Below are 120,488 nucleotides of genomic sequence, written 5' to 3' on the forward strand. Positions count from 1 at the left end.
TTGAGTGCACTTGTCTCAAAGCAAGCGCTGGGCCTTAGCCTGTGGACGCAGGGTGAGCAAGCCAAGGGGCTGAGCACCCTTCACACATTTTGTTTACATTTTGCAGACATGGAGCCAATACCAGGCGGAATTTGTGACATTTCCAAGGACACTGCAAAACGGGACAAGAAGTGATCCAGGAGCAGAAACGTACCATCCACTAGTTAATTTCTGAGCTCACTAAAACAGCAGCTAAAAACAGTAAGTATTTTACAGGGAAACAAGTGTCTACATTTCCCCGGTTGCTCTCAGCTGCTCCCATCTGCCAGCTTTGCCATTCTGAGAGTACCTCCCCCTCTCTTGACCCAGGAGATATTACGGGGGCTCCCTCCTTTCCCAAGTTTCTGCCAGTGCCTGCTCCTTGGTGCTCTCAGGGGATGTAAGAGCAGCTTAGTACTGTGGAGGGGAAAGGCCTGTTCATGCAGGCACAAGCAGCAGATCCCTTGGTAATGGCACTGTGTTACATCTCTGATGCAGTTTAAAATCCTAGGTCAATATTCCTCTGCTGTGTGATGTTCTTCCCCCGTGCCCACTCACCCAGCTAAGGGTGCCTCCCCATCCAGGCACTCCCTACACAGCTGGGCACATAATCTCTTAACAAAAGGGTGTCAGGCCCCAGTGACATTGCCATTGGGGTGTTACACACAGGGTGGCCATCACAGGGAACTGAAAAAGGAGGCCAAGTCCTTCTTACTGCAGCTAAAAATGAGGACAAACCCTCAATTAAAAAATATTTCATAGAAAGTATTGCATGAACCTTAAATTGTCTACTACTTGTATTTTTTTCCCCTGCATGGTGGACTCTAATAGCATCTTATTGTTGAGGAATACTGGAAACTTGTTTTTGAACTCAGCATTTTCAAAACTGCAGTAACTCTGTCGTTTGGTTTTCACTGTGTCCACGTCCAGTCAATTACTCTCATCTTGTCAGATGGAATTCATTAACAAAACTACCCTTTCAGTGTATGCATTGCTACATGAAATGGAAAGTATGTAAGAACCAATTTTATTCAAATTCTTTAAGTTTCCACATCTATTTGGCTTCGTCATTTTGAAAATCTTGAGGTTTTTCTCATCAGCACTTGTACAGTCTTGAAATTTAGGAGATGACATGACTTCTTTGATTGTACACAATTTTTCATATAACTCATCCATGTCAATAACTATCAGTTTTGCAGACTTCAACAGCTTCTGTAAATTCTTCAAAAGAAAACTTTTGCCAATGATAAGACAGACAGTTTCTTGTGCACATTATTTTCAATGAGGTCATAACTGTTTCGTAAATGCTTTTGAGCTCAGTGATTAAAAAAGCAGAAAATCTGTTTCACACAATTCCTTCATTAACTTTCATTGAGATTCTTCCGTTTGGAGTTCAGAAAGTAACCAGACCATTTGTCATTTATACTGCATTCTCGTTTCTTGCGGACATCAGTTCAAACAATGAAGTTAGTGTGAATGAGTTTGACTCCAGAGCTTCACTACTGTCCGAATTATTTTAGAGCCTGACTCAAGAAGAAACAGTACAATTCAGCAATTTCATTCTTGCCTCCTTCGTCTTCAAAACTATCCCAGATTACTTTAGGGGTTTCATCTTCCCCCAAAGATAGAAAGTAACTTGCAAGCCCAGTCTAACACACCGCCAGTCAGTCAGTAGCAGGTACAAGGACAGCCAAGGTGTGACTACATAACATAACATAGACTTTTACTGGGTTCTATCCCAGCAAATTCGCAAAACTCTGCCAGTTATTGAACTCTCCATGAGCAAATGCTAAAATGGCTGTAAACGTTTAAACTAGGTTTTCTACAGCAATGTTTCATTTGGTCATTGCAAATCTTGTGTTGACATAAACTAAACACATGGCAGCAAGAAGGTCACTGTTGCTCTCTTTCAGTTTTGGAAAACACATTTAGAATATTTAACACATTGTCTCCCTGTGTGCTGACTTGTTCGATCATTTTAGTTCGAAGTCGTCAATCCTATTGCCTGTATTAGTAGTGAATGCTTAGGACGTTCCATGACAGTCTTTGTTAAAAATCTAAGAAACAATATTTAATACCAGTAATACAATGGAAATACCTTAAAACAAGCAGGGAGCATTTCATGGAACCTTTGCTGGAGGCATCAGTGGCCATCAGATAACAAATGTAGTTCTTTTAGCAATTTTTAACTCACTGAAAATAGTTCTATTCACTTCTGCTGTGCAATCCACACTTAAATAAAAGCGGTGGTGCTTGACCACATGAAATGTTTAGTGAGTTCTGCTGCAGTAACTCTCTCAAGGGTGGGCCATAAACTTTTGAAAAAACTTGAAAAGTTTAGACTTTTCGTAACAGCTTTTGTGTTTTGATTTCTGTTTGGCAGTTTAACATTTTGTATTACAGGACCTTTTCCACAAACTGAAACATCAGTGTCACACTTCCAATAGCTGCAAGATGCAGAGTTCTCTCCTTTCCTATTTCTTTCAATTAATTTAAATTATTTTTCTCAGGCGGCTGAGAAACTACTTTTTCTTTTCAACATGGTGATTCCCATGATAATCTGAAATTTTACATTCAGCAATCCTTCCTGTTACTTGCAAGAGCAAGATTCATGGAGTGATGGGATCAGAAGAAACTCTGTCAGATGGGTGGGGATTGCGAGCAGTAGGACCCCCTCCCGACGTATGAAGTATAGTGCACCAATGCAGTGTAAAATGAGTGTTATCAGAGGCATTGGTTGAAGTATTGTAAATCCACGGGAGCACTATTCTGTTTCACGTGCAAACTCTTTTAATCATCCGACGACCTCAGGCATTTCCAAATGGAAAGAAGCAAGAGGAGAGGTTTTGTTCTCAAGAAAACAGTGTGGAACATCACAATGGCTAGTATGTTCACAAAGCAAGCATCAGATTGACAGGGAGATGGTACAGTTGCTTCTAGCACAAACTGCTTACTGGGAAGAAGTTTTAAGGTGTATTGTGATAGTTAAGCTTCTCGCTGAACATGATTCGTATTTAGAGAAAGGGAGGAAGTTACCAACTCTCCTCAGAACAGAAATGATCTAGGTATTCTTGAAACATCGCCAAAATTGACCCATTTCTAAGTGAGCACATGAAACACTATGGAAACAAAGGGAAAGTTCACCCATCCTAGCTGTCAAAACCAATCTGCGATGAGTTCATTGAGCTAATAAAACATAAGGTTTTAGAATTGGTTGTCAGTGAAGTCAAACAGGTGAAACACTTCTCTTTGGCAATACATTGAAGTCTGGACATCACTCATGTTAATCAGTTATCTGTCATTTTACAATACTGCTCACGTGGTGCTGCGTATGAGCATTTCATTGGGTTTCTACCAATTGAAAGCCACACCGTCAAGTCGCTCCTCCAGACAGTGATGTTTTTATTGGACATAAACAATATTGCTATTGAAAACTGCAGAGGTCAGTCATCCAATAACAGAAGTAACATCTGGCATTGGCTGCTGTCGGAAGACAGGAGGATACTGGGCTAGATGGACCCTTGGTCTGACCCAGTATGGCCATTCTTATGTTCTTACCGTGTCTGGAACGTATGATAGTCTTCAAAATGAAAAGATCAGATCAAAAACTAAGCCCACTAGCTGTGTATGTGCCATGCACAGCTCATTTTGTGAACTTAGTTGGAACTTGCAGCATTGATTCTTGCATGAAAGCCATAAACTTTTTCAGTTTTGTTCAGAAACTATTTTTTTTAATGCAGCATCACCCAGGAAATGGAAGCTTCTGTGCAACAATGCTATCAAGTGTGAGCAAAGAACTCTTTTTGCCCTAAAAACCATTTTGAAGTCAAGATGGTCCTGTCATGCTGAATCTTGTAAAACAATTGTAGTAGATTATGAAGGCATTCAACATTGTTTGAAAGAAACAATAGACAATGCCAAGGAAAACAGTAAAACTGGAAGAGAGGCACAATAGTTGTACAAGGAAATGAGCTGAGTGCAGTTATGAATATCTTATAGACTGTGATACTAGCAAGCTTTGACAAAACTAGGGTAAAGCTTCAAAAGCCAGGTCTGGATCTTGTTGTTGCTGTTCATTTGCTGAGTTCCTTGCAAGAGTTTGTCACAAGGTTACAGTCTCAGTTTTGACCGTTTTTGAAACACAAGCAAAAAATTGGGACATAAGTCTTATGGAATGTACTGTAAAACAAAAATTTCCGGATGGTGAAAGTGACACTACAAGATCGAAGGAAATATGAGGTTGAATGTTTTTATGTTATCCTCAATAAAGTAATTTGGAAACTAAAAAGGAGCGAATGTTATGCTGAACTATCTGCAAAATTTGGCTTCCTTATTTTTCTTGAACAAGTACGAAGTGAAGAAGAGATGCAAACATGCACTCAGGCATTGCTCAACGCTTACCCAAATGATCTGGAGCCTGGTCCTTTCGCTGAAATGTTTTATTTTTCAGCATTTATAAGATATTGTGACATGCAGGATAAGAGTGCTACTGGAATCATCACATTTTTGCATGCTGAATATCTTCATTGTGTTGAGACTGTATTTGATTGCAGCCATTGCCAACTGAAGCAGAGCAATTGTTCTCTAAGCTTGCCTTAATAAAAAAAAAAATCAAATCTTTGGTCAACTACAGTAGAAGTGAAGCTTAATGCTCTTTCTATCATGTCAATTGAATGGGATTTACTGGGCACAGTGTCATCTGAGGATACAATAACTGAATGTGCAGCTCGTAAAGCTCACAAGATGTCAGTTTGAACAAGCAACATTTTCATTTGACTCAATGTTTTATGTTTTTATGTTTATCCAGGAAATATATAACCTGTTCATTGTCTTTGATTATCTTTTCATGTTTATTCAGTATCATACGTGACTTGTTGATTGTCATAAGCTGGTACTTTTTTCTCTCATTAATACTGGGAGGCCTCCAAAAAACATTAGCTCCTGCCCTCCAATCTCATTAATCCGGCCCTGTGTTCCAAAGGGCTCTGTCCTTGGCCTCCTTCTCTTCTCCCTCTCCAGCTTTTGCTGGATAATGCCATCCAAACACACAACCAACTATCATCTCTATGCCAATGACTCTCAGATCTACCTCTCTCCTTTATCAGAGGGGTAGCCGTGTTAGTCTGGTTCTGTAGAAGCAGCAAAGAATCCTGTGGCACCTTATAGACTAACAGACGTTTTGCAGCATGAGCTTTCGTGGGTGAATACCCACTTCTTCGGATGCACTTCTTGCATCCGAAGAAGTGGGTATTCACCCACGAAAGCTCATGCTGCAAAACGTCTGTTAGTCTATAAGGTGCCACAGGATTCTTTGCTGCCTCTCTCCTTTAGACTGCCTCCTTCTGTCCAAACTAAGATCTGGTCCAGTCTCTCTGATGACATCTCACAGATGTGTAGCCACCAGCTCAAGCTAAACTTGGCTAAAACAGAACTCCTAATTTCCCCCCGAAAACCCTCTTTCCTACTTCCTTTCTCAATCACTGTGGACAACACCACCATCTTGCCTGATATTCAGGCCTGCAATAGGGTGTCATCTTGAACTCAGAGCTCTCTCTAAATCCTCACATCCAGGCTATGTCTAAATCTTGCAGATTCCTGCTGCACATCATCTCTTAAGATACGGCCTTTCCTGTCCATCCACACAGCTAGAACTCATCCAAGTTCTCATCTCACATCTTCATTAATGGAACATCCTTCCCTCCATCCTTGACTAATGTCATCTTGTCCCGTTCATATCCACCCTGAATGTTGCTGCGAAGATCAGTGTCCTAGCCCGTCACTTTGACCCCACCCCCCTCTCTTTGCATCCCTTCATTGGCTCCTCCTTCTCTCGTGCATCACACACAAGCTACTTATCTTCACTTTCAAAGCTTATCCCCACCTACCTCTTATCTCCCATTTGCTGTTGAAACGTCGACTCCCGCCTGCGATCGGCCCATGACGCTGGCCTCCATTGCCCACTTGCTGCATTTTCAAACAAGCCCCTCAGTGCTTTCTGCCATGCTGCCCCTCGCCCTGGGGAGGAGCTCCCCATAGACAGCCACAAAGCGACCTCATTGTCCTCCTCAATGTCTACAAACAACTTGATTCCATTAGGCAGCAGGTGTGCAGACAGCCCTGCTGATCATGCTGACCAGGACTGTTGCACTGTTCGTGTTCTCCTCTGTCTGTATCTGTCTATTGATTCTTCTCTCATACTTAGATTGTAACCTGTGGGGGGACACGCCGTGTCTGTGTTCTGTGTTTGTACAGCCCCAAGCACAGTGGGGGCCTGGTCCTTGACGAGGGTTCCTATGTGCTATGGCACTACAAATAAATAAAAACTGTGATTCTACTAACAGCGGGAAAGCTGAGAAGAACTCCGCAGGTTTGTCTCTCGGAGGGGCCATTCTTTCTTTTTCTGGAGCCAGATTTCAACCTGGTCACAATTCAGACGCACCAGCCGTACAGTGGGGCCCAGTCCCAAGGGGGCAGTGGAACGGGCCTGGGCCCCATTTATAATTTTGATAGGAGGGTTCCGATATACTAGTCAGTCTCCTCGCCAGTGTAAGTACCCAGGGAAACGGCAAGAGATCCAGGCAGCCTTATGGCTCTGGGGGTTGGGGGCTTTACTCATATGTTCTCTACCTCTCCTTTACCGTGTGTGGCTCCTGTCTGTTTAGTTTGTAAGCTTGTCGGGGCAGGGGCTGTCTCTGACTCGGTACAGGGCTGAGCACAACGAGGTCCAATCCCAGGTGGCATTCGAGGTGCTAGAGTGTAACAAATCCATAAACAAGCTGCCTCCAGAGTTCCAGCCCTACATAAACAACTGCTCTTGCTGCCAGAGCTTAGTACATAGAGCACGCAGGAAAGGCACGGATTTCCTTCTGTTCCTTTTTTTCATTTTAACTAAAGGATATAAGGTAACTTTCTGTGTCGCTATCATTTTTGAGGCTAAGGGTTTGCCATGGCGTGAGCAGGGGGGAAATCATGGCTTTGTTATGAAAGAAAAAGAAAAAAAAACTGTCCTTACACCTCAGGAAACACTTGTAACTGGTGATCCATGGAACTAACTGATTCCAGGTTAATTCACAAGATACTGCACAGTCCAGGGACAGTACAGAGCTTTCATACAGTCATGATTATTCACCATAGCAGCATTGGAAGCCTCAGCCAAGATCACGGCCCCATTGTGCCAGGTGCTGTACAGACACACACTGAGTCGCAGGCCCCAGGCTGAGTTTTCTATAGCTAAAAAATAAAAGGGGACCTGTAAACCGCATATGAGACCAAGCGCCTCACATAATGGGGCCATGATCACTAAGGGCTGCCAAAATACAAATAATGTATCATACGAACATGGCAGCAAGAGCAACTGTTCCTACAGCGTTGAAACGATCAGAGGGAATCATGCAAAATGAAAGTTACAGCAGAGCTGCCAGGGACGGTGAAGTTCAGAAAGCCAGGGTCCCTCCGAAGCTCGTCGCTGATCAGGACCTCTCAGCCCTGCAATATCAAGCTGGGAATCCTCTTCAGCCAAGTTCTTCCCGCTTCCAGTCAGGCTGAAAACCTACAAGTGCGGCCTCTCCCACGTGCACTTCCACTTTGGGGCCTCACAGGAATGTGGCAGGGCAAAGAAAAATGACTTGAGGGTGAGATTTGATGGAAAGCTGAGTTTAGGTTTTGGATGAAGGCTCAGTGGGTTCCTATTGTCACCAAATCAATTTGCCCCACCCCTAACAATCTCCGTTTCGATCTACCGTGCACCCTTCCGCTGTTTTAGGGAGAGCAAGATGCTGTTGTGAGTCAGCAATTGGAAACCTCCCCCCTCTTTTCTACTGTGTTGGCCATGGACCTGGAAGTTGCAGCCCTGGATTGTTTTCTGTCTGCAATCTCAGGGCTCAGGGGAAGAGCTGTAGCAGTTAGATCACTGCCCACCTCCTGCTGGACAGCTCATTTCTTTTTGAAGAGCTTGCGGAAGGAGCTCCGGAAGCCCCCTTTGGGTTCCTGCCGCGGGTTGTGCTCGCTGAAGGATGTTTGTTCGTTGTCATCCTTCTGGCAGAACCTGGTGTTGTCTTCTGCATGTAGCTCCTAAAATGGAAAAGATGGTTTAACCAGAATTTACAACCTCACCCTTCTCTCCGCAGTGGAGGAAACGGAGGAACCTGACAGCCAGGTCATGTTGAGGAGTCTGGTTTCATAGATTCCAAGGCCAGAAAGGACTATTGTGCTCATCTAGTTTTAACTCCTGTAAAATACAGGCCATAGAACTTCCCTACATTAATTCCTGTTTGAACTACAGCATATCTATTAGCAAAAGCATCCAATCTGATTTTAAAATGGCCAGTGAGGGAGACTCTACCACAGCCCTTGGTAAGTTGTTCCAGTAGTTAATTACCCTCATGGTTAAAAATTTGCATCTTATTCCACTCTGCATTTGTCTGTGTGGGTTAGACTGCTCCATCGCTCAGACTTCTGCAGTAGTGACGCCTCTGCACAGCAGTTAATGTGGGGTCTGTAAAGCCAGGGAAACCGAGGAAGAATAATTGAGGGGGTAAAAATAACCCTTATACAGAGTGACTGTTTTAAGCCACGTCAGAGCTGAACAACGTCCCTGTTACCAACGCTCCAGCTTTTCATCTGCAAGGATTCAGAATCCCTTCACCAACCATGGGGCAAAGCGGTGCAGGGTGGTGGCACCCTCCACCAGTGGATCCTGCATCGGGCATGCTCACCGTGTTGGATGGAGGGCGCCTCTGGGGGAGGGCGGATGGTGCCGCTGGCTTTGTCACTCGCTGTATGCGCAGCCGCAGGACACAGCATGAGGTCACCTGTCACTGACACACGGACTGTAACGTAAGTGTGTCAGTGAGGGACTCCTCTTACCGGTGCTGAGGCAATGATGCTGTAGGGCCCTTCCTCTAACGGGTGGGCTGCACGGGGAAGTGATTCTGGAAGGGTGCGAGTTTAAAGCTCAACCCCCACCCCCATTGCCAGGCAGGCAGTGTCCCCAGAGACCTCCACTGCTTAACTAAGCAGTGTGGTCTAGTGGATGAAGCACTGAACTGGCCACCTGGGGTCTATTCCCAGCTCTGCCACTGGCCTGTTGAGTGACCTTGGGCAAGTCCCGTCACCTCCCCGTGCCTCGGTTTCCCCATCTGTAAAATGGGACAAAGATCCCAGCCTCCTTGGGTGAAGCACTTTTAGATCTACTGATGAAAAGTGCTAGATAAGAGCTAGGGGTAATTATTAACAACTCTGTGCAGGCTGTTCCCCAGGCATTTGGCCCTGCCTCAGTCACTTCTCCGTCGTCCTCACCATTTTCTAATCTTCATTGTCTGTGCTCCTGCGCTATCTCTTTAGTGTTTCTGGGGCTCTCCTCGTTCCTTCCTCCCCATCCTCTGCCGGGCATTCCCCAGCTCTGCACACAGGCCAACAGTGCCCATCCCTGGAGGATCCCCTCAGGGGACCAAATATGTCCCGTCCCCCCCCAGGTCTGAATTTACCTCGCCCCATGTTCGGGTTAGTGCTGTGTCCCGTTCTAAGCCATCACCTTTGTATAAGCTTGCACAGAGCTGGGGTTACCACAGCGAGGCCCTGTCCGTATTCAGACACAGTCGCACTGCGTCACGAGACCTAGATCAGGTGTCAGTCGGGCGAGAGCTTGTGGGCCAGATCCTCAGCTGCTGCAACGGGGCTGACTTCAGTGGTGCTGAAATGGTTTACACCTGCTGGGGATCTGGGCCCACTGGCTTCGGTGGAGCCACATTGATTTATAGCAGCTACGGATCTGGCCCTAACTGCATTTGTCTTAATTTAATGCAGGAGCTCTTGGCCCTGCCTCTTTTGCCCACCACAAGCAGGTCCGAGCCCTCATTTCAAAGGGTTGTGCTCCATTGTTAACCTGTTTCCTCCATCGAGGGGCTTGCTGCAGGGGGCTGCCCAGCACTGAGAAAAGCATGGATCGCAGGGGCTCAGTGACAGTGGGAGAAAAAAGTCAGACACACAAGAAGGGCCAAATTTTCAGAAGTGGTCTCTGAACCTGCACCCACAAAATTGCATTCACCAAACCTGCATTTGCCCCCTTGCAGCCTGGTATTTGGGCGCAAATTGTGCCCTTCTGCTCCTCACTACCTGACGTATCTGTGCAGGGGAAGGCTTTGCATGTGCAAATTTGGAAGCTATTTTGGAAAACTCTCCCTTAAAAGTTTCTCTGACCCTGCTGCAAAATTTTGCTTTTTTATTTTCGCCTCCTTACTTCCAAAAAGCTCTGTTTCTCCCCCAGCCCTCTTGGTGGGGGGAAGTAGCTCCTTTGGGAGCTTCTAGATGATGCAGAGATCAGGTGAGGCTGCATGCTTCTCTCCTGCTTGTGCTGCAGCTGGCTACTGCTGCTGCTCCGGGTGCTGTAGAGTCTCGTGCTCATGACCTCAGTGCTCCTGGGGAACTCCTTCAGGGACCTGCTCAGCTGCTTGCCTTTGCTGTGAAACGCCTCCTGTTTGTAAGCACTGCTGCTTTTGGGCAGCGGCTGCGACGAGTGATCTGTCCTGTCTGGTTCCACTGTAAAGCTAACAGGCCTTAAAAAGCAAATATCTAGGCTGGATTCAGAGGAGGCCGGGGAGCAGTTCTCAAAAAGAGCCAGATTTTGAAAGGTCTCGTCCTCGTAGGGACCTGGCAGGGTGAAAACTTCCCTCCCATAGTCCAGCTCTTCATAGTTTGGAGCAAAGCTTCTAGCATCCTGGAGCAGCTCCATTGAGGTCCTGACAGATCTCTCAGCATTTCCCATTGGATCGGCTGGGGGAGTTTCATATTCCATCTCCGGGATCGCTTGCAAAGGGATGGACATGGCCTTTAGCTCCTGCTCGGGGAACTGAGACGAAGCAAGGATATTTTCTGGCCTTTCGTGTTTTCTAGCCTCCGTTTCCCAGTCTGATGGCTTCCCAGCCTGGATGTTCTCCATCATTGCAGGCTGGTTCTTCTTCATCTGTGACACCAAATGCCTTAAAAAGGAAGGAAGCGGGGGGAGGAAATACAGAAAGAACCGTGATGTACATGCATTTCGTCAGCCTGGCTCAGCCACTACCTTAGTCACTCAAGTGCCATTTAATAAGGGTGTCACAAGCATTCTGTATGGTGCAAGAAATGCCAGAAAGCAGCAGGTCTGGACTGGCAGGAGGGAGGAACCCTCTGGTTACTGCACATGCGTGTCCCGGTGCAACTAGAATCCAGAGTCCTGTAAACCCTGCCATGCCTGCTGAGCGCTGTGGCCATTCCAGTACCTGTGCAGTAACTGGGCACGCGGGCAGCTCATCCACTCACGCTCAGAGCTAAAGAAAGGCGGAGCGGGGCTGGGGGGGGGGGGATAGCCCCTGTCCCCTCTCCCCTCTCTTGAGAGCAGAGGGGAAGCTCCTACTCTTCAATCTGTTGTCACTCTCCCCTAGCTCAGGGGCCATGCCTCACGCTGCCTCTCTTTCCCTTCAAGAGGTCTGGGAAGACCCTGCCCCTGGTGTCCCCTAGTGTGCTGGAGGGCTGGGCAGAGGCCCCCATGGGGAATTCCAGCTGAGGAAGTTGGGATTTCCCCTGTGGGTTTGAGGTGCGCTTCTCTTGGAGAAAGCACCTCACAGTCGCATCTGGTCAGCATCTCCTGCCAGTATGGAGGCAAGGATGGGGAAAAGGCCCCAGCCCTCCCTGTAGCTAGAACCTTGGAGACACTGTGTTCACTAGAGGTCCATCTAACCTGCAGCTGGGAAGTGTGATTCCCCGCTCGGATCGATGTACATGCGCTAAGCTGCTGGAGACAGCACCAAAAATAGCAGTGCAGCCGCGGCGACACAGGCAGTGGCTCAGGCGAGTCACCCGACTACGTACAGCTTTGCCCATCCTGAGAAAAACTGAGATTTAAAAAAAAATTTCCCAGCCCAAAACTGGGACAAAATTTTTTGCAAACAGAAAATCTCAATAAATAAATACATACGTACATACATAAAAGGGGGGTTGTGTCAATGAAAATATTTGGTTTAAATAATTTCTAAATGTTTTGTTCCAGTTTTAACTATTAAAAATGTATTGGCATTGTTTTGAACTGGAAAGCCGGGATTTCGCATTGAGAAGATGTTGAAATGATACATTCGGACAATTTCAAAAAACGTGTTGAGTCAAAAAAAAGTGAAACCCAACAAATCATCATTTTCCAATGGGAAAAAAAAGTTAGTCAAAAAGGGCTGAAAGCTCAAAAAGGAGTTAGGCTCTTAACTTAGGTTTTAGCTCATAAAATGAAAATCAGTGGAAGTTAGGAGCCTAACTCCTTGTGAACAGTCAGCCCCAAATTCCCAACCAGCTGAACTGCAAAGCAGGTGAAAGTGTTCCTGTGCAGACAAACTGTGTTGTCACTGCAGTGCACTGGATCATAGCAATCACTTGCTTTTAAACAACACCATAAGCACACAATGGTGGATTACTGGAATTCCACAAAACACTCTCATGCAATTTTTGGCTTTGCAACAATGAAAAATGCATTATTGTGCTCCGGGGAAATCTATCAGAATGAATCCCTAGCGGATCTGGACTGCACAGATTAGCACGGCAGCCCTGCTCACCCTCTTGGGTCTGAGTGAATCTCTGGCCTTGGAAACGCAGACCAGCTTTCCGGAAAACTGCATTAAAACGAGAGGTGGTGGACATTTTTCATTCGAACACTGAAAATGTTATATAAAAGTCTGGAAAAAAAAAAACTTCAAATAAATAAATAAAAATGGGTCCTTGTCCACAACCTGCAGGATGAAAACTATTTCAGTGTTTTTTACACCAAATATTTAATAGATTTTTAAGGCCAAGACAGGACCATTGTGATCATCCAGTCTGACCTCCTGCAGAGAACAAGCCAGAGGCCCCTCAGCCAGTAAACTCTTCCTCATGCCCTTCCTGCTTTTGGAGCTACAGCAGAGCTTGTAGAAAGACCTTACTATTTCTCAACCAGCACTGATTAGTACAGTGGGCTTCCCCACTGCTTTGCGTGCACCTCCTATAACCACTGCTCCCTAACTAGCCTGCTCTCTCAGCTGTCCCATATTTTAATCCTTTTTGACAGCCTGGCAGCCATTACCCAACCAGAGTGCAGGAATTTGCATCATCACCAAGTTGTTTTGCGATAACTACACTGGGATAATGCAAATCTCTCTACTCTGATTGGCTACTACGATCCCTCTGCTCCCGCACCAAGAATTTCCAAGCTGTTTGCCAGGAGACCTCTTCCCCAGGCATTCCCCACCACTCAAACCTGCTCCCAGAATGTACTTCCTCCTGAGAATGCATAGAGAGGTTTATTACCCTGCACAGGGGAGCCAACCCACTGCAGCCCCACCCCAGAATGGCCATGCTGCAGCAACATGCTTGGCTATTTCTCGTGGCACATTGGTGCTGCTGAACCTTGTTGGGGCTGTGTGGGGAGGGAAGCGATACCGGCCTGACAATAGGCTTACGTGGCTGTTGTGCTGGAAGAGGGGGCTGCTGGGAACGGCTGCATCACCTCTTCGGAGTGGATCCCGCTGTCTCGGACGGCTGTTGTGCTGGGTGTTTGAGAAACCTCCTGGCTGGCACTGGCACACTGAGAAGCCAGACCTTTGTATAACTTAACCAGGGACGACCTAGGGGAATTGAAATTAATCACCAATAAACAGAACCACGCATCGTTTCAGTAACAGCCTCATTTGTGAGAAAGGGTGATGTCTTTGTGGTTACGGCCCTTATGTAGGACTTGGGAGATCTAGGGTTGATTCCCAGCTCAGCCTCAGACTTCCTGTAGGACAATCAAGCACCTTACTTAACCCACTGTGCTTCAGTTCCCCTTCTGCTGGGACAATAATTCTGCCTTGTCTATTTAGGCTGTAAGGTCTTCAGGGCCTATTCAAAGCTATTTCAGCAAGCGGTGGCTAAAATCTGCTCAAAGCACGTCTTAACCTTGATTTGCTGGACGCTTGCAACTGAACCCATGTCTATCACCTGCTGTCAGCAACAGGGAATTTTTCTAGGGTGGACCAGGCCTATGAAACCAAGGAGTCATTTGTTTAAATTAATGGCTGGTACGTTTAGAACAAATAAAAGGAACTTCTTTTCTTTCTCTGAACCATCAGGAAGTGGCTGCTCCAAATCTGATCCAAAAAACTTGACAACAAATGTTCTGATCTAACAGGAGCCAGACATTCAGCTGGTGGAAATCTGACAATTTGACCGCCCTGGAGCAGTGGGCCCATGGACACCAACTGAGAAGCTGGCCCTTTGTTTCCAGCTACTCCATCATTTCTCCCTGAGAGTACAGAGCCATATCTTGTGGCAGACTTACTTCTTCAGCTTTTTCCGTTTCTGTATGAGCAGGTCTTCATTGCACTGTAATAGCAGGCTGTAGTGCGAGATAAAAATGCGGAAGCGCTGCACACATACCAGGAGCAGGTAGTAATCGGGGTGCTCTTGCTCGGTGTACTTCAGGATGTTCTGGGGCGCAAAGGGAAGCAGACTGTTTGGACGATGTCCTCGCTCTTTTCATGCAAAGACGCTAACGTGACTTTGGGTTAGTACTAAGGGCAGGTCTACACTACGGGATTAAGTCGACCTAAGTTACACAACTCCAGCTATGTGAATAATGTAGTAGGAGTTGACGTACCTTAGGTCGACTTACTGTGGCGTCTACATCACGCTGGGTCGACAGGAGAAACTCTCCCGTCGACTTACCTTACACTTCTCGTTCCGGTGGAGTACCGGAGTCGACGGGAGAGGGATCTGTGGTCGATTTAATGGGTCTTCACTAGATTCCCAGTGGATTCATCACCACAGCAGACCGTTTGGACTATGTCCTCGCTCTTTTCATGCAAAGGAGCTGTTACTTTGGGTTAGTACTAAGAATCAACCAACCGCATGAGGCTCTGAAAATGCATTGTGTGAACTCTTTGAGAGGTGGGTTGTAGGCATTTGGACAGTGCCTAGGACAATGGGGTGACCATCATACAAATACACCAGGCTCCCTGGGCCTTTATAGCACTGCTGCTGCCTTTCTCCCTTGGGGCCTGAACTGTTTCAGTGAAACCAGAGCCAGCCTTTCCTTTTGGGACAGGCCCAAGACCCAGTTCTCACACCACCGTGGCTGTGATTGCCCCAGTCTGCACAGTGCTAGCCTGAGGATTTAGAGGAGTGTCAGCAAGAAGATGCTTTTCATCCCCAACAAACCAATTTCCTGGCTGCAGGAGCCAGCTGTTTGTGCTGCACTTGTCTGGGGGTCATTCTCGTTTGGGCGCTGCTAGCCCTGCCCCCCTAGGATTTTGTATGTCCCCTGTTACAGAGAAACGGGATGTCAGCAAGGAAAGGGTTACCCATACCCTCAATAGCAGTCACCAAACTTAACAATGTGTGCGTGTCTTCCTCGGGTAGCCTCTTGTGCGTTCCTTTACCCCCTGCCTGTCTCCTCCCACGACTAGCCCTCTGCAGGCTGCTCCCTTCCTGTTTGCATTCTCTCTCTGCGCCTTCCGTCATGGCTCTGCTTCCCTCGCATTGACTCTCTCACAGCCACACCCCAGGTTACATTCTCCCCCCCACCACCTTCACAGTCTCTCCATGTCCTCCCCATCTCTTGAACACCCCTGCAAAAGCACTGAGTCACAGCCAGAGCATCACCACTCCACAGGGATGGATTAGCGCTGTTTGCAAATTGGGAAACTCAGCTAGAGGGATCAAGCCGTGACCCAGCCATGGGCAAGGTGTGGGCCAATGTCGGAGCCGGACCTGGTCAACAGGAGCCCTTCACTTCCATGCCAGTCCCACTAAGCCATCTCACACTAGTAAGCCACCACCTTTGTGGCTAGAGACCATGCTGGCTACTCAGCAAAGGAGCGGACTCAGCTGTACATGGTTGGCTACTAGTTCCTGGCAGCCCTAGCCCAGTCACTGGAAGCCCACACATCCCCCACAGCTGTGTGAGGGTCTGGGGTTTCTCAGAATAGAGGGCATTCCTGGGGGGCGAAGGCTGTCCTGGCCCTGAGGAAACTGCCAATCATGAGAGAGTCTCCTAGAGACCAGTCTCCACTGGCTTCCACTTTCAAGGGCCCAGAGATTTCGCCGGGAGGCCAGCTCTGAGAGAAGTGACATGCAGTGTAAACGCCAATACCAAAAGTATCATTACAGGGCAATAGGGTGACCCAGGCAGTTTTCATGCATTAGTCCTACCTGTAAGTGAATAAGGTATTCGGGGATACGCTGGACTATGTGAAAGAACAGCATGTAGAGGTCAGACTTAATTTCTTCTTCCACCTGAATTGGAGAAAGTAGATTTAGCATCACCATGGCATGTAAGTTCCCGGTGCAGTTTGTATTCATGTGATGCTGTACAGAACACACAGCAACTCACAGGGAGTGACAGATGAATGACAATGGGATGAGATGACAACAGTCCCAATCATGTTATGCTAAGGGCTGGACTGGCACTAGGCACTCCTGGGACTAGTCCCACTGATTTCTATGGCACTGCTCCAGGTGCAGGGCACTGCTCTCTGTGAATAAGGATATCGACATCTGGCCTTTAGAGACCACCTCTCTCCCCTGGGTGATACCACAGGACTTGCATCCAACTGAGCGACGTGAGCCATTAGACCCCTGGCATGAATGCAAAGAGGCTGGCAGCAAGCAGGTCTCAGGAAAGGGTCTTTCTCCAGGGCAGGTGGAAAGGTTTATCCATTGTCCTACATCCCCTCCCAGGCAGTGGTCTGGATGGGGTGCAAGGGAGGATTTCCTAGCAGGGGGAGGTTTTTTACAGATATTGATTCAATTGAACTTCTGGTCGTAACTGCATTCAGTTACATGGTGACATTAGAATTAGACAGCTGCCTTTGGTAACACAGAACAACCAATTCATCAACAGGCCCATCGTTCAAGAAACCAGTGTTTGGTAATGAAATAATTTGGTTAGCGGGATGGAAAAAAATGGCAGGAAGAAACTCTGGAACAGCTTCCAACAGCTGTGGGAAGTGGGGCAAGGATGGCGGGAGGGTCAGTTTGCAAACAGAGAGTGGGTGGTTTGGACCACAGCCTGGGGTAATCCAGGGACAAGCTCAGATATTTCACAGAAAATCCAGAATCTGCCGGCATTCTCAGGCTGCCAGTGTATAATTAGCAATGGCATGGTTATGCCGAAAGGTGTCAACAGCTGCCATCAGTAGTATCTTGGGGCTAAAGACAATCCCAGACCTGGATTTGATGATTTCAGAAGTGTGTTTTGTGGTTCTCTGTGCTATGTTTCATGTGCTCAGGATGAACTGATATCTCTGTACTATTTCAACTGCCTGATTCCTTAGAGAAATTCCAGGAATACATTAATATTTGATTTGTCAAACTGCTATTTTCCACTGTGGAGGGAGGGTACTGATTGTGTCTTCACTATTGCCAGTAATGACTGTGTGTCATGGTGGATGAGTCCCTGAAATAACAGGTTAGAAATGTACCTCCTTCAGAATCACCACGTGGATCAGTGAGATGCATTCCGGCAGGTCCCTCAAGTAAGCAATGTAGTAGTCCAGAAAATTGTTCTGAGGAACAAACCCAGAAATGCTCAGTAAGGAATGTTAGTGGTTTGAAATTCTGCAGGGTTAGCCCCAGGTTCACTGTTGGCTCCGAGCTGTGCAGAAGGGGCAGGGGAATGGGGAGGGATAGCACACAGCTTGGGTAAGTTAGGCCATTATCCGTACATGTACCTGTAACCCAGTCGGAAACAGTCACGACCAAACAATTGTAACATGGTGCCTGTCAAGCTGCAACCGTCAAACCATGCTACAACAGTGGACATGTGCAGGGCCTTCACCCAGTCCAGGCAGAGTCTTTACCTAGTTGTCCTGTGTTGTGATATGGTCAGGATCTGAGCGAAGTCTTGGTGGCAGTGTAGATAAGACCTAGGGGCCGGCTGACGCTACAACTGGAGCCACAACGCTTTGGCACCATCTGACCCAGTTACCATGGGGCACCATGTTCACATTGTGGATTTTTATTTATTTATTTTTGCATGACGTTGCTCTGTTGGCCCATCCCGACAAACCATGCTGCAATGCCACAGATTTACCAGTGCAGAGGCCCATGAGGTTTTGGTCACAGTCACACAGCAAGTGAGTCCCAGTCCTGTGCCCCTGCACCCAAACTCCATCCCAGAGCCTGCACCCCCGCTCACACCCCTTTCCGTGCCCAAACTCCCTCCCAGAGCCTGCACCCCCGCTCACACCCCTTTCCGTGCCCAAACTCCCTCCCAGAGCCTGCACCCCCGCTCACACCCCTTTCCGCGCCCAAACTCCCTCCCAGAGCCTGCACCCCCGCTCACACCCCTTTCCGTACCCAAACTCCCTCCCAGAGCCTGCACCCCCGCTCACACCCCTTTCCGTACCCAAACTCCCTCCCAGAGCCTGCACCCCCGCTCACACCCCTTTCCGTACCCAAACTCCCTCCCAGAGCCTGCACCCCCGCTCACACCCCTTTCCGTACCCAAACTCCCTCCCAGAGCCTGCACCCTGCACCACCTCCTGTACCCCAACCCCCTGCTCCAACCTGTTGAAAGTGAGTGAGGGATGGAGTGAGCGGGGGCAGTGCCTTGGAGAAGCAGGCAGGGCAAGGGCTGAGACAGGTGGCTTGGGGGTCTCTGAAAATTTTTAAATTGGGGGTCCTCTGGTTGCAAAAGTTTGAGAACCACTGGACTAGATGACCTCTTGAGGTCCCTTCCAGTTCTGCATTTCTATGATTCTATAATGGATGTACCATTTTTTACTTGAACTGGTATGTAGTACGTGGTATGGTATGTAGAATTGTTATCCCTAGAGTTCTTTTAAACTTGTTATACAGCCAGACACGTAATTGTGTGTGTGTGTGTGGGAGGGAAATCTGCAGTTCTGTTTGATCCGAACACACCATTATACGTTGTTAAACTAAAGCAATCCTAATGCCTTTGTTGGGTGTTTTCTGTCATGAGCACCAACATACCTCATCATTTGTTAACTTCAGGAATATGTCTCCCAGGATTCCTGGACGTGGCCAACTCAGCACCCTCTCTTGCAGTGTGTGAAGTAAGTCTACATGCTGCTGGACCAGGTATCGTAAAGAACCGGGGAAGAAACTAAAGAGGGAAGATAACAGATAAGATTGCACAAAGAATATAGAAATTCATCTAGAAAAAGAGTCAGATTCCTAGGCTTTGGGAACCCACAGATTCTGCTCACATTCATGGGCCAGCATTTTTAAAATTTCTGGGTTTGCTTTACAAGGTATTATTAATCATTGTTATTATGGCAGAGCCTACAGACCAATGATGAATGATGCCCCATTGTGTGAGGCGCTGTACAAATACAGAGTTGTAGGCAGTCCCTGCACCAAAGAGCTTGGAATCTAGTGTTTTATGGTTCCAGTTCACATGGTTTTGCACTCATTGGGCCTAATGCTCCATTGCCTTGTGCAACCGACTCTGCCCAACAGGGCATGAACCTATACAGCTAAAAGTATGAGCCATTATCAGTTGAGTTAGAGGACTTGGGCCCCGCTCCTGCAACCACATATGGAAGTAGGATGGGACTCATAAACCTTGCCTCATTCACTGTGCACTGTTACTGTCTTGTAATGAGAGCTGGTGAAAACTTCCATCCTGTGAGAAATTCCAATATATTTACAACTGTTTTCATCCCAAATCAGGATGAAAATGCAAAATATTTAAATATTTTGCTGAATGGAAACATCAAAAACCTTTCAGTTTAGAAATATCAAAATGTTTTGGTTTGTTAAACCAAACTGAATCTGTGTGATGGGAGTTGTAGTTTGGATGCCTCATACCTCTGATCTCTTCTATGGACTGGGCTGCCTCATAGAATCATAGAATCTCAGGGTTGGAAGGGACCTCTGGAGGTCATCTAGTCCAACCCCCTGCTCAAAGCAGGACCAAACCCAACTAAATCATCCCAGCCAGGGCTTTGTCAAGCCTGACCTTAAAAACCTCTAAGGAAGGAGATTCCAGCACCTCCCTAGGTAACCCATTCCAGTTCTTAACCACCCTACTAGTGAAAAAGTTTTTCCTAATGTCCAACCTAAACCTCCCCCTCTGCAACTTGAGACCATTACTCCTTGTTCTGTCGTCTTCTACCACTGAGAACAGTCTAGATCCATCCTCTTTGGAACCCCCTTTCAGGTAGTTGAAAGCAGCTATCAAACCCCCCCTCATTCTTCTCTTCTGCAGACTAAACAATCCCAGTTCCCTCAGCCTCTCCTCATAAGTCATGTGCTCCAGCCCCCTAATCATTTTTGTTGCCCTCCGCTGGACTCTCTCCAATTTATCCACATCTTTCTTGTAGTGTGGGGCCCAAAACTGGACACAGTACTCCAAATGAGGCCTCACCAGTGCTGAATAGAGGGGAATGATCACATCCCTCGATCTGCTGGAAATGCCCCTACTTATACAACCCAAAATGCCATTAGCCTTCTTGGCAACAAGGGCACACTGTTGACTCATATTCAGCTTTTCGTCCACCGTAACCCCTAAGTCCTTTTCTGCAGAACTGCTGCCCAGCCATTCGGTCCCTAGTCTGTAGCAGTGCATGGGATTCTTCCGTCCTAAGTGCAGGACTCTGCACTTGTCCTTGTTGAACCTCCTCATATTTCTTTTGGCCCAATCCTCTAATTTGTCTAGGTCCCTCTGTATCCTATCCCTACCCTCCAGCATATCAACCACTACTCCCAGTTTAGTGTCATCTGCAAACTTGCTAAGGGTGCAGTCCACACCATCCTCCAGATCGTTAATGAAGATATTGAACAAAACCGGCCCCAGCACCGACCCTTGGGGCACTCCACTTGATACCGGCTGCCAACTAGACATGGAACCATTGATCACTACCCGTTGCCCCGACCATCTAGCCAGTTTTCTATCCACCTTACCATCCATTCATCCAGCCCATACTTCTTTAACTTGCTGGCAAGAATACTGTGGGAGACTGTATCAAAAGCTTTGCTAAAGTCCAGAAATAGCACATCCACAGCTTTCCCCTCCTCCTCAGACTGTCTCCCAGAATGCACCTATGTCAAGGGACTCCCACAATGCATCACAGCAATTTAACCAGAGAAGAGACCATGGTGTATTGTGGGAGATGTAGTCTGGTCAGGGAGCCCATAGAGGAGAACGAGGTCATAAGGTACCTGAACTACAATTCCTATGAGTCACTGTGGCAGCTCAGGTGGACACAGATTAGGTTCAAAATGACCTGAAACAAAACATTTCCATTTAATTCAACAAACTGAAATGTTTGGATTCAGGACAATCTGACCCAAAACAAAATAGACAGTTTGATTTACCTGACAGAACATTGAAAAATTTCAGCAAAATCTAAATTTTCCCATAGAAGATTTCAACTGTACAGAAACAGTATTTTCCATCAAAAATTGTTTTGATGGAAAATTACCAACTAGCTCCAAAGGCTGAGTGGGGGGAGAGAAGGTATGATATTGTATTGTATGTTATGATAAAAAAGCATGTAATCATGTCATTAAAGTCTGTAATGCAGTATGTACATGGAAAACATGCCAAGCTTATCAGTATATTATTAATATACAGTGAGGACATGGGCAGAGAGAGTTTTGAAGCATGTGGCCATGAGGAATATGCAGAGATCCTGAAAAAAGGAAAAGGTAAAAGAAGAACCAGAAAAATGGGGAGGAAACAGATATGAGACACAGGAGGTGGAAAGAAGACTGACAAGAGACGGACAGGGGAAATGCCTTTGAGCCATGTAGGATACTGAATAATATATTTTATATTCAATTATAATGGGACAGCAGTAACCGGTCCATAGTTAATGTTAAAACCAGCAACTTCCAGTGGTGGAGGGAGAGGTATAGACCAGGGGTAGGCAACCTATGGCACGCGTGCCGAAGGCGGCACGCGAGCTGATTTTCAGTGGCACTCACACTGCCTGGGTCCTGGCCACCGGTCCAGGGGGCTCTGCATTTTAATTTAATTTTAAATGAAGCTTCTGAAACATTTTGAAACCTTATTTACTTTACATACAACAATTGTTTAGTTATATATTATTGACTTATAAAAAGAGACCTTCTAAAAAGATTAAAATGCATTACTGGCACGCAAAACCATAAATGAGAGTGAATAAGTGAAGACTCGGCACAGCACTGCTGAAAGGTTGCCGACCCCTGGTCTAGATGGTGAGTCGAGATTGGGGGGCTTTGTTCTCGGGTCTCAAACAGTGGGTGCTCGGGGAGACAGGAGGGAGGAGAGCAGGATGGGTGGAGAGGGGGGATTAAATGAGGTGAGTCAGAGGGCACGCAGAGGGGACTAGAGGAGGCAAGGAATGTTTGGAAATAAGGCACAACATTTTAACAGGGACAATTTACCAACAGTCATGGTGGATTCTCTATCACTGACCATTTTAATATCAAGATTGGATGTTTTTTTAAAGGATCTGCTCTATGGATTATTTTGGGGAAGTTCTCTGGCCTGTGTTATACAGGAGGTCAGACTAAATGATCACAGTGGTCCCTTCTAGCCTTGGAGTCTATGAATTGATGAAAGTAGAAAGGCAGGAAAAGGCAGAATCTTTTACCCATGTTAAAAATTTTAAACACCTAAAGCTTTCTGGCTATAAAAAACATTAGGCACTTAAAGGTTTCAAAGTGGCTAAGAGAAAGTTCCCAAAAAATTTTTGGGGGGAAAAAGAACTCTGAATGTTGAAAAGGCCCTCTTATAAAAGCCAGTGTGGCAGTTACGATACCTTCTCTCCTTGGTGTTCCTCTTCATGTCTGAGCCTTGCAATGTGGCTTTGATCTTCAGGATCAGGGACAGGTTGATGACATATTTCCTCTCGGACTCGAGCAGCTCCAAAGCAATGCTCTGTCTTTTGGCTTCAACAAAAAGTTTGATTTAAAAGAACATGTTAAAAGCTGCACGCTTGTGTTTGACTGGCGAGTTGGAAGGGAAAGGCTGAGGAAGACTGAAGGAGCTTCCTCTTTTCATGTAATTTTCCTCACAAATATCAAGTGCTAGCCCTGATCCTGCAAAGTGCTCCACACAGGATCAGGGCCACAGTCTATTTACAAAGGAAGACTGAAAACAAGCATGTGTCTCCCCCTCAAACTCCAGTGTTTCTGAAAGATCAGGTTTTTTAGAAATCATAAACAGAAAATTCACATCAAATTTGCTACTAAATTGCTGCATCTCTAGTAATTATACTACCCTTTAAATCAAATTCACTGTTCCAGTGAGAGCAGTCAGGGCCAGATCCTTAGCCTGTTTGCACCACTTAGAGCTGCCCTAGCAGAGAAGTTGGGATTTCCTTTGGCGTGGAAGAACCCACAGTTGACACCAGAACTGTCTACGCCACCTCTAGCTCTAAGAGGCTATTACCAGCCAACATCATAAGCTAGAGCAGCCCCGAGGCAGCTCTAACGTATGACAGGGGCTGAATTAGCCCCTGGCTGCCCCAAGGACTGCAGTTGTTCCCTGGACTTGCCTTGTGACTGCCACTCAAAACAATTCACCAATGAAGAGAGTCCAGCCCAAAAGTGAGTATAATGGGGGTACTGGCTCTTTAAGATTAATGTGGCGAGTCTCTAGCATATTCACTGGATTTAGGGGTGTGGCAAGAAAAAACAGCCACTGAGAAAGCAGACGTGATTTCAGGGAGGAAGCAGAACCAGACATCTGCTGCTGTTCAGGGCCTGCGACTGAAGCCTATTCTTGCAGCCCAGAGGGACTGTTGGGATTAGTACTCCTGGGCCTGCTAAGAACTGTAGGGCTCTGAAGCAAAGCATGCTGGGAAGGATATACAGCATATATAATCAGCTTCCTCCCACAGAAGAGGCATAGACTTTGAGGGAATGGGATTAGGAAGAATAGTCTCTCCTAGCAGAGATGGAGAAGCAAAACTATTTGCTTCTTTGTACTTTGCCATAGATGCTCTGTGACCTCGGAGCAAGATCAGGCAGAAGGAACAATCCCAGGGACAGAAAGTTTCTGTCCTTTGCCAAAGATATTAAGGACTGAGGAGCCATGCTACAAGGAGAGTAAGGTTTTTTGTTCTTTTTAAAGGACTCCACAGGTGTAGCCTGCTGCGAACTATAGGCTGTCCCAGGGAAAATTATGTGCAATTGTAAAAGGACCTTTTAAGATGGAAATGGTCAGGCAACCTTCTCTATAAAGGGCACGATAAATACACTGTCTGTAATTTAACCAACACAGAACTGCATTCTCAAGACGCAGTGGTGTTGCCACATCTGCATTTTTTTGCCAAAAAAAGTTTCGGCTGAAAATTTCACCCACCTTATCATCATGATGGCAAATCCAAATTAGCAGCATAAAAGGGACAAGAATGTCAGTGAGACAAGGTGGGTGAGGTAATGTCTTTTATTGAACCAATTTAATGTCAGTGTCACTCAGCAGCTGTCAGAATCCTGGTGAGCAGATTTTATGTCTGAAAACACCCTTTGCTGGTGGTTCTGAAAAGAAATTTTGGGGGGGTTTCTGGTTCATGGGAAAATTAGAAGAAAATTGGTTTTGTTCCCCTAACTCGGATTTTGGAATGCCAACATTTCTTGCAAATGGGAAATCCAGCATTTCAGCTAGCTCTCCTCTGAAACCTACAACAAATTTACAACTTCAACTACTCGTGGGTCCCGTTGCTAACTTATTTGCTTCCAGACTAGAGCTGATGGCCTCTAGAATCCCAAAGCCTCCATGCTTTTTAGCCACAGATGCTTCTTTATTCTTACCAGCGAAAGAAGTTTCACATAAGACATTGTCCACTGAGGTGTATCTGCTTTGGCCTGTTTCCTTCACTCTGTCTGGGTGCTCCTTAGAAATATATTCATCACCCCACTCTTTACTGTCCTTGGGCTGCTTCCACACAGTCGATGTGGGGTGACCCTTTGGCTGAATGTCAGCTGGCAAGGAAGGCTTGAGGCTTTCTTCTGTCTCTGGATTTGCACTGCTCCCGCCTAGAAACCACAAGCTGCTGTCAGGACTTTGCAATCTTTGTAAAAAGTCTGCATGAAAAACTGCTATGTAGTAATAATTACAAAGCATGTCCCCTCCAAAGTGATAGGGATGCTGTTCAGCACCCCTAATAGTCAGTTTACGATGGATTTACTTTTCCATAAGGATGAAGCCCAAGTTCCCCTGCCTGTAGGGGCAATTTGAACCTGCAAAAATGACACCTGACTTCTTGTTGCCTGAAGAATGCTTTGCAGTTGCAAGTTAGAGCACTGGTTTGCACCAGCAATCATGTACCGGTTCAAATATTCAGATTTGCACCACCAATTCAAATGCAACTGCAAAAATGCAACTGCAAATTCCACTCACCAGATGAATGCCACTCTTCTGAAAATCTCTTCCTAAAAGCATCCAATACAGTAAAGACAGCACTGTGAAGAAATCACTGTTGTAACAGTGCAAACGAGGAGAACAGATAGGAGGGGTGGAAAACAGGGGGGAAAAGTCCCTAAATATAGGGGGTCACTAGTGGATTCTCCACAATGTGCCTGACTTGTCTTGCTGGGTCCTTGTCACCCTTATCTATCCCTTTAATTGGTGTAAACGAAAGGATCCACAGAAAAGCTTCTGATGGCAGGGGTGACAGTAAGGCGGTACGGGCCAGTAAAAACGGCATACCAGTAAAAAGTGGCCACCTGTACCAGCCCATACCGCTGACTTTAAAGCCCCTTTTCCCCCTCCGGCCGCCTTTCGGGGGGCAGCGGCCGTAGCTCTGGGCCTTTTAAATCACCGCTGGCGGCGTAGGCGGGCTGGCTGGGGGACCCTGAGCCCCCCAGCGTCGCCCCTTCTGCCTGAGGCCCTGCCCCTTCTGGGGGGCAAAGCTGCCCCTTCCCCGTGCTGGTAAAAGAGAAATTTTACTTTCACCCCTGTCTGATGGTCGGAATGGTGGCGGGGGTGGGGACTGGAAATCAGGACTCCCAGTTTCCCATTGGGCTAGGTGCTTAGGACTGCACATTCAAAACTGGCTTCTCGTTTGAGTTGCCTCAATTTTGGAGTCCCCAGGTTGAGAAACCTACGACTTGATTTTTCCAAGGGTGCTGCACATCCAGAGCTCCTGCTCACTCCCATAGGAACTGCCAATCCTCAGCACTTATAAAAATCAGGCCCCTCCCAAATTTTCAAACTTGGGTACTTAAAATTAGGCACCAAATAAGCAGTCAAAATGAGAAGCCAGCTTTTGAAAATGTAGGCCTCTGTATCCCTTAGGCCTGGTCTACACTAAGGGGGGGGGTCGAACTAAGGTACGCAAGTTCAGCTACACAAATAGCGTAGCTGAACTCGAACTACCTTAGTTCGAAGTACTCACCCGTCGAGACGCCGCGGGATCAAAGTCCGCAGCTCCCCCGTCGACTCCGCCACCGCCGTTCGCGGTGGTGGAGTTCCGGAGTCGACGGGAGCGCGTTCGGAGTTCGATATATCGCGTCTAGATATCGAACTCCAAGAAGTCGAACGCCAGCCGCCGACCCGGACGGTAAGTATAGACGTACCCTTAGTTCAGGGGTGGCCAGCCTGGGGCTCCGGAGCCACATGCGGCTCTCCAGAGGTTAATATGTGGCTCCTTGTACAGGCACCGACTCCAGGGCTGGAGCTACAGGCGCCAACTTTCCAATGTGCCGGGGGGTGCTCACTGCTCAACCCCTGGCTATGCCACAGGTCCTGCCCCCACTCCACCCCTTCCCACCTCCTCCCCTGAGCCTGTCATGCCCTCGCTCCTCCTCCCCCTCCCCAGAGCCTCCTGCACGCCATGAAACAGCTGATCAGGAGGTGCGGGGAGGGAGGGGGAGACGCTGATCGGTGGGGCTGCCAGTGAGTGGGAGTAACTGGGAGCGGGGGGGCGGGGAGCTAATGGGGGTGGCTGCTGACGTATTACTGTGGCTCTTTGGTAAATTCTGGCTCCGGCTCAGGTTGGCCACCCCTGCCTTAGTTAATCTGTGAAATGGGTATAATGATGCCTACCCACTCACAGGGATTTGAGGACATTTCATTAATGTGGGAGAAGTACTCTGAGATCCTTGATGAACGGTGTAATGTAAATGGAGAGAATTGTTATAATTAGAGCATCAGTACCAGATCTTGAGCTGGTATCAATTGATGCAGCTATGTTGACTTTCATGGAGCTATGCCATTTTGCACCATCTGACGACCTGGCCCTCCAAGTTTAATAAATCATGAAGAAGAGATGGGGGAAGGGGAATTATGCTCACTGCACTGCAAGGGCATTAATGAAAACCCTTTGCTCTTGGGTTCTAATAGAAAATGTGGCTAATTTCCATAATTTTTTTTTTTAAGAGGACCAAAATGAAAGAAATGCTGTTGTAAAATGCTTCTGGTGACTAATGTAAATTTGCACTGGAAATTTTGGTCTGTTCTAGCAAAAAACAGAGAGAGAAAGAAAACCACATTATTCTTGCAGAGATTCTTTTATCACACATCAAAATCTACCAGGAGTTCAGCTAGACTGCTATGCTAATTGACTTTGAGGTGTTCATTTTTCCAGAGCAAAACTCAGCATTAGCTGGAAAGAATTCTATAAATTTACCATTCCATTTTGTCAGGATTCCTCTAAAGAAGCTGGTTGGTGAACCCTGGAGGAAGTTTTAAAAGGTCAGTATTCACCTACCAGTGCCTGACACTATTTTCACATTTCCTTCTCCAGCTGCCATGGATCGGGTATCAGAGACTGGAAGAATGAAGGAAAGCTACGTAAGATGTTAATATCACTAGACATGAGCAGGTGTTTGTGTAGCAGGTTTCTTCTTGAAAGGTGTAGTCAAACCATACAAAAGGAAAGTTTAAATTTTTAATTCTTTAATATTAGCCTGTGGAATGCCTCTTTTAGGTCTTCTACTGAGAGAGTGCCATTTAAACTCTTGATTTCATTACCAGCTGGGTCATAAGAACATAAGAGAAGAACGGCCATACTGGGTCAGACCAATGGTCCATCTAGCCCGATATCCTGTCTTCTGACAGTGGCCATTGCCAGGTGCTTCAGAGGGAATGAACAGAACAGGACAATTTATTGGGAATAGAAAGGAATGGAAAACACAGCAACTCTTTGACATTTTAATTTTGAAGTTTTCTGAGCACGTTAGTTTGGGGATTTTTGACATTTTAATTTTAATTTTGAAGTTTTCTGAGCAGTTTGACATTTTAATTTTAAATTTGACATTTTAATTTTAATTTTGAAGTTTTCTGAGCAGGTCAGTTTGGGGATTTTTTTTATCCCTAACTACCAGTTTTAGTAAGGAGAATATAACCCAGAAGTTTTGGTCTGCAGAAGGTGACCATGGAAGCAATGAGTTCTCATAGCAAAACAGAACTGTTTAACATTTCTTTGGTACTTGTCTTCAAAGTTAAGCATGTGCTTACATGCTTTTCTGAATCGGGGCCTAAATGAAACCCAGGTCTAATCCAGTCCAAGAACTCTCAACAGCTATCAAAGAATTCATGGCATTCCTAGCACCCAGGCCTACCAATGCAAACTAGCTTCTCCCCATGGCCAATCCAAACACTAGCAGTGCCCTTCACCCCAAATACATCCAAACTTCATACATCAAACTCTCTCAGACCAGTGCCTGGATATCCTGCCTTAATCCAGCCAAGTTAGTGTGTGTACACAAAGATGTTGACAAATACTGGTATCTGCAATGCACATCTCATCTTATCCCTTGAAAGCTTACTGTGAGGAGTATTTTTCAGAGGAAAGGAAAGGAACCCTTGCTTCATTCTCCCTCACTCATACCTCTCTCATAGGTTGCATGGTGCAAAAGACTTGTAAAATCTTCATTAATCAGTACAGGTTCCGGGAGATTTATCGATCGGAACGGACTGCCTTGTAGAGGAGTAGGCACCGTTTGTGACCCGTGTTCATCCTTTTGTGTTCTTCTGTGAAAATAAAGAGGCAACTGGAAAGCACAATACCACAGAGCAAACTTTCAGCTTAAACTGTCATCATGGCAAACTTCAATACAAATACTAGTGCTCATACAAACCCAGGACAACTAAGGAGGCACTCCGAGCCCAGCACCTGGGCTTGCCTGAGGAAGTTGCATTGGATACAGTTCACTAACATGACTCTGGGAGCACCTTCTCCTGGCTGCAGGACAGTGTTATGCCAGATACGTTCTTATATATTTAGCCAAGTAACTAAGAGCTGGGTGCACAAAAGGAGTTAGGTGTTGGGATGTGTCCACCAGCTAGAAAATCACTGAAGAGTCACAAAGGGGATGTTATTAGTGTGGCCTGGAAAATGAGCCCCCCCAGGTGTCCCACATAGTGCAGCTAGGCACAAGTGGGCTTTGGGGTGCACACAATTCACATCAGAAATTGCAGCTGTAACTGCATGAGCCAGGGGAGTAGCTAACACCAGCTGCTTTGTGTTGCCTTATCAGAGCAGCTGTTTCACAAAGCGGCAGGCAATCACGTGGCAACATTCTGGGGCTTTTGGCATTGCACCAGCAACGTGCACCCAGCATTCTGGCCGTCTGGCAGCTCAGCCAAGAGGGGAAAGGGAAGAGGAAGCGGATGGTGAATGCAGAGACACTCCCCCACAACAGGATGCACGTGCCATGGGCTCACTTTGCTGTGGAACAAGTGCAAGGTGTGCAATGGTCCACGCAAGAGAGACAAGCTATTCAGAACCCTTGCAAGGAGTTGCAATGGATAAGGAGAATTTCACACAGGAAACGCAGTGTACCTACCTGGCAGGCTACAATCTCCGCTGACTTTAAGAGTTCAACAGACTTTTCCTAGTCTCTCCTACAGAGGTTCTTATACCATGCTCACCACTATAGTATCCGAGCGCCTTCAAGTTGTGCATTCAGTGATGTGGCTAACATCCGTTAGGAGTCTCATCCCTGGATGGGCCTCAGGCTGCTGTTACTATCACACCCAGCAGCTTCCGAATGCTGTCAGCAGGAGGGCTAGTAACTATCACAACAACATGCCCCCAGCAGCCAGCACCAGCAGCAAGTTGTCCCAGGTGCTACAGACTCCCCATGGGTTACCCCCATGGCAGCCAGCTTAGGGAGTGAGGGGACCAGCAAGCATCCCATTCGGTCAGTGTACAGGTCAGCTGTCACCTCAGAGATGCTGGCACAGTACCCACACGCACTGCATGAGTCATATGTACTTGGATTGCCTTGCCTGGCAGAGGAAGCTGCCTGGTGGCAGGAGACCAGGTATGTAGCAGTTACACACACTACTATTGTCTGCAATACTCCTAAGGGTCCGTCTTTTGTAATAATGTCCGTGGGATTTTCAAAAGAGGCTAAGTGACTTAGGAGCATAGTTGCCATTGACTATAGAGGGATTGTATAATACTGTATGCCAGTGACTTCCAATGGAACTGCATAATATGGTACCCCATTGACTTCCAATGGAACCTGTGCTCCTGAAGCACTTTTGAAAAGTTTACCCTACATTTTTAAACACTTTTACATTTTTCAGTAAAAACCTTAGTTGAGGTTTACCTTGAAGTTACTCAAGTCACTTTTCACTAACACTGTTGGATCAACAATGAGGACGTTAAAGCTGTTAATCATTTCTCTGGATACGTAGAACATTTCATCTGAAATGCCTGATGTGCTGCTAGAGGCCAGCATCTTTTCTACTCTATAGGGAATACAGATGTCTCCAGACATGAAGATATGAAGCTAGTCTTCACTAATGGAGGCTGCTGCTAATTAACAATGAGCACTTCAGGACACTCTAGATTTAGTTCCTTACTTAGTTTTCACTTTCCGGGATTCCCTACGTTTCTCTTGTTGCAGCTGTTCAATTTTCTGTTGCATTTCCTCTTGCTTGGCACTGATCACTTCAATCTTCGACTTGGCATCACTGAGCTCCTCCTAAAACCCAGAATAAATTCAAACATCACTTAGAAAATTTAGATACTAATGCTCCCTGGTCATGATGGAATGCATGCCTGGAATGACACTATGCTCATGATTAGAAATTACTGGAATAAAACTATTGGTCAGATGATTATTCTCTTGCAGTTACAGCGTGTATCATGTACATGCTGTGGTTTTGGACATGTATACATGTATTATCCAGCATGTACTGGAAATCTCTGCCACAGCCTCCATTACTGGAGTATGTTTGGGCACCTTAACCAGCATGAGAAAGGAAGCTCTTGTAAGGCAGAGAGAGACAGAGTCAAAGGACCTCATTCAAAGCCTATTAAAGTCAATGGAATGACTCCCAATGACGCAGAGAACAGCTGGTATTGTCCTCATGCAGTTCTCATCCCACAATGGGGTCACTCACATGTAAGTGTATGCAGGATCGGGACCTTAGTTTGCTTTTTTTATTTTTAAATTATCTGTTTAACCTTTTTCCCATATAACTTCACATGGGTGGGTGGGGTGGGAGGAGGTAGAGGTGGTGCCCAGAGCTGGGAGAAATCCATCACCAGAAGATTAAGCCATCTCTCCCCCTGCTGTGCACTGCCAGAGAGGTGCAAAGCCTCTAGAATGGGGGCCAGGATCTGCCCCAAGGCTGGAGTTTCAGTGTTGCTCAGGTGTTTCTCTCCCACTGAAATCAATGAGCCCAACTTTCTGAATGACTTTAGCCCACCCTTAGAGGGTTTTATCTGAGTTCATTTATCTACATGTTCTGTTTCTCTCTCATGAAAGCAGACACGCTTTGTTCAAGCTTCAATATGACTCTATAGCAGTGGTTCTCAAACTTTTGTACTGGTGACCCCTTTCACATAGCAAGCCTCTGGGTGACACCCACCCACACTTATAAATTAAAAACATTTGTTTAAATATTTGACATGGTTATAAATGCTGGAGGCAAAGCAGGGGTTGGGGTAGAAGCTGACAGCTCATGACCCCCCTGTAATAAACTCGTGACACCCTGAGGGATACCGACCCCCAGTTTGAGAACCCCTGCTCTGTAGCAATGCCCTTCAGCGACGACCTACAAACCCCTGCTCTCAGGCACTGGCTGTGTAGCCGTTCTGTGATGAGGGACATGTGTATACACGTTATCAAGACTCATTTTCACTTGTGACTTATGATATGATGGGACTGGCTCTGGGTCTCTACAGTTGAGTCCAGCTAGTTCATTAATCCAATGTGATAGGTAGCCTCACCCAGAATATGGGTTCCAAATAGTTCATTTTCTCTGTTTGTTTTAGTTTAACTCATTTCTGGGCTTGGCCTGTAGCTGGATGCTCTTTTATGCTGTTCAGAACAGGAGAGGGTGTTGTGGCATATTTAAAAACTGGTTAAAATTGTAGGCTTGTATTATAAATGACAAGGGGTTTTCCTAGTCTTGCTTGCAGCCTAGGGGACTTTGTAGGGATGTGTGAAATCTGAGTCTAGCAACAATCAGTCTGTAGCCAGACAGCCAAAGTGGGTTGAGTTGTCCTCTCTGTGGTAGGGAGCAGCCTGCTTGGGTTCTTGTGTTTTGTTGTTCTCAATTCTAAGAAATAAAGTAATGTTACATTGCAATCTTCTAGCAAGGACACTTACATTTTTATCAAAGACCTCTGTGAGCATGCACTGAATGTAACGGGTCTGAGGAATGTAACAGGTGGGAATAGCTTCTACCTTGAAAGAGTTCAGCGAATTCTTCATTTCTGACACTTTCTCTTCCATTGTGCAGTGACAGCTCTTAACCTTCTCCTCCAGAGCATACTCTCCATGCTGAATTCTTGAAAGTTCCTGCATTGCTTCAGTGAAACCAGTTTTTAGTTCAGAGGCCAGTGCCTGCAACTAAAAGGAACCAGAAACAATGTGAATCCAAGCCCTCCGAACATGCTGTTAGTAGCAGTGTCCCTTAAGTTCATCAGATCATCAATTTGGCATGAGGACACAAGGGCTTATGTAACCAACTCATTGCGGTGCTCTGTCCTCATCTAAGGGTGCCCGGGCCACGGGGGTTGATGAGCCTGTTACTTGGCTTGGCTAATTGACCTAAATCGTTTTTAGCTCAGGCAGTAGCAGCTCATTCCTTTAGAGCCAGAAGTTCTCAGGTTCAATTCCTTCTCAAACTACAGTCTGTTCACCTCTGAAAGGAGGGAAAAGCTAGTCTAAGGGGGAAGGTGGCCTGGATATTAAGGACAGTAAATGGCACCTAACATATTTGCATAACAAAACAGTCAAAAGTTAGCAAGCAGTCAACAAATGAAACCATTCTTGAGCAAGACCCTCCTCAGATCGCAAGGCACCAACTCTCCTCAGGCAGGGAGGGAGAGCTCAGTGGTTTGAGCATTGGCCTGCTAAACCCAGGGTTGTGAGTTCAATCCTTGAGGGGGCCACCTAGGGATCTGGGGCAAAAATTGGTCCTGCTAGTGAAGGCCAGGGGGCTGGACTCGATGACCTTTCAAGGTCCCTTCCAGTTCTAGGAGATTGGTATATCTCCTATTATTATTATTTATTAGGCTTAATGCTGATTTCTAAAATGGAGAGTTTCCCTTACTCCTTGAGGGTCAGTCATGCCTTCTCCCGCTGTAGGAGAAGTGGGGAGCACCTGTCCTACCTCAGTGGGAGTTCCTGGCGCGCACACTGACTGTGGTTTGTATTGCAGTAGTACCTACAGCTCCTGGCTCCATTGGGAGAGTGTGACTGAAAGCACCCCTGAATTCACACCCTACACAGCATTGTAATAATCTTTGTACAAAATATGCCTTGTGAAGTACCATTTGAAAACTAATAACTCTCTGGTTAATAATATCTTGGTGAAATGTCTGTAGCAAGATTATATATAAAGTTATGAAATCCCCCTGTATGATGTTATTAACACATGTCCAAAACCACACAGCCCTGCCTAGGCAATGTCTGTTAAGTAGGCCTGTTATAAACAAAGGAATGTGTGTTTACTTTAGTTTCCATAAAAGTAGTAAATAGGGTCCTTGAGACAGCAGAGGGAGGAAATGGCAGGGGACAAAGCAAATTTGCATTTCAGCAAATCCAGGTGGGAAGAAAGAACATGGATTCTTTCTCATCACCAGACTCCTTGTCGCTTCCTTTACTGTTTGCATAAACTTTGCTTTGAAGGCTAATCTTCAGAAGAATCCATTTCAATGGTTCATTGGACTATAAGAGAGAAGGGCAGAGAACCCCAAGTTCTTTCACCTGAGAAGACATAAGCACCAGCACCTTTGGGCCTCTGGGAGAGATCCTGACCAAGGAGAGTCAGTCACCATCTTGCTGGAAGACTGTAGGTGAGAGAGGCCATCTTGAGCAAAAGCCTTGAACCAAAACTTGCTAGATTAAGTTTTAGACTTGTGTTTTAGCTTTTAGTTGCTGGTAACCACTTCTAACTTCATCTCTTATATTTGAATTCACTTAAAACTATCTTATTTTGTTAATAAACTTGTTTTATTTTTTTAATCTAAACCAATCCAGTGCTGTGTTTAAACTGAACTGTTTGGTAACTCCAGTTTAACTAGCAAACTGTTGCTTATTGTATAGGAGCAACTTAACTTTAATATCTGAACTGTCCAGGAGAGGGCTTGACAGTGCAGAACACACATTTTTGGGGTCACCCTCCAATAATAACCAAGGCTGGTGGAAGCCAGAGTCTGACTAGTGTGTTGCTGACAGGCTGCTGGACCAGGGCTACGGTCATACACTGACACTCAGGGTGTAACCTGCGTGGTGGCAGGCTGTTTGTGAGTGGCCCAGACTGGGAGCTACAATAGCAAAGCATTGTGAGGCACCCAGGGTTACAGGGCAGGTGGTGACACAAACCCTCACTGATCAGGATTGCACCCTAGAATGTGATAGTGATGTAGTCAAAGCAGGATTTGTACAAAGCTTGTTATTTTAACTGAGGTTTGTATTTCAGTCGCCGGCGTAACGCTTTTAAGTGATTCTCAAGTGTTGTGGGTGGGTGGGAACAGTCAAAAGAAAGGTTACAGCTTTATTGTTTTGTTTATTTCAGGAAAGGAAAATAGAACAAAAGTAAAGCATAAGCATGAGTGACAGCGAAACAACTACCAAGCGAGAGCTGGTCGGGCTGAGAATGAGCAGAAAGACAACGAATGTGGGCACCAAATATGAGCAGAAAATGGGAAGCAGAGATGAGAGCCAAGGAGAGGGGGGCAGAAAGGCAGCAGCACGAAGCAGCACATTGGCAGGCCATGGAAGCCCAAGAAAAGGAAAGACTGCCGGCCTGGAGCATAAGGGACAGGCGGGGCAGATTCCACCATCCCCAGCTATTCCCTCCATCCAAGGAACACCCAGCTGGGTAAGTCGTGCCCTGCATACAAGGAAACGGACTGTACTGAAGAACACCTCATCACTTCTGAAAGGCTAAGTGAACTACATACAGTTCCAGAGGACAGGCCAGTCCCCATACTGATTGCACAACTCCTGGGTAAAGCTTTACATGTATTTAATGAAATGCTGATTGGAGACGCTTTGATATATCCTGAATTTTAAAAAGCTGTCTTGCAAAGGTTTCAAATTACCCCTGAGGTGTACAGGTTGAAATTTAGAAATCTCAGTGCTGGAATGAGTCATAATGAGTGCCTATAAAATGTGTGACCTAATGAGAAATGCAATATGGGATACATCTTTAAATCCTCTACAGGAAGTTACCATCCTTTGATAAGAAACTTCTTATTCTTTTCTCTCTCAATAGATCTGAGTGCTGTGGTGCTAAGCAAAGTGCTTGTCCTGAGCTGAATCTTTCAAACTGGGAACAGGAGGCCTGGTAGTTCTGAGAGTGTCCAGGGGATAAGGGGCTGGATGCTGCAGGGCACACTCCGAGGACTCAGGGGTTGGTGTGTGCCTATTGCTACTGGTACACAGAGACCGAGAACTGAGGAGGCCTGGAGGGCAGTGCATGTGTTGCCAGAGATTGGTGGTTTCTGGGAGCTGTTTCACAGCAAGCACAGATAAGTCTTCCTTATGCTAAGGGCCAGTGAGGTGCATCACAACCCTAGGTACCCCCGGACAGCGTCTGTTCCAAATCTACCGTTAATTCCATCCATCATCTCTATTCAATCCCTGGACATGCACTTCCAGAGTTATTTGGGAAGGGGAAAAAAGCAGAATGAAATCAGAATTTCCACAGGATTAGTGGTGCCACCTTTGTCTGCCTCAATTGTGATGAATACATTAATGGGGGCCAACCGACAACTCTCCAACAGCACCTACTATAACAAACTCAAAGACAACCCCACACCACAGTTTACCCAATTTAAGGATATCATCAAATCCTTCCCCAGCTAAACAAGGGAACCCAGGCAGACCCATTATATCTGGCCACGGCACTCTTAGTGAAGCAAGATCGGGACTCATAGATGCTATCCTCAAACCACTCCTCACACAAAGGGCCAGCTTCCTCCAGGACACAACCTACTTTCTCAACAAACTCCGCAACATCAACGACCTCCCTCAGAACACCCTCCTTGTCCCCAGGGATGTCACCTTCCTATACATCAACATCCCTCACAAAGGCAGCATAGCTGCCTGCCTCAAATATTTACAAGATGGTGGACAACCCTCAGATCTCCACCCCAAACACATTGACACACTCATCCATTTCATCCTCACCCATAACAATTTTATATTCAACAACAAATGCTTTGTCCAAACCATGGAAACAGCCAAGGATACTATGATGGCTTCCCAATATCTCAACCTCTTCGAGGCACCTTGAAAAATTTCTGAACAAATGCACCATGAAATCAATGATATACCTGAGATACATTGATGATATTTTCATCATCTGGACAGATGACTTCAGCTCCCTCATGAATTTCCACCACAACTTCAACAATCACCATCCTTCTATTAAACTCTCTCTGGAAAACTCCCACACCAGCATCCACTTCTTGGACACCATGAAGAACTTCAACAATGGAACTCTACAGGCAACTGTATACAAGAAACCCACAGATCACCACACCTACTTCGTAGATCTAGTTACCACCTCAAACACACCAAGAAATCTGTTATCTACAGCCAGGCACTGAGATACTACAGAATATGCTCTGAGGAGAAAATCCAGGATACACATCTTAACACACTCAGAATTGCCTGCTCCAAACAAGGACACTCCACCAGAGAAGTAGATAACATTATGGAACAGGTCACCCAAATACCCCGAGAAAACCTGTTTCAATACAGAAATAAAACCCACTCTGTCTGCAAACCACTAGTTGTCACATACCACCCCATACTGCAACCCATATGGGATAGCATCAAACAGCTACAACCCATACTCGATGGGGACCCCATCCTGAAAAAAACTTTCCTGAACCCCCTCTTCTGGCCTTCAACCAACCCCCCAACTTCTCCAAGGTCGTCATCAGAAGCAGGCTCCCCACAGACCAGGACACACCAACTCAAAGCGGCACCAGACCATGCCAGAACAGCAGATGCAAAACCTGCAGACATATCTCCACTGCTGTGATGATCAACACCCCCCACAAGACACCTTTCAAGATCCATGGGTCCTACACATGCCTATCACTAAATGCCCCAATAGTAACTATGTGTGGGAAACCAGACCATCACTAGGCTCTCAAATGAACTCACAGGAAAATGATAAAAGACAAAAACACCATATCACCTGTGGGTAAACACTTTTCACAACGCCATCAATCTATATCTGATCTATCGTCCTCATCCTGAAAAGAAACCCACAGAACACTTTCAAAAGATGAGCCTGGGAGTTTAAATTCATAACTTTGCTAGACACTAAAAATCATGGACTGTTTTCCCCCTGCTTTCCTTTCCTCCCCCTGACTGGAGGGGTGTTAATGGGTCACATCACCTGGAATGGTCCCTTCAAATGTGTGTTGTTTACTTATGAAAAACAATCTGTTCAAATCTCGTATTTATCACTGACACCTTGAGTTAGTTTCCCAGACCTGAAGAAGAGCTTTGTTTCGTTCGAAAGCTTCTCTCTCTCACCGACAGAAGTTGGTCCAATAAAAGATATTATCTTGCCCACCTTGCCTCTCTAATATCCTGGGGCCAACATGGCTGCAACAGCACTGTGCACCACACAGGGTATTATTAACTACACTGTTTGGAAACAATTCATACAAGAAACTAGGCCTGAAAACTTCCCTCTCCCAACTACATTATTATTAATTATTACTATTATTTATTATTATTTTAGTTGCCTCACCAGGCCTCAACCAAGCATCATTGCATGTCCTACCCTCTTATGCTGTGGTTCTGAAGTTATAAATAAATGGTTCATTACTCAGCACATGGCTCTCATCTCTTGTTAATGAGCCTGTATGCAAATTGTAATTTCACAGAAATATTACTGCCAGGACTTTCCACAAACCCTAAGCACCTGGGCAATTTCAGTTAATTTTCCCACCTATCCCCAGTGGAACGGCCCGATGCCTTGTCCTATCATGGACTAGCTTACATTTATTGAGTCTTACATCTATTGATGACCGTGTCTCTAATGGCAGAGATTAGTACCCCTTCTGGTCCTAGAGTTATACACCAAATCATCAGCTGGTGTAAATCAGTGTAACTCTATTGACTTCCGGGACTTGAAATCAGTGGGGCTATGCTGCTTTCTGCAAGCTGAGGCTCTGGCCCTAGAACGGTTACTAGCAGCACAGGGAGGGAAGGATAGTAGTAGCAAAGGGGGAAAGTGGCAGGGGTAAGAGCAAGAGTGGGGGATGGAAGTGTTGAAACTATGCTACAAGCAAGTCTGCGTTTTAAAACGATTCCCCACAACTTTTACATATCTTTTTTTTTAAACTGCAGTTAAAATGGGGCCTCACTGCAATTTGAAGAAAGTTGCATCATAGAGCTGGGAACTTTATACTAAACGATTAACACGGACCCAGATCTTTGGCAATAGACAAGGAGCACAGAGTGCAGCTCAGGAAGGGAAGGAGCAACCCCCCTACTGCCTCCCGTTTTGCACTCACAAGTGCGTGTGCCCAAACGATGGGATGGTGACATCTAATTACTTGGCTGAGATCACAAACCAATCATCTAATTTGCACCTGGCTGTGAGCAAAGAGGTCAGATGAAAGCACCTTTCAGAAGGACGCCCAGTTCATAACATGTGTCCATGCAATGTGCACATCTGCCTTTATTTTTCCTTTGAATGAATTTTGGTTGTAAAGACTATTAATCTGTTCTTCATTCTTTAAACTTGGAATTATTCAGGGCATATTGCTTGTCTTTACCTGAGAAATCTGTGTTGCAGGGTTACTCACTGGCACATTTTCAGTTTCTCCTGTGGGAATAAAGAACTGCAGTCAATTAAAATGACTTATTATGATTGCTATAAATAACTGGAGCAGAGTGCTGTGCATCCTCTGCAGATGCAAATCTCTTTTCAGGACTTAGTCCTGTTCTGGGAGATGTGGAGACCACATAGTTTGCAAAATCAGCTGCAGTTATAACATGGGAATTGCCAGACTAGATCAGACCAGAGGTCCATTTAGTACAGTATCCAGTCTCTCACAATAGCCAGGTCTGGATACTTCATATGAAGCTGCAGGAAACCCCCTAATACACAATTATATCTTCTGCCCACTAAGAGATCCTTCCTAACCACCATCAGTTAGTAGTTGGTGTATGCCCTGAAGCATTATGGTTTAGATCCTTTCTAAAGTTTTTTTTTTTAAATCCTATCTGTGTTCCCATTATCCATATAAATTTTTCAATCCTTCTTTAGCATCCTTCCTAGCTCCTGGCCCTTGTTATGTTTTGTGGCAATTTGTTCCACAGATTAATTGTGTTGTGGGTTTTTTTAAAAAGTATTTCCTTTTATTAGCTTCAAATGTATTGGTTTCAGTTTAATTGAATTCCTCCTTGCACTTATGTGATTTAGAAGCATAAATCCCATTTTCAAACGTGACTTAGATGCTTAGGTGATTTACTCTAGGGCTGGCTGAAAATTTTTCATCAACACTATTCTTTGATGGAAAATTGGGTTTTGGTTTAAATGATTTTTTTTGCAAAAAGTCTCATTTCTGCAGAAAACTGATTTTTCCACTGGACACTTGAATGGTAAGAAGCAGGGATTACCGGCCCACATTAGCAAGGGATGGAGAGGAATATTATAAGAATCGTGCCAGATGTTTAACTCAGAAGACGACACCCAAACCATCGGCCCAGTTAGTTAACATCCATAGCAAGGGACCCATGAATCTTGTGTATATTGACTTTCTGTCCTTAGAATCTGAGAACAAAGGGAACACTAACATATTAGTGGTAATAGATCATTTCACTTGATATGCACAAGCGTTCCCCAATGTGCTACCCTCTGTAGCCAAGATATTATGGGACAAGTACTTTGGCCTGCCAGAATCCATTCTGATCAGGGGCGTGACTTTGAAAGTAGACTTATCAAAGAAATATTACAAATAATTTGGGATCAAACCTGGGACGTCTTGCTCTTAATGCATGAACCTCTACTACCTGAGCTAAAAGACACCTGTCAGCCAAGCCTGTAGCAGACTCATCAGTTTCCTGCTGGCCTAGCCACTCCTAGAGGGGGACAGAGTGCCACATTGAGTAGGCATAGCTTACTTGTTGTATCTGTTATACCTTGTAAAATTGCCAGTTATAGAGAATCCACCACAGTCCTTGGTAAGTTGTTCCAATGGTTAATTACCCTCACTGTTAAAAAATTATGCCATAGTTCCAGTCTGAATGTGTCTACTTTCAACTTCCAGACATTGGATCTTCTTATACCTTTGTCAGCTAGAGTGAAGAGCCCATTATTAAATATTTGTTCCCCATGTTGGGTCCCCTTTTAGTCTGTCGTCGAGTCACCCCTTAACTTTCTCTGTTAAGCTAAACAGATTGAGCTCTGTTGTGATAATTGGCCCTAGAAACTTACCCTAGTTGCATTCAACTGTAAAAAAAATGAGTGTAAGTGCACATAACACGTCACAATAACTTACAACAACAAATGTTGATAGGAAAATGTATGAAATGGACAAAAAGACTGAACTGGCAAACCAAAAGGCCTGCTGCTATAACTCAGGGACTGTGATCATGCCTGGTAAGCAAGAAAAGTGTGGAACCAGAAATCAGTTAACTAAAACTGGTGTGTTGGAAACTAGCCCTAATTGATGGACACAATAATGAAGGGACAGGCTATTGTGCCCACCATTTCCTTCGTGGGTCCTTAAAGAAAGAGACTTTGGGAGGAAAACTGACTACTAGATTGAACCTTATCATCATGGCTGCTACACCATGTCCTAGGACCCCCGTCCTGAGAGATAACCGGGCCAAAGAGAGGGATCCAGATCACACCAGCACCTCTTCTGGCTCTGGCTGAATCCTGAATACAACCTGGGATGTGAGACTTTGTCTCTCTCTCCCCCATGGGTATCCTTTTCCTTCTCCACTCTTTCTTCTCTTTCCCATCCCTCTCCTTTTTTCTTCTGTCTAACAAGACTCTGGCATAGCCAGCCAAGACTGTGTATTTTGCAACACAGTTGTAAGCCTGAGACCAAAAAAAGGCAGCTGAAAGCAATGCCTTAAACAGCCTGATGCTAGTATGAGTTTTGGCATGGCTAATCAGACCATGTGCTATGCTTGTGTTTATCCAGTAATGAGGTTGCAAGTAAGAGTCAACACCAGACACACAAGCTGCATTTCCTATCTTTGCTGCTGTTTTCTTTCCCCTTTTGGGGGTTTGTGTCTTGTTTTGTCTTCTACAAAACAGGATCAGACTTCAGCAGCAGCAGCAGCAATGACAGCTCCAACCCATCTCAACTAGCTGCTTCTCTTTTCCCCAAAAGGACAGTTATTACCATCTTTAATACCATCTTAAAGACTGTCAAATGGGTTTTTTCCTTCTAAAGCCTCTCTCTAGCCAAAGGGAAAGGGAACAAGGGACGTTGTTACAATGAAAGCCGTATTTAATAATTCACATTTCAAATGCTTTAATTGTATTTCTTTCTTTTCTGTATCTTTAATAAACTATTAAAAGGATGTTTGATGGTGTGTTTGCCATGGTACTAAGCAGGCTGAGGTCTCTATACCAAACCCTGTACCTTGTTTAACACTGTGTAATGTTGGATAGAGTGATTGGCTCATATTAACACCATTGGCCCATATTCCACCTAAGTGAATACAACAGCTCCTTGACTCTGTCACTGTAAGGCAAGTTTTCTAATCCTTCAATCACTCTCATTGTCAGAGCAGTGCTAATACCTGGAGAGCTCAGAGAACAAGTGAAAAGACCGGGGCATATGTTGGTACATGCCGATGCTTTTCCTTTGTTCTGTTACTATTGGTTTCTCTCATGCTGGCCTGTGACACTTAATTCATGCAGCATTTGCACTGAATGGCCACCCTGTATCCCATTCTGGGGTTTAAGTGAGCTCTGTTTATGGGATCAGTGAACAGGTATCCTACTCCCAAGGACCTTGTTGCAGCTGCCACATATATGAAGTAGGAAGCTTAAGACTGAGGGGTAGATTGTTCCTAGCCCTAATGCAACTGCACAAGGGAGGAGGAGTGGACATGTTAGAGCTTCCTGGATCGCAACTCCCAGCACTCAAAAAAGTACAGGGGCTGCACCTCAGAGCAAGTGGCTGCAAATTGTTCCCCTCAGTGCAATTGAGGAGCTTTCTGAGGCATAGTGCCTCCCAACATCCTCCTTGGGGTGCCTTGCTCAGCCCTCTGTGCCTTAAACAACATAATCGAGCCCTGATTAGTTTGCCCCTGAGGGGGAACTGGACAACTGCCAAGGAAAACAGGGCACCTGAGCATTGCCATATTATAGTCTGTGATGTCCTGATTCAGGAAAACGTGAGCTAATTCTCCATGGAATAATGAAAGTAAAAGACAGAAGAATTATTAGGTCTTCACGTTCATCTCTTTGTGAGTTCAATCCTTGAGGGGGCCATTTAAGGATCTGGGGCAAAAATCTGTCTGGGGATTGGTCCTGCTTTGAGCAGGGGGTTGGACTAGATGATCTCCTGAGGTCCCTTCCAACCCTGATATTCTATGATTCTATCTCTTCCCCCCACACACACATTTCGACATTGTCGGGAGTGTTGTCCAGACTAGTTTTAGTTGTGCCTCCAGCCCTAAAGGTCTGGTGGGTGTGTTGCCAAAGGGCTCTAACACTCTCAGGACTGGTCTGCATTGCTTGATGCAGAACCTCTCTGATGAAATAAGGGAAAGAGGCAGTATGCAAGGTACAGTGATGTGCGGTATTGCCAACCTCACTCAGCACCCTGAAATCATGAGATTGGCCTAAAAAATTATGATTTAAAAAAAAAAAAAACAGGGTTCTTTGCTTTGCTTTCTGGCTCTGGCCCTGCAGGGTGCACTCAGGTCACATTTTCAAGCTTTTCACCACAACCATGAGAACTAGAAACATACTTCTGTTTTAAAATGCAAGCTGAGTGTCTCACAAACTCACATGATCCAGGAACTAGGACTTTGAGGAAAAAAAATCCAATATGGTGAGACTAGCACTTAAATCCCCCACCTGAGGGGAGCGCGGGCGACCCCCTGACTGTCTCCCCCCGCCTGAGGGGAGCGCGGGCGACCCCCTGACTGTCTGTCCTGCCACCTGAGGGGAGCATGGGTGACCCCCCCCCCAGCTGTCTCCCGTTTCCTGTTTTATTATAATAGATTTATACTAGAGTATTTTGGCAGCCACATGAGGAACCTACAGGCCACATCCTGTATGATGAGCTAAAACAAGTTAATATACTTATGCTTTTTAACCTTTGGCATAGATAAGTGGCCAACCGATTGCCCTCTATAAACTTAACAGGTATACCACAAAAACAGGGCAACACCACCATGAAACCAGTTCAGGCCAGAAATAACAGATGTGCAGATGAACTAATTGTCATTAATACCTATGACTATGCCATGTTACATAGGGCAGAAAGGGTTACACAGCTAGCAGGCTAACTGACCCAGATTCAACCTTTAGAGACATATTAGTAGATAATTTTTGTGTTTACATATATATTCTGAGAAGCTAACAATGTAACCAAACAGTTCCTGTCTATCACTATATTCTGTTAATTCAGAGATCAAAAGATTTAAATGAACTGTAAATGTAGTGATATCACTGTCTTAACTTCTCTCTGAAGTTTGTGGTAAATCATCTGCAAATGGTGGGAAATAGGCAATTCCCTTATGTTAATCCATATAGCTAATTACCGATGATGCTTAGGAAATAGGAGGTGTGCTTCAAAGCTAGGATGATTGCCTGTTTTCACCCAAGGACTGCATGCTATCAAGCGGCTTCCCCGGGAACTGTATACAGTTCTCTTGGGACCTGATCCTTTCATCTCAAATCGCCTTATGCTTCATCAGGGGAAGCTTGAGTTCCATTCTGGAGCACCCTGATATTAAACACTGGACTGAACCCATGGACTCATTCTGAAAGAACTCTTTGCAACTCTAAAGCTCACCATCTCTACTATGAAAGTGACCTAAGAACTCTATTCATGTCTGTATGTATAATGATCTTTTATCCAGTACTTGCTCTCTCTTATTTTTTAATACATTTTAGTTTAGTTAATAAGAATTGGCTGTAAGCATATATTTGGGTAAGATCTGAAATATTAATTTACCTGGAGGATAATGTATCTGATCCTTTGGGATTGGTTAGAACTATTTTATACGGTGAACAAGATTTTCAGTAATCCTCATCATTTTTTACTTGGCTGTCTTGGTGGAAGCCCAAGGCTGGGTTGCTTTAAAGGAACTGTATTCTGGCTTGTGAGTAACCAGTAAGGTATTGTAAAAGCTGTTTTGTTGCTGGCTGGGTGAATCAAAGTATTGGAATAACCACCAGTTTTGGGGATTGTCTGCCCCATTCTTTGCAGTTTGAACAATCTCAGTGTGGCCCTCCCGGGACTCCGGTCACAGCCAATCTATAGAGTAAGCATAACCTAACATTGTGTGGATGAGGAAATTAAGTTTCGCTATGGAAGGTGAGCATAATGTTCTCAGGTTCTATAAGAGTGACAAATCATCATGTTTAGTTAGTTAATTTTAGTCAGGTTTTGAGTTAGCTTCTCTTGGGTCTTTCCGTAGCTTTCTAGTTCTCTAGCTTCTCTTAAGTTCTTCATCTTCCACTCAAGAATTGAGGAACCTGGAGCATCGGACTCTTTGACATGCCAGAGGAGAAGCTGATCCTTTGTCTCTTACACCAGGCTATGAAGGAACCATGTGAGTATATTAATCTAAGAAGCTTTATAGTAAATGATATCAAATGTACCTCTAGAACAGTATTAATATTATTTCTGTAATTCTGATTGATTACTTTTTCCCTTATGTCAATAAAAGTCTTTATGGCTGTATTTCTGTTCTCTATGTGAGTGTCTTTGTCATGCATCCCCAGGGTCCTTGCAAAACTCTGTGTAGCCTGATTCTGGGACAAGAACCGTATTATCTTCTGATCAGATTAATTGGCGAGCCTATAACCCATATTATATAAACAAGAATATTAAGCCCCTAAAATCAGGCCACAGTGCAGATTTATTTTAATGAATACATCTTAAAAAAGACAATGGGGAAATTAAGATGGGAGCTCAAAGGCAAATGCAATTGTTGTTAAGTAAGCTAGGCACTGATGGATCTAGCAGAGAGGAGCCGGGAGTGTGAATAAGAGGGCGAGGGCTCAGCTGCTATTGGAACTCCTCTGACGACATAATCCAGGAAGTGAACTCCTCTTTGAATCCAGTGGTTTTGTATTTAGGAATGCTGGATCCAGCAGTTGATGAGCTAATGGGGAAAGACTTGGTCACTTCTCTGACATCTTAATACGAAGGGCTCGAGGGTGACTCTGTGGCACTGTGCCCCAAGGAAAAGGTGATTCAGAGATGCACCCCCCTGGGAAGATCAGGGAGGCAGAATTATTTCCAGAGGGAGAGTGTTCAGGGGTGTGTGAAGGCAGCACTCTTTCTCCTGAGCTCCTACCCAATTCCTCAGGCCAGTGCAGACATGAGAGAGGAAGGGCCATGGCTCCCCTCCTCCTCAGCCTCCTTTGGAGTGTTTTCTCATGCTGGTTTGATACACATGGGACCCAATCCAAAGCCCACCAAAGTCAGTGGGGGTCTTTCCATTGGCTTCAGTGGGTGTAGATCCGGATCACTTCTATTAAGTGCTGACTCTACATCAGATTCTGTAGCCTGTTCCTGAGCAGGGGCAGATGGAGAAGGGCTCCGGACACCCTCCCCGCAACCATTGCATTGTTCAGAGCAGAGCTCCTCTTTACGGGTATCCAGCTGAAATCCCCACTCACCACTGGAAATTCACCGCACGCATCGGGTCCAGGGCATAGCACGCTAACACAGAGCTGGGGAAAGTTAGATTCTTGGGCCACCTTCTCATTTTCTGCTGTGACACCAAATGAATCTCAGCAGTCTGTGGGGGATATCAACGAATTGAAGGCATCCTGGAGTCAATTTCCATTTCAGCTGGGACTGAGTGCACAGGCCTAATTTAGTAAAACTAATTAAAAAAATTAACCCCATTGTTCCTATGCTTAATTTAATTTACCTGGGGGGATACAGCCCAGAATCTGGAGGAGAAAATACAAATGTACTCTGCTCTCATTTATGCCCTTCCTCTGAAATCCTTTTGCACCATCAGAATTTGACCCTTTCTGAGAAAGGTCAGAGACTGTAGGACCAAAGCCTGGCTCTTGTCCATTGCTCAAACTTACACACTGATACCACAGCTGAATCAATATATACTTAAATACTTTAGCTTTTCCTAATGCTTTTTCTACCTGTCACCCTAAAAGATCCGAAGCCTTTAGCTTCAGCAGTTACTTCACCAACACAGAAATGCAGCCACCTCTGAAGTGGCGAGTGGCAGCTCCTCCACAGCGCACAGCAACATCACACAACAGTTTAGGATGGAAAATGAAGAACGCTGTATCCAAACAAAGCTGCAAGAAGAATTCAAGCAAGCCAGTGAAAGCTGAAGTCCTGAACCTGCAACCACTTAAGCATGTGCTTACCTGTAGTACAAGAGAAGTCTTGTTGACTTCAAGAGACTACCCATATGCATAAGTATATACTGAAGTGATTGCAGGATTGGGGCATAAATTGGAATTTGGTCACAGAACATTGAGGTTAACATCAACCCTCTTGTGAAAAGACCTTATGTCTCTTGGGAAAGACGTCACCTCCAACAGCAGGGTGTCCCTGTACTCCATGATGCTATAGTCCTGCTTTGGCATTGGTTTTGACTCCAAATACGATGCATCTCAAATAAATAAACTAAAAACAAACAGTTTAAATGGGTTCTGTTCTAAATTCCAAAGTTATGGAGTAAGGACCTACCCTTGCTTGTATCTCTGCACAGAACTGAAATATACAGGAGTTTTGCAAGTGAAAGAACTGTATGATCTAATCCCAACTTTTCCAAAACACACTGTTGTTCGTTTCCATTCACCCCATCCCCACAGGGTTTTAACAGCATATTGGTAGGTATAAGTAATGAATGAATGAGGCCCCAATTCTGCAAGGACCTTAAGCACATGCTTTATTTTAAGCAGCCAGTGCTTAAAGTTAGGCATGTGCTTAACTATCCTGTAGAACTGGGGCCTAAGATCTATGTGATCTAAAATGCTTTAATTAATAAAATCAGCTTTTCATTGTCAGATTCTCAAACTGAAAATATCTGCAATACAAAGAATGTGACCGATGAGGTCTCCTTTGAACTCCTAATTTCTGTATGGAAATACTCTTTAAAATACGTTCTACATTGGTTATTAGCGTTTACTTTTTAATAATTTGGCAAGGTAATGGAATAGTTCTACCTCCTACCCTCCTCCTCCTTTCTTTCCCAGATTAGAGTAAAACATTTTTGGCTTCTAGAAGAAATTAGTGGGATTTTCCAAAGCACTCAAGCCCGAATCCTCAAAGGTATTTAGGTTCCTAACTCCTATTGAAATACATGGAAATTAGGTGGCTAAATACCTCTGAGGGATCTGGGCCTCAGCATTGGTCTGAAGTCAGCTGTAGATTTATCATTGACTACAGAAGGAGCAGTATCAGAGCAGTGCTGTGAGCTTTCCAAAGAAGTGATTTCTCTTGCTGGAGAGGGCTTTATTTTTTAGTTCACCTCTATCAAAGAGTGTACTTTACCTTCTTGTTTGTTTGAATCCATGGCTGTGCAATGCTGCTTGTCCTCCCTGGGGAGTTCTGGCTCTGGCCTCACTTCAGAGGGCTTTTACTGTGCACTGAAAACATCCCCTGCTTTGGAATAACTAGCATGTGAGCTCAATGAGGAGTCAGATGATCCAAGCCCTGTTTTCAGAAAAAGTATAAGGAGGTTATTGAGCTAGATCTTGAGGCAGACACTCAGAGCAAACACTAAAGGAGAGAGAACAAGTTGAACTCACATGTCCCAGGAGGGACTACAGGGATGTGGTGACAGCACCAAACCCCTCTTCCTTTAATCTTTCATAAACCCCATGTTCCCAGGACAAGGTGCTGGCAAAGAAGAGGTGGGTGGGTAGGTTTCCATCTGCTTTCCCCTTTAGACTCTTTCCAACCCAAGGAGAGAGGCCTCATGGCTTGTTAAACTCTGAGGCAAAACAACCTGGTTTTAAGCATTTGATGAGCACTTACGGAAATGCATTGATTAAAGCATATGCCCCTCTCCACATTCTACTGCCATTCATCTGCTGAACACTTCGTAAGCCTGTCTATGGGCCGAGTTATTCACTCAAGAGATGCTCACTGTGCAGGGTTTATGACTGGTCTCACCGCTGCTCAATGCTGTCCAGTCCCCCTGACTTTCAGAGGCGATGGGCACCTGGAGCTCTCCTTGAGGTTACTGGGTGCTGTTGGTATGCAGCACCCCTGAAAATCAGGCCCAAAGAGCATGACTACCTTTCCAGCTCACTCTCTCACACACACACACACAGCACAAGCAGCCCTCCCCAGCACAGGCACTTATCTCCACCTGTTTACAGTCTCCGCGGAGCATAATCTTCTCCTCGGTAAGGACCCCCCAGGTTTCACTGGAGGGATCCAGTCATTCCAAATCCCAGATGGCTACAAACTTGTGTGTGTTATAACTCCCACCAGAAATAATCTCCTACTCCTCATACACCTTAAACTCACCAAGGGCTAGATTATAACCCTCTTTGGTCCTAACCAACATAAAACACAGAGCAGAATCAGAGCAGCTAGGCTGTGAAATGCTCACACCAACCTTTGGGAAATGCTCAGTAACTACCAGTACTTAGGCCATGTCTACACTACCGCGGTAAGTTGACCTAAGTTACGCAATTCCAGCTATGTGAATAACGTAGCTGGAGTCGACGTACCTTAGGTCGAGTTACCGGGGAGTCTACACCGCGAGGGGTCAACGGGAGAAACTCTCCTTACTCTTCTTGTCAGGGATAAAGTACAGGGGTTGACTGGAGACTGATCTGCTGTCGATTTGGCAGGTCTTCACTAGACCCGCTAAATCTCAGTGCATTGATCCCGGCTGTAGTGTAGACCTGCCCTCAGGCCATGGCTACTCTACAAACTTTGATGTAAGCTAGTTACTTCGACATAAAGCCACTGCAAGTAGTATATTGCTTGTGCACATGCATACTTGTCGCCTTGCATCAGCGCTGCACGTGCTCACCAGGCGTGCTGGTGTTGAGGCACAGTGCAGTGCACCATGGGTAGGGATTCCAGTGTGCAACCTACCACCATTAGTCCACTTTTTGGCAATGCATGGAGGGGCAGAAACAAGTCACAGAGGGGTGACTGGGAGCAAGGGGTCAACTTTGCAGCATGCAACTGTCTCCATCCCACAATGTCACCTATATCCCGTACTTCTTGCGCCTTTTTAAAAAAACCCACGAAGACACATGGCCATCCTTGCTGCCCACCATCTCTGACAGATGCATGGAGCCTGCACACAGTGCTGCACTACTGTCATAAGCATTGCAAGCACAGGACACGTGATCCTTCCGTATTTGCAGAGCTGTAAGAAGCACCTAATCAGCGGGGAACATGAAGATTTCGTGGAGAACAGTTTGCTGTGGGACACAGCAAGAACCAGTTCAGAGTTGTTGGTGGTATTCATCACCAACAGCTGCAGATGATGGAGTGCCACTGCTTCACTTGAGAAATGAGCACCGGCTGGTGGGATTGCATTGTAAATGCCAGCTTGGGATGATGAGCAGTGGCTGCAGAACTTTCCAATGTGCAAGGCCACATTCCTGAATCTGTGCCTTGAACATGTCCAGCCCTCCAGCATAGGGACACCACAATGAGAGCTGCACTGACAGTGGAGAAGCAAGTAGGGGATCGCACGGTGGCAACTTGCAACGTGGGATTACTACCGCTCAGGGGAAATAATTTTGGTGTTGGACAATCCACTGTCATGTACATGTGCAGGGCAATTAATCATCTCCTGTTGGAGCAATAGACCTCACACACATCTCTATTTTGTCACCAGACCACCATGCCACAGGGTCCACCAATACAAAGAGCTACTCTTCTATGGTTATGCAAGTTTTGTTGGTGGATCATTGGGGATGCTTCACTGATGTCAAGCTGGACAAATCAGGAAAAGGCATTTAAAAAATGTGTGGTACTTAAAAGGGGAGGAGACTAGAGCCTTCCAGTCTCTGTGACCCCAGGGCAGTGGAGTTCACAACCGTGACCCAGAGCAGAGGGTGTCGGCAGGCATTGTGGAACGGCTGCTGGAAGACAGTTAAGGTCGACATCAGTAATGCAGTGTGTACGCTCACACTGCACCGACCTCAGAACATCAGCCATAGTTCAATGCTTTTTGGAAAGGTGGTATTAATATGTTCCTATAACAGGACACTTACATGGGTGGGAGACCAATTGGAGCATAGACACATGCACGGCTAGGGTGATGCAAGGCAGCTTATGTTGAGCTTACTTTGTAGTGTAGCCCAGGCCTTAGTGCTCTGAGAGACAGGCTTTTACTGAAGCACTGTAGAAATGCTCTGTCAGTGCATTGCTGAACATTGACTCCAACTGCTTAGATAAAAGGTTAGGAGTTTATATGACAGCTGCCATCTGGACTTGCACATTGTGGATGGAACTTGAGTATTTCCAGGGCTAAAAGCACGAGTCTCTACAACTTGAGCTAAAGAGCTGGGCTGTAACTTAACACCGTTTAGATTACCCCAGGGTGTACGACATGTGACCTATCCAAGGGGAGGTGTGTAAATACCTGGTGGGAAAGGGGAAAATACCCAGCACTTGATGCAATCTGGTGTTACGAGCCCCATGGAGGGTCATTCCTAATAAGGATGAGAAAGCAGCTTCCAAAGGAGGTGCGCGCCATAAAGAGAGTCATCAACCCAAATGGTCCTTCAGCAGGCATGGAACTTTAACGAGGTGCCCAAGAGATGCCCTCGCAGCACCTCACTGGACGTGTTCTGGGCTTTTTTAGGCTATCCTGCACTGTCGACGCAAGCAGAACAGTCATTGACCGATTTGACCACCAGTGTGAGTGGGGAGGGGTAAAGCTTTCACTGATGTCAGTGTGATTTTTGCGTGTAAAGATCAAGCCTTTGAAGTGGGTTCAGATTAGTGGGATAATTTAATGATTCATTAGATCTGATCTTTATCAGTTAATAGCTGCCTCTTTGTTCCAATGAATCTAGATAGAAGAATGTCAGACTTCTTTTACTGACTGACATGACCCCAATAAGTAACTAGAATTGTTTGCTTCTTGGAAATTATAGCTATAATGTTAGGGGGTTTATTTTATGTTTTAAAAATATAGTTAATGAAATAGTAGCACAGTTACAGATTTTAAAAGAACAGGTGATGTAATGTTCTTGTTTCTATGGTAAGGTGAACTCAGACACATTATACTTTAGCAGTCATTTCTATCCCTGCTTAATATGTTCCTATTTACTAGAGCTGGTCAAAATTTGAAAAAAAAAATTGTGGGTGTTTTTTCTTCTGCAGAATTTGAAAATGAACAAAAAAAATGGACTTGCTTTTCACGAGTGGAGAAGAAAGGAAAGAGAATAAAATGGAGGAGTAGAAAAGGAAAACCAAAACATGAAAAATGAAAAATTGTGATTGTTTTCAACAAAACATTTCAAAATCACAATTTTTTCACAAAAACATTCCATTAAAAACCGTTGATTTTTCAACAAAAAAAATTGTTAAAAAATTGGAGTCAACTCTGCCTTTATGTTGTCAATGTGGACCATTAATTATACAGGAGGTGCAGTATGACAATTAAAGTGGCTGTAGGAACCTTTGCATTTCTGTGAGTGTCTTACTGTGTTCAGCTCTAGCATTGCATTGCTGTAGTTTTTGTATTCAATGATCCGGTTTGTTTGCATGTAAGAAATATAAGACATTGTCCAGGCTTAATAATACTAGGTGTTCAGGCTTCTATCCTGCAAACACTTCTACCCACACATAACTACGCTCGTGAGTGGCCTCATTGACTTCAGTAGAACTAACTCGTGTTTCCAGGATCAGCCCTGACAACTCAAATTAGAATTTGAAACTCCCTCCTCTTTCAAGCAACTGTAGTGGTGCAACAGTGACTTTACGCTTTGTAATGCTGAGATTATTTGGCTGGAAACAGTTTTCTGCTAAACTGAGTTAAAATAATAGCCCATCTGTTTCCAGTATGATGGCCATATTTGAGCAACTCTGATAGACAAAAAGCTGCTATTTATTTTATTTATTTATTAATGGAAGCTTAGAATTTGCAGAATGAAGCAAAATCAGGGCGAGACCCTGCAAAAATCACAAGATGCACATAGTTTTCATGCCCAGGCTTTTCTGTTTTTGATTTTGAGTCATCAGGCTTCTCAGGAGTGTATTGCATGTGTTTCAGTGAGAACATTTCAGAGCCTTTTTGCTGCAAGCTGTCCCTGCAACAGACCCTTGTGCCTGTCAGGTTGGAGAGGAAGAATGTGCATTGGAATGGGACGTGGGGTGACGAGCCATTACACTGTGATAACTGTGGTGTATTGAAAATTGCGTTAAAATTATGTACTATCATTTTAAATTTCAGTGATTTCCCTGGTCCTGCTTGCAGGGTAGGGGGGTCTGTAGGGAAGTGTGTGATCTGTGCCTAGCAGCAGTCAGTCTGCACCAACAGCCTAGAGAAAGGTCGGGGTGAGTTGTGCTGCTCTGTGATAGGGAGCAGCCTGCTTTGTCTCTTTCTGGTTTGGGTTCTTGTATATTATCATTCTGGAATCTCAGAAATAAAGTCATATTACATTGCAACCTTCCAACAAGAGCACTTTGTTTGTATCTAATTTCTCTGTTTATATGTTGGGAGCATAACAATAGTAGGTCTTCCAACAGTCTCAAGTTGGGCCTCCAGAAAATGAAGAACACCCAATTAGTGGCCACTTATGCAAAGTGATTTTGTTGACACCACGTAGGAAGGATACACCCGGTGCCAGAGCAGGGATAGGACCTAGTTCTCCGACATCACCCTCAACTGTCTTAATCACAAGACCATCTTTTCTCTCAATGCAGCTTTGTGTCATGCACTACACAGCTCTGCTTTGTTCACCACCCAGCCTCTGCACGGAATGAGGGAGGGGTACAGTGGAAAAAAGAAAAGGTGATGGTGGAATTAAAATCATAATGTGTACACCCAAGGCCATCTAAGTTCTGGAATTTCCTAGTTTTTAAGTCCAAGACTTTCCAACCTTAATAATAATCTTCTAACTTATTTTTGTGTTTAAAACGGGGGAGGGGGACATAGAGCTCATTCACTCACTCATCTGGGGGCCTGTAATGGGATATCCACCCCACACAAGGCCTGAAGGGGTAAATTAGGCCAATTAACCTATAGGCCACACCTGGAGGAAAGCCAGGGCAAGCTAAGGAGGAGCTGGGCTGGGCAGGGAGCTGGCAACAGAAGAGAAGTAGGCTGCGGTCACTCCATGGGAGAACAGAGGTACGGTTGGAGCGTTACTCCCTCAGAGGTGGGAGTTGTAGGGCTGGCAAACCCAGAGAAGTGGGGAGAGCCAGAAGGTAAGGAAGGGCACAGGGAAAAGGCACCAGGGTTTAGGATGGTGCAGGCCTTGGCTGCTGACTAGAGGGGCCCTGAGCTGGAACCTGGAGTAGAGAGTGGGTCCTGGTTCCCCTACCTGCCACTAGGGAAGTGGCGCCGGTTGGACAGTGAATGGGAAGACTGCCTAAGCCTGTTCATTAGAAAAGACTTTGATTCCCTGGAAGGAGGAAACACACATAGTGACCTGGCCAGAGGACCAAGTCCTGAAGAAGGAGCACCTGGAGTTGCAGAGACTGAGAGACAGCGGCAGTAGGGTGTGCAGCGAGCAGCAGAAGTGGGCTCTGGATCTGGAAGGCCCTAATCCCAAGAGCAGTCAGGAGGACCTAGCGGTGAGTGCACCCCGTGACAGGTCCTCCAAGTATTTTATGAAGGTGAATATGCAGGAATAGTTCAACTTGCATATGCTTCCTGTCCATGTACATCATGAGCAGGACCTTCTAGATCAAAGCACGGATCTCTTCTACTCGTGCTGAAGGAGTGATTCCATTAACTGGTAGCAGTCGTAGGCTGTTATCACTAACACCCTGCCAGCATGTTACATAGCATGCATGTCTCTGTTCAGGCTCCCCTGTTGTACTTCTCCCATGCATGGCTCATCAGCAGGGGTTTAAACCTTTAGCATCACAGCTGAGATCTCTACCTCATGATCTAAAGGGGCAATCTGTTAGCTGGTAGCAAGATAAGCAACTCTCCTCAGCCAATGTGTTATACAGCCAAGCATACCAATTTGTAACCGTCATTTGGAGAAGAGATGCAGCCAAGTCAGAGAGATTTAGGTCTGCCACATGGGATAATTAGGATCTATCCCCAGGTCTGCCAGAAGCGACCTTATGCAGCCTCTCAGATCATTAACAACCCTATGTAAAATATTGAGACTAGTTGCCTGCCTTCTTGAGTTGAGCTAAGAAATATGAACTGTGCAGAATTATTAACATCAATCAATGGGACAGTTCATTATCATTTCTATTATGGTAGCACCCAGAGGTCCTGAGTAAGGATCAGGACCCCACTGCGGTAGGCACAGTCCATGCCTAATAATAATACATCTGTTAGTCTTTAAGGTGCCACAGGACTCTTTGTTGCAATAATAATAATGAGTCTCTGTTCAAAAGAGTTTTGAGTCTATACATATGATGAGACCACAACAGGTGGATAAAGTGTACAAATGGAAAGGGAAAAACTAGGGCCTGGTCTACACCTAAAACTTAGGTCACACCCCTGAGAGATGTAGTCAAACAGACTTAAGCCCTGGTATGGACACCACTAGGTCAATGGTAGAATTCTTCTGTTGACCTCGCTACTACCTCTTGAGGGGGTGGATTTACAACAGCAACGGAAAAAAATAACCCTCTCTGGAGCAAGTGTCTACAGTGCTACAGCTGTGTTGCGGTAGCGCTTGTTGTGTAGACATGCCTTGGCTTAACTGTAAAGTAAGACTGGGGAGGGGGAATGTAGTGCATTTGTTGTGTTACTGTGTATGTTGCAGGTGCTTGGGACTGATTGATAGAGGGGTGGAGTCTGTCAATAAGAGTGTGAATGTGATGCATAGGGCTGAGATATGTCATACCTCTGGACAGTTCCTTGCTTGTACTGCTTGGGTGCATGCATGTTGTCCGTAAGCAACTTTAACTTTATTTTAACAACAGTTTTTCTTTGTGGAGAAAATTCTGTCCAGCTCCTGGATGGCTGCACTGGGGTGGAGCATGGAGCAAGAAACTTAGTCATAGATCCCAAGGCCAGAAGGGACCATTGTGATCATCCAGTCTGGCCTCCTGTATAAGACAGGCCTTGCACAGCTGCAGAAGGGCCGCTGGCATTGGCCATAGCAGTTGCTGCGCTCTGTGGAGCAGAGGCAGGAGCGGGATTGCAGCAAGGAGTCAGAGAGAAGGCCCTGCCTGGAACCTAGCCAGCCTTCTGCACCACTCCACCTGCCTCCTTCAGGGCCCCTGCAAAATAGGTTAACAATGTCTAAGTAGGGCCGGAGAATCCTCCCCATCCTAGCAGTGCGGCGGGCTTTCATTTGACCCGTAACTGCAGTTTGTAATTTCCTGATGCGTCCCTAGGTTCTTCATGAAATAATTGCATTATGTTGGATGCTTTCCAGCCTTCAAGGATTACTTCTGGACTCGGTGAACACAGAATATTGTCTCTCTGGCCCTATTTCTCCTGAACTGTTGAATACACAGGGCAAAATCCATCAGTCCTTATTCAGTACTAATTCAGGCAAGACTCCCCTCTTCTCTGAATTAGGACTGACTCAGAACAGCAGGGTTTGACCCTCATCTTCTGGTTCTTGGTATTTTCTTAGTATTAGGAGCTCTTTTCCCTTTATAATTTCTGTTGCAGCAGTACATGTATATATTGCTTTTTCCAAGCCAATACATTTGATTTGGCTGAATATCTTCTACCTCCTTCCTACAGTATGGAAAAGGCTTTGAAAAAAAGGAACTGGGTGGCTCAGGGGAGCAGTAATAGGAAATGGGCTCCTCCGTGTGTAGGCTGCTGTTTCCCATTGGTAGTGCATGCATACGTCAAAGAAATGTAGGTGCAACTCTAGCATTCCATCCAGGAGGATGCTTTGCTGTATTGCTGGTAGGACTCGCCTCGGCAGTCACGATTTCACCTCATTTGCCAGCTCGCAGAGAAGGTGTTTTGTTTTGTTTTTGCACCTATTAATGCTAGAAACATTTTTTAAAAAATGAAGTTCACACTGTGCAATTTCAGCATGTCACCAGCGGTAGGCTCAGTCTGGCCAGCCGGCCAGGCATTCCATACCCTGCTCTTGGCGAACATACTAACTATACACATTTATTCAACTGTAGCCTGCTCATCACCCACCAAAGCTCAAACTCCTCTTTACCCTACCCCGCCCAATCTCCTCCTTCCACAGATGCCTGGGGGAACAGATAGACAGGCTTGGCATGTTCTGGCTCTGTTGGAGAGAATTCTCCAGGGACAATCCTCTGCTATGAGTGCTGCATCATTTTAAAAGTGAAGCTGTTACCTCCAAGGAGAGAGGTGGTCTTGAAGGCATGGTATCCAGAACCCAAACAGTTCATGCTTTTTTACATTACCAACAACACCCTGAATGACATCTGAGAACAAACTGAAGACCAGTGTCTGCTTTGGAGGACAGGTGGACTTAGCACCAGAAGCACTACGCGAAGACTCTGTTCTGCCCAGTTTGCCTTACAGTGAGTAGCTCTTACATGAGAATACCCACATCAGGGTGACTCACCAGGCATAAGGGTCGTAGGAGCAGACAATAGCTGGGTGGCCACATTTTACTTTTGCTAAAATTTCAGCAGGATCTTCAGGGATAGCCCCACAGAGCTGGGAATGCAGCTGTCCAGTCTGGAAGTGACCATCGCCAACCTCAAGCATTCAGAAATCATGAGATTGAAAACTATAAATGGGAGGTTCTTTCTCTTTGCATTCTGTGTTTTGAGCCTCCGGGGGGCTCTTGTGTTATGTTTTCAAGCTTTGTTTTGCAACCATGAGGCTAGCAGCAGCTGTTGTTTTTTTCAATGAAAGCTGAATTTCTCATGAAATCCTCAGACTAAAACACCAGAAAGCGCGTGGTAAAATTGCAAGAGTTGGCAACATTGCCTCACAAATGCTCTAGGGAGTTTTACGGAGACTGAATAATGCAGGTCACTTCTTCTGGAAGCTTGACATTGAGGGCTTGTCTACATGGGCACGTTTCTGCACAGTAAAGCACTTTTTGCACTCACACTGCAGACGTGTACACACTGCCAAGCCATCCTGTGTGCAGAAACTCCTCAGTGGCAGCGCTGCAAAAACCCCACCTCGATGAGAGTCGTAAGGCTATTTGCACAGCGGCTCCAGCGCTCTATGGCCAGTGTAGACACTTGATTGCTTTCTGTGCTGTAATTGGCCTCCGGGGCTGTCCCATAATGCCTCAAGTGACCGCTCTGCTCATTGTTTTGAACCCCTGCCCTGGAGACATGTGCCCCCCCACTTCAAAGCACCATTTCTGAGAGCCCTTGAGTGCTGTGCTGATCTGCTCGGGGACAAACAGCAAACCATTAACGTGGAATGCTTTGTGCTGTTGAACACACAGGTGTGTGTGTGTGTGTGTGTGTGTGTGAGAGAGAGAGAGAGACTGACTGACCAGGGAGGGAGGCGGGGGCTAATGTTGGGGTTTCACTCGCCTCAGGATTGGTTGCTTCCTGCCACTGTCTGAACTTACAAGACAGCATGCTAACATACGCTCTCCCCCACTACACCCACACACTCCCCTTCTCTCCCCCTCCCACCCCCGTTTCAGTTGAACAGCAGCTGGCAATGTAATAGGATGCCCATGGAACAATGGGATTGGGAAACTTGCATCAAGTGGTGCTGTGCCTGCCCCATGAAGCCCTGCAAACCCCTCCCAAAGCACCCTGGGGCCAGTTGCACAGTGGGATAGCTACCACAATGCACTGCTGTCTTTGTCTTGCAAGAGCTGCTAAGGGGGCTGCGTGCCAGCATCACAAGAAGCACAGTGCAGACATGCAGCGGAGGTTTAATTTCAGCATTTTAATAAACGTGGTATCACTTGTGGCACAGAAACTTGCCAGTGTAGACATGCCCTGAGATAGATCTTCGGGTGGCAATGGTACGGGGTACAAAACATTGCAGGGTTTTTATTCTGCTTTTTTAAGGAATGGAAAAAAATCCCTATTCTCTATTTTTATACACTCTTGTCGCTTCCTTTATCCAGCCAAGCGTTCAGCTGGCAGCAGGGCTGCAGAGCTCACCTTCACTTTTGGGGAAACGAGTTACACTCCCCATCCCCTCCTTCAGCCTTTCTTGGTCCTTGTCTATATGGGGAAATTGACTGGCAAAGCTACTCCAGTCTAATGATTCCATTATAGCTAGTCTGGTATAATTTACCTGTTCTGGAATAACTCCCCCACGGGGATGCTCTCGTCCAGACAGAGGGATTGTCTAGACATACAGCTCTGCAGCGTGTCTGGTGAAGACACTCTATGCCGACACGAGAGCATAATAAAACCACCTCCACGAGAGGCAGCAGCTGTGTCAGTGGGAGAAGCTCTCCTGCCAACATAGCACTGTCCACACTGGTGCTTATGTCGGTGTAACTTATGTCACTCGGGGAGTGGTTTATTCACACCCCTGAGCGACGTAAATTATGCCAATATAAACTGTAGTTTAGACATCGCCTAGTCTAGTAGCAAAGTCTAGTAGAATAGTTCTTCTGGAAAAGCTATGCTGGTCAATTTCCCTAGGCAGCAAAGACCCCAGAAAGGCTCCTTTCAGAGCTAGCGAGTATGAGTTTTCTCCCTGTGTGATGAGACAGAACTAGATTGGGTCTGACTACCTCATTGGCCCCTGCAGACTAGGAAGCTCAGGCTACTGAGGACTGCCCCCACAGTCTTTCTGACCCACCCACCCCCCAAAAAAGAGAGCTGGTCTGTGTCATGCCCTTTAGAGAAGAAAGGAGGACAGGTAGATATGGGTCACCCAGCATGTCTCTTCTTCCCGGCAGTCTGTAGGTGAGGAGATGGGAGTCCCTCCCAGCAGTCAGGAGGACAGAGTATGACACACTGACTGTGAATACTGCAGTGAGGGCCTGTGGACTTGGAGGGATGCTGCCCCTAATGAAGTTAAATATTAAAAGCACTGATCTATTGGATTCAGTTTAATACAGGCGAGTCTCATCTTACGTGGGGGTTCCATTCCGTGGTTAGCGCGTAAAGCGAAAACCGCGTATAGTCAAAATTACTTTGAGTTGAATGGCGGCCAAAATTGCCCGCACTACAGGTACAGTATTAAAATTGTTATTTTTCTCTTTTGGTTTTTTTTTGTTTGTTTTTGCCGACTGCGTAAAGCTGAAATCGCGCATGTTAAATGTGCGTAAGATGCGACAGACCTGTAATCTCATTTGGTGACTGTTCCCTGTGCCTCTTGTGCAGCCACAGACCGGATCCCCATCCAGCACTGGTGCAGAATTCAGAGCGCTGGGGATGGTTGGCACAAGATTTAGGTCATGTGCCATATGCCAGTGGTTCTCAACCAGGGGTACACATATTCCTGGGGGTATGCAGGGGTCTTCCAGGGGGTACATCAGCTCATCCAGATATTTGCCTAGTTTTAAAGCAGGCTACATAAAAAACACTAGGGAAGTCAGTACAAACTAAAATTTCATACAGCCAATGACTTGTTTACACTGCCCTATATACTATACTCTGGAATGTAAGGACAATCTTTATATTCCAGTTGATTTATTTTATGATTATATGGTAAAATGAGAAAATCAGCAATTTTTCAGTAATAGTGTGTTGTAACACTTGTATTTTTCCCTGATTTTGTAAGCAAGTAGTTTAAGTGAGGTCAGGGGTGACAGACTCTTCCTAAAAGTGTGTGGGAGAGGCACAGCCCCACCCCCCATTCTGGTGCCCCTGAGTGAGGTGGAGTTTGGGGATATGCAAGACAAACCAGACCTGAAAGGGGTACAGTAGTCTGGAAAGATTGAGAGCCACTGCCATATGCAATGGCAAACAGAGCATCGGGAAATATCCCTGGGAGAACTTGGGGTGACCACGCATAGGCCAAAAGATACTTTACAGAGGAGCAAAGGCACGTTGAGACCCGAGATCTCAGACCATGGGATATAAGCAAAGGGAAAGGTCAGTTGGGGATCTGGCTTCCCATGCACGCTCTGCAAGCAATAGGCCAGCTGTTTCTGGCAGCAGGACCACTGACTGAGGGAACAACTCCAGCCAGAGCCTCCTGACTGGGAGACTCCTCTGCCCTGGAGACACAAAACACCTGATTCCATCTCCAACCGGCCAGAAGACTGCACCTCATTCTACAAGATGCTGACCTGCAGACAGTGATTTGCAGAGTTCCAGCCTCCAGGTTAGATTATTGTAACACATCGATCAGAGCTAAGAAAAGCTCTAACTGGTGCAAAACACAGCAGCCCATCTGCCTAGCAACACAGGCCAGCAGGAACATCCCAGTGCAGTAATTCTGGGTCCCTGGTATATAGTGGTCACAGTGCAACTTCTCTGTCCATAACCAAAGCCCTTCATGGGATTGGCCCTTGGCCTCGACTGCCTGAGAGAACCTCTCCCGGCAAGACCATGGCCTCTCACCTCAGCAGCATTCTACTGGAACAATGCAACTCCCGGCCAATAGGAGGGGACAGCTGAACGTTCCCAGGAGCAGCAGCTGGACCATGGGACTTGCTACCAGAAGAGATGACAACGACCATGGAATGGGCCAGTTTCACAACAAAATGCAGAGCTCATCTTTGCAGCTTAGTTTCCCCCTTAGACACACTCGCGTTTTCTCTCGCTCACACAATCAGCTGATCAAGCTGCTTCTCCTACAAACTGACAAGGAAGGCAGAGACTTGGCTTGTTCCTGTTTTGCCACACTCGCCAGGTGCTGCTCAGATTGCCCAGTAATGGGGCCTGTCCAGAACATCCCAGCCCAGGGTAACGCAGGAACCAACCATGGCAAACCTGATGTAGCAAAGGGACAGTTTAGTGCGAGCAAGAAATTGGGCTGCAGACACCCACAGGAAGGCCCCAGAGAGGGAGCTAAAATCAGGTTCCTCTCACTGAGTTTTGCCACATCATTCCATGGGGGCAAGGAGTTGCATTTTCCCTCCTCCCCAGGGAAAGAACAGGGTTCTGCCCCTCAAATCAACACATCCCCCACATCGGCAGAGATCCCAGGAAGCAAAGCCATCCATAGCAGTGCCTGCCCTGCCCCAGCTCTGGCAGCCTTGGCCTCCCACCCCTTCTACTTCCAGTGGAGCTGCACTGCCCTGGCCTCCTCCACTAGAGACTGCCCCTGGAGCTTCCCCTTCTCCCCACAACAGAGAAGTCATAGTGCAAAAGTTAGTGCAGCAGGAGTCTGCAGCGACTTCCCAGCAGATCAAATGTGGGGCACTGAGACAGGACAATTTCCATCCTTCCCTTTATGATCCCAACTCACCCTATGCTCTTGTGGATCTCTGGACTGTCCATGGAGGGAGAAAGTGCTGCTGCAGAGACAACACTGAAAGCAGGAGATCTATGCATGAAATACTACCTCTTTGCATGGATCTGGAGCCGGGAAGAGGGTGCATAACCCCCTACTCCCTTTTATGAACTACAGCTTCTGCAGCAATGGTCTGCTTGCCTTTCTACCAATATGCAGCATGGGGCTCAGGATGGCACAGATTGATCAGTTATTTAAAAAAAAAAAAGACAACAAAGCATGAGCATCAATACGTTAGTGTTTCAACCCAAGCTAGACTTAATATGCTGACTGCATGGCTACTATTCGTTTGGCTTATAGTCACATTCAGGTTTTGAAATCACGAATTCCCTGTACTAAATAGAAAGGATTATCCATTTTTGTTGGTAATCATTTTCCCCCCTTTGCTCCCCAAGAGATCTTCAGTGTGTTGCCTCCTTTAACAAATCTAGTTCCCAAATATGTTGTGTCAGAATCTATCCGCAATCTTATTTGCATAGTTCCCATTTCACAACTGATTGTTCTATTAGTCATCCCATGTCCAAAAAGAGCATACATTTCCTCGGAGAGTAAAAATCAAATGATTTCCTGTTTCATATTACCCCTAGAGTCTGACTAATTCTAATGTTATCTATATACATATATTTCAAATGAGCATGCCTTCCAATTCAGATCTCGATTTCGCCGCTGAACGGTATGGGCTATTAGATCTCTACCCTTACTCTGATAGTTTAGATACAAATAGATCCTTAAAAGTGTGCTTGGCAATCTGGGAAACTGCACAGGCAAGAAAAGAAATTAGCCAGAAATAATTACAGTGCATCAAACAACTGACGAATGATTTTTGCTCTTAGAAAATATCTTAACTACCTGCTTATATGCTGCAAATCCGACACATGCCACTAGCTTTTCCCACTAGCATGAAAAATGCCATTATTAAAACCATTCTAGACCTGAAGCTCAGGACATTTTAAACTTACCCAAGGCTAGGTAACAGCTCCTTCCGTGGTGGTGCTTGTCTGAGTTGGGACTGTACAAAAAAGAGAGATGAACGCTATGATAGCCTGATGTTTCCCAGAATGGGACCATCACATGCTAATCACTCATTTTAAATGCAGGCATAACAAATGCCTTCTAATTATGTAAGCTCCAGGTCACATCCCCGGGGGTAACTCAGGACTGTGTGTTTGGCAGAAGACGATGCTGATTTTTTTTTTTAACATTAGAATTGTACGGTTTTGCAGAAGGACTCTTTGTAGCACTGGAAAGTGTGTTAACCCAGGGCCTGAAGCAACAGCCTTGTTTCTGTCTTGGGCTTCAAAACTCCACCAGGCTTAGAGGGTGCAGCATGCCCTCCGTTCCAGCATGGCTGGACATTGTGGGGTAGCCGCCTCTCTACCCCACAGTAGCACTGACTCTGTGCCACGCCTGAGCTCCTGTTGTTCCTGGGGGTGCAGAGGTCAGGAGAGGCTCCTTGCACCTTCTCTTCCCTTGTTCATGCATGGAAAGGCAGGTGTGGCCCTAGTGGGGTCCCAGAGCCCGAGCTCCAGCCTGACCCCAGCTATCTACACTGCCCCTTCACCTGAGCCTCATGAGCTGCAGTCAGCTGGCATGGGTCAGCTGTGGGTTTTTAATTGCAGTGTAGACATGAAGACAGAGGGCAGCATCAGCAGGGCGAGTGGCAGCACAGGGGAGCTGCAACTGTTTATTTTCTGTTTCTCCTTAGACGGTGATAAATTTCCAACAGAAAAAAGTGAAGGGGGATGGGATTAGCAGTGCTCCACCTCTGCCCCATTACGGCTCTGCGGCACTCACTCGAGAGACCCTATGGAAGTTCAGAACACTTGGAGGCAGGGGGGACAACTCATCTCAAACCTGAAGGGATCAGGAAAGGATTTCTGTTATTCCAGTGAGTCTCTCCATGGGAGCAGCCAGAGTAGAAGCAACAATGCCCAGGATAGGAGCGATGAACAATAACGAAAAGAAGAACTTGCTCTTGCAGCTACAGGACGAAGTCCGGTCCAGAGGCACCCTTCAGGCAGAGGTAACTGAAATTCAGAACTGTGCAGCCCACTTGGGTACAAACACCATGGAGCAAAGTAAGTGGCTTAGTGAAAAAGAGTCCCAGATAAACAGCCTCAAGGACAGGGAGAGGCTGACTCCTGAGTTATTAGCAGGCCTGCAAAAAGACAATGCCTTTCTCAAATCAAGAATTTAGGACACAGACTTGCTGCTGGTGGGCGCATGTGCAGCTGGTGCATAGCCCAGAAGGGGAAGAATGAATGCTTCCAGGAGTAGCCTGTAGCTCAAGCACTGCATGGACTTCCCAGGGGGAGCATCTTCCAGCTGGCAGGGACAGCAGAAGCCACTGCCAGCAGTACTGATGAGCAGCAGGTAGTTGAGCCCTCTTCTGCCCCAATCCCCACAAAGCTAGGACTTGGGGTCACTTGGCCCCAGAAATCCCCACACACACTTCCAGCAGCCTCAGGGAGCAGCACATGTCAGAGCTGTTACTGAAGTGTGGCCAGGATCATTATAGGATTGTACCGGGAGGACTAACTGAAATGCTACACTTGCATACGCTGGCACCGCGGTGGTGCACTAGTGGCACTTTGTGCAAGTGCAGTCATGCTGTGTTTGTGCATGGTTGTGAGTGCTGCTGTGTGTGGGAGTTGCTGATTTTCTCTGAAACTTGCACAAATTAAGCATAAAAGGGGCCTCTCTCATTGATGAATGGCATCTTCAGAGTCCTGTTTTCTTTTGAAACTCAACACTTGCTGAAATTCCTGATACAGTCTCCCTTAGATTTAATAACTAAATTATTTTAAAGACTAACTAGTCATTAACTGCTCTGGTTTTAAATTCACCCCATTGTTTCACATCATTTGTTAGACATCCTTAAAATGGAACTTCATAATGAAAAGAAAAACAATGGAATGTTTAGTTTGGTTAATTTTATTTACAGTATGTAGCCTGGGAAATTATTTCTAATAAATGTTAAGACATCAGTTGCTATTGTAAATCTTGCTTACAACTATTAAGTCAAAATGCAGCATAAGAACAGTATTTAATACATGTTACCTTTAGTGCAAAATAGCTACATTTCCAGCTTAAGCTTCAGTCCTGGTGCTGCTGTGTAATGAAATGTGCCACTCCATTCCAGGCCTTGTGTATCTATAAATTCTCCTTCACCTTCCAGCCTGTAACAGTATAAAACCAATCTGTTAATGGAGACTGCGATCAATGATGAGAGCTCTAGAAATACCTAGGTACAGCAACAGACCAGCAGGAGTTTGGGCACCAGAATCCAGTGCTCCCCCGGGCCCTGCCTTACAGAGCAAGCAGTTCCCCTTTTTCCCATGTGGTAATTATCTCCTCAATAGTCTCAGGAGCCCCTTCCAGTTTGTCTGATGTTCCTAAAACTCATGCTTCAGGAGCCAGGAAGGGATCTTTTCCTCCCGATATATTCTGGATTTTTTTTTTTTGGTCTCCTTCATCTGAAGCATGTGGGATGGCCAAAGCTGGAAATTGGACATTGGCTGGGGTGGGCCAGGGCACTGAGGTGGCACCAACAAGCATTCTCTCTCTCAGGTGCTGGGCTGGCTGGTTCTTGCTCACAGGCTCAGGGTCTGACTGATCACCATGAGGGGTGGGGAAGGAATTTTCCCGCAGGTCAGACTGATGGTGACCTTAGGGTGTTTTTCCCTTCAACAGCATGTTTGGGTCACTTGCTGGATTATCTGGATAGATCTCACTTAACTAACTCCCTGCCATTGCAAGGGCCCTGGGCATTGGGGCACCTGGGTCTCTCCTATTCTCTGCCTGTGGGCTGGAGTGCTTTGGTCTATTTCGTTTGTTGGGTTTAGTCTGTGGGCACAAGGTGGGTGTGGCCTGTGATATTAAGGAGGTCAGTCTAGATGATTGGATGGTCCCTTCTAGCCTTAAACTCCATGACTATAAGCTCTAAAAGCTCTGACCTAGGAGCCGCAAAGACTTCAACAGGGGCAATATATAGGGCAAAAGAAGTGGACCTGTCAGGCTACACCTCCCTTCCCAATAGCCTAGTGCAGGGGTGGGCAAACTACAGCCCATGGGACCATCCTGCCTGGCCCCTGAGCCCCTGGCCCCTCTCCTGCTGTCCTCGCTCCCCCGCAGCCTCAGCTCACCATGCTGGCGGTGTGGTTGGCTCCGACCCAGCGGCGCGGCTCAGGGGTAAACACAGGGTGCCCCCCACCCCACAACAGGGGTCCCCAGGGCCGGGCACTCGGGCAGCACAGCACCGGCGCACCCCCTGTGGGGGGAAGGGTCTGCACTGTGCGGCAGGGGAGGAGGTGGGCAGTGCGGGTGGTGGGAGCGTGGCCGGAGGACTCAGGAGGAGCACCGGGCGGCCGCACAGCCGGCCGGAGAGAAGCGGCACTTTGAAGGGGAAATTGACGCTTCTCTCCAGCTGCATGGCTGCCCCTGCTCCTCCTGAGTCCTCTGCCCGCATTCGCAGGGCCACATTCTGAAAGGGGTGTGGAGGGGGGGTTCTGGGGGCGGTTAGGGGACAGGGAGTAGGGGGGCTTGGATGGGTTGGGGGTTCTGAGGGGGGCAGTCAGTGGGAGGGGGCGGATGGGGGCGGGGCAGGCTGTTTGAGGAGGCACAGCCTTCCCTACCCGGCCGTCCATACCATTTCACAACCCTGATGTGGCCCTTGGGCAGTGAGCTGAAGTTAGCTGGACTAAGCTCCATGGAACTTACCCTGATTTTTATTAGTGGCACCCACAAGATTCACACGCACATAAAGCAAGTTACCGTGTGATCTTAATCCTGTAAATGTATCTTTCCTTAGCCTTTCCCCATCCCTACCAATTCTCATTGTTATGGTGCGCCAAGACGAAGTGCAGTGTTTTATAGACTCCTGGAACAGCCATTTTGGACTCACTCATCAAAAAAGCATGTCTCTGTGGATATTTTAAAGCGCTGTTCAAGGTCAAAATATCTGAATACTCCCTCAATGAAGCAAAGTCTATGCTCCAATATGCCTTGGCAATGGAAAATGAAATTTAAAAACAGTCCTGGGGGACCTGTTCCTCTTGAGAAGTGAATGAATAATAGTGGTATCTCAGTTTTCTCAAGGAATTCTGAGAGTCAGCAAGATAACCTAGAAAGGGTTGTCAGGAACCACAGTCTATTTAGAATTGCAAGCTAGCCTCAAACATTACAGAGAACTATAAAGACGGTGGCATGGAAAACAGATTATTTGAATGCCAGGAAGATTCATAATATGTTGGGTGAGACGATGGTGGGAGATAACCAGCTAACTTCTGTTGCGGAGTAGCCAACCATTGGTCAACTGATCATATTCCAGGAGCTTTGTTACCAGCTCCCCTTCACAAATTTTTTTGCTCACACAGTGATCCCTGATATGTCTGAACAAGTTCACTAGCAAGAAATATTGCTAATATAAATTTGTGAATTTCTACTCATCTAACGCTGACATGAGCAACACCACCCAGAGCAACACCACACAATCCTTCCTGCGGCTAAGAACATACTGGATTGACCACATATTCACAACTGGCGATATTCATCCCTGTGCAAAGGGCCAGCAGGAGACCTATGCACTACTTACATCTCACTTAAGTGGGATATAGGAGGTGCATAGGCATTGTGTTGGCCTAACACACACACAGGCTTTTGAGAGAAAACACACGGGAGTCACCATCTTGATGTATTTCCAAACGTCCTTGCCAAAATGGTAGGCACTCACTGTTTGTTTTCACAGAATGCTTACATCTTGTGTTTCATATCATAGTGCACACAGAATCCCTAAAATAGAGTTTAAAATTACAAATTCTGAAACAGCAAATACATATGCTGGGCAGTGTAATTTTAAATGGATTTTCCTTGTAAAGCGCTAAAATAAATATGATATTATTACTTTTCAAAAAGTACTGGTTTGGTTTTAGGATACAGATTTGTATTTGGTATCTGACTGGATTCTGACAGCAGGGACTGATGCCTTAAAAATATCATAATCACTGGTCACATTTCTAGCACTGGTGTATTCAGTTCTCTCCGTGCATCACCAGCAAAACTGTATTCTGATTCAAGATTCTTCATTGTTTATTAACATTATAGAAAAAATGCAGCTTGCTTTTCAGACGCTACCCTGAGGTGGTAGTTTAAAAAAAAAATCTTGTATTAACTTCAAACCTGAGCAAATTTGCCGAGACTCATTTAAGGAGAATAAATATGAACACGGTTGACATCAGTTTTAAAGTCAATTTTTTGATTAGATTCACTTATTATGAAATCAAAATCCACTTTCTGTTTCAGAGACATACAATCTTTTCCTCATACAAAACCCTCATTCACAACCCTGCATCAACAGACTCAGCTGATGTTTTATAAGGTCAGCACTACAGCTTTTCCATTAATCTGAATGATAACAAAAATAATACCTCCAGATGCAGCATTTCCTCATCACTTTGGAATCTAAACTTCTATCTTAAAACATCTAGAAATGAGGAATGCAGCCACAGGGCCGCCCGGGGGGGCAAGTGGGGCAATTTGCCCCGGGCCCCGCAGGGGGCCCCACAAGAATATAGTATTCTATAGTATTGCAACTTTTTTTTATGGAAGGGGCCCCCAAAATTGCTTTGCCCCAGGCCCCCTGAATCCCCTGGGCGGCCTGTGCAGCCATACCTACGGCCTGGGGCAGGGCTTAATTTGTTATGAAAGAGGGGCTGGGGCTCAAGCAATTTTTTTACATTCATAACTGATGCAGCAAGCCCAGCATTGCTGGGGCTCTGAACTGCCAAGCCTAGAGATTCTGGGGCTCTGAACTGCCAAGCCCAGCAATGCCGGAGCTCTGAATTGCCAAGCCTAGAGGTGCTGGCAAACCCTGGCACAAATTAAGCACTGGCTGGGGGAATGGACCCTGTAAAGCAGTGACTTTGAAAAGGATCATAGCAGAGAAGTAACTCAACACCAATTCCTAGTGTGATGCTCTGGCAAATGGCTAACACTAGCCTTGGCTGTGTAAACAAGGGAGTGGTGAGGACGAGGAGGACAGTAAGATGACGCTCTGTATACAGCATTGGTGAGACCGATACAGGAATACAGCATCCAGTTCTGCTGTCCGCATTTTAAAAAGAATGTTGAAAAATTGAAGAGGGTGCAGAAGAGAACCACAAAAATGATTTCTAAGCTGGGGAAAATGCCTTATGGTGAGACAATTAAAAAACTCAATCTGTTTAGTTTATTAAAAAGAAAACTGAGAGGTGACTTAATTACAGTGTGTATAAGTACCGTGACAGGGAAAAAATACTGGGTGCTAAAGGTCTTTTTAATCTAGCACATTAATCCCTTATGATCTTAAACACTACGAATCTATGGCCATGTCTGTATGAGTAGTTTGTCTAAATGAGCAGGACGTGTGCGGCAAGCTGGGGTGTCCATCTGCAATGCTTCAGTGGGCCCTGCATTAATGGTTCGTGTAGACCCTGCTCCTGCACGTTACAAGTTTCCTAATACCACAGCTTCAAACTGCTGCACATCAATGCACACTAAGGAACTTTTAGTGCACAGAAGCAGGGTCCGTATGGACAGTTAGTGTGCAGTGTGCTGCAGCGATGCAGATTTTACACCCCAACTTGCAAATGCTCATTAAGAGATGCCGTACGAAATGAAAAATTTCAAAATGGCCTCATCCTTCACTGGCAAGAGAAATCAACTCCCACATTTGGTCAACTTTGTGTGGAGATTTAGTATCTTGCAGTATTAAAACCCACATGCTTGGAAGGAGCAGCCTAAACTCTTGTGTCTTTGGCATTAAGCTTACTTGTTTTCATTGAAATTTCCAATGTACTTTGCTCCATTTGGAAATGAATAGGTTCCTAGTCCATGAAACATGTTGTCCTTGAACTCGCCTTCATAAACTGCCCCTGAAGGATGCTCAAGCCTTCCAAAGCCATTCATCTATGTTGAACAAGGAGTTGAGGAAGAGGGTTAATACTTATTCTTAAAATACTGATGTAGACCAGTGTCTTCAGATACTTTTCTTTGAATGGACTCCAGAGGTGAAAGTAAGCGGGTACGGGCCGGTAGGGAGGATCGGTAAGAAAAGGAGACTGGCTGAGGGAGGGAGAAGCCTGCCCCCTGCATAAGAATAGTTTAAACTCAGCTGTTCCCTGAGCAGTTCAGCCCTCGGGGTTAGGAGTGGATTCTGGCATCCTTGTTAATTTCACTCTCAGTAGCTGGGGGGAGTGGGGAGGGTGTGTTTGACCATGGCAGGGGCAGTCCTTGTCTGCCCCCGGGATGAGGGGATCTTGTCTCCAATACTAATATGCACAACAAATACAAGCATTTGGCTGCACAGCTTAAATCCAGAGCTAATAAAAGCAGGTGGAAGGGGAAAACTCACTGTCACATTGGTTTCTCGTCTCCTCCCTCCCCCTCCTCCAGAAGGCTGCAGACAAGGCTCTGCATTCCTCCCCCACTCCCCACCCAGCAGGGGTTCTCCTCTAGGTTCTAGCTTGCAGGGTTAGAAGCCCTTTCTGGCATCCTTGTTAATTTCACTCCCAGTTGTTGTTGTTGCGGGGTGTGGGGGAAGAGGCAGGGGCAGTTGCGGTGTGTGTGACCATGGCAGGGGCAGTTCTTTTCTGCCCCCGGGATGAGGGGATCTCCTATGCACAAAAAACACAATCAAAATCAGAAACCATTTCCAAGTTCAAATCTATCCCATTCCCTCCCCAGCAGAGGATCATGGTAGTGATGTCCAAACTGCTTGCAGATCCTCTTTGAAATTTTACTGAACCGTGCAGGGAACAGCTGAGTTTAAACTGTTCTTATGCAGGAGGCAGGCTTCTCCCTCCCTCCCTCCCTCAGCCAGTCTCCCTGCTCCCTGCTGCAAGCTAGACGGTAGCCCCTGCAGCTGCTGCTCAGTGCCAGGCAGGGAGAAAGCATGGAGCCTAGTGTCCGCAGCCTGGCTGGAGGAGGAGGGAAGACACGGAGAAAAATGTGACAGTGAGTTTTCACTTTTTCAGGCTTATTCCAATAGTAAAGTTTTATTACAGACAGTACTGGTAGTATTTTCTCTATCTATGTCATGCAGTGGAAGGGATCCATGAAGTACGTAGGAGAGGTGGGTTGCTTGCGATTGGACCAGATGGGTAAGAAATGTAAATTACTTTCACCCCTGCCCAAACCCCAGGGCTCCCAGCTGCCTCTGCAGCTGGTAGCTCCGGGGGTGATTTAAAGGGCCCAGCTCCTAGCTTCAGCTGAATCCCTTAGCCCTTTAAATCCTGATTTAAAAGCCCTGGGATTTAAAGGCCTCACCTCTTCTGATAGAGGCCATGCCTCTTCCGTTTGAGGCCCCTCCCCCTCTGCAGGACTCTGGAGTACCGGCAAGTCCTTTAAGTTACTTTCACCCCTGATATACTCCATTATTAAATAAAAACAGGTAGGGCACCTAATACTCTTCAGGGATTACCCAGGCTCTCAGCTGTGCAAGGGTTTCAGATGGGTCTCAGAAGTTTTTGGCCAAGGTAACTATACAGTAAACTATCAGAGGGGTAGCCGTGTTAGTCTGGTTCTGTGGAAGCAGCAAAGAATCCTGTGGCACCTTATAGACTAACAGACGTTTTGCAGCATGAGCTTTCGTGGGTGAATACCCACTTCTTCAGATGCAAGCTCATGCTGCAAAACGTCTGTTAGTCTATAAGGTGCCACAGGATTCTTTGCTGCTTATACAGTAAACCTTTCTCTTATGAAAAGTGTCATGGAATCTTTTGTGTCCATACAGCAGAGAGCCTCAGCTTTCAAACCTTAATAGAATGGAAATAAGAAGTTAAGGGAAAAGGCGTGTGCATTTCTTTCTAACTTCATAGTGCCTACAATGGTGTCAACAATGTACCCCACCAGTCCATACCCCAAAAGCAATACAATACACACCCCATAAGCCATACACACCGCAGCTTCATCAAACTTGCATCTACTACAAAACCTTAACACAGTGGTCCCCAACACGGTGCCCACGGGCGCCATGGTGCCTGCTGGGGCATTTATGTGCCCAGCGGGGAGAGAAGCCGCGGCCCCGTGCTTGCCAGGGACAGAGAACTTCGGGGCCTGCAGGCTGCGGGCACCAGTGTTCTCTGTCCCTGGCAGGCGCAGGGCTGCGGCTTCTCTCCGGTTTCTCCGGGGCTGCAGGCACCGGTGTTCTCTGTCCCCGGCAGGCGCGGGGCCCGCCTAGTGCCTAGCAGGGGAGAGAAGCCGGGGCCCCGCGCCTGCTGGGGACAGAGGACTCTGGGGCTCCAGGCGCCGGTGTTCTCTGTCCCTGGCAGGTGCAGGGCCCGCCTAGTGCCTAGCAGGGGAGAGAAGCCGGGGCCCCGCGCCTGCTGGGGACAGAGGACTCTGGGGCTGCAGGCTGCGGGCACCGGCATTCTGTCCCTGGCAGGTGTGGGAGTGTGGCTTCTCCGGGGCTGCAGGCGCCGGTGTTCTCGGTCCCCAGCAGGTGCGGGGCCACAGCTTAAGCTGGAGAGAAGCCGCGGCCTCGCGCCTGCCGGGGACAGAGAACTCTGGGGCTGCAGGCTTCAGTCTATGTTAAAGTAAGAACAATAAATATATTTGGACCAGCAGTTCAACAATGTTTTACTTTTTTAAAATACATAAGATGAAAACTGTTTATGATATTTATTTTGTAAAAATTCCTTAATTTTTCTTATCGGTAGATAAAAAAGAGCAAATTCACATGGTAATGTGAAAGAGTAATCGCCGAATAATTTAATTAATACCTTTTACATGTAAAATTATCCTTTTTATCTTATGGATTCATATATTATGTAATATTAAATATGATTTTCGTATTATTTAATGTACAAATACAAAATAAGCCTTGAAAAATTGTTGGCGCCCACCACACTCTTCTGAAAACATGAATGTGCTACTGGCCACAAAAAGGCTGGGGACCACTGCTGTAACAGTTTACTTGTTGCTGTTGATGCTCTGTTTACTCTTGCATTTCTCTTAGCTTGGACAATCAAAATCGATGTCAGTTTCCCTTTGTTTAAAATTCTTTTAAGGTAGCTTTTTTACTGAATTATCTTTAAAAAAACACCAACAGACTAAAAAGCATGACATGCCAAACCAAGTGTTGCCTGGAGAGGCTCCCTTCTAATTGCATTGTTATTTGTCTAGTTACAGGGGCTACACACTCAGTAGCACCAATTTTTTTCTCAACACCAAAAACCAACTTTTCCTATATTTACTCATTTTGTCTCAGTAATTCCAAAAGACAATCCAAGGTTTATTCTTTAAAACTAGATAACCAGTGGGAAACAATAGAATATTCATTAATGTTACCTGGAAGATCCGCAGACATTTTAAATAGAGAACTTTTAAATTACCTTATCATTCTTCCAGTTTCCTGTGTAAGTTATTCCATTAGGGGTAGTATGAACTCCATCTCCATGCCTCTCAAGAGCACCATCAGGTGTTCTTATACACTCACCATCTAAAACGAGTGAAGCAAAAGAGTAGTCGGAGAAACCCTGTTACTTTCAATATACTGAAATTCAAACAGTCATTTCCATTTGAATTAGGCAGTATTTAATCAAAAAAATTAAATCTTAGAATAAATCACTAGAAGTTAAAGATGCAAAAGACAGAGATGGCAATTATTATTATTATTATTTATTTATTTATTTAATCCATTTCACTCCCTGTGCAGGATTGTTTCCTACAGGATATGTGGGGGGTCATGCATGTCATGCAGAAGGTCAGCTCCAGCCAAGACGCTGGGTTGGGGGCTGCTCCACATGGGTGGGCCCTGCTCCGGCCAGGGGCTGCTCCATGTGGTGCACCAGCGCTCCGGCTGGGACACTGGGTCGGGGGCCGCACCATGCAGCTCGGCCCCGCTCCGGCTGGGGTGCAGGGTCGGGGGCCACTCCATGCAGCTCCTGGAAGCAGGGGCGGCTCTAGAAAGTAGGCTGCCCCAAGCAGCGCGGTGCGCTGCGCCGCCCTTCCCCGGTCCCGCGGCGGGTCCCCTCTTCCCGCGGCTCCGGTTGAGCTCCCGCCGGCATGCCTGCGGCAGGTCCACCGGAGCCGCGGGAAGAGGGGACCCGCCGCAGTCATGCCTGCGGCAGGTCCGCTCATCCCGGCGGGAGCTCAACCGGAGCCAAATGCCGCCCCCCGGGAAAGGGCCGCCCCACGCGCCTGCTTGGCGCGCTGGGGTCTAGAGCCGCCCCTGCCTGGAAGCCATGGCATGGCCCTGCTCCAGCTCCTAAGCACTCCAATGGGAGCTACAAGGTCAGTGCCTGCCGATGGGGCAGCGCGCAGAACGGCCTGGTCGTGCCTCTAGGTAGGAGCTGGAGAAGGGACATGTCACTGCTTCTGGAAGCCGCTTGAGGTAAGTGCCGCTTGGAGCCTGCACACCTGAGCCTCTCCCCATGCCCCAACCCTCTGCCCCAGCCCTGATCCCTCTTCCGCTCTCCAAACCCCTTGATCCCAGCCCGGAGCACCCTCCTGCACCCTAAACTCCTCACCCCTAGAGCCTGCACTCCCAGCCAGAGCCCTCATCCCCTCCCACACCCCAACCCCAATTTTGTGACCATTCATGGCCCACCAAACAATTTCTATTCCCCGATGTGGCCCGCAGGCCAAAAAGTTTGCCCACCCCTGGCCTAGATGATCAGAATGGTCCCTTTTGGCCTTAAATGTTATGAATAGGTGACAGGGTATGGATCACTATGATGATTACCTGTTCTGTTCATTCCCTCTGGGGCACCTGGCATTGGCCAGTGTCGGAAGACAGGATACTGAGCTAGATGGACCTTTGGTCTGACCCAGTATGGCTGCTCTTATGTCTCTATATTCTCAGTTATCAGTGCCACTCAAATGTAGGACAATCCAGTGGCCTACAATAATAAAGTTCTATGCTGCCATGCAGGAAAATCAGATTGAATTCTCAGATATGTTCTTCTACTCCCTGACCAGTATGGACTAACTAAGGAGTCAAACCTGAGTCTATGAGCCTAACCTTGCACCACTGAGGTCAATGGGATTTTCACTGCTGACTTCAATGGAAGCAGAATTAGGCCTTACCAGAGAATGTGGTTTGCATCATGCAGTATTGACTCCACTGGCTGATTGTGGTCCTGATCCTGGAATCAAATCAGTGTGAATGGACTGCCGCATTAGTGCAAACCCTAATGACTTCAACAGACCTTTGTGCAGGTGCAGGAGTCTCCCAGTGCAGAGCTGGTTGCAGGATTGGGGTTTTAGATGGTAAACTCTCAGAATCAAAACCTGGCCCCACTGAGATCAATTGGAGTTTTGCCATTGACTTCAATAGAGCTAGATTTTTGCCCTGAAAGTAGTTCCATCCAGTTTTCTCAACCTAAGCAATGGTGTTTTAGGTAAATAAGGTCTTAAGGTTTGGAATAACTGGAAGGAATGCTGAGAAAACAAATTAACTTATATTAGTTTCCACAGATCTTTAGGGATTTTAGTTTTAATAGTAAGCAAGATGTGTTGTTTAAACGTTTTCTCTTTTCCCTTTTAAAGAAAGCATTTTGGTTTCAAAATCTGACTCAGACACTGACCTCTGTCATGGCAATGAAGTTAGTATATAGCACATTTTTGATACCACAGACTCAGTTTTAATGAAGGTGACAAGTTGTCACGATATTAGAGGCTTTGTCTGATATAACCAACTATACCACCTCCCTTGCCAAAAAAAGTGTCCCGATTTTTCACACTATCCGGTCACCCTAATTCTGAGATATTTTATTAATTTTTTTAAATTGCAGTCAATAAGAATGAGTAAGCATTAACTCTCAAGAATTTCTTACCATATTTGTCATTATTTGGAAATACAAAAGATATTCTATAAACTTCAGGACCTGTTAAAAGAAAATGTGTGTAATTATTTTACTTTCATTTTGGAATCCAAGCCTTTAAACAAACTAGAATCAATCAATAATATAATTGTATTTATAAAATGTCCATATTCCTCCTCCAAGGCACACAGTGTACTGCATGATACAAATTAATGAGAACTAATTAAAATACAAGAAAAACATAAGGAAAAGAAACACTCAACATTCAGGACAGACACAAATGTTAGCATCCAGTACAAAAAGAAGGGAAAAAGCAGGTAGTTGGGGAAATGTAATAAACATAGGACCAATAGTAGTCACAATAAAAAAACCCTTTCAAATAAAAAAAGTTGAGGTTTTTTTTCTTTCCGAAAGGAGGGAAGAGATGAATAGAGACAGGTGTTTCAGGCAGTGAGTTCCACACTTTAGGACCTGGAAAGCCACAGCCTTATGCAGATATCAGATACAATTGTGGGATGGTTCCAAGGTGGGCTTTGTGTAGGGTTGCCAGCGCTCCAGGGTTGTCCTCAGGGTTCAGGAATTAAAGATTAATCTTTAATTAAACGTTATGTCATGTGAGGAAGCTTCCCACCAAAACTGGCAACCCTGGAATGGCCCAGAATGAGGTTCACACACAAGATAGTAAATACAGCCCTGGGGTAAGGCTTTATAAAGCCGGTAATAGTCACAGTGGAAGGGCAATGTACCACTTTTTATACACCCAGAGCAATATGGGGGGTTCTCTGCTCCAAACTGCCTCGGTCCCTGAGCAAACCTGATGCTCTCTGCTGAACAAGCTGCAGGGCGACGTCTGCTCTAAACCCTGTGCAGAGGGCACGAGCGGGGATCGGGTTCTGTGTGCATGAAGTCAGGCGTGGCTAGCGTCACCTGGCCCTGGGACTGGGGTTGCCAATTGTGGTTGGCGGGAATCCTGGAGGTTTCATCACATGACGTAATTTTAAATGGCAGCATAATCTGCCAGTCCTGGAGACTCCCGGGCAATCCTGGAGGGTTGGCAGCCCGGCCCGGGGTCCGGGCTCGCCCAGCCTGAATTGGGCTCGTTCGTCCCGCTCCGGGGCGCCGCGTTCCCAAAACGGCCTGGCGGGACCAGCCTCAACTTCTGTGACTGGCCAAGCGGCTCTGTGGGGCTAGTGGGCTGCGGCAGGGACTGGTGGGGAGAGGGGGCTGTGACGGGGGTGGGCAGAGGCTCTCACCGGCCATGCCTGGGACGCGGTGTCTGCGGTTGCTATGGAGACAGATTGACTCTTGCACCGGAAGTAGAAGGGATTTCACTTCCGGGTCGGGGGGTGCCTGCGCTTGGCTGGCTTCGGAGCCTGTTGTGACGGGTAGGGGGAAGGGGGGTAACCCCCACCGGGCGGCGTGTGTCCCGCGGGCGGGGGCTGACCCCGTGGGCGTGCTGTGGGGCGAGGGTTTGTCCCGCGGGGGGTGGGGTTGTGGTGGAGGGTGCGGGGCCTGCAGGGGGTGGGGGCGTTATGGGTGGGGTTGTGGTGGAGGGTGCGGGGCCCTGCAGGGGGTGGGGGGTGTAATGGGTGGGGTTGTGGTGGAGGGTGCGGGGCTCTACAGGGGGTGGGGGTGTAATGGGTGGGGTTGTGGTGGAGGGTGCGGGGCTCTACAGGGGGTGGGGGTGTAATGGGTGGGGTTGTGGTGGAGGGTGCAGGGCCCTGCAGGGGGTGGGGGCGTTATGGGTGGGGTTGTGGTGGAGGGTGCGGGGCCCTGCAGGGGGTGGGGGGCGCAATGGGTGGGGTTGTGGTGGAGGGTGCGGGGCCCTGCAGGGGGTGGGGGGCGTTATGGGTGGGGTTGTGGTGGAGGGTGCAGGGCCCTGCAGGGGGTGGGGGGTGTAATGGGTGGGGTTGTGGTGGAGGGTGCGGGGCCCTGCAGGGGGTGGGGGCGTTATGGGTGGGGTTGTGGTGGAGGGTGCGGGGCCCTGCAGGGGGTGGGGGGTGTAATGGGTGGGGTTGTGGTGGAGGGTGCGGAGCCCTGCAGGGAGTAGGGGGCGTAATGGGTGGGGTTGTGGTGGAGGGTGCGGGGCCCTGCAGGGGGTGGGGGGCGTAATGGGTGGGGTTGTGGTGGTGGGGGGGGGCCCTGCTGGGGGTGGGGGCGTTATGGGTGGGGTTGTGGTGGAGGGTGCGGGGCCCTGCAGGGGGTGGGGGGTGTAATGGGTGGGGTTGTGGTGGAGGGTGCAGGGCCCTGCAGGGGGTGGGGGGTGTAATGGGTGGGGTTGTAGTGGAGGGTGCGGAGCCCTGCAGGGGGTGGGGGGCGTTATGGGTGGGGTTGTGGTGGAGGGTGCGGGGCCCTGCAGGGAGTAGGGGGTGTAATGGGTGGGGTTGTGGTGGAGGGTGCGGGGCCCTGCAGGGGGTGGGGGCGTTATGGGTGGGGTTGTGGTAGAGGGTGCGGGGCCCTGCAGGGCGTAGGGGGTGTAATGGGTGGGGTTGTGGTGGAGGGTGCGGGGCCCTGCAGGGGGTGGGGGGCGGTAGGGGTGGGGTCGTGGTGGAGGGTGCGGGGCCCTGCAGGGGGTGGGGGGCGCTATGGGTGGGGTCGTGGTGGAGGGTGCGGGGCCCTGCAGGGGGTGGGGGGTGTAATGGGTGGGGTTGTGGTGGAGGGTGCGGGGCCCTGCAGGGGGTGGAGGGTGTAATGGGTGGGGTCGTGGTGGAGGGTGCGGGGCCCTGCAGGGGGTGGAGGGTGTAATGGGTGGGGTCGTGGTGGAGGGTGCAGGGCCCTGCAGGGGGTGGGGGGTGTAATGGGTGGGGTTGTGGTGGAGGGTGCGGGGCCCTGCCGGGGGGTGGGGGGGTTTTGGGTGGGGTGGTGGTGGAGGGTGCGGTGCCCTGCAGGGTGTAGGGGGTGTAATGGGTGGGGTCGTGGTGGAGGGTGCGGAGCCCTGCAGGGAGTAGGGGGTGTAATGGGTGGGGTGGTGGTGGAGGGTGCGGGGCCCTGCAGGGCGAAGGGGGTGTAATGGGTGGGGTCGTGGTGGAGGGTGCGGGGCCCTGCAGGGGGTGGGGGGTGTAATGGGTGGGGTTGTGGTGGAGGGTGCGGGGCCCTGCAGGGGGTGGGGGGTGTAATGGGTGGGGTTGTGGTGGAGGGTGCGGGGCCCTGCAGGGGGTGGGGGGCGTTATGGGTGGGGTCGTGGTGGAGGGTGCGGGGCCCTGCAGGGGGTGGGGGGCGCTATGGGTGGGGTCGTGGTGGAGGGTGCGGGGTCCTGCAGGGGGTGGGGGGCGTTATGGGTGGGGTCGTGGTGGAGGGTGCGGGGCTCCGCAGGGGGTGGGGGTGTAATGGGTGGGGTTGTAGTGGAGGGTGCGGGGCCCTGAAGGGGGTGGGGGGCGTTATGGGTGGGGTTGTGGTGGAGGGCTTTGGTCCCAAATGGGGCTGTGGTGTCTCTAGGGGATGATTAAGTTTGTTTTATGTCTTGTACTGGGTGTGAATTCTCCCCCCCCCTCCTCCCCCAACGTGTCTTAACCCACTGACATGTCAGCTCTAACAGTGACTGTGACCAGCATCAGGCACCTTTGCTTGTACCCAGAGCTCCTGCTGGGTGCACTGCTCACGCTTCTTACCTCTCCAGTGTGGCCTTGCAGCAATGCTACCTACATATCCACTCCCTCCTCCACTGTGCACGGGCAACAGCCTGTATTTAGCTGAGATGGTGACTCGTTTCATTATAAAACTCTGTTGTAGAGTAAGGCAGTGTCTACACTACGGTTTATGTCGGCAGAACTTACACCACTCAGGGTGTGAATAAACCACCCCTCTGAGCAACATAAGTTACGCGGACATAAGCGCTCTAGTGCGTAGTGCTGTGTCATTGGGAGAGCTTCTCTCACCGACATAGCTTCTGCTATTCACTGAGGTGGTTTATTATGCTGATGGGAGAGCTGTCTCGCATCGACATGGAGCGTCTTTACCAGATGTGCAGCATCGGTACAGTATAACATTGGTTTGGATAATTGCCAAGTAAAGGTTCTTTGCGATCCCATATCATGGCATTTGTTTTTGCTGTTTTCTTTTTAAAAATCTGGCTTATTGAATTCCACAATGAGAAAACATCCTGTAAAATCGGTCTTACAGTGAAAAGCTATTATAGGCTGTTAATTATGTTGTGATATGCAGCAAAATACAGCTGTTCCACATTTTGGTCTTCTGTCATAGGTTTTTAATGGCTTGTGTCATGTAATGGCAGGATTGAAGGTTGAGAGGTATAGTTAGGCTCATGTCTTCTCCACTAGACTACAGTGCCTCATGCAGATTACTTTTAAAGTGGTTCTTAACCTTTACCGCAGGCTGCACGCCTTTGGTTCTCAAAATATGTTCATGCACCCCTTATCAAAAATCAAAATATGTTCTCGCATCCCTTAAATCTAGATGTATTTTTTGTTTGTATATTACAATAATCGTTAAAAAATGCATAATGTTAATAAATACATAGGTTTGATGAAACAAAGTAGTTGTACTTACGTGCCTGTGCTTAATTTGTGTTTTTGATGATTTACCTTCTAAAAAAATCTGGCATGTCTCGCACCCCCAGAAAGGGCATCTTGCACTCCCTAGGGGTGTGAGCACCCCAGGTTAAGAACCACTGCTTTAGAACATGCATCCTTATCCTCCCCAGCCCTGCAAACTTTAGGGTGGAAAAGTAATAAAGACTGAACACCTCTCCACAGTGGAGATCCCCTTTAAAGGTTGTCCCTGGGTCATCTGTGCCCTAGAAAGTTCCGTCATTGTGTCCCCATTAGAATTGCAGTACGAAAGAGTGGGGCCAAAGCTGCTGAGGAGGCATGAGGCTCCTCACAGAAGGCTGTGGCCTCTCACTGATCCCCCTAAGATGAATGCAGATCCATCAGGTCTGTGTATTTCAAGCAGGGGTAATTCCTGATGAGCTCAGTTGGTGCAAACCCCAGTTCGAATGCTTAAGGATTGGCACCGATGGACTCTGGCTGAATGGCTGTGAATTCTAAGTCTCCATGAGGCCATAGCTGGGCCACCTGTGATACCAGGCTAATAATATTTACCCACCTTTTTAAAGTGCTCTAAGAGCTACTGATGAAAAGAGGTAATCACAAAGCATTGTTATTAAACTCATTTTTCAGCTGAAGAAACGGAAGCACCAACACTACACGTTAGCAAAAACCTGCTATCACAATGGACTAGAATAGCTTTTGTATTAAATGCTTTTGTATTTTACAACAACTGTTGTAGAAGAGTACACTTGCTTCTTGGACATATGAATTAGACAAGGCATATTTTCTAACAGACCATTTGTTAACAATACTCTTTATTGTACCATATAAATAAGAGTATGATGTGCACCAAGAAACATGGACTGTATTGCATAATTATAAGAATATTTGTTTAACCTTTTTTTCCCCCTTAGTAGGAGAAAATGAGTTCAGCAGGGAAGAGAAGAGGAAGGCCAAATAAAGGCGGAGGAAGAGGGAGAGGTAGAGGTGGAGGTGGAGGAGGCGGAAGAGGCAGAGGACAATGTAACAAATCTCATGCTGGTGGAAATAAGAAAGGGTCAAGCAAAATTTGGGATGATGGGGATGACTTTTTCTGCTTTGAGGAACCGCCAGTTGCATCCAGGTCATTATTATTCATTTTCTGCATGACTAAGATTTGTGGGACACTTCAAATCCCCTTTTTGAACACCTTTGAATGTTTGGAAATGTAAAGAGAATAGGCATTCTTATACTTGGGAAAGTTTCCAGATAACATATTTTATATAGTAAGAAACCTGGGTAAACAGCCTAGATTAAAGCACATACACATAGAATAACTTAAAAAGAAACACAGACGAATGCTCTTCAAATACTTTTTGTGTGTGTGTTTGTTCTCTTTCAAGTTAGCACCAATGTAAAAGCCTCCCTTAACCTGTAAATCAAGGCCTGGATTTCTTGTAATAGATTTTGCCATAGTTAGGCACGTTTGGATAGTTTTTGATGCATTTTTTTAGAGCATTGTTATCTGAGTAATTGTCGGTGTAGTTTTCATTGCAGTGAGCCACTGAAGATAATATTTCAGAAAAGAGTAAGATGGAAACCCCTGAGTAGTTGTTATGCACAGTGAAATTGTAGTGCCTAGATGGAGCTTTTAAGATGACCAGATTGGTGCTGAACTTTGCCTGTAATTGCTAGCTTTCAAGTCCCAGACACTGGTTCTAGTCTGATCTTCAGGTGAGGGAGGAGCAAGTTAGCCTGATTTCACACATGGGGGTAAGTGAGGTTTACAGAAATTAGTGACCCATCAAATAAATCACAGCATGGAGTAGCGGGATGTCTCAGCAAATGCTTGTGAATTTTTAAGTCTTAAGGCTAGTTGAGAGAGGAGTTGGAAAAGCACAATAGGATTCAGGATCTCTGGCTCCAAACCCTGTGCCCAGTTCCCTCGGATTTACACACACACACCTCCCACTCTTCCTGCTGCTTTTGGCAGTGGCTTAGTGGCACTCTTTCTCTCTGGTACAACTTACTTTCACCACAGCAACTATGTAACACTAAATTGTAGCAGTCTTTTTACTGGCAAATAACAAGAGATGGTGCAAATTCTAGAAAGAAGAGTGGACAGACCTTATAATCATCTTCCATTTAAAATGTAAATGTTGAAAGAGTGAATTTTCATGTTAAAATAAAAATCTATACTTGCAGGCAAGGAGTTCTGCTTTGCATATTGAATTATCAGTCCTTTAAAGCTAACTTCTCCTCCTCAAGTTTTACATTTCCAAGTTTAAAGCATGTTTTAATGCAAATGTATGATAGCTTTTGGCCTGCCAAAAAGTATTTTTATTGTATAATCTTAGTGTGCATGCGTTAGTGTCCATTTTTTTAATCCAAAATGTATTCTAGCCAATCTATACTTAAACATACATGGCTGTATTGTAACCACTGATGATTTTATATAGCCAAATAACTTGAAAACACTGAGGATCTGACAAAAGACCCAAAAAAGGGTATTTGTTGTTAAAGACCTTCCAACACACAAACACAATCAAGTGTCCCATTGTGCCTGTGTGTTGGAGAAGCCCTCACTTTAATTCTTCTGTTGGATTCTTGATGTTGGAATCTGATTAGTCTGTATAATTTCAGTTACATAAATAAACATGGAATTTGTGTGGGTGTTTTTAATTTTTAGATCAAGCTGCGTTATCAGAAGAGGAGGGCAAACCAAACAGCGACCTGAAACGAGGATGCCTCTGCAGACCATACATATGACATCTGAGAATCAGCAAAGGGTGAAAGAACTCCTCCGAGAACTCCAGGGACAAGAGCTGTCTGCTGGTTCAGAGTTAGTTTAAACAAACAAAACCATTCCTGGCTAGATCAATTTTTTTACATGTGTACCTTTGCTTGGAGGAGAAATATTTTGCACGTGAAAGCCTCTAACCTTTTCCATCATTCACTGGGCACTGTTGTAATATGTAATGATGTGCCTTAAAGCCGGGAGCCAAAAAAACCCACAACTCATCTGTACTATATATTTCCATAGTTACTATGTTGGAATAGGTTTCCTAAAAATTTTTTTTCCTTTCTTTTTGGCAAACTGGTGTGTAATATTACTGTTGCTATGAAATGACTGTGTTCCACACCAGAGATCATTACCTCACTGTGGTATTGTGTGGTGTCTAAAGTGCTTTGGATTTCTTTAGATGAAAGGAACTATCCAAATGTAAATTGTGAGAAAATGTGCACCATTCTAATGCTTTTAAGCTCTCTGATTTACCAGCACTTCCAAAAGTAATTGCTTGTTCCCTTATTTCTTTAAAGTTGACTTGGAGAGGAGAAAATGGCTTTGTTCCTTTTTCGTTGTTGTGCTTTATGAAGTATAAAGTCCTCCTTATTTTTATTAACTTTAGAATTATCAGGAATATCAAATTTGATCTTCCCTGTTTTGCTGATGGTCATTCTTGAAGATTTTTGGTTTCTTTGCACTCCTGTAGCAGATCCATAGAAAGACTTGACTTTTCTAGGAAATAAGTTGTGGACAAGAATTGTTTAAAAAAATAATCATTTCAAATGTGTGCTGCATGCAATATTTTTGCTCTTGAAATTGCATTCTGGCAATTAATGGTGGCCATACCTCAGTTATGTGTAATGTATAACATTTTAGCAGACAGGCTATTCTAAATAAAAGCAGCTTGTTCTTCAATTTTCCCTTTATTTGAAACACCATAATTTTGAATCACACAGACATACATCTAATTAAGATGTATAATGCTATTATTGATTTCATATCTTTTTATCAGAATGGCTGCATCAGGTGAAGATGACAATGATGAACCTGATTACTTTGATGACGTGCAGTGCTGGTCAGCAGACGATGAGATTTCTGAAGTAACTACAAGGGTGGTTTCTGAACCAGATGAACACAAAATGATGGAAAGTGAGGTGTCTTCATTTGCTGTGCATAAACTTTCCAGGTGATTCCCGTTCATATTAAATAATACGCTTGCACTCCTGGAAACGTTAAGCCCTCAGTGCTTGGTACTCTCGTTGACTTCGGTGGAAGTTCTGCATGTAGAGGACTAACAGAATCAGCCCTTTTGTGAATGCGCTTAAAATAACACTTAAATCATTCCAGTCTTGCAGCAGTAGCTCCATTTGGTGGTTTCAGTTGTCTCTCCAAGAAACAGAAATAGATACTGTAAAATCAAATATTCAGGATAGTTAATGGCAATGGAAAGTTTGCATTCAATTTTGGCAGTTCCAATGGGCAAATATCAAATATTTCTATACCATGTAGAATTCCTTTGTCATTATAGTTCACACATGGTACCTTGTAAGCAGTCATGAGCTTTTTTTTTTTTTCAATACGTGGAAGCTGTCTATCTCTAAGTAACTAAACTTTCTCTGAAGAGTTGACTTTGCACTGTATGGTTTAATAATCCTGTAGCTGTCGTGTGTTCCTTTCTGAAATGTGAAAGGTTCACTGAATGGGTTAATCCATCTTGGACTGGCTAAACAGTGGACTTCTGTTTCCATAGCTGCCAGTTTGGTACCTCCCATGAGCCCTAAAATTCTCTCAAAATATTTCAAACAAAAAAGTAATGATGTCTGATTCCATATAAGCTTATATTAAATTAGTTTAATTGAATAGATCTGCAGTTACTTCATATTTCATTGCTTTTTTTATCATTGCCTTTTACAATTTTTTTCTCCATTCTGCTGCAGGTATGGCTTTGATAATGAGCGCTGTCGGACAATACTAAGATCCTGCAATGGTAACATTGGGGCATCGTTGGAACACTTGCTCTTGCAGTGCTTTTCAGAAAAATACGGAGAGAGGATGCAAATCTCAGAAGCAGCTGTTCAGGCCAGTCTAGAAGAATGCTTGGAACAAAGGCAAGAAGAGGCTTTTGCTCTCCGTTCAATCTACGGAGAAAACTTTGTAGAAAGAATTAAAAACAGAGTTTGGACATTTGGATTGGAACTGGAACACCTAACAAATAAAGTCAGCAAATCCAAACAGAGGGATAGTGCTGCCAAAGATGTGGCAAAACAGGCTTTAAATAAAGTCTGTAAATTTTACCTTCAAGGAGGCTGCAAGTTTGGCACAAGATGCAAATTCCAACATGAGACTCCCCCAAAGCACCTGCCAAGAACGTTACAGAATTCTGTGGATGACGCTCATCTCAGATCTAATGATGATACCTCTCCTTTGTATGAACTTGAAATCAGATTTCCTGAGGATAACAAATACCCATGTCAGGCACCAGTTGTGGCATTTTATTCCACCAATGAGAATCTACCTCTGGCTTGTCGTTTACACATTGCTGAATTCCTCTATGGAAAGGCCTTGACGTCTGCAGAGGCTAATGAACCAGTTGTGTATTCTTTAATAACCTGTTTGGAGGATGAATCGGAGATAACCGAGTTACTTACTAATACTTCCCACAAATATAGCGTCCCTCCTGTGTCCCTGCCGGCCATGCCCTCAACAAGAACCCATACGGACGGTCATAAACAAGTGTTTCCAGATAGCTCACCTGTTTCAAATCGCGTGTCAGAAGGTAAGGACAGTGTCATAAAGGCTTTTCTTTTGATGGTGGGAGTACAGTCTAGAGGCTAAAGCAAAGGCTGGGAGTGAAGTTCAGGCTGCTTGTCCCGGTGCTTCTGTTACTGACCGATTCTGAAACATTTAAAAACTGAAAAAATTCCTAGGCAAAAAATAAAAAGACTTTGTAAAGCTGGAGTTGAGGCTGAGCGGGTGTTTCACCCAGTTTTATAACATTCCTAATGATGTCTCTCGTTTGTAATATTGCTTCATACTGCTGGATGCATTACACAGGCAGTAACTATAAACAGATTTCCGAGGAGAGAGTCGTCGGACCACATTATTTATCACAGGCATGGCAGCCGCCCTGTGGAAATCCTGGATATTCTTTTGAAGATTCACGGCAGTGTCATGGGAAAGTATCGATTTTTTTTTTTTTTCACAGAATACGCACGGCTGCTGAGTCCCTCTGAAACTGCTGTGACGTTTCCAACAGCGGAGCGGCAGAAGCACTGGTCTCATGCTCGCAGTGCCTGGCAGTGCCATGTCGGAGCAGCACTTTGGGGGCGAGCTGAGCAGCCTGTTTTCTGCTAGGCACTCTAGCCAGCAGTGCTGCTGCTTGGAATGTGTGCTACAAGCTGCACCGAGCACAAGGCTGGTAGGCAGGGATGGTCGCTTCTGCCTTCCCATGGCCTCCTCCCGAGGCCATGGCTATTCACATTCGAAGCAGCGGCAGTGCTGTCTGCTGTGCCTTGCATAAAACAGGCCACTGAATCTGTTCCTCTCTCCTCCCTCCCCCACCTCACTGCTTCAATTTTTTTCAGGCAGCAGAGAGGTGGAAATGGGCATCTGCATGCACTGGTCTTGTGCTCAGTACGGCTGTGTGTTCCAAGTGGCAGCAGCTCTGGCTACTGTGCCTTGCATAAAACCAGATGCCACGTCCCCATCCATCCTGCTTTCTTTCCTCCCCTCCCCGTCCCATTTCTGCTGCAAGCTGCATTGAGCACAAGACCAGCATGTGCGGATGCCCCTTCCTGCATCCCTGCTGTTGGAAAAATTGCAGTGTTGATTTCTGCCCAGTCTGTGAAATTGCAATCTGCACAGGGCCCTACCTATAAGTAAAGATTGTATTCCAGACCCCTGTCTTGAACTACTCAGAACTTTCCAAAACTTTCATTTGTTGAGATGGAACGTTCCAGAGTTGGTCTCTTCTCGAAGGTGAACTTTCTTGGGAAATTTGAGGAAAAACTACTACCCCATTTTTTGAGCGCATGGACAGTGGCAACGGAACCTTCTCATTACATTTTAAAAACAAGATTACTTTTTTAAACTGCTCAAATGTAGATGTGGCTGGGTTTAGGAAATTGAATCTTAATATGGATTTCAAATCCGCTTTTTTATGTTATAAAACATTTGCTTCTAGCTCTGGTAATGTTGGATCTTAGAACTTAGGGCCAACTGGTTACTTGGTGTAGTTCTGCTTTTTTGGACCGTGGTCCAGGATTCTCAGGAAGTCCCAGGCCTCAAACCAGTGTTCGTCTCAATCTCTGCAGAGTTGAATGTTAAGATGCTTTTTTCTTTCTCAAGTTACAAAAGAGTCTGAGCCTGAGAGTGATGAAGATGAGGAGGAAGAGGAGCCTGAAACAGTTGTTGTGGAGAATGAGAGTTATGTGAACCTCAAGAAGAAGCTTTCCAGAAAGTATGACATGCAGGCAAAGTCTGTGTATAATGAAAATGTCAAAATCTGCAAGCAATTCCGAATAAAGCAGGTACAGTGCAAAATAAATAAATAAATAAATAAAATCCATTTGTATTCTGACTTTGTGATATTTATTTTAAATGACAAACTGCTTCTTAAGCTATTCAGCTAAGTGTAAAATTAGTTGTTTTGCTAGGAGATAAGATAGGGTGACCAAATGTCCTGATTTTGGGGTCTTTTTAGAATCATAGAGTATCAGGGTTGGAAGGGACCTCAGGAGTTCATCTAGTCCAACTCCCTGCTCAAAGCAGGACCAATCCCCAGGCAGATTTTTTCCCCAGATCCCCAAATGGCCCCCTCAAGGATTGAACTCACAACCCTGGGTTTAGCAGGCCAATGCTCAAACCACTGAGCTAGCCCTCTTAGGCTCCTATTACCCGCCACCCTCTGTCCCGATTTTTTCACATTTGCTGTCTGGTTACCCGAAGTTAAGATAACGTATTTGAAAGTGTTCTAAACAATCAGACTAGATGATCATAATGGTCCCTTCTCATCTGAATCTGTGAATCTAGGGCAGGATTTGAGGCTCCTAACCAAAGAGATCAATTTCTCTTAATTATGTTTCAGTCTTCTAGGCACTTCCAGTCCATGTTGCAAGAAAGACAGAATCTCCCTGCGTGGGAAGAAAGAGAAACCATTCTTGATTTGCTGATTAAGCATCAGGTGCTTGTTGTGAGTGGCATGACTGGGTAAGTGGTTTACACATACACTTCTAGTATCAAACGATACCCGGGAAGGCATATTTAAAGTTTAATTATACAGCCTGTGTTCTGGAATGATCAGGTGCTCCAGTGCATAATTCATTGCTGTTAAATTACTGCAATCGTAGATTAATTTTGAATTCTTAAGGAATTTCACATGAAGTGTGACCCAAACTAATATAAGCAAGGAAATACAAATGGGAATCCAACCTCCTAACTCATCCTGACAAGACATTTTAAAAACATTTAATTAATTTTTTTGTCATGCAGATGTGGGAAAACCACTCAGATTCCTCAGTTTATTTTGGATGCTTCACTGAGGGGTCCTCCAAATAGGGTAGCCAATATCATATGCACTCAGCCTCGCAGGATCTCTGCCATTTCTGTAGCTGAACGCGTAGCCAAGGAAAGAACAGAAAGAGTTGGGATCACTGTGGGATACCAGATCCGCTTAGAAAGTGTAAAGGTTTGTATGCTTTGCCTGTCTTTTCATCTAGTTCTTTTAAAATGTGTGTATTAGCTGTAAAAGGTGTAGATTGACTCTCCTAGAGATGTAATCCTTTATCCACAGGATTCATACAGTATGACCAGAGCAGTGCGAGCTTCCCCATGCTACCCTGCCATTTTGCCTCAAGCCACATTGTCGGGCACACCTTCTAGGATGAGAAGGTAGTAGTAGTCTTAGCGTACGTTCATTGGGTAGCCTCTCTGCTGAGGTGGCCAACAAAGAAATCAGTCCTGATAGTGGGTTTTGTGATCTGAATACTTGTCCTCTGGAAACTGGAATGAAACCACTTTCATTAGCCACCAAGCAGGAATCAAAGCCTAGCACTTCAGTTCTTAGCGATGTGGGCTGAATTGAGCTAACTTCCTACTAGTGCTATTCTGTGGGCCACCCAGTCCCCCTTTTCTAACATTTTTCATGGATAAAGCAGGTTTAGTATTTTAAAGCTTTTTCTGTCATTTGATTTCTCCTGTCATCCACATTTGACAAATTTTGCATCAATACGATTTACAGAAGTGAAGTCAAATCTAAAATAAAGACTGTCAAAGATCTGAAGCTAAAAAGTTGATTGAACAAATTATAAAGTAAGTTTTGAGTGAAAAACAAAACAGATCAGTTTACAATGGCGACCAATTGGTTTGCAAAGGGTTTGATTTTTAGTTTATTGTTTTGTCCGTCCCTTCTTAACTTGAGCCTTGCGATTTGAGCCTTGCTCTTTTTTTCTGTCCCTGCTGTTGCCCACAATTGCAACACCTTTTCATTCTGTCCCATAGGGCAAAATATGCATCACGCATCAATGACGCTATATAAACCTTTATTAGTCAATCAAAGAGAGATCAGACACACAGACAGCCCTCTTCCTCCAGAGCCAGTCTCATTACCCTTTCAGTAGCTCTCACCTTCATTGATGGAGACAAATGGTCAAGTGTTTAACATGCAGCTACTGAAGCAGGAAAGAATTAGATGAGATAGTTTAGATATGTCATTGTCCTTTTGCAAAATGGCTCCCTGTTAAGAACCAGATAACTGCATTTAAGTTGAATTAAGGGTAAGGTGAGGAAAAATTGCTTGCTCCTGCTTGAAGCAAGGACTGTTCAGGTTGGACATGAGTGACATACGGCAATGTGCTCTCACTAGACTTTGTGTTAGCAAAGCTGTTAAACTTTTAAAATTCCACTGAATATTTTGTGTCCTTGCGTACTGTTCCAGTCACTAGCTACCAGGCTGCTGTACTGCACTACTGGAGTGCTGCTGAGAAGACTAGAAGGAGACATGACTTTACAGGGAATCACCCATGTTATTGTTGATGAAGTTCATGAAAGAACAGAAGAGAGGTAAATAGTTCCTTATTCCAGAACTGAAAAGCAAATACAAGATGTTGAGCACTGAGATGACCGAGTAACAAACTACTAAAATCAAACTGCTTCCAGCCAGTGTGATGGGCTACTGGCAGTACTCTGTATGCACGGCCATATGGGAGATTCTGGTTACTGCTCCTGGTCTCTTTCTCCCTGGGGACTAAGGGATTTGCTTGTGCTGTGGCAGCTCCTTGAGGAGAATGCACATCGGTCAACCCTCCCGCTTCCAGTCGCCCATCACAGTTGCAGTCACATTTTAAGGAAAGTTTTAGGATGGGACAGGAGGGACAACAGGGAGGTGGGTTCTTTAGGTCACTATCTCGTCCCTATTTCAGCTTGCTGTCCCCCAGCTGCTCTAATTCTCCACATGCTGCCTCTGGGAGCCCTAAAGTCCCCTCCCATCCCAAGTAGAACACCCCAAATGGGGATTTCCCAGTCCAGAATGTTCTAATTCTTCCCCCTCCCAACCCTGTTGTAATCCAACCTCTCCCAAACACACCCCTCTTACCAGCTGGTGCTCCGGAAGGGGCCAGGTCTGTTGGTGACTCTAAAAGCAGAGAAGAAGGGACCTGAAAGATGCTTTTAGTACTTGTTGACCAGCTGCAGCTATGTGGACGGTTTCTGGGTAAGCTTAAAAGCATTGGTTGTGCCCTGGAAAGCTCTGGATCCTGCCTGCCTGCGACCACCGCTCTCCCTACAACATACTGCCACTGCTGTAGTCACTGGAGATGCTTGAGCCTCTTCATTCTAAAAGAGAGGGGGCTGCTGGCAAGGGCGTTCCTGGTAGGGGAGCACAGGACTGGACACCCCTCCCTTCCACCCGGCTTTCCCCCAGTTCAAAAACCAGCTGCATTTGATGAACTTCTAGGCCTCCTGCAAAAGTCATGTACTTGAGATGTGTTTTGGTGAAGGTGGTGGGAATGCTCCCATGGGGAGAGGGGTGAAAAGGGGTTGTCTCTTGCTTTGATTTACTGTCTGGCTGAGTTAATTTATGTGTGTGCGGTTATTTAATACTGTTGGGTGGGGATTACTATGTTATCAGCTTAACTCACTGTTAGGGCACCCAAGAGCTTGTATTGTTTAAATCTAAGTAAATATACCACGGAATCCAGACACTCCGGAAAGGGACAGCCCACAAGTAGATGATTATAACCCATGGTCACTTATAGTAAATGACCAAATTCCTAGCTAAAGGCCATTGCCGGAGAGGCACTATTGTGAGTGCAGCTTGACATGGTGTTATTGCCACGCTGGTGGAGACACCAGGAAAGGGAGCAGATTAGAGAGAGAGGAGATTTGGAAATTAACACTGAAGAAATTCAGATGTCTTTTGCTTGTTTTCTTCAGTGACTTCTTGCTGCTGGTTTTGAAGGATATTATGTTTCAGAGGCCAGACCTGCGTATTATACTAATGAGTGCCACCTTGAATGCAGAGCTTTTCTCTCAGTACTTTAACTCCTGTCCAGTTATTAACATACCAGGTGAAGAACGGTTATTTTTTTATTATCCATTACAAGTTATTTTACAGGCTTGGTTTCAGCTTCGTTGAGAAATTTTACAATGGAGTGGGGAGTGTTTCTCTGTTAGTGTATTGTACAATGTTACCGATGAATAATAGCCCTGTTTAGCTTAGGGATAGAGGTTACAAAGAATGTCTGATTGGTTTAGGGGCAAGCGTGCCAGGCTGAGGATTTCCCAGCCCCTGGTGGTGATCGTACCACAGGCTATAAAGGGCAGCGTAGGCATGAACCTAAAGAATAAATGTACCATTTGTTTAGTTTTGCTTTATAAAACTTCAAGTCTGTTTGGCTACAGGAATCTGTCCATTACATATAGTTTGGCATAAGACCCACTTACACATATGTAACATCAATATATTTGATTACATTTGGGAAATATCATTGTCTTCCATTGACATGAGCTCAGTGCTATTTTCTGTTCATTTTCTATCTTTTAGCTATGTATCTCTAGCATGAGGCTTTCCCCACACCAGACAGTTTCCATTTGGCTCTCTTCCAGAAGCCACAGAAGAGTTCTTGCAGGCAAGAGGACTTCAGGACATATAACGCTGTCCTAGGCTGCTGTCGTACCTATGTGCATTCATGAAGCTTTATTTTGTTTCTAAAATTGTCCTTTCTTGGTTAGATCTCATTTCATCTACATTTTCCTCTGGCTGAAGGATTTCCTCCAAAGTCTTTTTAACACTGCTGCTTTATGGACAGCAGGGATTGCCGCTTACAGCAACATCAAGAATACCTTCCTTTCTTAGGAACGGTGCACTTTATCCACTCATGCCCTCAGCCACTGCCTTCTCAGGAGATCAGATATTAAGACGGGGATTTCGTTGCAGAGTTTGCTAAATTCATTTAAAATATAGAGAATCAGTAAATATTAAAATGCTTTGCAATTTTTTTTTTAAACCCTGAATTTGGGAAACAAGCAATTCATCTTTTTAGTTGGAGCCTTTTTTGGAGATTATTTGCTCCTTTATCGGATGATATTCCCCAGTACGCACGGTGTCTGGATGAAGAGCAGGTGTTTGCAGCTAAACCCAGATAAAGCAGAGGTGATAGTATTGGACATGTTTCGAAGAGTTACATTATTCCATATTGCCGCTCTCAGTAGTGGGTGTCTGCCCAAGTGTCCATGATTTACATCCTGTTGTCCTCTTGGGCTCCCCATTGAGACTGGATGTTCAATTAGCAATAGCAGCACAAAATGCCTTTTACCCCCTTTGGCTGGCCAGGAGAAATTGTCCCATTTTGCCAGATGTGACCTTCAGTATTGCAACATATTTATATATGAGAATGAAACCATAGCTACTAAAACTCCAGCTGGTGCAACCCACCTGCTGACTAACACTGGTCATTGGCTACCCATCAAATATCAGATCAAGTTTAAGGTGCTGGTCCTGAACCTCAAAACTCAGTGTGCTGCGCCTGAGTTATTTCAGAGACAGCCTGACCTTGCTGCAGTCCTCAGAATGATGGAATTTTCTATGACAAGGGGACCTGGAGACAGAGCCTTATTGGCGGTTGGCCTACTGCTCTGGAACTCACGCAAGAGCCAAGAATGGCAAGAAACTTTAGCTCCAAGACCCAGCTCTCTGACACAGCTTCCTAAAAAAAGGAAAAAACAATCCCTTCTGTTCTGGTAAACGGGGAGGAGCTTGAGTATCCAGGGGTACACGTAAGCCCCCATTTGGATGTATACACATTTATACAATGCTCAGATATCACACTGAGCATGATATAAATACCTAGCTAGATGGAAATACGTTGCTTCCTATCATTCTAATACTGCACCAAATTACCTTGCTACAGGAATCCTCCTTGTGTAAACTGAGTGAATGCCAGCAGTGTTCTTGAGAAACATCAGCCATTTGTTCTGGACTGAGTTGTGTTACCGATTGCAGTATAGTTCTAAAAGACCCCCCATAGCGCTGTTAAGTTAACGAAGGTGGGACAAGGGGTGAAGTGGTGAAACACCAGCATGAGAAATTGTTAACACTCTCCCTCCCCTGACCGCCACTCCTGAAATGGTAGCTCGCATTTTCCTTTAAGATTCAAATTTTTCTCTTTAGGTCGGACATTCCCTGTGGATCAGTTTTTTCTGGAAGATGTAATTGCAGTGACAAGGTATGAAATCATTGACAGCATTCTCACAAGTAACTGCCCTTTGGAATAGTTCCATTGTTGTATGCAACAGAGTTGTAGCTGTGTCGGTCCCAGGATATTAGAGAGACTAGGTGGGTGAGGCAGTATCTTTTATTGGGCCAACTTCTCTTGGTGCGAGCGTTTTTTGAGCCTTGCAGAGCTTTTCTTCAGGCCTGGGAAAGGGACTCCAAACATCACCGCTACAGGCAAGGTGGAACAGATTGTTTAGTATAAGTAGTTAGCACATATTCTAAAGGACCATTCAGACTTTACAATATGTGCTAACTCCTTATGCTAAGAGTGATGTAACATTCCCCGCACTCCTACCTGCTGCTAGAAAGAGTGACAGAAGAGAGAAGTCAGGGCTATGATTAGCCACTCATATTCTTTATATAAATTTGTAAGGCATGGAGGTACCATGGTGATGGGCATGGCATAATACCTTGAAAGCTTAATTTAAGGTGTAGACTGTACAAACTGCTTTCCCTATGACTGAATTCTCTCTGCTCATGTTCAGGTATGTCTTAGAGGATGGTAGTCCGTACATGAACAACACGAAACGAGGTCCAGAAGAGAAACTTAAAGCAAGGCGCAAGAGAACTGCGTTAGAAGAAGTAGAGGAAGATCTAAGATGTGCTCGCCTCCTAGAGGATGACACTACTGTGAAGGATTCAGTCCCAGACCAGCAATTAACTTTTAAACAACTCCTGATACGGTACAAAGGTAATCTCTCTCTCTCTCACACATATATCCCAAAAAGCATATTTACACTCCCAGCTGGTACTTTTGAATGTATTGTAAAGTATACTACACGTAGTTTCATAATTTGAGGCTTCATGGTGTAAAGTTCAATTTTCTGTGATGTATGAAGAGGAGTGTCATATGTAAGACATGGGAGATAATTGTCCCACTCCACTCGATACCGGTGAGGTCTCCGCTAGAGTACTGCATCCAGTTCTAGGCACCACATCGTAAGAAAGATGTGGACAAATTGGAGAGTCTAGAAGAGGACAACAAAAATGATGAGGTTTAGAAAACCTGGCCTATGAAGAAAGATTTAAAAAACAAACAAACTGGGCGTGTTTAGTCTTGAGAAAAGAAGGCTTGTGAGCGACTTGATAAAAATATTCACATATCGGAAGGGCTGTTATAAAGAGGACGGTGATCAGTTGTTCTCCATGTCCACTGAGGGCAGGACAAGAAGTAATTGCAGCAAGGGAGATTTAAGTTAGATAGATGGAACTGTAAGGGTAGTTAAGCACTTGAATAGGATACCAAGGGGGGTTGTGGAATCCCCATCATTGGAGGTTTTTAAGGACAGCTGTTAGGGATGGTCTCGATTTACTTGGTCCTATGTCAGCACAGCGGCTCAACTAGGCGGGAAGCTCCTGTTCCAGGGCTTCGCTGCTGAACTTCACTGGGGTGTATATTGACTTGCAAAATAGTGATCCGATAGCCACCCAGCCTTCTTTTCATTGTAATCCTTCATGTACAGCTCTGGGGTTGTATCTTCAAGGGTGGGGGGAAGACTGTAGTAGCCCAAAAGGGTAAAGGGCTTTTGGGGTCTGTTGTATTTAAGAAATGAAATACTGGGAGGAGGCAGAACAGAGTTTGTGTGCAGGGTCCTGGAGACCTCTGGTGTCAGTCCTTGGCTGCCCCCATGGCATTCCCAACTCCTGCCTGCTATCAGTGTGGGTGAGCTGTGCTGGGCTGGCACAGTGTGTTTGTTCATTGGATGTGGCACACAGGGAGTGTGGTGCGTTGGGAATATATGAGACCCAATAGGGTGTGAGTGAGAAGAGAGGAGAGTGGGAGGAGTGGTAGAGTTAATGAGGAGAAGTCAAGTGGGGAAGAATGAATGAAGGGGAGGGCAGGACAGACTGCGCTCAGAGGTATTACGCTTACTGTACCCTTCAGCCATATTTACGGGGATGCAGGATCCTGCTTGGTGAAAGGCTGCTGATCCTCTGTCTGGCCATTTTCTCAGTTAACTGTATAGTGTATGCTCTTTTATGAGACACCAACTCACCTATGTCCCTACCCTGATTTAATTTCTCTTTCAGGGGTTAGTAAATCAGTGTTAAAAACAATGGCTGCCATGGACTTAGACAAAGTTAATCTGGAATTAATAGAGTCCCTGTTGGAATGGATAGTCAGCGGCAAACACTCGTACCCATCAGGTAACCTGTCTGTCCATTGTGGGTTGTATAACAGGGAATACATGTAACAGTTATGTGCTTGTATAGGTTGTGCCAAGCTGGCGCTTTCATCCAAAACATAATTTCCATAACTTCCGAATTTATCTGAGGACGTTTGAGTCGATCGGAGTGGGGAGGCCCCTAATCTCTGTGGGGATGGGCAGATGGGTACACTGGGCCAGCACAAAAACTGTAGCAAAGAGATGTACCTTTGACAGTATGTTGACATCTTTATCTGGCTTGTCTGGTTAGATTGTAAATTCTTGGGGGCAGGGGTCATTGCTGCTGGTGAGTTTATATAGCGCGTAGCAAAATGGAGCTCCAGTTTTGGCTGGGGCCTGTGTGCACTGCGGTAAAATCAAAGTGTAATTGTGCATTTTAGCTGAACTCGTCTATTGACTCTTTTCTTCCCCCCATATGTACAGGTGCTGTACTGATATTTTTGCCTGGTCTAGCAGAAATTAAGATGCTTTATGAACAGCTACAATCTAATGCCCTTTTCAATAATAGACACAGTAAACGGTAAGTCAAGAGTGTCCCAAAACCAATAGTGTGTTGAAGTTAAATCAAGGGTAAAGAAACTGATTTAAAAAAAAAGTTACCTTCTACTCAAACTCTGGTATCTGTCTCCAGTTACAAGTGCAGACCACTTACTGTTTGAGACAGCTGGTGATGGAGACGGCTTAGACGCCATTCTCTCCATTTCTCTTCCATCTGGAACAGGTCCTTTATAAGTTAGCACCGTGGCTCAACCATCATGCACTTAGCACGTTTGCCATGTAAGTTCTAGTCACATTTCCTCAAACCGGGGAGGGGAAAGTTGCAGGTTTGGTGACCAAGATGAATGTAACTTGAGAATTTTGGGAGGCAGTCAGATACCACGGTAATGGGTGTTGTATAAGAACCTAGATAGTCTTTATGTGCTATCTGCAGTGGGTCTTCACGCACTAGCTACGGCGAGCCAATGGAAGGCTGAAAAACATAGAGTCTAACTCTATCTTTTACCCTGTTTTGTGCTTCAAAAACATCTGCATTTTTAGCGCTGTGAAGTATTGGGTATTTCTAAGGTAAAACATTCTACATTTTGTGGGAATGGGCAGGAAGAAAATCAAGAAAGGGAAAAATAAGCTTATACTTGTTGGGAAGCTCTCCCACACATATTTAGATCGCAGTCTGGACGTTGCATTTAAACAAGAAGGCATTCTCCTGGTTAGGTTGAGTGACCTTAGCCTGATGTGTTGTGGTGACCAAATTTCTCAGCAGAATAGAGTAACACCCGCAGAATGACTTGTGTAAATCTGGTGGCAGCCCTGGTTGTACATACTGTTTTAATTTCAATCTTTCAAAAAGCACCTAGCTAAGCCCTTGGCCAGTGATAGTGAATCATAGGACATGTCACCTTAGGCATGCAGATCCTATCACTACCAGGCTCCTTAAGCCTTCAGGTGAGTAAATAGGGGAGGAGCTTATGGGGATAGAAAGACAGCAGAACCCTGCAAGGCAGAAATCTTGGCAGAATCCCTGACCGGCTTTGGGGGAAGAAGGTGGGCTCCCACTTAGGTGCTCAGAAGAGCTCTGCTCTCAGGAACCCTTCAGCAGAGACTGCAACCCAGCTCTGAAACCCTGTCTCCCTCACCCCCCAAAGATATTTTAAAGGCCTGCTCCCTGTGGCCTGTGCAAGGTGGGGTACTCAACCCTATCACAGCGCTACTTACGGGACTGGATCTGTTCAGTCTAAGGGCTGATGGGCCTGTGGAGAGAATCAAGAAAACCAAGGTCGCTGTTAGACTCTTAAGGGGTGGGTCCCGTTTTCTTTGCTCCTTAGAGCTCCAGGCTCACTTCTCTGTCAGCAGCCAAATTCAGTTACTGGATATTTGCAAGTAAACTCTGTGGGCTGCATTCTGCCGGATGACTGTATCCACCAGAAGAGCTGATGGTGAGATGTAGCAAGGAACATGTCCATCCCATAATCCATGGCCCCTGGAGTTCCAATCTGAAGTTGTAGCTGGGCAGGGGACAGCGGGTATGGGCTGCATGTGGGCTCTGTTCTGAGAATGGGAATGTGCAACCTACAATACTCTGGGCTAAAGCTTGTGTGAATGGACGGATGTTGGGAGGAAGAAAGGTTGGCAAAGATGTGCTCGTCTTTCTCTTCTAGCTGTGTTGTTTATCCACTCCATTCCTCGCTGTCCAGTGAAGACCAGCAGTCTGTGTTCCTGAAGCCCCCTGTAGGAGTTACCAAGATCATCGTATCTACGAACATTGCAGAAACGTCCATCACCATTGACGATGTGGTCTTTGTGATTGATTCTGGGAAAATGAAAGAGAAAAGGTATTGAGATTATTCTGGCGGAACTGTGATCTCGGAGAATGATGTGTTCTGCATGGTATCTGTTTAAAAAAACTGTCTAACGCATCAGAGTGTGAATTCACATCTGTTAAAGAGCTGGAGAAAATCTGAAAGGGCCTCATTCTGCAGCTTACTGTGTGCACAAAGCTCCCATTGACTTCATGGGAGTTCCATGCATGGCCCTGTTACAGACGTATATCCATAGTGTTGGTAGTTATGGCCTTCCAAAAATTGGCAGTACCTCTCTGCTTGAGCTTCAGTGTCGGTGCTCTTCGCCTGCTTGAATTGAAACTCATCCATTTTGACTTGTTTCCTCTTGTAGATACGACCCCAGCAAAGGAATGGAAAGTCTGGAAGACACATTTGTGTCCAAAGCCAATGCATTGCAAAGGAAAGGGCGGGCAGGGCGCGTAGCCTCTGGAGTCTGCTTTCATCTTTTCAGTAGCCATCACTACAATCACCAGCTTATAAAGCAGCAGTTACCCGAAATCCAAAGAGTGCCTTTGGAACAGCTGTGTCTCAGGTAAACCATTATCAACGTAATCGGTCTTAAAGGGCCGGCCCTCAGGAGCTCCTCTCTCTCCAGCCGGAGCAGCAGAGTTGTCACACTCGTACCAAGCTCCTGACATCATGGGAGCCAGCAAGCCCCCCTCTCGTCACTTTTGTTTTGTTGACTGGCTGTTGATTGCTCTCGTCTCTCACTGACTGCCACTCTACCTCTGCTTCAGGACCTTGGTCTTCCCACCCACCATGTTACTGCATAGCCTCTCCCTCACACACACCCTCCACTCACTATTTCCTTGGCTGGTCCCACCCCTATAAACAAGGGCAGTGCTAAGAAGATATTCCTCTGAGCACTTTGCTGGTATATTGCATTCCTTTCCTGCAGCCCCATGTTTGTTGTCTTTTTAAATTACAAATTCTTTTGGAGGTAGAGGGACTACTGCGTCGTCTTACGTGTTTGCACGCAGCCTGGTTCAATTCCAATTAGGCACTGCTGCAATATAAATATTAAAGAGGGAGGCCTTTGACGTTCGGCCTCATTCCATACGTTCCTTTACAAATGGAGACTTCTAGCATTCAAAACAATGCCAGTAATTTAGGATTAGAAGGTACTTTTGCAAAGCCAAAGCCCAGTGATGTAAATGGGAGTCTTTGCATTGACTTGAATGGGCTCCGAATCAAGTCAGTGGGATCAAAACTCTTCCCTAATCGTTTTGGACCACTTCCCAAGTTGAGTTGTGCCTTATTGGCTCTTGACCAGGAGGAATGGCAGCTCGTTAGCTTTATGGTTCGAGGGGCCTGTACAAAGATGGATCTTGCACCATGTTGTGACGGTCACTGGATCTGAGCGTGTTCTGATCTGCAGTAGTAGCAGATTCCCTAGTCGTTAGTTAGCTCACGGCCCCTGCAGCTGCAGTGGCAAAGGGTGGGGAAGAGGCCATCTGAGGTAGTTTAGCCAGTGCCTGTTAAGGGCTTTAAAGATAAGGATCAGCATGTTGAAGTGGATCAGGAAGTCAGTAGGGAGCCAGTGTAGACCATGGAGGACTGGTTGGCTGTGCTCCCATTGGCATGACCTATCTAGAAAGCAGGCCGTGGGGAGGGCATTCTCAGTGATTTGGAAAAAGTTTGCGGCTTCGTCCTATGTCAGCAGACTGAGTTGTTGTCTTTTTCCTTAAGAATTAAGATTTTGGATATGTTTTCTGCGCATGGCCTTCAATCTGTCTTATCCCGCCTGATTGAGCCGCCAACAATTGAATCTCTGCGTGCATCGAAACTGCGGCTGCAGGACTTGGGCGCTTTAACTCCAGATGAAAAGCTCACCCCCTTGGGGTATCACTTGGCCTCCTTGCCTGTCGATGTGCGGATTGGGAAACTAATGTTGTTTGGCACCATTTTCCGTTGTCTGGATCCTGCACTAACTATAGCAGCAAGTCTGGCCTTTAAGTCCCCTTTTGTAAGTATGCCACTCTAATAAACGACAGCTGTGTGTCAAAATCTGAAAATAATGTGTTGTAGTCATAAGTGACTATTGCAGTATACTGCAACAAGAGTCATTTTACATTTCTTACCAGTTCCACTTACTGCACAGAGCATCTTTGTGTTAGTATAAAATGTTTTTGTGCCTGAACTGGAAATATTCATATCATAAGTACATGCAGAGACAGAATTATCAAGAACAGTTTGATCCCTAATAAAAATAACATAATATTTTACTGGAGGGTGGAATGCTTTTGAGCAGAATAACTAATTATTGTTTTCAAATAATGTAAGTAGAGGCCAAAATAACATCAAGAGAACAGCAGTCCTGTTTAAGAGTACGAAATGGATCAAAGATCAAAGTGATTATAAATATTAACTAGTACATAAAGCTTCAATTTTTAGTTCTTGTGAGTCCAGAAACACAATCTATAAATGTGTGTGCAAGGAATAATCCTTGTGAAATTATAGATGTATGCTTTACATCTCCTACGCCCACCTGTGTTTGGAAGCAGTGGTGTTAGTGTTCATGAAGGTTATGAAGCTGACAGTTCTGAGCTCTGAATATAATGTTGATTCCTGATCTCAGGCTGTGTGCGCACACGTTGGCTTAGCTTGTAAAATCAGCTGCTGTTCTGTACGTCCAGTGGCTGTAGTTTTTAGATATCTGTCTAAAGCAATATACAACCTCATATCAAAGATCAGGACTGAATCTTTGAGATTCCATCTCAGTATATGTTTTTGCCAGCTATAGTTAATGGTACAAACAGTCTCTATTGTGGACAATATGATCATGAAATTGCCTCTGCAAATCCCTCACGGTCGGAGTTGTGTAAGTCTGGAATGTATGAGAGTGATATAACTGTGTTTGGTGCCCATACGTCCACTGCAGATCTGTTTTGTTGAGTCATGGTTCTAAAATGCCCCATCCCATAGCCATTCTCTTTCCATAGAAGATAGGTGGCTTTCAGATTTTCTCTTCCCTCCTGTTTCCTTCTCCATTGCACATTTCTCCTTTTAGCTTTAACTGTATGAAATTGTTAGGGGTTGTAAAGCTATGGTTTTGATCGGTTTCAGCCTTGTGCAGGTCCAGAACAGGTTTTGGCCTTGTGCAGATCCAGAGCAGGACTCTGCTTTCAATTATTTCTTTCCTGGGCCACCAATTGACATATGGAGAGCCTGGTGCAGGGGCATTTCCCTCTCAAGTGTTACGGCTGTGAGACATTCATTCCCAGTCAGAAGTGGGGAGGTGGTAGGTTCAGGGTTTTCTCTAGTGTAGACAAGGCCTTTCTGATGCTTCCTAATCTCCTCCAGTGAGGTCTGCAGAGGCAGTTCTCTAAAAGAAGGAAGGTTGTTCCCCAGTATATTGCTTCTGCAGATGCAGCCTGATCCTCCCTCCTTCTGTTTCTTGACAGTTACATTATTGAGAGTAGGGGAAACAGAGTTGCTTAGGACTGTTCTGGAAGTGAAGCTTTTTATAATATCAAATCTGTGGTCAGTATGCATTCCTCCCCTAATGAATATATTGCTTTGGAACGGTCCTGGGACCAATGAATCACAGCATGCAACTCTGACAGCAGGAGTCTGCATAGGCAATATACCCAGAGAACTTCAGTTACTGCTTAGTAAACTTTTTTTGTCATGGATATGAGGACTGCAACGGATCAGTAGCTTACTGGTCATGTAAGAAAGACAACATGCATCACCGATGATAAAGCACCTGCTTTGAGCAACGACGGGAGAAGCAGAGATGAAATGTGTCAATCTATTTATTTAGGTGTCTCCATGGGATAAAAGGGAGGAGGCGAACAAAAAAAAGCTGGAATTTGCAGTAGGAAACAGTGATTACCTGGCTCTTCTCCAGGCTTATAAGGTGAGCTAAAAATCAGTGACCCAGATCAAAAGTGTGTACGTGTTCTGAAATCCAAGGCATCATTCATAAAGTTTGGTTTTTCCATTATTTAGGGATGGCGCTTGAGTACCAAAGAGAGTTCTCATGCAAGCTACAGCTATTGCAGGGAGAACTTCTTATCAGGAAGAGTTCTTCAAGTAAGTCAGTTTTGAGTCAGTATTTTTCAGGATTATTTTTAAAAAGACAGTAATCTCCATCATCTTGTCAGTCACATCCCTCTTTATTTCACCTCCTCTCCCTGCCCCATCCTTCAGATCTTCTTCCAAGTTTAGCTGAGAGCTGGGAAATATTACTGACTGTAACTTCAGCCAACTGTCTGAGCCTGTAATCCTAGTGTAACCAGATATGTTTAACTTCAAAATCAACCCGAGGCTCAGACCAATGTTGGAATATTTCAGCTCAGAAGGAAAGCTTGAGAAAGTTCTGAACAATGGCAAAAGCTGGGTTTGGGAACCTGTCAACCTTAACTGCAAGCTCCTCCTACTCTGTTTGATTGGATAACATCTTCAAATGGGTACCATTTCCTGGAGTTTTCACATATCCGCTGGTTGTCTTACTGCAAGCAACCAAAGTGATCATAGGTGATTGCGAGAGATGCCAAAGGATAATCCTTGCGATTGGTGTTTAAACTGGGGAATCTGGTGTGAATTAACCTCATGTGCATGTGGCACTTCTCAAGGCTTTCTGTTGACTTGTAGGAAATGGCGAGCCTAAAAAGGCAATTCACAGAACTGCTGTCGGATATTGGATTTGTGAAGGAGGGGTTAAGAGCCAGGGACATGGAGAAGAGGTGGTCTCGAGGAGATGGTGTTTTGGATGCTACAGGAGAAGAGGTAACTGGAGCGTTAGTGCTTTAAACTGCTGCTTTAATCTCTAATCGGCCTTTGTAGCAAACATTCGGTGTGGTGTGCTTGCTGGAGCAGGCTTGTCTCACTAGCCAATGTGATTAGTGATTGACAAAGAAGAAAATGGCAATCTACTCCCTTCTACTTTGGAGACTTGTATTATAACATAGGTCTGGGGTCAGAGACTGAGGGAGTTAGCCACTGGGGGCTTTTATACTCTTGGTTCTACAGCAACAAATCTGAGGTGCATGCACTCTGCCTAATGAATAACCACTCTGCAATGGCCCTGTGGCAGGACATGCAATTCCCACAGCGTGGATCTGCACAGGCAATGCGATTGGAGGTGAGTCGCTTTTCTGCACTCTCCTAGTGCAGCTTTCCAGTAGGTTTCCAGTATAGCCCTAATGAGAGCTGTAATCACACTGGGACAGAGGTGTAGATGACTGTTGTGAGGTCCATGCTGGAAAGGATGGCTGCGCTCTCCTGGCCAGCTCTGTAGGGTGGAAGGCGCTATGAATGAATCCAGGGAGAATAATAGATCCAAGGAAACCGAATGTCTGGTATGCACCATCTGATTTTTTTTAACCTCTAGTTAATTATCAATTGACATAATTAACACACTGGAGTAGTGAAGGCCTTGTCCACACTGTACAGTTCACTCGAGTGACTGGCACACGGGTGTGACCACTCAAACGGGCCTGGCCCGAGGGAGAGGTGAGAGCAATCACACTCGAGTGCTGGATCCACACTGGTGCTGCACTCAGTCAGGTGAGGTGCTAGGCCTTCTGGGGGCACTTCCCAGGGTTCTTAGCGGCTCATGGTTCATATCCATGCTCTGATCAAAGCTGACTTGTGAATTCTTTCACAGCGTATTGTGGGATAACTTGTCTGTTCTTTCTGGGCACATGTGCAGATGTGATCTTAGCCCTCCAAGTCAGTAAAGTGACCCGCTTCCAGGTTGGCGCACACTAGGTTGCTGTCTATGGCCTACATTCCAAACAGTGTGAAGGCATGGATCCAATCTGGAGCGATGACCTAGTCTAGATATGTTCATATACCTCACTCATGGCCATATTATCTGGGCACTGATACCAAAAGTTGCAATTAATGCAACTCTCATTTTGGAACAAGAGATAGATACTGGGTATTAGATGTGGTTGATGGAATTTCGCCCTATGAAAGCAGGAACGTGCTTTGCCAAGGAGATCACGCAGGCCGTATGGAGCAGTAGAGACAGCTGATGTAGGTTTTAATAGCTGTGGAATCTCCTTATGCCGACTGGCAGGTCTGGAGCCGGGACACCAAGCATAGAATGGTGAGACTACATCATCATGTAGACCTGGGATGGTTTGTGATTTACCCTAGGGATCAACTACTTAGTAGCATAAATGTTTGAGGAGTGTCCAGATTAGCTCTGACAAACATATTAACTATTGCAAATTAATTGGCGATTAGTTTAATTAAAGGTTAAAAAAAGTGTAGTTAAGACATAACCTGAGAGTGCAGAATCCATTAACTGCTCCTAATATGAAGTTACATAGTTGGCTCAAAAGGAGGATACCAACAATGTCAGTAATTTAGTTTTAATATGAAGTCATGTTCTATAGTGAATCAAGAAATCCCCGGTTTTCACTGAAGGGTCCCTGGTATAAGGCATGTAGGTAGTAACCTGGAATTGTAGTACTTATTGGATGTATTTATTTCACAGGCAAACTCTAATGCAGAGAACATCAAGTTGATATCAGCAATATTATGTGCTGCTCTGTATCCCAACGTTGTCCAGGTAAGAGGGTGCTTTTTTCCTTTTCCATCTTCATTTGCGTCCCGCTCCCTTTTGAGTGGCAGATCTGTACTGAATGCTTTGATTCTGCAAAAAGAACGAGGAGGACTTGTGGCACCGTAGAGACTAACAAACTTATCTGAGCATAAACTTTTGTGGGCTGAAACCCACTTCATCGGAATGGAAAATACCTGCAGTGGAAAATACAGTAGGAAGATATATATATATATACACACACACACACACACACACACACACACACAGAACATGAAAAAATGGGTGTTGCCATACCAACTGTAATGAGAGTGATCAATGAAGGTGGGCTAGTCTGAGCAGGAGACAGACTGCCTCCTGTTCAAGGGTACGATACCTCCACCGAGCATGCTGCCCCTACTGCTTTAGGCCTTGTAAACTGGAGTTCAGTTGCCAAACTCATGTAGCCGGCTATTGCTGTTATTCCAACAGACTTCTATTTTAGTGTGATCTTAAGATGCCAGGCACATGCAGCAGTAACCCCCATAGGCCACAGTCTGAACATGAGCAGAAGGAAGTGAATTCTGGGATGAAAGCTGGAACGTTATAAAACCGATCCCCAAACTGTATTGAGTAGTTTTGCAGAGTGCTGACAGTACTCTGGTAATGGGGTCTAGATACTTCCAAAGTCACCTCTGGGCTGAGACCAAGCAAAAACGTATCCTAAAAAGAATTTGTTTGAGAGTTATGAGCAACTGAAAATATTGGGTTAGATCAGGCACACCTACCAAAGGCTGCACGCGTGCCCATTTTTAATGGCATTCCGGCAGGCAGTAGCGTGCCATTAAAAATCCGGCCCGGCCCGGCCTGGCCTGCTTTTCTCCACCTTCTGCCAATCCCCTCCTGCAGGGGCAGGAGGCAGAAGCTTGGTCCTGCCGGCTCCCCTGTCTCTTCCCGCAGCGTGCTGGGTTCCTGCCCTTCCTCTGCCTCTCTGTCCCTCCCTCCCTGCTGGCCGATCAGCTGATGGCCCTTGCGAGGGAGGGGGTCAGGAAGGAGCAGAGTCAGCGTGCTCGCTGCTCCTGGCAGAGGCAGAGAAGATGCGGGACAGGGCCTTGAGGAAAGGGGGTGGTGGAATAGGGGCATATCCCCTCCAGCCCTCTGCCCTGACCCCCACTCGCACAGACCCAGCCCTCTGCCCTGAGCCCCACAGCCCTGTGCTCAGTGCACTCCCACCCTCAGCTCAGTGCAGAGAGAGGAAGAGAATGGGCCAGAACCAGGGAGAAGATATGTATGTATGTGGGCGGGGCAGGGCCAGGACCTGGGTCCAGCAGCCGGGATCCCGGCTGGCAGGAGCTGGTGGATGGAACCCTTGAGCGGCAGTGGGCTGAGCTGCTCAGGCCCGCTGCCGGTCTGGGGTTCTGGCTACTGGACCCCTGCCAGCCGGGGTCCCGGCCGCAGGCCCCGCTCAGCCCGCTGCCGGTCTGGGGTTCTGGCTGCTGGACTCTTGCCAGCCGGGGTTCCGGCCGCAGGCCCCGCTCAGCCCGCTGCCGGCCTAGGTGAACAGAACCCCAGACCAGCAGCGGGCTGAGCGGGCCGGCGGCGTAAGATCAACATTTTAATTTCATTTTAAATGAAGCTTCTTAAACATTTTGCAAACCTTGTTTATTTTACAATACAACACTAGTTAATTATATAATATGTAGACTTATAGAGAGAGACCTTCTAAAAAACATTAAAATGTATTATCGGCACGCAAAACCTTAAATTAGAGTGAATAAATGAAGACTCGGCACAGCACTTCTGAAAGGTTGCTGATCCCTGGGTTAGATGCAAGCTGGAATAACGTAATACTTCATGTTGGTGTTGCCATAGTAATAGACCTCGGGTAAGACTGTTTACTTGGGGCAGGAGGTGTGAGAGAGAGAGATTTGTTTTGTTACTATTTATTATCTTCACATTTAGGTGAAAACCCCTGAGGGGAAATACCAGTATACCAGTGCAGGAGCAGTTAAATTGCACCCAAAGGCAGAGGAGTTGAAGTTCATTACAAAAAATGACGGTTACGTTCACGTTCATCCTTCCTCGGTGAATTATCAAGTAAGGATTTTTTTCCAACTCAGTAAAATACATTGTCTACATTTTAAAAAAAGACATTACTTCAACTAAATGCTGCTTGGATTATGAACTAGAGCACTGACCAGTCTTAAAAATACAGCAACGGCGTGATTGAAATCCTCTCAGTGATGGGTTTTAAAGAATGGCACAGATCACAGGTAAGAACCTCTATTCCAGTAGACGACAGAAACTCAAACTATGAAGTTAAGTTTGCAGGGTCAAGAAACTTCATGGCCCAGATTTTCACAATTGCAAGAACACACGTTCATGCAGAGTTACCGCAGTTGCAGGGGATTGTGCCTGTAGGGACCACCACAATTGTCCATGCAATCTCAGGAACTGTGCATGAAATGGCAACTGTTTATGCATGTAGCATCTTTACACGGGCAAATTGACTGAACATGTGGGTGCATATTTCTACCACTGAAATACTTTATTTGTAAATAATTCACTGTTGAAATGCACAGAATCACTTCTTCATATGAAATCAAATGCAATCATTTTCTTTGAAGGTGATGATATCCCATTAATAAAGATCACATGAGGGAAACCTACCAGTGAACGGGTGCTCTTTTTATTAAAGTGGTACATGGTAACGCTGTTCTCCTTTTCGAGGATACAAATTAAAAACCCATATTACATTGTTAAATATAATAGCCTGTTGGAGTATTGTAAAACTTAAGTGTTTATAAATCTATCCTGGTGAATCAGTCTGAGTTTAAACTAACATAAGAATGAACTACTTACACCTCAAACACGCCTTGCTGTCCTACCTGGGTGTGGGAAACTCAAGGCACTGTCAGTAATTGGCTGATTTCCTATAGGCCTTGTGGCTGAGGTGGGTCCTGAGGAGAGATTGGAAAGACAAGAGGGTAGTGTCCTAGAGGATTAGTTCAGGGAGGCCAGACTGCGAGCAGGGGCAGTGTGGAAGAGGCGTAGACATTTGTGTGAGATTCTGATGAAGGGCAGAAGAGAGTGCGCACAGAAGACGAGGCAGAGGAGACAGGATTATGTTATACGTGACATTGTGAGCTCTGCAATGACACATTTTAGAAGTACAAACAAATCAATGCCATGTGGTCCCTGCGAGCAGCTGCAGCAAAACCCTTTTGCACTCGCGGGAAGGGCGGCTGTGCAGAGGAAGCGGGCACTGACTCCCAGGCAGATTCTGACGAGCAATCCCCCCGCCCCGGAGGAGAGCAGCTCCTCCCCATCCTTGCTGTCAGTGTGTGGTGCTCAGAAGGGACACAGGTATCACAGGGATGAATAGAGCCATCTGTCTCGGTAGAATGAGACATGGAGGGAGAACAAGCAGAGCCACTGGGCTTTCCCAACACCCAGGATGGATAAAAATCAATGATGGTTTTGAAAAAATAAATTCAGATTTTTTTAATTTAAATTGGATTTTTTGATCTTGTTGAAATTGTTTTTCTTTTTTAAATGCATCTATTTTAAAATGAAATCTGAATTTAAAACAAAATCTGTTAAAGCCTAAACTTATCCCTTAGAACATTGAAATAACAAAATACACCTCTACCCTGATATAACACGAATTTGGACATAACACAATAAAGCAGCGCTCCAGGGGGGTGGGGCTGCACGCTCCAGCGGATCAAAGCAAGTTTGATATAACGCAGTTTCACCTATAACGCGGTAAGAGTTTTTGGCTCCCGAGGGCAGCGTTATATCAGGGTAGAGGTGTATATATACCGACTCCATGAGCTTCTGTCACAAACACTGAGTTAGAGGCTGCTTTTCTCTATAAAGAAAGAATCAGGGAAAACATCTAACGTTTGAGGCCAAGCTTTATCAATATGGCACAATAGGTCAGCCCGAGTCACTTAAGAGACTGGATCTTTTTCAACAGACTTAAGTGAGTAAGAGCTGACGTGCTTTTTCTTAGGCATATTTGAAATAATCAGTTTAATTCAATAACTGCAGTTAATCCCTCGGTTTAATAAATCCTGTAGTTGTAAGTGGTTTTTATAATAAAAATAAATTGTATGTGCCATTTTATATGGACAGGGCAGCGAGCAAGCCTGTAATCTGCAAGGGAATGGGAATCGATTGATTCCTTAACTGACTGAAAATGTGCACTCAGTGACACTAACGTAGTCGCCATTCTTACTCTTAACTGACTGCAACCCTCTGGCGTTGAATGTTCCAGACCAGGCACTTTGACAGCCCCTACTTGGTGTACCACGAGAAGATCAAAACGAGCCGTGTGTTCATCCGGGACTGCAGCATGGTGTCGGTGTACCCGCTGGTCTTGTTTGGAGGAGGGCAGGTCCACGTGCAGCTGCAACGGGGGGAGTTTGTCATTTCGCTTGATGACGGATGGATTCGTTTCGCAGCAGCCTCCCACCAGGTAATGAAACCCACGAGCAAGATTGTGAGTGCTTCAAACCTTGCTCTGCTTCTGCAACACGCAGAACATGCAGATGTCGAGTACAGGGGAGAAGTTATTTCATGATATTTGGGGGGATGTTTCCCTGTTTGCTTCAGGTGGCAGAGCTGGTGAAAGAACTGCGCTGTGAACTAGACCAGTTACTCCAGGATAAGATCAAGAATCCCAGCATGGATTTATGCACGTGCCCGCGAGGTTCCCGTATCATTAGTATGATTGTAAAGCTTGTGACCACCCAGTAAGCTGAGAAGCACTTTTATAAAGACCCACTGCTAATTGCTGCTCGGAAATGGATTCTGGTACCGCAGTGTTTTTGTATTGTCAGTGTATGGCGCTGATCCTGGTAGAGCCAAATTGGTAAATGCCATTTTAGCTTTCGGAAAATAGTCAAAGAAATAAACCTAAGCACAATGGCTTCTGCCAAAAATGAAAGGGCTCACAGAGCAAACTAGGGAATGAGAAGCTGGCAATTCTCGTGAGAGTAATAGAAAACTCCAAATCAGAGAAGAAACGCATAGAATTTGTTTTTGTTTTTTTAAATGAATCCTGTTAAGTGCTGGGAGTGTGTTTTATGTAGGCTCATTTTTGTCAGTGTTGTATTTTTTCCAATATAGCACTTTCAACTGACTCTTGTTAGGAAGATCAAGGCATCACGTGCCATGCCGCTTGCCCTTGGAGCCACATCATTACCTGGGCGGGGAGAGAGAGAGAGCGCGCGTTACCTGGTCAGGCTGCCCAGAACTTTTCTAAATTCAGTATAAACCACTTGGCCAAGAATTGCACCTTCACCAGCTGTTTAGTCTGACATCTGCACTTATCAGTCAGTTTAGGATACAGCAGGTGTTAAATGAGCTCAGTTTGTCTATGAGTTGGTCATTAAACTAGTGGATCGTCTTTGAAACTAAGTGCATTGGTCCCTCATCAATGTGCAAAAGCTGGTCTGCCCCTAGTTCTTCATTGAGCTGAATGTTGGCGCTTGTTTGAGCCTGGCTCTGACCAGTCCCACTATGATTTCGTATCCTGCCCGGGAGTAGTGGGGTTGCACCACGACTCTTATAGGGCAGTGGGACCCCAACTTCTCCTGCCATGCCCCCACCCCCGATACCAGTAATGGAATCTGTCCGTGCCCTCTCGCCCATTACTGCACAGCCCGGGCTTCCTCAGCTGAGGATGGGGGACGAGCTGGGGCTAGAGGCAGAGCTGGCCTGGTGGCGAAGAGGGAATGAGGGTGGAGCCAGACTGGGGCTGGAACGGGGGCGAGGCTGCGGCTGGGGGCGGAGTGGGGCTGGGGGGGTGTTCCCTCCCCACCCCCCATGGGGGCTGGCCTGAGCCCTGCCGCGCACCCCCCTGAACGTTCCTCTGCACCCCAGTAGTGGGTTGTACCCCATAGTTTGGGGACCACTCTTCTAGGGTGCGTCTGCTCAGGGAGCTGGGACTTGCACACACACGGCTACGCCAAAGCCCACTGAAGTCAGAGGAGCTTCTCCATTCACTTCAGTGGGCTTTGGACCAAGCCACAGTTCCCCGTCCAGCCAGAAGAGAGATGGGACCTTTACATCTTAAACTGAGTTCAGTAAATGACGGTTGTGCTAGAGACTGTTTTCTGCTCTCGTCCCTGCTGGCTCTTCCTCCTGAATAGCTGCTTGGCAAAGGGCAAAGCTGCTCAAATACATTTACATCCTTCTCTTCCCAGAAGGGCTGGAGTATTTCCACCATGGTTTCACTGACATTGATCCACCTCTGGATGGTAATCAACGTGAATGTGAAACTCTGCTACTTAACAGGAAATCACCCTGCTCATGCGCACTGGAGCCAGCTGAAAAGAAGTCACATGCTTCAAAGTTGTAGAAGCTTTCTTGCCAAACCCTTGTGGGCAGGGGCAATCTGGAGCACTCAGGACTGATCATGAAATCTGGAGCCTTCCCCCCCTGCAGTGCTTACTTTCAGTCAAAGAAAGATGTTTCTAGCAATGGCCGTTCAGTGCCCCATGGGAAATACCTTCCTAGCGGTTGCCATCCGTTTCTTTGTCAGTAGGAAGCCATGTAACAAATCTCATTTGGCATCATCAATAGAGAGAACGAATCCCCCTTTCACGTCTGGAACTGGTCCTTTTGCAAGAGGGGTGAGGAAGATGGTTGAGCAGGATGGGGAGGTTGGCACTGCCACTTTGGTTCGTGTTCTGTGGTTAAACGGGACTTCGTGTGTCAGGCTGCTCTTCAGGCGCATTGAAAAGTCACAGAACATCCAATCAGGAGAGGAGACAGAGCTGCTGACCAGTGCCCTGATGGAGTTATTGCCCGGGGGTGGAAGATATGTGACTGCTCAAAGCTGCTCAGGGTGGCTTTAAGCAGAAGCTGAGATATGGTTTGACACAGTCCGATTTTACTCTTGTTATGGATTGGACTCGAAACAAGGACTTCGTTTTTACACATAGGTGTTGGGCGCTCAGCGTTCCTGTGACGTAGGTGACAGCTGGGAAGCGGAAGCCTCAGGGGCATTGTATGTTAAAGCATTTCCCTACCATGGGAGGATCCTTTGTGTGTGGCCTTTGCCTGCTGCTTGAGGAACGTTTGACTAGAAGCACCGTGACTGCAGTTTGGCACAGTGGCTCATTGCTTCCCGGGGGAGATGCCGGTCACAGCTGAGCTGCATCGACACAATTACCCGGGGAAGCCTGCGTGTTCCTGATGAGTGCTGGCTATTGCTAGCAGCCCTCCACATGTTAACTAAACTGGCCTGTTCCTCTACAAGGGAATTGTGCAAATTGCCTCTTGAAAGCAGTGAATCAGTCAGCCCTGGAGGCAGGAGGAGGACAGAAGCCTGCTTTGTAAAACACACACATTCCACTGCAAAGGGATCTGTCAGAATGGGCGGATAAACATGCTCCGCATCAGTCAGAGCAGTCACAGGAGAGGGTAGTGGGCTGGCCTCTCTCCTTTTGGTAGCATGGGTCAAGTTTCCTAAAGGCCACCATTGGGACTTGTTTCCTTGCAGCTCACAGCAAAGGAGGAACGCCCACCTTGCCCGGGGGCCTGATGCCAGCTCCCTCCTTTCCCCCACCGTCCCTTCAGTGCTGAGATTCTTCTTGGCGTGTAGTGGGTGAACCACCAGTTGGCAGCTGTGTCAAAGCAGCACTAAAGAGCATGAGAGACAGCAGGCAAATACCTCAAATCCCACCATACAGGAAGCATGGTCCCAGGTGTGAGGAATGAGTCAAACACCAGCAGAGAATGTTCCTTGCCCTCCAACTTACTAAATACTTTTAAAGGGACGCCTTTGCAATAAAATAGCAACCCGCAAACTCTGTTTGGGGGGTAAGTGAGGTCCCCGCTGTCTGACTTCCTGAAACCAGCCCCTACGGGAGCACTGCATTGCCTTTCCCTTTGGGACGTTCTTCGAGTCGCAGCTTAGAACAAGGTAAGTTCTGAGCATAGCCATTTGCTGAAGGAGAATATGGGAGGACAGCTACTAAGAGAGGGAAGCCTGAGTGATTGCAATGGGGAAGGATTTAGACTCTTTAAAAATTGGTTTTTGTTCACATCCATTTAACTCAACCCTGCCCAACAGCTGGGAGAACATAAGACTGGCCATACAGGGTCAGACCAATGGTCCATCTAGCGCAGTGTCCTGTCTTCCGACAGTGGCCAATGCCAGGGAATGAGCAGAACAGGTAATCACCAAGTGATCCATCACCTGTCACCCATTCTGACAAACAGAGGCTAGGGACACCATCCCTGCCCATCCTGGCTAATAGCCATTGATGGACCTGTCCTCCATGAACTTATCTAGTTCTTTTTTGAAACCTGTTATAGTCTTGGCCTTCACAACATCCTCTGGCAAAGAGTTCCACAGGTTGACACTGTGTTGTGTGAAGAAACATTTCCTTTTATTTGTTTTAAACCTGCTGCCTATTAATGTCATTTAGTGACCCCTAGTTCTTGTGTTATGAGAAGGGGTAAATAACACTTCCTCATTTACTTTCTTCACATGATTGATAGATTCAGGCCTCTGGCCCTTCTGTTAGTGGTTGAGAGCCTGGCCGCCCCAGCGCTGATCTTCGGCGGAGTCCCATGACAAAGGCAGTGAAGGTGCTTGCTATTTCTACAGTAAACAATCTTTTGGGGTTAGGGAGGAGAGAGGGTTTGGGCTTTTTTCTACGTTGGGGGAAAAGGCACCAACCATTTTATCTTCTTTGTGGGTCACCTTTCAGGAGGACTCGGTGCGAGCACTGTCACAGCTAAGCTGCAGTCATTACCCTTTGCTGCCATTTGACTAAGTCAGTTTCCTGGGAGATGTCCCACTAAAGAAGATGGTTGTTTCAGCCAGGCCCCATTAAGGGTACTGGGGCGGTTTACATTTCAATAGCCTCTTTACGGATCCTACAGATACAAGCCCGGAGGAGAGCAGTCACCCGCGGGCACAGGAAACACACAGCGCTGGTGAATGCCGGGCAGTGTTTGTCCATGCCCATGAAGCAGCAGCTCCTTGCCCTGCCAAACACGGTCTGGGCTCAGGGCTCACACAGAGTGGACAGTCCCCATCGTTCATTCTGGACTCAAAAAAATGGCAAAGTACAATATTTGGAACTCCATTTATCTGCATTGAGGAGCAAGGGCTCTGCCAGCCCTGCCCAGAGCTCAGCCTGCAGCACCAGGCCCGCTCGGTGTTTCAAACCCAGTGCTTAGAGCCCTAGGTTAAAGTGCTCTGGCAGAGCCTAGGAACTTTCTCTCTCTCCAGAAAATGCTTCTGCCAAACATCCCCCTTCCCTCTCTGCCCTGGCTCGGCATGAAGCAAAGCTAAGAATCAGGGTGAAATGATTGATCTCGTGTGCTATGCTGCTTGAAGAGGCGACGGTCCCAATCCCTGGAAGTGCTTTGTGTGTTTAGATGAACAGAACTCCATGTGGCAGCCTTACAAATCTCCACAACTGAAACATTTCTCAGGCAATGGGTGACCGGTAGGGTCAAGTGTTTACACTAAAAATACAACTGTTTTATAACTGGTATTTCCTCTCCAGAACGGTGTGTCAACTATGTTGTGTGTCCATACCTACCAATCTGCCTACATGTGGTTGTACCAGTGCATTCTGGGAAGATCTGGACTGCTGTCCCAATGCCTCAGCAAGGGATAGAGTGCTGAGAGGATACGCTGCCAGAAGGGGGTGGGGACATGCAGCTCATAGCGTGAGCTCTCGCTCACATTCTTGTTGCTGACTCAGGGATTATACGGTTATCACTGTCCTGGTCTTCAGCAGATTATTTCCCAGAAGTTGCTCAGGTGGTTTGCTTCGCTAGCATGTATAATAGTATCTGACCGAGCACTTCAAAACCACTGAGGTAAAGAAGTGATGCTGAGTTAATGACATAGGATCCTACACATTTCTTGGTTAGGTTTCTATAGGGGAGATCTCACACTCTTTGCGGCAAAGGCTCTGTCTTCCTATACATTTGTACAGCACCAAGCACACTGGAGCTCTAATTCTGACTGTTGCCTTCAGGCGCTAATGCCATGTACAATGAAGTCTGGCTCGTCAGTGCTGCTGGAAGTGTCCGCCTGTGTGGTGTTCAGGAACCCCCATACACTGTACTTGCCTTCTGAGGAGTCTTGGGGAGCCCAAAGCTGGACCCACACCAGGAGAACATCAGCACGGAGGTGAAGACCTAGTGAACCCGGATCCAGTCAGGTGCTGGGAGAAGATCACAAACTACAGAACCGTGTCACTTGTCTTGTCTTCATGAGCCACATTTCTGCGGGGTAAACCTGAAAGGAGCTGCACCAGATCCTGCTCTCGGTGATGTTGGTGGGTTTGCAGGAGTTTACCTGAGGGCAGAGTTTGGGCCATTATTTAAAAATCAAAGGCTCAGAGCTGGGCACAACCGTCACTGGAGCTGCGGCAAGAAAGCTGATGCCCCGTTTCACATTCAGTGGAAAGTGAGGGAGATGGTGCTGTCCTTCCGCACCCCCTCCTGTTTGTGTTCTTGCAGGGAAGGCTAAAAGACACCAGCTGTGACAGCAACATCTCCATCACTTTCAGCTGAATGTGAAACGGGGCGTCAGCTTTCCTGTCTCCGCTCCAGCTGCGGGACACTAGTGCTGGTACCAGGTAAGAGCTGCTTCTCATGAGCTAGTGGCTGGTAAATCTTGGAGAGGCATTTCCCACAGGCCTGTAATGGGGTTAGCACCAAGTTTTGCTTGGGTCATTCAAGGCCTACTGACTAGGGTGTGTCGGCAGCTGGTGCAGGGCTGTGATTCGCGGTGCAAGGAGACATACCCCTGGTAGCTCTGAGCGAGCGAACTCACTAAAAATAGAGGTGTTGCTGCAGGGGCTGGCTGCCAAGCCCGATCCCACCCGAGACCCGAGGTACTTCCAGTCCCTCCTGCGACATGCACTGCTGCAGCGCCACTGCTGTTCAGTGAGCTCCCTTGAGCAGAGCTAGTGAGGTGCTGTCCCCTCGAGCTGGAATTGGTACCTTGCGATTCCAAGCGGTGACATCCTGCACGCTTAGGGGTCCGGGAGGCCACTTGCAGCTGGATTCTTTTGGCGTCCACTTGTAGTTGTTGGAAGGAGAAACGTAACATAGTTCTGGCCGCAGACACTTCTCGCTTGCCAGAGCTTGTCCTCTCCAGCATGACTCGTGCTCATATGTGACTGCAGCCCGCCCCCCCCCCACCGCTGTGAAGAAGGGCCGGGCTAGCAGGAGAGGCTCTAATGGCTGGATGAACCCAATGCGCCTTGGCGAAGAGAGAGAGTCTGAACTTTTGTGCCGGCCTGTGGCTGAGCGCCGGGCGCTCACTTTGGATGGCAGCTACTAGAGCATGGCAGCAGTGCCTGGTTACCAAGAATTAACTGGAGAATTTTATTCCAGGCCTCAGTCCTGGTTTGAAATAAGGTCATAACATGAAGGGGATCCTCTGAACACAGAGCTTATGTGAGCAGGGTTGGCCTCTCCCAGCTCAGAAGAGCACGCTGAGAGCTTGACCGGTTGGTTCTCCTCTGTTCCGAGGCCTGTGGCGTTGAGGTTTCTCAGTTCAGAAGGCTCCATCCCTCAGGGGCAGAGGTTGGGCCATGAGCTGTGACGTAAAGTGGTGCTGCTGAGGTTTGTCTGACCGAGGCGTTTAATGCATATTTCTGTTCTGTATTAGGACAGAAGCAGGGTGAGGTTCTCGTGCAGGAGGCTGCTGCAACACTTTCTAGGCTGTTAGTAATCAAGGAGGCTGGTAAACACCCTGTAATAGGGAAAACTGCCACACCAGAAGGGCTGCGGGTCGGACTTTAGGGGCATCAGCAGAGTTGGGGTAGGGGGACGACTCCAGGGCCAGTGGGGCATCAAGTCAGGCCTGAGAGGCATTGGCAGAGCAGTGGGGAGGGAGTGGAGCCCAGGACGGGGCTAGCAGGGGCAGGTGTGAGGGGCACTGGCAGAGCTCTGTGTGGAAAGCTCATCCCAGGCTGGGCTGTGCTCTGGCAGCACCATTAATCGGGCGGGGTTTCGTAGCCTAAATTTCATGTCTGTTTCTTTTTATCAAGTTGCTCTTTTGCTGCCCAGAGCACCCCCATTAACCCTTCCTCGCCTGCGCCTTCGCTGCCAGGAAAGGCTCCCAGGGTCACGGCTCTGTCGGCTCCCTTTCATGGGGTGTGTCCGGCCTCCCTGCCCCCCAGGGCTTCACTCCCGCCCCAGCACCTTTGCAGGCTGATCTGCATGGGGCAGCCCCACTGGCTGCTGTGGTGGGTGTGGGCGCAGTGCCTGGCGTGGGCTGTTTCCTTCGCCCGTCCCACATCACCGCCGCTGGCCAATAAACCAGCCCCTAGTCCCCCTGCTCCGTAGGCAGCGCGAGCCTCAGGCCTGCGACCAGCTTGGCACCTTGTCTGGGCTGCAGCCCAGCTCCAGCTCCCCCCTCGGTAGGTGGAGCCTGGGACAGGAGCTGGTCTCCTCCTCTCATCTCTGCCTGTATCTCCCTCCTCCGCTGTCCCCCCCACACTTACCTTCCTCGGGAGCCTTGCAGGCTCAGCGCAGGCGGAGGTGGCTGGGGGAAGGGGAATTCCTGGTCTTTAGGTCTCTGAGCCGAGGGGAGGGCAGCACAAGAGCTTGCAGGCCAGAGCAGACAGCTGAGCCAAAGGGGGGGGCTGGGTCCGTGAGCAGCCCCTAGCTGGCCAGTACTGATCACAGCTTGGTCCTAGTAAGTCTCCGGCTCACCGAGAGCAGGTTTGAGCCCTGCTTGCAGAGTGGCGTTACATGAATCACCCAGAACTGCTGGGAGCTGGCAGGCTCGTGGGCACAGCCGCCCGCTGTAGCTGCCCTTGGTTTGGGAGCTGCCCCGTGGAACCAGCTGAGCCTGTGGGCGATGGGGAATCGTGGGCCCTGAGACGCATTCGGGTTAAGGCTGCAGGCAACACATTGCGCAGTCATTGAAGCTGAGCTCCTTACTGTATTGTTATGCACCTAATGCTTGCAACCCGCTGTAGCCAATTGATCTGTGAGTGCCCTGGGGCCTGAGGTGCCAAACGTCTGCCCACATTCGAGTGTAACCCCTCGGGGAAGGCCAGCAGCCCCTAGGCCCTCTGCTCCACAACGCGAGCACACCCACAGCCAAGCCAGCTGATCCCCACCGGCCCCACAAAGCCAGCCAGGACGTGTGGCAATGGCACAGGGTCCGAGGCAGCGTTGTGCGACGCCTGCCACGGTGCAGGGCCCTCGGACTCCGCTCCGGGGCAGGGCTGGGCAGTGGGAGCCAGGAGACCGATGGCTGCTTCTGTGATGGGAGGCAGGCTGAGGGTCAGAGGGCGGGAGCTGTTTGAGGCCCTTCGGGGGGGTGGGGGTGGAGAGGGGCACGGGGTGCTGCCCTGCAGCAGGACGCTACTAGCGTTTCTCTTGCCTGCTTGCCTTGACTCCGGCTCTTCCAACCATTCCCTTTTCATTCCTTCCCATTCACCACATGGGACACCCCCCCCCCAGCTCAGAGCTTGCCCCGTCGCCCTGTGGGATGTGATCGATCCACGCGGCTGCTGCCAGTCAGAGCCTGATGACACCTGGCGCATGGGGTTGCATCCCTGACTATCCTGGCTAATAGCCAGGGCGGGACCTAGTCTCCTGAATTTACCTAATTCCTTTTTGAACCCAGTTAGGGTTTTGGCCTCCACACCCTCCCTTGGCGCTGCGTTCCACAGGTGGGGGAGAGGCTTCCTTAGGGGTGTTTGAAACCTTCGGCCCGTTAATTCCATTGGCTGAGCCCTGCTTCCTGGGTGAGCTGACGGGGACAATAACACGTCCCCGTTTATTTTGGCCACCCCAGTCATGATTTTAGAGCCCTCTGTTGTAGCCCCTCCCTTAGCCATCTCTCTTCCAAGCCGAAGAGGCCCAGTCTTTTTAATTTCACCTCATATAGCAGTTGGTGTCCCCCCCGCCAACATTTTTGCTGCTCATTTCTGTACTATTTCTAAGTCTAATGTATCTAGTCTGTGACTGGGGGTGTGTTTGTGATGAGACCTGCACGCGGGATTCAAGGGGGGGGCATGCCATGGCTTTATACAGTGGCATTACACTAGTTTCTGTCAGCTAACATGCTGTTTGCTGCTTTGACTGCACTGCACATTGAGTGGATGTTTTCAGAGAACTACCCACAATGACTCCAAGAGCTTTCTTGAGTGGTAACAGCTAATTAGACCACAGACCAAAGGTCCATCCAGCCCAGTATCCTGTCTTCTGACAGTGGCCAATGCCAGGTGCCCCAGAGGGAGTGAACAGAGCAGGGAATCATCCAGTGATCTATTCCCAGCTTCTGGCAAACAGAGGCTGGGGACACCATCCTGTGGCCTTCACAACGTTCTCTCGCAAATTATTTACCTCAGTTTTTTACTTCTACCCTGTTTCCTATTTTTTTTAACCAGACACCGATCCATGAGAGGCCTTTCCCTTGGATCCCAGGACTGCGCACTTTGCTTACAAGCCTTTGGTGAAGGAACGTGGGCTAAGGCTGGCTGAAGTACAGTGTCAACGGGCTCATCCGTGTCCACATGGCTGTTGACACCTTCTTGGTTCCTCCACCTGAATGTATCACAGCCGGCTGTGCGCGTGCTGGCTAAAAGGCCCTCGCTCTCCACGCCTCTGACTCTGCTGCCACTCTCCTTCCCCCAGACAGCTCAGAATCATTCTGGCTCCCAAACCCCCCACCCCGCCCTCTCTTGTCGGGCTGTCAGCCTTGCTCCCCATAAGGAATAGGGTCTGCAGAGGAGCAACAGATGCTGAGGAGGGAAAGTCATGAAGCGTAGGTTAGAGTGGGCCCAGCAGGGAGCGGTCAGAGTCTGAGAGCCCTTAGCCCCTGCAGGCCCAGCCTTGGGTGGGATGAGAGTCACCATAGGTAGGGGTGGGGCCATTGAGCGAAGCAGGGAGAGCGGCGGGAAGAACATCAGGTTGTGGAGACCTCGCTGAGCTGAGAGGAATTAGAAAACTCAGCTTCGTGGGGAACTTGGGGATGATGCACGGGGGGCAGGTTGCCATGAGGTGGCCCTGGCTAGAGGACTGGGAAACCACACCAGGCTCAGGGCTGTGTTTGAAACAGCTGTAACTTTATGTAACGGGATTTTCCCCGAAATGTGCTGTTAGGGAATGGAGCCCATCACCTGGATGAAACCAAACAAAGGGCAGAAGACACCAATGAAAAGATAGGCAGGCTTTTAATGGCATGATCGACAATCCCCTTTTCAGAACAAATCGAATAATGACAGCTGCGTCTGATGCATCATCAGCTGGTCCAGGACATGATCCGGCGGTTGGCAGGTGGGTTTGTACACAGCCAGAGTCTCTGTGACGCATGCCACGCTGGATGGCTGAGACGTTTGCCATGCAGTTAGCCCAGCTTCGCCGTCCTTGGTGGTGGTTGTACATTCTAGTTGCAATGTGTAAACATTTGAGTGGCTTTCCTAACGAGTGCGCAGAACGGATGGAGGTGGAGCCGGGGGCCCCGCTAGCAGGGCCAGGCAGACAGGCCCGGGGAGCAGAAGTCCTGTCTCCGGGTCAGAACACTGCTTGGCTGAGAAGGAAATGAACAGAGTTGCTCCAGGTGTAGCGTCTGCAGTTAAGAGCCACGTGCCATCA

General features: G+C 46.6%; 3 protein-coding genes across 4 annotated transcripts; 1 reads left to right on the top strand and 2 right to left on the bottom strand.

Annotated features, from left to right (window-relative positions):
- Positions 1-7,950: 7,950 nt before the first annotated feature.
- ARHGEF33 (Rho guanine nucleotide exchange factor 33) lies at positions 7,951-63,036 on the bottom strand. Its single transcript, XM_045010350.1, has 17 exons — positions 62,982-63,036; positions 48,096-48,257; positions 39,183-39,232; positions 32,608-32,772; positions 30,773-30,894; positions 28,788-28,930; positions 27,666-27,725; positions 24,766-24,990; positions 22,770-22,899; positions 18,991-19,123; positions 17,475-17,558; positions 16,204-16,287; positions 14,333-14,481; positions 13,473-13,637; positions 11,732-11,875; positions 10,256-10,994; positions 7,951-8,088 (listed from the first exon to the last, which is right to left on the bottom strand). Exons 2-17 carry the CDS (start codon positions 48,115-48,117, stop codon positions 7,951-7,953), a joined length of 2,553 nt encoding a protein of 850 aa, XP_044866285.1. The 5' UTR covers positions 48,118-48,257; positions 62,982-63,036.
- Positions 63,037-64,973: 1,937 nt separating this feature from the next.
- Positions 64,974-77,151, bottom strand: MORN2 (MORN repeat containing 2). 2 transcript variants are annotated; one of them, XM_045010357.1, is made up of 5 exons: positions 77,078-77,151; positions 75,837-75,887; positions 73,392-73,498; positions 69,830-69,966; positions 64,974-65,201 (listed from the first exon to the last, which is right to left on the bottom strand). In XM_045010357.1, exons 1-5 carry the CDS (start codon positions 77,082-77,084, stop codon positions 65,099-65,101), a joined length of 405 nt encoding a protein of 134 aa, XP_044866292.1. In that variant the 5' UTR covers positions 77,085-77,151; the 3' UTR covers positions 64,974-65,098. The 2 variants fall into 2 exon arrangements, with proteins under 2 accessions (XP_044866292.1, XP_044866293.1); XM_045010358.1 differs by lacking the exon at positions 77,078-77,151 and adding an exon at positions 76,639-76,720.
- DHX57 (DExH-box helicase 57) lies at positions 77,083-110,303 on the top strand. Its single transcript, XM_045010356.1, has 24 exons — positions 77,083-77,209; positions 81,247-81,455; positions 83,001-83,153; positions 84,112-84,285; positions 85,037-85,875; positions 87,447-87,628; positions 88,186-88,307; positions 88,590-88,785; positions 90,034-90,158; positions 91,530-91,663; positions 93,766-93,820; positions 94,356-94,561; positions 95,902-96,018; positions 96,462-96,558; positions 98,195-98,368; positions 98,709-98,909; positions 100,067-100,343; positions 102,144-102,239; positions 102,332-102,415; positions 102,977-103,111; positions 104,832-104,906; positions 106,839-106,973; positions 109,159-109,359; positions 109,497-110,303. The coding sequence occupies exons 2-24, from the start codon at positions 81,256-81,258 to the stop codon at positions 109,638-109,640; spliced, it is 4,122 nt and encodes a 1,373-aa protein (XP_044866291.1). The 5' UTR covers positions 77,083-77,209; positions 81,247-81,255; the 3' UTR covers positions 109,641-110,303.
- The last annotated feature ends 10,185 nt before the right edge of the window (positions 110,304-120,488 follow it).

Source organism: Mauremys mutica, chromosome 3 (genome assembly GCF_020497125.1).
Source record: "Mauremys mutica isolate MM-2020 ecotype Southern chromosome 3, ASM2049712v1, whole genome shotgun sequence".
NCBI lineage: Eukaryota > Metazoa > Chordata > Testudines > Geoemydidae > Mauremys > Mauremys mutica.

Excerpts from the sequence above, each read along its gene's own strand:
- ARHGEF33 (XM_045010350.1), bottom strand. The coding sequence starts at position 48,117 with ATGGATTCAAACAAACAAGAAG. Across the intron at positions 27,726-28,787 it reads CCATGCAACCTATGAGAGAG|TCTCTGATACCCGATCCATG; the intron begins GTATGAGTGAGG and ends TCATTCTTCCAG. Across the intron at positions 10,995-11,731 it reads ATCACACTTCCCAGCTGCAG|GCATTTGGTGTCACAGATGA; the intron begins GTTAGATGGACC and ends TTCCTTTTTAAG.
- MORN2 (XM_045010357.1), bottom strand. Across the intron at positions 69,967-73,391 it reads GAAACTGGAAGAATGATAAG|ATGAATGGCTTTGGAAGGCT; the intron begins GTAATTTAAAAG and ends TGTTCAACATAG. Across the intron at positions 65,202-69,829 it reads GGAAATTTCAATGAAAACAA|GCTGGAAGGTGAAGGAGAAT; the intron begins GTAAGCTTAATG and ends ATACTGTTACAG.
- DHX57 (XM_045010356.1), top strand. The coding sequence starts at position 81,256 with ATGAGTTCAGCAGGGAAGAGAAGAGGAAGGCCAAATAAAGGCGGAGGA. Across the intron at positions 87,629-88,185 it reads AGCAATTCCGAATAAAGCAG|TCTTCTAGGCACTTCCAGTC; the intron begins GTACAGTGCAAA and ends ATTATGTTTCAG. Across the intron at positions 88,786-90,033 it reads TCCGCTTAGAAAGTGTAAAG|TCACTAGCTACCAGGCTGCT; the intron begins GTTTGTATGCTT and ends GTACTGTTCCAG.